The sequence below is a fragment of the Aptenodytes patagonicus genome, chromosome 10 (genome assembly GCF_965638725.1).
Source record: "Aptenodytes patagonicus chromosome 10, bAptPat1.pri.cur, whole genome shotgun sequence".
Classification (NCBI taxonomy): Eukaryota; Metazoa; Chordata; class Aves; order Sphenisciformes; family Spheniscidae; genus Aptenodytes; species Aptenodytes patagonicus.
In genome coordinates, this window is record NC_134958.1 from 24,960,908 (window position 1) to 25,098,889 (window position 137,982).

The 137,982-nt window shown below is 54.6% G+C and overlaps 21 non-coding genes across 21 annotated transcripts; 11 read left to right on the forward strand and 10 right to left on the reverse strand.

The window, feature by feature from the left end:
- Positions 1–16,900: 16,900 nt before the first annotated feature.
- TRNAQ-CUG (transfer RNA glutamine (anticodon CUG)) lies at positions 16,901–16,972 on the reverse strand. Its single transcript has one exon. It is a non-coding gene; the product is annotated as a tRNA-Gln (tRNA).
- Positions 16,973–19,476: 2,504 nt separating this feature from the next.
- On the reverse strand, positions 19,477–19,559 carry TRNAL-CAG (transfer RNA leucine (anticodon CAG)). The gene has a single exon. It is a non-coding gene; the product is annotated as a tRNA-Leu (tRNA).
- A 1,122-nt stretch (positions 19,560–20,681) lies between these two features.
- On the reverse strand, positions 20,682–20,753 carry TRNAG-UCC (transfer RNA glycine (anticodon UCC)). Its single transcript has one exon. It is a non-coding gene; the product is annotated as a tRNA-Gly (tRNA).
- A 1,881-nt stretch (positions 20,754–22,634) lies between these two features.
- On the reverse strand, positions 22,635–22,706 carry TRNAM-CAU (transfer RNA methionine (anticodon CAU)). Its single transcript has one exon. It is a non-coding gene; the product is annotated as a tRNA-Met (tRNA).
- A 2,688-nt stretch (positions 22,707–25,394) lies between these two features.
- Positions 25,395–25,476, reverse strand: TRNAS-AGA (transfer RNA serine (anticodon AGA)). The gene has a single exon. It is a non-coding gene; the product is annotated as a tRNA-Ser (tRNA).
- Positions 25,477–37,967: 12,491 nt separating this feature from the next.
- Positions 37,968–38,049, forward strand: TRNAS-AGA (transfer RNA serine (anticodon AGA)). Its single transcript has one exon. It is a non-coding gene; the product is annotated as a tRNA-Ser (tRNA).
- Positions 38,050–46,131: 8,082 nt separating this feature from the next.
- On the reverse strand, positions 46,132–46,214 carry TRNAL-CAG (transfer RNA leucine (anticodon CAG)). Its single transcript has one exon. It is a non-coding gene; the product is annotated as a tRNA-Leu (tRNA).
- Positions 46,215–47,336: 1,122 nt separating this feature from the next.
- TRNAG-UCC (transfer RNA glycine (anticodon UCC)) lies at positions 47,337–47,408 on the reverse strand. The gene has a single exon. It is a non-coding gene; the product is annotated as a tRNA-Gly (tRNA).
- A 2,283-nt stretch (positions 47,409–49,691) lies between these two features.
- TRNAM-CAU (transfer RNA methionine (anticodon CAU)) lies at positions 49,692–49,763 on the reverse strand. The gene has a single exon. It is a non-coding gene; the product is annotated as a tRNA-Met (tRNA).
- A 2,687-nt stretch (positions 49,764–52,450) lies between these two features.
- On the reverse strand, positions 52,451–52,532 carry TRNAS-AGA (transfer RNA serine (anticodon AGA)). The gene has a single exon. It is a non-coding gene; the product is annotated as a tRNA-Ser (tRNA).
- A 13,778-nt stretch (positions 52,533–66,310) lies between these two features.
- Positions 66,311–66,392, forward strand: TRNAS-AGA (transfer RNA serine (anticodon AGA)). Its single transcript has one exon. It is a non-coding gene; the product is annotated as a tRNA-Ser (tRNA).
- Positions 66,393–69,077: 2,685 nt separating this feature from the next.
- On the forward strand, positions 69,078–69,149 carry TRNAM-CAU (transfer RNA methionine (anticodon CAU)). Its single transcript has one exon. It is a non-coding gene; the product is annotated as a tRNA-Met (tRNA).
- A 2,283-nt stretch (positions 69,150–71,432) lies between these two features.
- Positions 71,433–71,504, forward strand: TRNAG-UCC (transfer RNA glycine (anticodon UCC)). Its single transcript has one exon. It is a non-coding gene; the product is annotated as a tRNA-Gly (tRNA).
- A 1,107-nt stretch (positions 71,505–72,611) lies between these two features.
- On the forward strand, positions 72,612–72,694 carry TRNAL-CAG (transfer RNA leucine (anticodon CAG)). Its single transcript has one exon. It is a non-coding gene; the product is annotated as a tRNA-Leu (tRNA).
- Positions 72,695–80,776: 8,082 nt separating this feature from the next.
- On the reverse strand, positions 80,777–80,858 carry TRNAS-AGA (transfer RNA serine (anticodon AGA)). The gene has a single exon. It is a non-coding gene; the product is annotated as a tRNA-Ser (tRNA).
- A 5,319-nt stretch (positions 80,859–86,177) lies between these two features.
- Positions 86,178–86,260, forward strand: TRNAL-CAG (transfer RNA leucine (anticodon CAG)). The gene has a single exon. It is a non-coding gene; the product is annotated as a tRNA-Leu (tRNA).
- A 2,543-nt stretch (positions 86,261–88,803) lies between these two features.
- On the forward strand, positions 88,804–88,875 carry TRNAQ-CUG (transfer RNA glutamine (anticodon CUG)). Its single transcript has one exon. It is a non-coding gene; the product is annotated as a tRNA-Gln (tRNA).
- Positions 88,876–102,899: 14,024 nt separating this feature from the next.
- On the forward strand, positions 102,900–102,981 carry TRNAS-AGA (transfer RNA serine (anticodon AGA)). Its single transcript has one exon. It is a non-coding gene; the product is annotated as a tRNA-Ser (tRNA).
- Positions 102,982–105,670: 2,689 nt separating this feature from the next.
- Positions 105,671–105,742, forward strand: TRNAM-CAU (transfer RNA methionine (anticodon CAU)). Its single transcript has one exon. It is a non-coding gene; the product is annotated as a tRNA-Met (tRNA).
- A 1,881-nt stretch (positions 105,743–107,623) lies between these two features.
- On the forward strand, positions 107,624–107,695 carry TRNAG-UCC (transfer RNA glycine (anticodon UCC)). The gene has a single exon. It is a non-coding gene; the product is annotated as a tRNA-Gly (tRNA).
- Positions 107,696–108,813: 1,118 nt separating this feature from the next.
- TRNAL-CAG (transfer RNA leucine (anticodon CAG)) lies at positions 108,814–108,896 on the forward strand. Its single transcript has one exon. It is a non-coding gene; the product is annotated as a tRNA-Leu (tRNA).
- The last annotated feature ends 29,086 nt before the right edge of the window (positions 108,897–137,982 follow it).

The following is a 137,982-nucleotide window of genomic DNA, read 5'->3' on the forward strand; positions in this document are numbered from 1 at the left end:
CATAGAACCGTTTTGGTTGGAAAAGACCTTTAAGATCATTGAGTCCAATCGTTAACCTAACACTGCCAAGTCCACCACTGAACCATGTCCCTAAGCACCACATCTACGTGACTTTTAAATACCTCTAGGGGTGGCGACTCCACCACTTCCCTGGGCAGCCTGTTCCAATGCCTGACCACCCTTTTGGTGAAGAAACTTTTCCTAATATCCAATCCAAACCTCCCCTGGCGCAACTTGAGGCCATTTCCTCTTGTCCTATCGCTTGTTACTTGGGAGAAGAGACCGACCCCCCCCCCTCGCTACAACCTCCCTTCAGGTAGTTGTAGAGAATGATAGGGTCTCCCCTCAGCCTCCTTTTCTCCAGGCTAGACAGTCCCAGTTCCCTCAGCCGCTCCTCATAAGACTGGTGCTCTAGACCCTTCACCAGCTTCGTTGCCCTTCTCTGGACACGCTCCAGCACCTCGACGTCCTTCTTGTAGTGAGGGGCCCAAAACTGAACACACTATTCGAGGTGCGGCCTCACCAGTGCCGAGTACAGGGGCACGATCACTTCCCTAGTCCTGCTGGCCACACTGTTTCTCATACAAGCCAGGATGCCATTGGCCTTCTTGGCCACCTGGGCGCACTGCTGGCTCATATTCAGCTGGCTGTCGACCAACACCCCCAGGTCCTTTTCCGCCAGGCAGCTTTCCAGACACTCTTCCCCAAGCCTGTAGCGTTGCATGGGGCTGTTATGACCCAAGTGCAGGACCCGGCACTTGGCCTTGTTGAACCTCATAGAATTGGCCTCGGCCCATCGATCCAGCCTGTCCAGGTCCCTCTGTAGAACCTTCCTACCCTCAAGCAGATCAACACTCCCACCCAGCTTGGCGTTGTCTGCAAGCTTACTGAGGCTGCACTCAATCCCCTTGTCCAGATCATTGATAAAGATATTAAAGAGAACTGGCCCCAATACTGGGCCCTGAGGAGCACCACTTGTGACCAGCTGCCAACTGGATTGAACTCCATTCACCACAGCTCTCTGGGCCCAGCCATCCAGCCAGCTTTTTACCCAGCAAAGTGTACGCCCGTCCAAGCCATGAGCAGCCATTTCCTCCAGGAGAATGCTGTGGGAAACGGCGTCAAAGGCTTTACTAAAGTCTAGGTAGACTACATCCACAGCCTTTTCCTCATCCTAATCCAGGAGTTACTTGGCTGGGAGACAGATGAATCTTTTCAGTGTTCGATGACATAAAATGGGAGTACAGCATTTCGGATGAAAGAGGCAAGGGCTTAATCACCAGCGAGGCCTCGGCAAGCGGCACTGCTAGGTCTTTTGATGCATCATGAGCAAGGAATGCTTGTGGCCCCGTGGGGCTCTGGGACACAGCATAAAAGCCTGCGCTGCTCCAGGCTCCGCATCCTCCTCTCTTGCCTCCCTTTCCTCGAGGAACGAGGTAAGCCCGAGTCCGCTCCATCTCTCTCTTTGGGCTGAACTGCTGTCATGGTGGCTACTCAGGTTGATGCTTGGGCTGCCTCAGCTTGGCCCTGCAATAGGACTGTTGAAGGGCTGTCACCTCTCTCCCTTTTCATGGGGCTGGCTGGGGAGAGCTGGGAAGAGGGGGTTTCTTTCAAGCAGAAGGGGATCAATGGGGCTGAGCTGCAGGGAGGTCTGCCCACCAGAATTTCTGCCTTCGGCAGATGGTCTGTAACCAAATGGCCGCGTGCATCCAGTGCCTCCTTCAATGCAGCAATGTTTGTTCTGGGGCTGGGGTATGATCAGTCTTTCCACAGGTGCTTTGAAGCCACTCTGCTGGGCCCTATCCCAAAAGTGGGTCAGCCTTCCTGTGCTGTGCAACTCGGACAGCACGATGCTGTGGGAGCTGCAGGCACAGTGTGTGTTTTTACGAGGTGATTTCTGAGACACCTGTTCAACCCAGTTAATTACTGCTGGGATCATTTCATCCATCTTCTCCCGTGCTAATGCACCGGGAAATGCAGGAGGATGTCTTGGTGTAATAAGGATCCAGTTAGGCACATCTTTGCTCCTAGTCATTCAAAACTAGCCTTAAGGTGAGCTGTCACGCCTGTTGTGCGTGTTAGCAAGATCAGCTGCAGGCCCTTTCTGGACGTGGAGCAAGAAATGGAGATGGAGGGCAGCAAAGTGTATCTGCAGAGAGAGCTGAGGGAATGGTAGGCAGGCTGATGTTGGGGTCTGCTTTACCTCTCTGCTCTGTGTTTCAGCTTTGCCTCCCTCACCGAGAGATGTCTTGCTTCAGACCCTGTCCCCCAGGCCCCTGCGGCGCCTCTGGCCCAATCCCACTTGCAAGCAGCTGCAGTGAGCCCTGTGTCGCCCGCTGCGCTGACTCGACAGTGGCCATCCAGGCTTCCCCAGTGGTGGTGACCCTGCCGGGCCCCATCCTCACCTCCTTCCCTCAGAGCACAGCCGTGGGATCCTCTCTCTCAGCTGCTGTTGGGAGCTCCCTCAGCGCCGGCGGGGTTCCCATCTCTTCTGGGGGCTCCCTTGGTCTGGGGGGGTCAGGGCTCTGTCTGCCTCCCCCACGATGCAGTCTGAACTGCTGAAGCCAGCGGATCATGCCCATTGGAGCAGGAAGGAAGACGGGGACCCTGCAGCAGCAGGAGCATATCTATGACTCGCCCATGGGCTGGGTGTCCTCATCCCACGTGGCAGGAGGGACCTGGGCCCGCTGCTCCTCGCTGCACGGCAGGCCTCGCCGTGCCTCCTCTGGCTCTGCTTTGCTCTGAGCTCCTCGAGAAAGGGCTCGTTCTCTTCTGCTTTGCTGAACCTCCTGCTGATGGGGGGAGGGTGCGGGAGTTAGGGACTGCTCTTGGTGGGCTGCGATTGCCACCGAGTAGGGCAGAATGGGAAAAGGCAAGTGCTTTGTGTGGAGCTTGTTCTTGGGAAATGGGCCATTCTCTGTGCCTCCCCGAATCCTGCAGATGTGTTTCTTGGTCTCTGTCCTGTGCCACTGTATTTCGTCCTTCTCATTAAAGACTTTGTGCAGCATAGCTGGAGACTCGTCGTGGTTTCTTCTCCTCCTCCCTCAGTTAGCCACCTGCTCTGCAAGAAGAGCACTGGCCTTTCTTCTGAGCCTACCGCTTGCTACTTGAAATGGAGAAGGGAGGTCCTGCTCTCTCCCTTGGCACTGATTGTGTCCCCTAGCGTTGGGCACTGCCAGTTATCAGTGAAGCTCCCTGAACTGATACCAGAGCACCAAAAATAAGCAAGCAGGCAAGAGAAATACTGAAAAGCCTCAGAGAAATGGAGCATTACAGCTGGTCATCTGTCGTGGTCTAAGCTGGCAGGCAGCTAAACACCGCACAGCCATTCACTCACTCCTCCAAAAGTGGGATGGGGGAGAGAATCGGAAAAAAGGTAAAATTCCTGGGTTGAGATAAAGATATTTTAATAGGATAGAAAAGGAAGGGGAAAGTGTTATAGTGATAAAAGAATATAAAAAACAAATGATGCACAATGCAGTTGCTCACCACCCACTGACTGATGCCCAGCCCGTTCCCGAGCAGCGGCCACACCCCCCCGGCCAACCTCCCCAGTTTTTTGTTCAGCATTACGTCATATGGTATGGAATATCCCTTTGGCCAGTTTGGGTCAGCTGTCCTGGCTGTGTCCCTTCCCAGCTACTTGTGCACCTCCAGCCTCCTCGCTGGCAGGGCAGTATGAGAAGCTGAAAGTCCTTGACTAGTGTAAGCACTGCTCAGCAACAACTAAAACATCAGTGTGTTATCAACATTATCCTCATTCTAAATCCAAAACACAGCACTGTACCAGCTACTAGGAAGAAAATTAGCTCTATCCCAACCGAAACCAGGACATCATGACATCCCCGTAATGTCTCTCATGGTCAGCCTTGAGCCCTACCACTGAAAGCACTTGAGAGCTGACCTCATTTCTTCTGCCACTGTACCCAGAAGGCCTTGCATGAATGCTCAGGAAGCAGTGACTTTTCACTGACTTTTCAGGGCCTGCCTTGAGTACTTCCTGGCAGAAGACTGAAGAACGCTTATGAACTGGGCTGAGATGACAACACTCTTCCATGGGTTTGAAGCCCCCCAGGGTGCCTGTTGTCATGCTGCAGGAGAGGAGGTTGGAGCCCTTTCACCATTTGCAGGCAAACATGGCTACAGCTGTTTGCTGTACTGCTGTGCAGGGGTGGGATGGGGAGAGGTGGGTTGTACAGGGTGTAAAGGAACACACCAGGAGACTTGGTAACGTGGCATCTTTTGAGAATGATGCAAAATGTGTAGTCTGTGCTCAGGATTAATGAGGTGGCAGCCAAAAAATGGAAATGCGTGCTCAGCTGAGTTGTCGAGGGCACGTTCCATAAAAGGCAGGGACAAGTTGCCTTTCTGAGCCTGAATCTCAGCCAGAGTCCTGGCATTTGGAAGTCAGGTTTATGCCTCCTTTCCTTTTGGTGATGCACCTTGCTACTCACAGGTGTTTTGGAGGAAAAAAGCACCTGAGCTGCTCAGCAGTAAACTGAGGCCTCCCACATGCAAGCATGCAGCCAAGCACAAAGGAATATCCAGTGTCCCCTTGACACCTCAGTGTCCCTTTGGCAGGGCTGACAGAGCCCCTAGCTGTGCAGAAATGGGAAGCAGCCACACGATGACACCCGTGGAGTCCCTGTAAGGACACTTGGCATGCAGATGTCCAGGTCTCCTGCAGAGGAAGGACACCTTGCAGAAGGCTTTCCACTTGCTGCAGGGAGATCAGACCAAGAAAGCAGAAGCAACAGCATTCACTCAGGGGGAGACGTGCACCTGCCCCAAAGCTCATGCACCTGGAGCAGCAATGACTGCTGAGAGCTTTTGGTGGTGCAGCATTGAGGAGAGAAACGCATCATCTGGGAGACTAAACAGCAACACTGGATATTCCTTTGCGCTTGGCTGCATGCTTGCATGTGGGAGGCCTCGGTTTACTGCTGAGCAGCTCAGGTGCTTATTTCCTCCAAAACACCTGTGAGTAGCAAGGTGCATCACCAAAAGGAAAGGAGGCATAAACCTGCCTTCCAAATGCCAGGATCCTGCCTGAGATTCAGGCTCAGGAAGGCAACTTGTCCCTGCCTGTTTCTGAAGGGGGCCTCCACAACTCAGCTGGGCACACGTGCCCATTTTTTCCTGCCACCTCAGCAAGTGTTGCCATCTCAGCCCAGTTCATAAGCCTGCTTCTGTCCTCTGGCCTGGGGTACTCAGGGCAGGCAGCAAAAAGTCACTGCTTCCTGAGCATACATGCAAGACACAGTGGGTACGCTGGCAGAAGAAATGAGATCAGCTCTTGAATGCGGGAAGAAGCTCCTGAAGAAGCGGGACTCAAGGCTGACCACGAGAGATACCACAGGGTTGTGATCACAAGGCTACAGACGCATGCTCCATTTCTCTGAGGCTTTTCAGTATTTCTCTTGCCTGCTTGCTTATTTTTGGTGCTCTGGTATCAGTTCAGGGAGCGCTTTGCACAACTGGTGGTAAGCTCAGGACAAAGGCCACTGCTCTTCCTTGCAGAGCAGGTGGCTAACTGAGGGAGGAGGAGAACAATCAACCACAAGTCTCCAGCTATGCTGCACAAAGTCTTTAATGAGAAGGACGAAATACAGTGGCACAGGACAGAGACCAAGAAACACATCTGCAGGGTTCAGGGAGGCACAGAGAATGGCCCATTTCCCAACAACAAGCTCCACACAAAGCACTTGCCATTCCCCATTCTGCCCTACCTGGTGGCAATCCCAGACCACCAAGAGCAGTCCCTAACTCCGGCACCCTCCCCCCATCAGCAGGAGGTTCAGCAAAGCAGAAGAGAACAAGCCCTTTCTCGAGGAGCTCAGAGCAAAGCAGAGCCAGAGGAGGCACGGCGAGGCCTGCCGTGCAGCGAGGAGCAGCGGGCCCAGGTCCCTCCTGCCACGTGGGATGAGGACACCCAGCCCGTCTGCAAGCCGTGGCCACGCTCCTCCTGCGCGGTCCCCGTCTTCCTTCCTGCTCCAAAGGGGATGATCCGCCGGCTTCAGCAGTTCAGACTGCATCGTGGGGGAGGCAGACAGAGCCCTGACCCCCCCAGACCAAGGGAGCCCCCAGAAGAGATGGGAACCCCGCCGGCGCTGAGGGAGCTCCCAACAGCAGCTGAGAGAGAGGATCCCACGGCTGTGCTCTGAGGGAAGGAGGTGAGGATGGGGCCCGGCAGGGTCACCACCACCGGGGAGGCCTCAATGACCACCGTCGAGTCAGCGCAGCGGGCGACACAGGGCTCATTGCAGCTGCTTGCAAGTGGGGTTGGGCCAGAGGCACCGCAGGGGCCTGGGAGACAGGGTCTGAAGCAAGACATCTCTTGGTGAGGGAGGCAAAGCTGAAACACAGAGCAGGCAGGGAGCTCAAACCTCAATATCAGTCTGTCTTTCTTTTCCTCAGCTCTCTGCGTGGACACTATTTGTTTTAAAAACACACAGTGTGCCTACAGCTCCCACGGCCCTCGTCGCACCCTCCGAGTTGCACAGCACAGGAAGGCTGACCCACTTTTGGGATAGGGCCCAGCAGAGTGGCTTCAAAGCACCTGTGGAAAGACTGATCATACCCCAGCCCCAGAACAAACATTGCTGCATTGAAGGAGGCACTGGATGCACGCGGCCATTTGGTTACAGACCATCTGCCGAAGGCAGAAATTCTGGTGGGCAGACCTCCCTGCAGCTCAGCCCCACTGATCCCCTTCTGCTTGAAAGAAACCCCCTCTTCCCAGCTCTCCCCAGCCAGCCCCATGAAAAGGGAGAGAGGTGACAGCCCTTCAACAGTCCTATTGCAGGGCCAAGCTGAGGCAGCCCAAGCATCAACGTGAATAACCCCCGTGACAGCAGTTCAGCCCACAGGGAGAGATGGAGCGGACTCGGGCTTACCTGGTTCCTCAAGGAAAGGGAGGCAAGAGAGGAGGATGCGGAGCCTGGAGCAGCGCAGGCTTTTATGCTGTGTCCCAGAGCCCCACGGGGGCCACAAGCACTCCTTGCTCATGATGCATCTAAACACCTAGCCGTTGCCGCTTGCCGAGGCCTCGCTGGTGATTAAGCCCTTGCCTCTTTCATCTGAAATGTTTTGCTCCTGCTTCATACCACCAAACATCGAAACAATTCGTCTGTGTCCCAGCTTCACAAAGCCAGTTAGCTTCGAGGTCTCAGGCTAGTGTGCAGGGAGATTTTAAGTGGGTTTGCATCATATGGAATGCCTTTGTCACATTGCTCTCTTCACAGTGAGCATGCCCACCAGTCATGTTGAAATTCAACCATGAAGGGCACCTCAAGTCAGCTCTCAAGTGCTTTCAGTGCAGGCACTCAGGCTAACCCTGAGAGACATTTGTCCCAGCGGGTCATTCTAGACACACAGGAGACAGCGGGTAAGTTCAGGCAGGAGGTCAAGACTGCACAGTCCCATACGGGAGAAGAGACTCACCTCTCCAGGGATGTGGCAAAGCTCAACATCAAGGAAAGACCATTGTGGGCTGGAGGGAAGCCCCCTGCAGGCAGGAGTGAGGGCCACGAGGACCTTTCTTACACTCATCAGGCTCTACCACGGCCTGGTTTTGTGATCAGAGAGATGCCTACGTCCTTCCCTGAAGGACACCCACACCCAGGTTGACCTATTTTGCTCAACAAGGTCACCCCGGAGGCTAAAGGCCTGGATGGCCTGCTTTTGAGGAGAGGCGCAGGGCAGGGAGCCAAAAGCTCACGTCCCTTTTTCCTGGGTCAGGGATGGGGAGGCCCATTCCATCGTTTGAGACTACAAAGGGAGATTGGATCCGTCTCCCAGAGCACCTGGGAGTCATCGTGATGTGGAAGCGTTGGGAAAAACCCTGAGCTCCAGGCAAACATGAGTCACCCTGCTGTGGAATCCAGTGGACACGGTGTCCCGGCCTCAGGCATGCTAGGGGTAGCAGAGCTCATAGCCTCATTCCTCCAAAAGTGCCGCTTTCCTCTAGGCTGTTTCCGCACATTTTAGCACCATTCCTGAAACAACTGGTGCTTCTGTGCAATCTCGTGCCACCTCTGCCTTCCAAGGCATTGCCTTTTGGTGGCTGCTCGGGGGCCCGTTGGACTCAGTGCACCCCAGAATAATGTGGGCTGGATGGTACTTCTGGAGGTTCTCTGGGCCAACCTCCTGCTCCGAGCAGACCAAGCTTCCCAGTTGCCTCAGAAGGCTCCCGTCAACTTCTGAACACTGCCACCGTCAGAGAGGTCACCATCTCTTGAGCAGCTCTTCCAGGGCTGCACTGCGCCCCCTGTCACTTCTTTTCCCACAAAGACAGATGGTATTTCCCTTGTTGCAGCTTGTGATTGTTGCCTCTTGCCCTTTTGCAGTGCACCTCTCAGGAGGGTCTGGCTCCATCCTTTCCATAACCTCCTGTAGCCGGTGGGAGATGCAATTCCATCCCCTCCTCCCCACCTTGCTTCCTCTCTGCCAGGCTCCACAAACGTAGTGCCCTCGGCTTGAGGCCCTAGGCCCTACTAGCCCACCCTACTGGCCAGGGGCTCTCATAGCCGAGCCTGTCAGGCCCACAAGTGGGCCACCAGGAGATGACCGTGAGGGTGCCAGCACTGGTGAGCGGATCCCAGGGTTATGGGCTGAGGTCTGGGAATTGATGGGAGGTAAATACCAGGGTTAGGAGTGAAGGCTCCCGCTGGGACTTGCAGTGAAGGCTGTGCTGGGACAGACTTTCCCTCCTCCTTCCAGCCCAGAAAGGTCTATAGTCACTGAAAGTGAAATGCAGAGTAGTTGGTGTTCCCTGCACAAACCCAGCCCTTCTGCTCTCCGTGGAACCATGGAGCCCATGGCTCATGCAGATCAAACCTAGAACTAGGTGGGGTTTAGAAGTGGGATGAAACAACCAGGCTGAGAATGAGATAGAGAAGTGGGCGTCATGGAGGTGCCATTATACAGATCACATGAAAACTTTTATTCAACCCGATTAACAAGGATGCCAAGAATAAAGGCATTGCTGAAAAGGCCCTTTACTGCACACCGCCCGTGTGTGCACCCCACGACAGTGACTTGAGATTGTCGCATGAGCAGGAAACCTACCCACAACAGCCCTGTCTCCTACGGATAACCCCCACCCACCAAAAAGCACACACAAAGAGAACATTAGGTGTCGGGCTCTAATTTTGATTTGTGTGGAGAGTGGAGAAGGGGCATCCCCAGGGGCTCCGTGTCTGCGTTTCCATTCTAGGCCAAAAAGGATCAAAAATGATCAGGGTTTTATTTAAAACAGCAACAGCTGCAAAGAATGATGCAGTCCTAGGAAACATCAGTTGGAAGGCAACTTGCAGGTGTGTAGACCATCGTCCAGCTCAGTGCAGGGCTAACTGCAAAGACAGTGGAGGATCCTTGGCGCCTTGTCCACCTGATTTTGTCCCGGAAGGGACTGCCTCTGCCTTCTTTACAAACCGTGCTTCGCACAGCGGAAGCCTGCAGTCAGTTGCCCCCTCACCTTCTCTTCTCCAGGCTGAACAAACCAAGCTCCCTCAGCATCTCCCTCAGTCACCACATGCTTTGGCACGCTCCGATCCCACCCTGTGCATGACCCCTCTTCCTGATAGACGTGTGCACAGGAAGACCTCTTCTGTGGGTCATACTTCCTGGCCACGGTCTGTCTGAATAATGCCACCAGTGCTCGTGCAGCCTGCAGTGGGATGGCGTGGGGTTTCTCTGTCCTGGCAGGGGAGTTGGAGAGAAATGCCCCAGAGCCTGAGCTGGATGTGTGCATGGCCTGCCACCTGCTCTGCATTTCAATTTCATGCCAGTTACTAGAAACCCCTTCCAGGCAGGAGGGCTGGAAGGAGGAGGGAAAGCCTGTCACAGCAGAGTTTTCACTGCAAATCCCGGAGGGGAGCCTTCACTCCTAATCCTGGTATTTACTCACATCCATCTCCAGACCTTACCCCATAACCCTGGGATCTTCTCACCAGTGCTGGCACCCTCACGGTCATCTCCTGGTGGCCCACTTGTGGGCCTGGGAGGCTCAGCTGTGAGAGCCCCTGGCTGGTAGGGTGGGGACCAGGCCTCAAGCCCCTGCTCAGGTGAAAGCGCACCTGTTTGGAGGATACATGGTTGGAGTGGGTCATCTCGAAAGCTCCTTTCCAACACAAGCTCATTGATGAAAGCTGAGGCCATCTGCAGAAACACGGCTTGTACTAGGTGCTTGTGTTCCTGATAAGCAGCAGCATGCAAATGTTGGGCTATGTGCTTGTGAGTTCCCTTCTACCTCATTGCCTGCTGGGCCAGCAGCAGGCGTGTGGTTTGCATTTTGATTTTAAGGTCACTTCTCTGTCTGCAGCTGATGGGCCAGAGCAGGCTCATGGCAGCACTAGGTGCTTGTGAGGTCACTTGTGCCTGAATACCGGGTAGGAAAGGAGGCACATGGCTTGGATGCTGATTGCAAGGTCACTGGTACCTGAGTAGCAGAGGGGCCAGCGAGAGGAAAATTCCAGGCAAGTGAAGAACCACAGTGTCCCAACAGCTACAGGAGGTTGTGTAAGGATGGAGCGAGACTCTCCGGAGACGTGCACTGCAAAAGGGCAAGTTCAACACTAACAAGTTGCAACAAGGGAAATGCCAGCTGTCTTTGTGGGAAAAGAAGTGAGGGGGGGCACGGTGCAGCCCCGGAAGAGCTGCCCAGGAGACAGTGGCCTCTCTGACAGTGGCAGTGTTCAGAAGTCAATGGGGCAAGACCCAGAGCTTCCTGAGGTATGCGGGAAGTTTGGTCTGCTCAGAGCAGGAGGTCGGCCCAGAGGACCTCCAGAGCTCCTTTCCAACCATCACTATCCTGAGGCGTACTGAGTCATACGAGCCCTTGAGCAGCCACCAAAAGGCAGTGCCTTGGAACACAGCAAATGCAGGAGCTTGCATAGAAGCACCTGTTGTTGCAGGAATGGTCCTAAAGTGTGTGGAGATGCCCTTGAGGACAGTGGCACTTTGGGCCTATGAGCTCTGGAATCCCTGGCACGCCCGAGATCAGGGCACCGTGTCCACTGAAGTCCACAGTACAATGACTCATGTTTGCCTGGAGCTCAGGGTTTTTCCCAATGCTTCCACATCACGATGACTCCCAGGTGCTCTGGGAGACGGATCCAATGTCCCTTTGTAGTCTGAAATGCATGGAATGGGCCTCCCCATCCCTGACCCAGGAAAAAGAGCCGTGAGCAGAAGCTCACGTGAGCAGGGCTCCCTGCCCTGTGCCGCTCCTCCAAAGCAGGCCATCCAGGCCTCTGCCTCTGGGATGAACTGGCTGAGCAAAACAGGTCATTTTGGGTGTGGGTCTCGTCCAGGGAAGGACGCCGGCATCTCTTTGATCGCCCTCCTCTGCCTTGATTTGCTTCTTTCCAACAGGTTCTCCACTTCCCAAGCTGAGCCCAGACCCCTGGTTGGAAGGAGCGTGAGGGCCTGGTGAAGTGGTCAAGGGACATGGCTATGGAGATCCCATGGAGAGGTCACTTGAGGGAGACCTGCCTGACCCTCTGGTCTGCTCTTCATCGTTATGAATCTGCCTTTGTTCCCTGGGCTCGCGGGCAGAACAAACAGGCTGTGGCAGAGCCTGATGAGCATAAGCAAGGTCCTCGTGGCCCTCACTCCTGCCTGCAGGGGGCTTCCCTCCAGCCCACAATGGTCCTTCCTTGCCGTTGAGCTTTGCCACATCCCTGGAGAGGTGCGTCTCTTCTCCTGCATGGGATTGCGCAGTCTTGACCTTCTGCCTGAACTTACCCACAGTCTCCTGTGTGTCTACAATGACCCGTGGGGACAAACGTCTCCTAGGCTTAGCTTGAGTGCCTGCACTAAAAGCACTTGAGAGCTGACGTCATAGCTGAATTTGACCGCGATTGCTGGCCATGCTCACCGTGAAGAGGGCAATGTGACAAAGGCAATCCGTATGACACAAACACAGTTGAAATATTCCTCCACATAAGCCTGAGAGATCTGAGTTAATCGACCGTCTGAATCTGGCACACAGACGAATCGTTTCGATGTTACGAAGCATCACGCTTGCCAGGCCCTGATGCTGATAGGGGCCTTCAGCCACCCGGACATCTGCTGGCAAAGCAGCACAGCGAACTGCAAGGAGTCCAGGAAACTACTGGAGTGTGTTCAGGACAACTTCCTAGTACAGGTGATGGAGAGCCCAACCAGAGGAGAGGCACTTCTGGACCTGTTGTTCACTAGTGCGGAAGAACTTATCGGAGGGGTCAAGGTTGGAGGTAGCCTGGGCTGCAGCGATCATGCCCTGGTGGAATTCTCAGTCTTGAGGGGTACAGGATGGGTAAAGAGTAGAGTCAGGACCCTAAACCTCAGAAAGGCAAACTTCCGGCTCTTTAGGGCGCTCATGTGTGGGAACCCTTGGGAAACTGTCCTCTGACATAAAGGAGTGAACGAGAGGTGGGAGATATTGAAAGACATTTTTCCTAGGGCACAAGAGCTCTCAATCCCAACGTGCCAGAAGTTGGTGAGGGGAGTCAGGAGGCCAGCTTGTCTAAGTCAAGACCTCTTAGCCAAACTAAAGCACAAAACCAAAATGCATAGGCGGTGGAGGCAGGGATACACATCCTGGCGAGATTATGGGGAAATGGGCTGGGAGTGGAAGGAGGGGATCAGGAAAGCCAAGGCACAGCTGGAGCTGAACTTGGCTAGGGACGTGAAAAATAACAAGAAGGGTTTCTTCAGGTACCTATGGCAACAAAGGAAGATGAAAGAAACTGTACCCCCCCCCGGTGAGAGAAAAGGTAGACCTGACTACAACCGACGTGGAGAAGGCTGCGGTACTCAACAACTTTTTGCCTCGGTCTTCAACGCGCAAGTGTTCTAGCCACGCCACCCAATTCACAGAATCCAAAGGCAGGGACTGGGAGAATGAAGTACCACCCACCACAGGAGACGATCAGGTTCGAGACCATCTAAAGAACCTGAACGTGCACAAGTCCACGGGACCTAGCAGATGATGCTGCTAAACTACTCTCCATCAAATTTTCAACTGGTGAAATTCCTGGTGACTGGAAAAGGGGAAACACAACCCCCATTTTTAAAAAGGGAGAAAGAGACGACCCGTGGAACTGCAGGCCGGTCAGTCTCACCTCTGTGCCCAAGCAAGATCATGGAGCAGATCCTCCTGGAAACTGTGCTAAGGCACATGGAAAAGAGAGAGGTGATTGGTGGCAGCCAACATGGCTTCACTAAGGGCAAATCATGCCTGACAAACTTAGTGGCCTTCTACGACGGGGTTACAACACTGGTGGATAAGGGAGGAGCGGCTGACGTCATCTACTTGAGCAAAGCATTTGACACTGTTCCACATAATATCCTTGTCTCTAAAATGGAGAGACATGGATTTGACAGGTGGACCACTCGGTGGGTGAGGAACTGGCTGGATGGTTGCACTCAAAGATCTGTTGTCAACGGCTCGATGTCCGGGTGGAGGCCGGTGACGAGTGGTGTCTCTCAGGGGTCCGTAGTGGGACCAGTGTTATTTAACATTTTTGTCGGGGACATGGACGGTGGGATTGAGTGCACCCTCAGCAAGTTTGTGGATGACACCAAGCTGAGTGGTGTGGTTGATACTCTAGAGGGAAGGGATGCCATCCAGAGGGACCTTGACAGGCTAGAGAGGTGGGGCCGTGTGAACCTCCTGAAGTTCAACAAGGCCAAGTGCAAGGTCCTGCAGCTGGGTCAGGGCAATCCCAAGCATGGATACAAGCTAGGCCATGAGTGGATTGAGAGCAGCCCTGCGGAGAAGGACTTGGGTGTATTGGTGGATGAAAAGCTGGACATGAGCTGGCAATGCGCGCTCGCAGCCCAGAAAGCCAATGGTATCCTGGGCTGCATCAAAAGCAGCGTGGCTAGCAGGTCGAGGGAGGTGATTCTGCCCCTCTATTCCGATCTCCTGAGGCCCCACCTGGAGTACTGTGTTCAGCTCTAGGGCCCCCAGCAGAAGACAGACACGGACCTGCTGGAGCGGGTCCAGGGGAGGGCCACAACGATGATAGGGGCCTGGAGCACCTCCCCTATGAGGGCAGCCTGAGAGAGTTGGGGTAGTTTAGCCTAGAGAAGAGCAGGCTCCCAAGAGAGCTTCGGGAAACCTGGGGAGGGACACTTTATCAGAGAGTGTGTTGATAGGTCGGGGAGTAATGGCTTTAAACAGAAAGAGGGTAGATTTATCTAAGCTATGAGGAAGAAATTCTTTCCCATGAGGGTGGTGAGACACTGGAACAGGTCGTCCAGAGAAGTTGTGGATGCCCCCTCCCTGGAAGTGCTCAAGGCCAGGTTGGATGGGCCTTTGAGCAACCTGATCTAGTGGAATGTATCCCTGACCACGGCACGGGGGTTGGAACTAGATGATCTTTAAGGTCCCCTCCAACCCAAAACCATTCTATGACTCATTCTACGATTCTAGGTGGAATGAAGTGGGAGCAAAACATGTCAGATGAAAGAGGCAAGGGCTTAATCACCAGCGGGGACTCGGCAAGCGGCAACTGCTAGGTCTTTAGATGCATCATGAGCAAGGAATGCTTGTGGCCCCCGTGGGGCTCTGGGACACAGCATAAAAGCCTGCGCTGCTCCAGGCTCCGCATCCTCCTCTCTCCTCTCTCGCCTCCCTTTCCTCGAGGAACCAGGTAAGCCCGAGTCCGCTCCATCTCTCTCTTTGGGCTGAACTGCTGTCATGGTGGCTACTCAGGTTGATGCTTGGGCTGCCTCAGCTTGGCCCTGCAATAGGACTGTTGAAGGGCTGTCACCTCTCTCCCTTTTCATGGGGCTGGCTGGGGAGAGCTGGGAAGAGGGGGTTTCTTTCAAGCAGAAGGGGATCAATGGGGCTGAGCTGCAGGGAGGTCTGCCCACCAGAATTTCTGCCTTCGGCAGATGGTCTGTAACCAAATGGCCGCGTGCATCCAGTGCCTCCTTCAATGCAGCAATGTTTGTTCTGGGGCTGGGGTATGATCAGTCTTTCCACAGGAGCTTTGAAGCCACTCTGCTGGGCCCTATCCCAAAAGTGGGTCAGCCTTCCTGTGCTGTGCAACTCGGACAGCATGATGCTGTGGGAGCTGCAGGCACAGTGTGTGTTTTTAAGAGGTGATTTCTGAGTCACCTGTTCAACCCAGTTAATTACTGCTGGGATCATTTCATCCATCTTCTCCCGTGCTAATGCACCGGGAAATGCAGGAGGATGTCTTGGTGTAATAAGGATCCAGTTAGGCACATCTTTGCTCCTAGTCATTCAAAACTAGCCTTAAGGTGAGCTGTCACGCCTGTTGTGCGTGTTAGCAAGATCAGCTGCAGGCCCTTTCTGGACGTGGAGCAAGAAATGGAGATGGAGGGCAGCAAAGTGTATCTGCAGAGAGAGCTGAGGGAATGGTAGGCAGGCTGATGTTGGGGTCTGTTTTACCTCTCTGCTCTGTGTTTCAGCTTTGCCTCCCTCACCGAGAGATGTCTTGCTTCAGACCCTGTCTCCCAGGCCCCTGCGGCGCCTCTGGCCCAACCCCACTTGCAAGCAGCTGCAGTGAGCCCTGTGTTGCCCGCTGCGCTGACTCGACAGTGGCCATCCAGGCTTCCCCAGTGGTGGTGACCCTGCCGGGCCCCATCCTCACCTCCTTCCCTCAGAGCACAGCCGTGGGATCCTCTCTCTCAGCTGCTGTTGGGAGCTCCCTCAGCGCCGGCGGGGTTCCCATCTCTTCTGGGGGCTCCCTTGGTCTGGGGGGGTCAGGGCTCTGTCTGCCTCCCCCACGATGCAGTCTGAACTGCTGAAGCCAGCGGATCATGCCCATTGGAGCAGGAAGGAAGACGGGGACCCTGCAGCAGCAGGAGCATATCTACGACTCGCCCACGTGGCAGGAGGGACCTGGGCCCGCTGCTCCTCGCTGCACGGCAGGCCTCGCCGTGCCTCCTCTGGCTCTGCTTTGCTCTGAGCTCCTCGAGAAAGGGCTCGTTCTCTTCTGCTTTGCTGAACCTCCTGCTGATGGGGGGAGGGTGCCGAAGTTAGGGACTGCTCTTGGTGGGCTGGGATTGCCACCGAGTAGGGCAGAATGGGAAAAGGCAAGTGCTTTGCATTTAGCTTGTTCTTGGGAAATGGGCCATTCTCTGTGCCTCCCCGAATCCTGCAGATGTGTTTCTTGGTCTCTGTCCTGTGCCACTGTATTTCGTCCTTCTCATTAAAGACTTTGTGCAGCACAGCTGGAGACTCGTGGTGGTTTCTTCTCCTCCTCCCTCAGTTAGCCACCTGCTCTGCAAGGAAGAGGGAGAACCAGCCCTGTCCTATGGCATCAATCATACCCCCAAGCATGGGGCACTGCCAGTTGTGCGTGGAGCGCCCTCAACTGATACCAGAGGATCAAAACTAAAGAAGCAGGCAAAAGAGAGACAGAAAAGCCTCAGAGAAACAGAGAGCGCAAGAAGCAATGGACGGGGTGGAAATCCATGCAATGCCACACACAGTATCCCTGTTTTAGTGTGAGGGTTGTCAAACATGGAAAACGTTTGCCCAGGGAGTGTTGTAGAGTCTCCATCTGTGGAGATGCCCAACATCCAACCAGACAAGGCCCCAAACAGCCTCCTCTACTTGACCCTGCTTTGAGCCGGGCTTGGACTGCATGATCTCCACCTCAGCTGTTGTGTGATTTGGTGAGCCACTGCTGGACCCCCTCATCCACGAGCAGCCATTGAGACCAAGGGAGCAGAGAGGGCACAGGGGCCATTGCTCAGGAAGACTGCAGAGGTTTGTTGGGCACAGGGCAGGAGAAGGGGCCCTGATGTCAGTCCCAGGGCTGGCAGCACAGGAAAGGAAGGAAAGATGGGAGCGCATCAAACAATTGACCCAACAGCAAGGCTGTTAAGGTGTAAGCATGCTGAGGAAAGCCCCCAGAGAGCCAAAAGGTTGAGGTCCCACTGAGATTTGAACTCAGATCGCTGGATTCAGAGTCCAGAGTGCTCACCATTACACCATGGGACCTCCATGAAGTTTCCAGCAGAACCTCATCAACGTTGCACCTCACAGAGTACATTCATGGCCCAGCGATCAGTGGCTCGATGCTTGCACTTGCGGCCTCTGCTGCTGCCTCCCTTCACCCCCGTGTTGGACAGCCTGAGTAAGTTATTGCCTCTCCTGTTGCTCACCTTGTAGCTCATACTAAGCAGCCATTAACAACCAGATATCCTTATTCTTGGTTGCAGTCGCAGCCGAGCTGCTGACCTTGCCGAAGGAGGGGACCAAGAGAGAGGGCAGGGGATGATATTCAACAGAGGGAAGAGCTGGCAGGAGGGCCCAAAGCAGCTTGTTATGGGTTGCACATGCTGGACTGCCTTCCTCTGCTGGGACAGTCCTGGCTGACTTCAAACCCTGGTCCTTTCTTCCAGGACACGCTGTCCCCTTCTGCCCCAAAGTGGCCTCTCCCTCAGTGAGAGTGCCCTTTTCTCTCCCGAGGCTGCTCCAGACTCAGGTACATTTCACTGTGAGGCTGAGGGAACTTTCCCTCATGCCCTGGGACCACCACACTGCCTGCCCAAGAAGGGTACATGCACACAGCGGGGAAAAGCTGCACTGGTGCTATCTTCCTTCTGCCAAGGTTTGAGTCTGTGCGTTGAGAGCAGGGCCCTTGCTCCCAGCAGTCAGACAGGAGGAAACACGTGCAGAGACACTCTACTGGATCTCAGACTTAGCCCAGGACACTGAGGACAGAACCTCCTGGTACCTTGGGACTGCCCGAAGCACTGGGCTGGCATCCGGTACTTCTGAACCCACAGGACAGACCGTGCTGTCATGCCCAAGCCTAAGGTACCAAATGGCAGGTTACGTTCAGAGAGGGCATGAGAAACAGCCAGTCACTGGAGTAGGGTTAAACCTCTACAGAGTCACACCTCTGAAAGCATGTCCCGGAGAAGCAGCATTGCTGCGGGCTTTCCTCGTCCATCCCTGGGATCTGCAGGACTGAGCAGGGGGGGAGGAGTGTCTGGGAGCAGCATGGTCCCCAGCCCATTTGCTTCCCCACGGTCATGGCAAATGTTCCTTCCACTGTAGCCTCCAATGCTGCTCCTCCCTGGAGGACACTGCGGGAAGGACACTTTGTGCCCCTCTTACAGGCTTCAGTGGGCAGCCAGAGATCTCCCAGAGCTCCCCAGTCCCTGGGAGCTGCAGCTCAGGCCATGCTGACGCACACAGGACGCCAGGCTGCTCCTGGGTCCTGCACTCCCGAGGTCATTCTGGCTGAGGGTAGGCCTTGGCAAGCCAGAGAGCCACCTTCACACGAAGACCCCTCACCTTCTCCAGGCTGAACAAACCCAGCTCCTTCAGCATCTCCCTCAATCACGATGTGCTCTGGCATACTCTGATACCACCTTGTGCACGTGCCCTCTTCCTGATAAACGTCCTGACTGCGGTCCTTCTGAAAAAGGATGTCTCTGTCCTGTCAGCAGTGTTGGAGAGAAATACCCTAGAGCCTGCAATGTCCCTGTTGACCTCCTACTGGTGGGCCTTTACTCCCACCTGCCCCTCTTCCCACTGGTGCTGGCTGCATTTGCTGGTGAGGAACTGCCAGTTGAGGGAAACTTCCTGGGTTGAAACCCTGCTGGTCAACGCCACATCCTGGATTGGCACCTATAGAGTGTGCCCTGGGCCTGAAAGAGGGAAGGACGCATCTCAGGGGCTCTCCAGCTTTGGGAGCAGAGGGCAGGGGAGCTCCCTGATGACTAACGAGAGGGAGAAGTTGCCCCAGTCTCCAAAAATGGGGAGGGAAGACTATCTGGGGAACCAGGGAAAAGTGATGATAAACTGGAGCAAGTTCAGCGGAGGATCCCTAGGACAGTCAGGGGCCGGGGGCTCTGGCCTTGTGAGGAGAGGCTGAGGACCCAAGGCTTGCTTAGCTGGGAGAAGAAAAAGCTTAGCGGGGATCTAATGGGAGCCTCCCAGTGCCCACAAGGAGGTTACTGCGACGGCTGGAGGATGGGAGCCAGTGGTCAGAAAGTGAACAGGCAGTTTGTGACTGGCTACACAAACAAAAATGATCACCCTGAGGGTGCCTAAGCATGGGAACAGGGGTGCAGAGAGGCTGTGACATGTCTGCCCTCAAGGTACTTTATGACCCGAAAGGACAAAGCACCCATCAGCTGGTGTGAGCCTGCTTGAAGCAGGAGGATGCACTCCCTGACTCCCTGGAACGCCTTCTGCCCAGAAGGGTTGTTGGAGGGCTAAGTGGAAGCAGGGAGGGAGGATGTTGTGGGTGAATGTCCAAAGAGCCGCATTTTAGGCGAGAGGCATGCAGAATGTGAGTTTTGTAGGGGACAGTGGAAAAGTGGAAATGCCTAGGGGCTCTCCACCCACGGTTCTGTTTTAAGCCCTCCTGCTAGTGGCGGCTGCGACATGCAGCAGCAAGACCTAATCCAGAGACTGGAGAGCAGAGTGCCTAGAGGAGCAAGACCCTCCCCCTCAGTGAAGCAGAAGGAAACCAAGAGAGAGGAGCCTGTCAGGAGTGGGACTCGAACCCACGTCTCCCACGGAGACTGCAACCTGAATGCAGCGCCTTAGACCGCTCGGCCATCCTGACCCACTGCTGCTGCTGCGGCTGCTGCTGCTAACGCTGCCTCTGCTGCTCCTCCCCTGGCGGCTGCCAGAGCCAGCCCACCTCAGCCAGCCTCCTCCTGGCACTGCTGCAGGGGGAGCTGGCTCCTGGGACCACCCTTGCCCTGCTCCCGCCAAGGGCTGCTGACAGGTGACCGCAGCTCCTACAGCCACTTTGGACCACACAGTACCAGCACAGGGGCAGCGTCTCGCAAAGGCCAAGGCAAGCCTTCATGGGAGCAACCAAAGGAACCATCAGCAAATTATGACTCTGCACACGCCAACACGTGGTCAAGGGCCTCCAGGCACACGTCTACCTTTCTCTCCATTCCCCCCAGAGCCTCAGGATATTGCAAGACAAGCACTTGGCCGGCAGTGCTGCCTTGTGGATGGTTCCTGGGGCAACAAGGGTGCTTCCTTCCTCCCTCCCTCCTCGTGGCCGGGAAGGCTGGGCAAGGAGGTCTCTGCCACACCAACCCCTGGGGGAATGCTGTGCCGGTCTCAAGGAGTCAGCGTGTGGCAAAGGGGCTGGAGCGTGAAGGCAAAAGGACAGGAGATGCGCCAAGTGCTGAGCAACGACTGAGCTCCAGTTCCTGTGGGGAAGAGGCTCACTTACTGCCCGTGGTGCAGAGGAAGGAGGGCACAGCTCTCCCTGGGACTTGTTGCTTCATGGAAGGAGCTAGACTGCAAGGCATCTCTCAGGAGGTCACTAGTCCAAATGCCTGCTCAAAGCAGGGCTAGCCCCAAAGCTAGAGCAGGTGGCTCAGTGCGTGAGCCCCATGGGAACTTGAGTGTGATACCCAGGCATAGAGAGTCCCAAAGTTCTCTGGGCAGGTGCTCCAGTGCTTCAACACTCCCTGAGAATCTCTGTATGGTCCAAAGCAGCCCCCGCAGTCTGCTTTTGCCAAGGCTGGCCTTGCTAAAGGCAGGCCTGTGTTTGCTGGCCTAGGAGGTGCCCAGAGGCCTGGCCACCAGGCAAGGCTGTGTTGGGAGTCAAGGGGAGCGTGGCTCGACGCCCTGTGGGAGCTGGACTTGCTGAGGGAAGCTGGGTTCCTTTGGAGCAGCAGAGGCAAGGCACTTGTGGAGCCTGGCTGAAGAAAAGTTTCTCTGCGTTGGCCAGGAATCGAACCCGGGTCAACTGCTTGGAAGGCAGCTATGCTCACCACTATACCACCAACGCACCTGGTGGCCTCCTCCCTCCTGCTCCTCCACTGGGCAGCCTGGCCGGCCTCCTCCTGCCAGCCCCCTGCACACACACGCACGACCTCAAGCTGCGAGGCTGTGTGTGCTTTTCTGTGTGTGTAAGATGCTGGCTAGGGAATCTCAAGCTGCACTAGCCGCCGACTAGGGGAGATCAGCATCAGGGACTGCCCAGGCTTGGAGCAGGACGCTGGACACACCAGGACTGAGCTCCGGGCATGGACTCTGCACGGACCTATGGTACGGCCAGGGGTTCGAGGGACCTGCTGGCGTGCATGTGGGAGGGAGGGGGTCTGTCTCCAGCACCGATCTCCAGCCCTAAGCAGCCAGAGGGAAAGAAAAGGCTTGGGCCAGCTGTCTTGTTCATGCCTGTGCCAGTGCTGGTGGTGCTTCTGTGGGTGCTGGAAATGGTGCCGCTCCCCATCTGCGTTCATACGTGTGCCAGCTGTGCATGTACTATGCAAGTGTACGTGCGCTTGTGTCTATGCACCTCTGGTGGTATGAGCACAGCCAAACACCCACCCAGCTGCTCACTCCTTTCCCCACCTTCGCTGGGGTGCAGGGCACTGAAGGCTGCATGAGAAAGCTCATGGCTCAAGATAAACACAAGGACGTGGCTTAGCAAAAACTGTTGTGGGCAAACCAGGCTTGATTTGGGAAAAAATAATTTTTTGCCAGTTAAAACAGATTCACGTAGTGAGAAACAAAAAGACAAACATCAACCACCACCTTTCCTCTCCCCGGTCCCAGGCTCAACTTCACTCCCTCGCACCAGGCTCCTTTGCCTGCCCAAGCCGGACGCAGCTTCCCTCTGCTCTTTCCCACTCCTTTTGTTCCTTCCTCCTCCCTCTGCCCGGTGTATTCTGCCCTTTCCGGTATGTGTTTTCACAGGGGGGCCACAGACTTTGCTGATGGCTCATCCGTGTCGTGCGGTGGGTCCACTCTGGAGCTGGAACTGGCTGTGTCCGACACAGGGCAGCCCCTTACCTCGTCTCACAGAGGCCACCCTGCTGCACCCCCTGACCCCTCCGCTACCAAAACCTTGCCATATGTAGCCAATACAGTGCCCATTGGGAATACCGCAGGGCATAACGCTGAGCTAACACAGTCGGAGTCTGCCCCAGTTGGAGTCCCGTTCACGCTGTCCCGGGCTAACGTGTGGTTGCGTGATGTGCCCTTTGGTTGAATTGAAAAGGCACAGCAACTAGCCTGGATTTCTTCTTAGAAACAAACTTCAGAGATTGCCTCAGTGTTGTGGAGGCAGCTGGAACCAGCTGTGTCTGGCACAGGGCAGCCCCTTACCTCTTCTCACAGAAGCCACCTTGCAGCACTCCTCTCCCCTCCCCTCCCAACAGCTAACCACATATAGCCAATACAGCACCCATTGGGAATACCTGCTCGGCCCTGCTCCTGGCTAGACCTACAAGTGGGCACGGCAGCAAACAGACTATGACGGTGGAAGCGCCCAGGTGGTAAAGCCGACAGGCACTGGAGTTTCCCAAAGTAGCAGCAGCCTTGTCCTCCTCCCCACGTGCAGATCCCTGGAGGTTCCCACCTGTGGCTGTGAAGTTGGGGACTGAGCTGCCTGATGGGAAGGGAGAAACACCTGTGTCCCCAGGACACCCCCTTCCTTGTGGGGAGAGCTGCCTGCTGGTCCACACCCACCCGTCTGCTTTGCCGAGGGGCACTTTGGGAGTGCTGGCTCCTAAGAAGGCAAAGGAGAAAGAAGGTGGCAGCGGCAGAGAGCAGGGGCTGAGGGAGCAGTAGGGCCATGGCCACGGCTGCCCAGAGCGCTAGAGCAGCGCAGGTTGAAACTTGCTGGGAGAGGCAGCAGCTGTCAGGAGCAGGGAAAAGAAGCATCTAGCAGAGGATGGTTTCGATCCATCGACCTCTGGGTTATGGGCCCAGCACGCTTCCGCTGCGCCACTCTGCTCCCCCCAGCACCTCAGCCGGCACCTCCCACAGCCCTGCCCGATGCTCCCCGGCACTGCCAGCACCAGCACTTGTGCTCACACCTTTCCATTCCTCTTACCCGCACCCTCGCCCAGGCTGGAGAAATGTCTCCCTGGAAAGCTCACTGGCGGTGGGCCTGGGGTGGGAAGCGCAAGGGCCTTGCCTTGCCCTTCTCCCCACATCTCCTGCCCATAACCCTGGATGGGGACTTTCTCTCTGAGCACCCGAGCTGTCCCCTGGAGCGAGGGGACAGCCCTGTAGCTTTGCAGGGCAGAGAGGAGCTGCTCTCCAGCAAGCTCACGAGGGCTGCAACCCTGCCCAGAAATCCATCTCCCAGGGGGCTGTGGGCCTGTTCCCAGCATAAAAGTCAGTCCTTTGCCAGCTGGGGAGGGAGACAAGGACGCTTAGCATACAATTACCAAGGGAAATAATGCTCCGATTTTAGCTGTGCACATAGCAGTGCCCCAGCCTAACGCATGGAGGACCCCGACCTAGAGGAAAGCAGGGTTTATATATGTTTACAATACAGCTGTGTCAACCAGTCCAATTACTCATGTTAAGGGGTGGGCTAATCAGTTACTGTTGCTCACGAAATCCGTATGTGCTTCTCCCAGGCAGGTGGTGTGGACGTATGGTCAGTGGGGTGTTAATCTTCATCGTTCTAAACCAATGTCCCGTGCAGGTGGAGGGGTTTTATACTAGATTCAGGTCCATTGCTGTTCTGGCCATAGTTACATACCTGGGGTTTTTTTGAAAGACAAAGCTCCTATTGTTTTATCGTCTGTATGGGGTGTTCTCAGCCAGTGAGAGCCGGTTTAGGTTGGGTCTTCAGGTCACGTTGACCCTGAGGTAAACGCTCTTAGTCCTAGGCAGTGTTTGCTCCTCTAAGCAAGTTGCATGGCAGGTAGGGCCTTGCCTTTCACACCGCCTGTGTGGGCCTTACCCTGCCCGTGCTGTGCTGCGCTCCCCCACAGCTCCCGGCTTGTCCTCCTTCCTGGCGCAGCCCTGCCCTTGCAGCTCGCCGACAGCCAAGGGCTGCCCCCGTCACCATGCAGGGTGCCAGGGAGTCAGAGAAACCCCAACCCCTTCTCTCCCTGCCTGGTATGGTTCCTATCCTGCCCAGCACTGCTGGGGGTGGAGGTGGCTCCCAGTCGCCCCAGGGCAGGGCCGGACCAGCTGGACTGGGTTGTGGCCAGTCTTAAATGCTACAAGGCATCCCAGGAAGGCTCTGAGCAGGCTGATCTGGTAGATCCTGTTGGTGAGGGTGAGGGTCGAGGTGGCAGTGCTGAGGCCTGTATGTTTGGTCTTGTGTTTGCTGGTTCCCTGTCCCATCCACAGGCCAGAGCATGCAACAACCTGGCAGAGGAGAGAAAAGCAAAAGTGGGATGGAGAGGGCTGGGATGTGGGCGCAAATGTGAGCATGGGGAGCGTGGCCCCAGGATGCCTGCTACTGTGGCTACTGCTCAGGGGAAGGAATTTCACTGCAGATCAAGATGTCCCTGGCTCAGCTCCAGGTCCCCCTTCCACTGCCCCCTTCCTTCTTCATTCATACTGACAATCTCTCTGAGCTTCTTTTTCCCTTGCAGTGCTTCCCCCACCCTCAGTGGCATGGCTGCGGGGAATGGACCATGCACCAGCAATGGGCTTGTCTCTCCTTCTCTTTCTCTGGGCCCTCTCTGCATGGGCCCCTCAGGGTTTCCTTTTCCCTAACACGCTGAACCACCCAGGCAGGCTATCAGCAGCTCCTCCTCTGCTACCGCTCTGTTGGGAGCAGCTGGGCAGGGGATTGAAAGAAGCCCTCTGGGAAGCCTCTGGCTATTTTCCATCCCACCCATCAGGTTCTGTGATGGCAGGGGATGGTCTCCTGATGCCACAGGCACCACCATGTCATCTTCTGCATGTCCACGTCTTTCCCAGAAGAGGAGGAGACAGGAGAGATCCAGCCCTCATCATCTCATCCTTAAGCTAAATTTGGGAAAGCCCCCTGGGAAAGGCAGTCCATGTGTGCAGGGGATGGGGATGGGTCAGGCAGAATACCCCCTGGACACCAGGCAAGATCTCAGATCTATGATATGTCTTCACCTCATCGTTAGCAATGGTGTCCATGTCTGCAAAGAAGGACCTCTTCTGTAGCTCACAGTCGATGCTGGCCCTTTCTCCTCCCCCCACTTGCCTGCTGCTCCACACCAGTCTGCCTTTGTGAGACCTAAAGTGAGGGGCACTTTGTGAGTGCTTACTAGATCTCAGATCCATGAGGTGTCTTCCCTTCGTCTTTAGCAATGAGGGCCATGTTGTGGAAGCTCTCTTTGGAGATGAGGTGCTGTAGCTTCAGGTGTAGGGAAGAGAGCTGGTGGGGCTGTGCTGCTTGGGATGTCAGGTGGGATCAGGCTCTTAACTTCTGCTCAACAACCAACACAGTGGACCTCTTCTCATGGCTCATACTCAGCACTGGTCCATTCTCTTCCCCCAACTTGCCTACCTTGTCAATGGGAGCAGGATTTCCCATCCATCCATCCAAGAATTTCAAGGGGTGGGACGGGGACAGGAGAGGCCAAGTGCTGTAGGCAAGTGGGTTTTACTGTCTCCCTGGGCACCAGGTACAGTGTGGAGCAGAGTCCCACGGCTGCAGCGGGGTCAATTGCAGGGAGCCCAAAAGGGGACTGCGCCCCGTAGTTGGCAGGATTCGAACCTGCGCGGGGAAACCCCAATGGATTTCTAGTCCATCGCCTTCACCACTCGGCCACAACTACCTGCTCCAGCCCTCTCTGCCCTGCTGATCACATGCCCTCTGCAATGACACCTGGCTCCCTGCGAGTTTCAGGGCCAGGCTTCACTCAAAGCCCTGCATTTGGGACCTGCACTGAGCATGACGGGCACCTGGTGCCAGCTTTACAGAGGCCTTGAGAGGCGTAACCCCACGGGCTATAGCTGCAGCTCCCAGCGCCTTGCCCTCAGGCAGGTATCTGGTATATCCTGCCACAGGGGATGCTTTCACTCCCCAGCTGGTCGTGACTGCTTCCAGGGAAGAAGGGAAGGCAGCTGCGTGGAGACCATCAGGGCTGGTGGTAGTTGTGGGGTGGGATATTAGTCCCCGCATTGCTTCTCAAATTTATCTGAGGGGGACTCCAAGCCTGCTGTGAGCGCTAGCATGGGGACATTACTGCAGGGGAGATGGTGACCCCCCGGCAGCACGTCCAGCCTCTTGGGGATGTAGGGTGGTGTCAATCCTTGAACAAAGACTATGACACTTGCCATGCAGGGTGTTGGTGTGTAGAGGGAACGGTTTGTTAGAGTGGCAGAGATCTATGGAAAGATGGCTGCGTGGCTGACTGCATGCAGAGCAAGGGTAGGAGGTGGTTGCAGTCGAGAGGGTGAACATGAGGAGCGAGTTAAGGAAGTAAGTGTGTGCGCGGGGAGACTGGAAGGAGGAGGCCGGCCAGTCTGTGAAGCGGAGGAGCAGGAGGCAGGCCAGGCTCTGATCTGGAGGAGCAGGAGGCAGCACTGCCCACAGGTGCGTTGGTGGTTTAGTGGTGAGCATAGCTGCCTTCCAAGCAGTAGACCCGGGTTAGATTCCTGGCCAAGGCTGACAAACGTCTCTTCAGCCTGGCTCCAGGGTTTCTTACATCCTCTGCAGGCAGCCTCTCCTGCTCAAAAAATTCCCAGCTTTCCCCTGGGGTTTCAAGCCACTCCCCTCTCCTCCCTGCAGCCTTGAGAGCAACAGAGACCAGTGCTATCTGCCTGTTGGGAGGGCTCCAGACTTGGCTCTTCACTGCAGTGCTGGTACAGGGGCCAGGAGAGAGGCAGTTTTGGCCTGGCACAGAGCTGGTCTTGCTGCTGCTGCGGCTGGTTGCACCTGGCAAGAAAAGCACGCTGCTAAGGCAGGGAACAGATGAAGACTGAGAATGCCTAGGTAGTGGTCAGGGGACAGACTGTGCTTCATGAGGCCAGCTATGCAATTTTGGAGTGTGGTGGGAGGAGGCCTGTTCTTTATGGAATGGCTCAAAGGCCTGTCTGTCTGATCTGAAGTCACCCTGGAGATGCTACACCTACCCCGTCCAGGCTGCGGCATTGCAGAGACACCCTGAAGTTTACTGGAACTGGATGTAATGATGTTGCTGGTAACTAAGAACTGAGACACCCTCATTTCTCTTGCAGCTTATGGCCTGTGGGCCAAGGGAAACGCAAGGAGCCTCTCTCACCTAGACTCTCTACCTGAAGTGGGTGAAGCTTCTCAAGTCTCTCCTTCCAGGGCTGCTTAAAGAAAAAAGCAATGTTCTTTGCTGTGCTGACAGTCAAAAACCATTCTGGGCGGTGGGGTTGTATGGAAGGTTTGGGTTGGCAGAGTATTTACAGACTCCCACTCTGTCAATAGCAGTGCTATAAGTTGGTGGAGTTACAAAGCGGGGGATTGTGTTTGTGCATGGACTCTTCCCCACTGAAAGGCCCACCCTAACCCCATCTTGCAGTCACACTGCCTACGTCCAGACCTGAAAACCAGCACTTTCCTCCTTTCCGCTGCATACCCATCCCCTGGACTTTATTCCCACAACACTAATGAAAGAGAGAAGTGCCATTGAGTGTTTTTCATATGAAATTTCTGAAGAAAATTTGAGAGGACTGAGAAGTTAATTCAAAAGGTTTGTATTAACATTCACGTCCAAATAACTGGCTGAACAACCTCCCTGGGAAACTGGTTCCCATCTTTGACCACCCTCGCGGTGAAACAGGGTTACTGTGTGTGACATTACTTGTATTGCCACCTGTGTCCATTGCTTCTTGACCTCTCACTAAGCACTAGAGACAAGAGGATGGCTCTCTCTCCTTTCATCCACCTGTCCGCCCTCCAGCACTCTCAGCCTTCCCTTCCCCAATCTAACCAACCCCAGCTCTCCCAGCCTGTCCTTGTAAGACAGAGGAGCCAAGACCATAATCACCTCAGTGTCCCTTTGGCAGGGCTGACAGAGCCCCTAGCTGTGCAGAAATGGGAAGCAGCCACACGATGACACCCGTGGAGTCCCTGTAAGGACACTTGGCATGCAGATGTCCAGGTCTCCTGCAGAGGAAGGACACCTTGCAGAAGGCTTTCCACTTGCTGCGGGGAACAGATCAGACCAAGGGAGAAAGCAGAAGCAACAGCATTCACTCAGGGGGAGACGTGCACCTGCCCCAAAGCTCATGCACCTGGAGCAGCAATGACTGCTGAGAGCTTTTGGTGGTGCAGCATTGAGGAGAGAAACGCATCATCTGGGAGACTAAACAGCAACACTGGATATTCCTTTGCGCTTGGCTGCATGCTTGCACGTGGGAGGCCTCGGTTTACTGCTGAGCAGCTTAGGTGCTTTTTTCCTCCAAAACACCTGTGAGTAGCAAGGTGCATCACCAAAAGGAAAGGAGGCATAAACCTGCCTTCCAAATGCCAGGACCCTGCCTGAGATTCAGGCTCAGGAAGGCAACTTGTCCCTGCCTGTTTCTGAAGGGGGCCTCCACAACCCAGCTGGGCACACGTGCCCATTTTTTCCTGCCACCTCAGCAAGTGTTGCCATCTCAGCCCAGTTCATAAGCCTGCTTCTGTCCTCTGGCCTGGGGTACTCAGGGCAGGCAGCGAAAAGTCACTGCTTCCTGAGCATACATGCAAGACACAGTGGGTACGCTGGCAGAAGAAATGAGATCAGCTCTTGAATGCGGGAAGAAGCTCCTGAAGTAGCGGGACTCAAGGCTGACCACGAGAGATACCACAGGGTTGTGATCACAAGGCTACAGACTCATGCTCCATTTCTCTGAGGCTTTTCAGTATTTCTCTTGCCTGCTTGCTTATTTTTGGTGCTCTGGTATCAGTTCAGGGAGTGCTTTGCACAACTGGTGGTAAGCTCAGGACAAAGGCCAATGCTCTTCCTTGCAGAGCAGGTGGCTAACTGGGGGAGGAGGAGAACAATCAACCACAAGTCTCCAGCTATGCTGCACAAAGTCTTTAATGAGAAGGACGAAATACAGTGGCACAGGACAGAGACCAAGAAACACATCTGCAGGGTTCAGGGAGGCACAGAGAATGGCCCATTTCCCAAGAACAAGCTCCACACAAAGCACTTTGCATTCCCCATTCTGCCCTACCTGGTGGCAATCCCAGACCACCAAGAGCAGTCCCTAACTCCGGCACCCTCCCCCTGTCAGCAGGAGGTTCAGCAAAGCAGAAGAGAACGAGCCCTTTCTCGAGGAGCTCAGAGCAAAGCAGAGCCAGAGGAGGCACGGCGAGGCCTGCCGTGCAGCGAGGAGCAGCGGGCCCAGGTCCCTCCTGCCACGTGGGATGAGGACACCCAGCCCGTCTGCAAGCCGTGGCCACGCTCCTCCTGCGCGGTCCCCGTCTTCCTTCCTGCTCCAAAGGGGATGATCCGCCGGCTTCAGCAGTTCAGATTGCATCGGCGGGGAGGCAGACAGAGCCCTGACCCCCCCAGACCAAGGGAGCCCCCAGAAGAGATGGGAACCCCGCCGGCGCTGAGGGAGCTCCCAACAGCAGCTGAGAGAGAGGATCCCACGGCTGTGCTCTGAGGGAAGGAGGTGAGGATGGGGCCCGGCAGGGTCACCACCACCGGGGAGGCCTCAATGACCACCGTCGAGTCAGCGCAGCGGGCGACACAGGGCTCATTGCAGCTGCTTGCAAGTGGGGTTGGGCCAGAGGCACCGCAGGGGCCTGGGAGACAGGGTCTGAAGCAAGACATCTCTCGGTGAGGGAGGCAAAGCTGAAACACAGAGCAGGCAGGGAGCTCAAACCTCAATATCAGTCTGTCTTTCTTTTCCTCAGCTCTCTGCGTGGACACTATTTGTTTTAAAAACACACAGTGTGCCTACAGCTCCCACGGCCCTCGTCGCACCCTCCGAGTTGCACAGCACAGGAAGGCTGACCCACTTTTGGGATAGGGCCCAGCAGAGTGGCTTCAAAGCACCTGTGGAAAGACTGATCATACCCCAGCCCCAGAACAAACATTGCTGCATTGAAGGAGGCACTGGATGCACGCGGCCATTTGGTTACAGACCATCTGCCGAAGGCAGAAATTCTGGTGGGCAGACCTCCCTGCAGCTCAGCCCCATTGATCCCCTTCTGCTTGAAAGAAACCCCCTCTTCCCAGCTCTCTCCAGCCAGCCCCATGAAAAGGGAGAGAGGTGACAGCCCTTCAACAGTCCTATTGCAGGGCCAAGCTGAGGCAGCCCAAGTATCAACGTGAATAACCCCCGTGACAGCAGTTCAGCCCACAGGGAGAGATGGAGCGGACTCGGGCTTACCTGGTTCCTCAAGGAAAGGGAGGCAAGAGAGGAGGATGCGGAGCCTGGAGCAGCGCAGGCTTTTATGCTGTGTCCCAGAGCCCCACGGGGGCCACAAGCACTCCTTGCTCATGATGCATCTAAACACCTAGCCGTTGCCGCTTGCCGAGGCCTCGCTGGTGATTAAGCCCTTGCCTCTTTCATCTGAAATGTTTTGCTCCTGCTTCATACCACCAAACATCAAAACAATTCGTCTGTGTCCCAGCTTCACAAAGCCAGTTAGCTTCGAGGTCTCAGGCTAGTGTGCAGGGAGATTTTAAGTGGGTTTGCATCATATGGAATGCCTTTGTCACATTGCTCTCTTCACAGAGAGCAATGCCCACCAGTCATGTTGAAATTCAACCATGAAGGGCACCTCAAGTCAGCTCTCAAGTGCTTTCAGTGCACGGACTCACGCTAAGCCTAGGAGAAATCTGTCTCCCAGCTAGTCATCATAGGCTCGCAGGAGGTGGTTGGAGAAGAGACTCATGATTCCAGGGATGTGGCAAAGCTCAACGGGAAGGAAGGACTGTTGTGGGCTGGAGGGATTGAGGGCCACGAGGACCTTCCTTATGCTCTTTAGGCTCTGCCACAGCCTGTTTGTTCTGCCCGCGAGCCCAGGGAACAAAGGCAGATTCATAACGATGAAGAGCAGACCAGAGGGTCAGGCAGGTCTCCCTCAAGTGACCTCTCCATGGGATCTCCATAGCCATGTCCCTTGACCACTTCACCAGGCCCTCACGCTCCTTCCAACCAGGGGTCTGGGCTCAGCTTGGGAAGTGGAGAACCTGTTGGAAAGAAGCAAATCAAGGCAGAGGAGGGTGATCAAAGAGATGCCGGCGTCCTTCCCTGGACGAGACCCACACCCAAAATGACCTGTTTTGCTCAGCCAGTTCATCCCAGAGGCCAAAGGCCTGGATGGCCTGCTTTTGAGGAGAGGCGCAGGGCAGGGAGCCAGAAGCTCACGGCTCTTTTTCCTGGGTCAGGGATGGGGAGGCCCATTCCATGCATTTGAGACTACAAAGGGACATTGGATCCGTCTCCCAGAGCACCTGGGAGTCATCGTGATGTGGAAGCGTTGGGAAAAACCCTGAGCTCCAGGCAAACATGAGTCACCCTGCTGTGGACTTCAGTGGACACATTGTCCTGGCCTCAGGCATGCCAGGGATACTAGAGCTCATAGCCTCATTCCTCCAAAAGTGCCGCTTTCCTCTAGACTGTTTCCACACATTTTAGCACCGTTCCTGAAACAACTGGTGCTTCTATGCACTCCTGTGCTGCTGCTGCTGCCTGCCAAGGCATTGCCTTTTGGTGGCTATTCAAGGGCTCATGTGACTCAGTGAACCCCAGAATGATGGTTAGGAAGGACCTCTGGAGGTCCTCTGGGTTGACCTCCTGCTCTGAGCAAACCAAACTTCCCACATACCTCAGGAAGCTCTGGGCCTTGTCCCGTTGACTTCTGAACGCTGCCACTGTTGGAGAGGTCACTGTCTCTTGTGCACCTCTTTCAGGGCTGCACTGCACCCCCTGTGGGCTACCAGGAGATGACAGTGAGGGTGCCAGCACTGGTGAACATATCCCAGGGTTATGGTGTAAGGTCTCGAGATGGGTTGAATAGAAGTCCTCATGTGGTCCGTATAATGACACGTCAAGGATGCCCACTTCTCTATCTCATTCTCCGTCTGGTTGTTTCATCCCGCTTTTAAAACCAACCCATTTCTAGGTTTGATGTGAATGAGCCAAGAGGCTGGAGTGTACTGCATGGCACCATGAAGAGCAAAAAGGCTGGATGCGTGCAAGGAATGCCACCTGCTCTGCGTTTCACTTTCATGCCAGTGACTAGAAGACCCTTCTGGGCAGAAGGGCTGGAAAGAGGAAAGAAAGTCTGTCCCAGCACAACTTTTCTTGTAAATCCTGGGGGGAACCTTCACTCCTAATCCTGGTATTTACCTCATGTCCACCTCCAGACCTTACCCCATAACCCTGGGATCTTCTCACCAGTGCTGGCACCCTCACGGCCATCTCCTGGTGGCCCACTTGTGGGCCTGGGAGGCTCAGCTGTGAGAGTCCCTGGCTGGTAGGGTGGGGACCAGGCCTCAAGCCCCTGCTCAGGTGAAAGCGCACCTGTTTGGTGGATACATGGTTGGCGTGGGAGATCTCTAAAGGTCCTTTCCAACCCAAGCTCTTTGCTGATAGCTGGGGAGGAATCGTTGCCCTTCTGTTGGCATGATAGAGGCCATATCTGGATTGGTGTGCCCCATTTTGGGTCCCCAGGGACAAGAGAAGTGGTGATGATCTCTCATGGAGAGAAGTACTGGCAGAGGACCAGGCAGAATGTAAGGGCTGGAGCACATGACATATGAGGTGAGGCCGAGGGCACTAGGTTTGTGGAGCCTGGCAGAGATGAGCAAGGTGGGGAGCAGGGGATGGATGTAACTGCAAAAGGGCAAGAGGCCCAGAGCCTGCTGAGGTAGCAGGGAAGTTCTGTCTGCTGAGAGCAGTGGATCGGAGCAGAGGACCTCCAGAGGCCCATACCAACCTTCATTATTCTGGGGTGCAGTGAGTCACATGAGCCCCCGAGCAGCCACCAAAAGACAATGCCTTGGAAGGCAGCGGCAGCAGGAGATTGCATAGAAGCACTAGTTGTTTCATGAGGCTATGATCTCTGGTATCCCTGGCATGCCTGAGGCCAGGACACCATGTCCACTGAAACTCACAGCAGGGTGACTTGTGTTTGGCTGGAGCTCAGGGTTTTTCCCAACGCTTCTAAAATGCGATGACTCCCAGGTGCTCTGGGAGACGGATCCAATGTCCCTTTGTAGTCTGAAATGCATGGAATGGGCCACCCCATCCCTGACAAGAAAAAGGGACATGAGCTTTTGGCTCCCTGCCCTGCGCCTCTCCTCAAAAGCAGGCCATCCAGGCCATTGGCCTCTGGGATGAACTGGCTGAGCAAAACAGGTCATTTTGGGTGTGGGTCTCTTCCAGGGAAGGACGCGGGCATCTCTCTGATCACAAAACCAGGCCATGGTAGAGCCTGATGAGCATAAGCAAGGTCCTCATGGCCCTCAGTTCTTCCCGCAGGGGGCTTCCCTCCAGCCCGCAAAGGACTTTCCTTGCCGTTGAGCTTTGCCACATCCCTGGAGAGGTGCGTCTCCTCTCCTGTATGGGATTGTGCAGTCTTGACCTTCTGTCTGAACTTACGCATTGTCTCCTGTGTGTCTACGATGACGCACGGGGAGAAATGTCTCTTACAGTTAGCCTGAGTGCCTGCACTGAAAGCACTTGAGAGCTGACTTGAGGTGCCCTTCATGGTTGAATTTCAACATGACTGGTGGGCATTGCTCTCTGTGAAGAGAGCAATGTGACAAAGGCATTCCATATGATGCAAACCCACTTAAAATCTCCCTGCACACTAGCCTGAGACCTCAAAGCTAACTGGCTTTGTGAAGCTGGGACACAGACGAATTGTTTTGATGTTTGGTGGTATGAAGCAGGAGCAAAACATTTCAGATGAAAGAGGCAAGGGCTTAATCACCAGCGAGGCCTCGGCAAGCGGCAACGGCTAGGTGTTTAGATGCATCATGAGCAAGGAGTGCTTGTGGCCCCCGTGGGGCTCTGGGACACAGCATAAAAGCCTGCGCTGCTCCAGGCTCCGCATCCTCCTCTCTTGCCTCCCTTTCCTTGAGGAACCAGGTAAGCCCGAGTCCGCTCCATCTCTCCCTGTGGGCTGAACTGCTGTCACGGGGGTTATTCACGTTGATACTTGGGCTGCCTCAGCTTGGCCCTGCAATAGGACTGTTGAAGGGCTGTCACCTCTCTCCCTTTTCATGGGGCTGGCTGGGGAGAGCAGGGAAGAGGGGGTTTCTTTCAAGCAGAAGGAGATCAGTGGGGCTGAGCTGCAGGGAGGTCTGCCCACCAGAATTTCTGCCTTCGGCAGATGGTCTGTAACCAAATGGCCGCGTGCATCCAGTGCAATGTTTGTTCTGGGGCTGGGGTATGATCAGTCTTTCCACAGGTGCTTTGAAGCCACTCTGCTGGGCCCTATCCCAAAAGTGGGTCAGCCTTCCTGTGCTGTGCAACTCGGAGGATGCGACGAGGGCCGTGGGAGCTGTAGGCACACTGTGTGTTTTTAAAACAAATAGTGTCCACGCAGAGAGCTGAGGAAAAGAAAGACAGACTGATATTGAGGTTTGAGCTCCCTGCCTGCTCTGTGTTTCAGCTTTGCCTCCCTCACCGAGAGATGTCTTGCTTCAGACCCTGTCTCCCAGGCCCCTGCGGTGCCTCTGGCCCAACCCCACTTGCAAGCAGCTGCAATGAGCCCTGTGTCGCCCGCTGCGCTGACTCGACGGTGGTCATTGAGGCCTCCCCGGTGGTGGTGACCCTGCCGGGCCCCATCCTCACCTCCTTCCCTCAGAGCACAGCCGTGGGATCCTCTCTCTCAGCTGCTGTTGGGAGCTCCCTCAGCGCCGGCGGGGTTCCCATCTCTTCTGGGGGCTCCCTTGGTCTGGGGGGGTCAGGGCTCTGTCTGCCTCCCCGCCGATGCAATCTGAACTGCTGAAGCCGGCGGACCATCCCCTTTGGAGCAGGAAGGAAGACGGGGACCGCGCAGGAGGAGCGTGGCCACAGCTTGCAGACGGGCTGGGTGTCCTCATCCCACGTGGCAGGAGGGACCTGGGCCCGCTGCTCCTCGCTGCACGGCAGGCCTCGCCGTGCCTCCTCTGGCTCTGCTTTGCTCTGAGCTCCTCGAGAAAGGGCTTGTTCTCTTCTGCTTTGCTGAACCTCCTGCTGACAGGGGGAGGGTGCGGGAGTTAGGGACTGCTCTTGGTGGTCTGGGATTGCCACCGAGTAGGGCAGAATGGGAAAAGGCAAGTGCTTTGTGTGGAGCTTGTTCTTGGGAAATGGGCCAATCTCTGTGCCTCCCTGAACCCTGCAGATGTGTTTCTTGGTCTCTGTCCTGTGCCACTGTATTTCGTCCTTCTCATTAAAGACTTTGTGCAGCATAACTGGAGACTTGTGGTTGATTGTTCTCCTCCTCCCTCAGTTAGCCACCTGCTGTGCAAGGAAGAGCATTGGCCTTTGTCCTGTTCTTGCCACCAGTTGTGGATGGAGCTCCCTGAACTGATACCAGAGCACCAAAAATAAGCAAGCAGGCAAGAGAAAGACCAAAAAGCCTCAGGGAAATGGAATGTGAGTTTGTAGCCTTGTGATCACGACCCTGTGATATCTCTCAGGTTCTGCCTTGAGTCACGCCACTGAAAGCATTCAAGAGCTGATCTCATTTCTTCTGCCAGCGTACCCACTGTGTCTTGCATGTATGCTCAGGAAGCAGTGACTTTTCGCTGCCTGCCCTGAGTACCCCAGGCCAGAGGACAGAAGCAGGCTTATGAACTGGGCTGAGATGGCAACACTTGCTGAGGTGGCAGGAAAAAATGGGCACGTGTGCCCAGCTGAGTTGTGGAGGCCCCCTTCAGAAACAGGCAGGGACAAGTTGCCTTCCTGAGCCTGAATCTCAGGCAGGGTCCTGGCATTTGGAAGGCAGGTTTATGCCTCCTTTCCTTTTGGTGATGCACCTTGCTACTCACAGGTGTTTTGGAGGAAATAAGCACCTGAGCTGCTCAGCAGTAAACCGAGGCCTCCCACATGCAAGCATGCAGCCAAGCGCAAAGGAATATCCAGTGTTGCTGTTTAGTCTCCCAGATGATGCGTTTCTCTCCTCAATGCTGCACCACCAAAAGCTCTCAGCAGTCATTGCTGCTCCAGGTGCATGAGCTTTGGGGCAGGTGCACGTCTCCCCCTGAGTGAATGCTGTTGCTTCTGCTTTCTCCCTTGGTCTGATCTGTTCCCCGCAGCAAGTGGAAAGCCTTCTGCAAGGTGTCCTTCCTCTGCAGGAGACCTGGACATCTGCATGCCAAGTGTCCTTACAGGGACTCCACGGGTGTCATCGTGTGGCTGCTTCCCATTTCTGCACAGCTAGGGGCTCTGTCAGCCCTGCCAAAGGGACACTGAGGTGATTATGGTCTTGGCTCCTCTGTCTTACAAGGACAGGCTGGGAGAGCTGGGGTTGGTTAGATTGGGGAAGGGAAGGCTGAGAGTGCTGGAGGGCGGACAGGTGGATGAAAGGAGAGAGAGCCATCCTCTTGTCTCTAGTGCTTAGTGAGAGGTCAAGAAGCAATGGACACAGGTGGCAATACAAGTAATGTCACACACAGTAACCCTGTTTCACCGCGAGGGTGGTCAAAGATGGGAACCAGTTTCCCAGGGAGGTTGTTCAGCCAGTTATTTGGACGTGAATGTTAATACAAACCTTTTGAATTAACTTCTCAGTCCTCTCAAATTTTCTTCAGAAATTTCATATGAAAAACACTCAATGGCACTTCTCTCTTTCATTAGTGTTGTGGGAATAAAGTCCAGGGGATGGGTATGCAGCGGAAAGGAGGAAAGTGCTGGTTTTCAGGTCTGGACGTAGGCAGTGTGACTGCAAGATGGGGTTAGGGTGGGCCTTTCAGTGGGGAAGAGTCCATGCACAAACACAATCCCCCGCTTTGTAACTCCACCAACTTATAGCACTGCTATTGACAGAGTGGGAGTCTGTAAATACTCTGCCAACCCAAACCTTCCATACAACCCCACTGCCCAGAATGGTTTTTGACTGTCAGCACAGCAAAGAACATTGCTTTTTTCTTTAAGCAGCCCTGGAAGGAGAGCCTTGAGAAGCTTCACCCACTTCAGGTAGAGAGTCTAGGTGAGAGAGGCTCCTTGCGTTTCCCTTGGCCCACAGGCCATAAGCTGCAAGAGAAATGAGGGTGTCTCAGTTCTTAGTTACCAGCAACATCATTACATCCAGTTCCAGTAAACTTCAGGGTGTCTCTGCAATGCCGCAGCCTGGACGGGGTAGCTGTAGCATCTCCAGAGTGACTTCATATCACTGGCCTTTGAGCCATTATATAAAGAACACACCTCCTCCCACCGCACCCCCATATTGCATACTTGCCGGCCTCCTCCTTCCAGCCCCCAGAGCACACACTTCCTCAAGCCACTCCCCATGCTCACCCTCTCGACTGCAACAATCTCCCACCCTTGCTCTGCATGCAGACAGGCACTGGCAGATGCACCACCTCCACTCTGACTCCTTAATGCCATTTTCCAAATATTCCTGCTCTAGAGCCAAAAGGGAATAGGGGCTGCTCTCATCTAGTGATGGAAATGATGGATTTTGCAGATCCTTTAATATTTTGGTCCATGCTCAGGAATTGGACGATGCTGGCAAAAAGACCTAGACATATCTTTTCCCCGAGAACAAAGTCTTCCCTGTCTCCCCCTAAGTCATCCACACCTCCCATATATTCTCCCTTTGCCCCTCCACACTTCTCCTCAGGCAGGCTCCACCTTGCCCTTCCCATAGATCTCTGCCACTCTCTCCTATACACACCAACAACCTGCACGGCAGTCATGGTCTTTGTTCAAGGGTTGACACCACCCTATGTCCCCAAGAGGCTGGACGTGCTACCAGGAGGTCACCATCTTCCCTGCAGGAGTGTCCCCATTCCAGTGCTCACAGCAGGCCTGGAGTCCCTCGCAGATAAATTTGAGAAGCAATGCGGGGTCTAACGTCCCACCCCACAACTACCACCAGCCCTGATTGTCTCCACACAGCTGCCTTCCCTTTTTCTCTGGAAGCAGATGAGACGGCAGCTGGGGATTGAAACCACCACCACCACCACCCCCCGTAGCAGGATATCCCAGATGCCTGGCTGAGGACAAGAAGCTGGGAGCTGCAGCTATAGCCCCTGGGGTTATGCCTCTCAAGGCCTCTGGAAGGCTGGCACCAGGTGCCTGTCGTGCTCAGTGCAGGTCCCATTTGCAGGGACCTGGCCCCGAAACTCGCAGGGAGCCAGGTGTCATTGCAGAGGGCATGTGATCAGCAGGGCAGAGAGGGCTGGAGCAGGTAGTTGTGGCCGAGTGGTGAAGGCGATGGACTAGAAATCCATTGGGGTTTCCCCGCGCAGGTTTGAATCCTGCCAACTGCAGGGTACAGTCCCGTTTTGGGCTCCCTGCAATTAACCACACTGCAGCTGTGGGACTCATCCCCATAGACACAGTCCCTCCAGCTGCTCAGGGCATCCAGGGACGTAGCAAAACCCTCTTCCCTACCACACTTGTTCTTGCTTCCCCCTAGAAATGCCTGCATGTATGGGAAATCCTGCTCCCATTGACAAGGTAGGCAAGTTGGGGGAAGAGAATGGACCAGTGCTGAGTATGAGCCATGAGAAGAGGTCCACTGTTGTTGGTTGTTGAGCAGAAGTTAAGAGCCTGATCCCACCTGACATCCCAAGCAGCACAGCCCCACCAGCTCTCTTCCTTACACCTGAAGCTACAGCACCTCATCTCCAAAGAGAGCTTCCACAACACGGCCCTCATTGCTAAAGATGAAGGGAGGACACCTCATGGATCTGAGATCTAGCCAGCACTCACAAAGTGCCCCTCACTTTAGGTCTCACAAAGGCAGACTGGTGTGGAGCAGCAGGCAAGTGGGGGGAGGAGAAAGGGCCAGCATTGACTGTGAGCTACAGAAGAGGTCCTTCTTTGCAGACATGGACACCATTGCTAACGATGAGGTGAAGACACATCATAGATGTGAGATCTTGCCTGGTGTCCAGGGGGTATTCTGCCTGACCCATCCCCATCCCCTGCACACATGGACTACCTTTGTAAGGGGGCTTTCCCAAACTCAGCTTAAGGATGAGATGATGAGGGGTAGGTCTCTCCTGTCCCCTCCTCTTCTGGGAAAGGTGTGGAAGTGCAAATGAGGACATGGTGGTGCCTGTGGCATCAGGAGACCATCCCCTGCCATCACAGACCCTGAGAGGAAGAGGTGCCACTGGTAGCCTACCTGGGTGGTGCAGCATCTTAAGGAAAACGGAAAACCTGAGGGGCCCTTTCAGAGAGAGCCTGGAGAAAGAGAAGGAAGGAGAGAAGGAGAGAAAAGCCCATTGCTGGTGCATGGTCTGTTCCCCGCAGCAGTTCCACTGAGATTGGCAGAAGCAGCACAAGCAAAGGAGAAGCTCAGAGGGGTTGGCAGCATGGATGAAGAAGGAAGGGGGCAGTGGAAGGGGGATATGGAGCTGAGCCAGGGACCTCTTGATCTGCAGTCCAATTCTCTGTCCTGAGCAGTAGCCCCGGTAGCAGGCAGGCTGCTGCCAAAGTCCCCACGCTCATATCTGCACCCACATCCCAGCCCTCTCCATTCTGCTTTAGCTTTTGTCTCTTCTGCCTGGTTGCTGCATGCTCTGGCCTGTGGATGGGACAGGAAAGGAGCAGATGGAGCACAAACATGCAGGCTTCAGCACTTCCACCTCGTCCCTCCCCCTCACCAACAGGATCTACCAGCTCAGGCTGCCCAGAGCCTTCCTGGAACATCTCACAGGATCTAGGGCTGGTGAACACCCAGTCCGGCTGGTCCAGCCCTGCCCTGGGGTGACTGGGAGCCACCTCCACCCCCAGCAGTGCTGGGCAGGACAGGAATGGCATCAGGCACAAAGAGGAGGGGTTTCTCTGGCTCTCTGGCAGGCTGAATGATGGTGGGAGCAGCCCTCGGCTGCCAGGGAACAGCGAGGGCAGGGCTGCGTCAGGAAGGAGGACAGGCAGGGCAAGGCCCACACAGGCGGTGTGAAAGGCAAGGCCCTACCTGCTATGCAACTTGCTTAGAGGAGCAAACACTGCCTAGGACTAAGAACTTTCACCTCAGGGTGACCTGAAGACCTACCTTAAATCAGCTCTCACTGGCTGAGAACACCCCATACAGACGATAAAACAATAGGAGCTTTGTCTTTCAAAAAAACCCCAGGTATGTAACTATGGCCAGAACAGCAATGGACCTGAATCTAGTATAAAACCCCTCCACCTGCACGGGACATTGGTTTAGAACGATGAAGATTAACACCCCACTGACCATACGTCCACACCACCTGCCTGGGAGAAGCACATACGGATTTCGTGAGCAACAGTAACTGATTAGCCCACCCCTTAACATGAGTAATTGGACTGGTTGACACAGCTGTATTGTAAACATATATAAACCCTGCTTTCCTCTAGGTCGGGGTCCTCCATGCGTTAGGCTGGGGCACTGCTATGTGCACAGCTAAAATCGGAGCATTATTCCCTTGGTAATTGTATGCTAAGCGTCCTTGTCTCCCTCCCCAGCTGGCAAAGGACTGACTTTTATGCCTGGCACAGTCCCGCAGGCCCCTGAGAGCTGGATTTCTGGGCAGGGTTGCAGCCCTCATGCAACCTGTGGAGAAGCCACGCCAGGTGAGAGTTTTCCTGACAGGCCTGAAGCATATGGAAGAGGCCACACTGAAAAAGATTTTCCTGTTCAGAACTGCAGCACATGGAGAACCCATGCTGGAGCAGTCTGCAGTGAAGGCTATAGCTGAGCCTGGAAAAAGAGGGAGGAATAGCGGTGTTTTGTTTGTCTTTCATTCCTCACTACCCAAAACCACACATGGCACGATCCTTTTCTTCCCCTCTGGCTGCTCAGGACTGGAATTCAGTGCTGGACATACACCCCCTCTCACTCCCACATGCACGTCCACTGAACAGCAGGTCCACTGAACCCTGGGCCTGAGCATAGGTCTGTGCAGAGTGCGTGCCTGGAGCCCGGGCCCGGTTTGTCTGGTGTCCTGCTCCAAACCCCGGGCAGTCCCTGATGCCGATCTGCTCTTCTCACTGCTAGGGCTGCTTGAGATTTCCTAGCCTGTTCGCTGCTGTTCACCCTTGCACTTGCTGGCTAGTGCAGCTACACATTTAGTTGCCAACATCTCACGCACACACAGAAACACACCCACCCACAAAAAAAGGAGAACACAGTCTGACAGAAATGAGCTAGGACTAGAGAGTAATGAAAAATAGTCATTACTTTCTTGTTCTTCATGTGTCTGGAAAGGGTTTCCAGAATGAGTTGCTAGTTCCCCTTTCCAGGGATCAAGGTGAAGCAGACCAGGTTGCAGTTTCCCCAGGTCCTCCTTTGTGCTTTTTTGGAAGACAGGAGTGACACTGACTTTCTTCCAGGCCTCAGGAACCTCTGCCAGTTGACTTCACCTTTCAAAGAGAATCCAGAGTGGCCTCTTCCAGAAGTCCTCCTTGTCTGAGTGCTTCCGTGAGCTGGCAGCAGGAAGACGGCATGGTTATCTGCAAGGGGGCTCCCTGCTACCTGAGTCCCTGATGGGCCAAAAGCCAGAAGATCACTTGGATGTTGACTGTGAGGTCACCTCTGGCTCTGCAGGCAATGGGCCATCCACAGAAATATCGCTTGCGCTAGGTGCTTGTCTTCATTCCATAGTGGATACCACTGCAGGGTGTATCCTTTTATATCAGAACACTTCTTGGCCCAAAGGAAGTGGACAGCCTATCAGAGGGAGAACTGAGAACGTGCGGGCATGACAGTGTCAAAAACGGCCGTCAGCCAATCACAAAGCAATACGAGGACCCATGGGGGATGACGCTGCCAAAAGTTGCCTCTTCCCTGTGTTTAGCGAGTGGGGGCTTCCTCGCCTGGTGTGCTTCTGGGTACACAGGTAGGGTTGGCTGGTCCTGACAGCCAACCACCGGTCTGCCTGAGAGCAGGTGGGTATGATGGGTCAAGAAATGGCTGTCAGCCAATCACAGAGCAGTATGAAAACATCTTGGTTGCGGTGTTTAATAAGAAAATGGTGCCCCCCGTGTATGCAGGGGAAGGTCTGTCCTGGCCAGAGGCACTTCCAGGTAAATGGGAAGGGGCGGCTGGTCCTGCCAGCCAATCACAACAGACCACGTGACAGGAAGAGGGGCGTGACTTTAAGGGAAATGGAACACCTGGCTGCCTGCTTGGGGGGTTGAGGCCGAGGGGCCTATTTTGCCAGAAGTGGAGGGCAGGGCACCTGTCACTTCTTATTTGGGGTAAAAGTTCTCCCTCTACTACTGACAGCAACCGCTCCACGTGATCAGTGGTGTGGAGGTGACAGATTGCTGCTGAGGGATTTGCTGTGGGGAACAGGGATATGACCCACTCCGGGCCAGCTGGCATGGGGATTCACCAAAGCAATCATCCACCAAAACCAGTAGCTGCACAAGGCAGGTTTTAGCTAAGGAGGTAATGAGTGGAGTCCTGCGTCATGAAAATTCACAACTGGCACGTGCTGACCAAGGAGAGAGGCTAGGCCACAAAATACAGAATTACAAGAGTAAATATGTAATCATGTGCACAGGTATCGCAGCCAAATTAGAGGCACGTTGAATGTAGTTTTAAATGAGTTTCTTATACCCTTCAAATGTACAACACGACTTGACTAATCACTAAGACCCACATTACTCACATGTTGCAACAAGGCTAACACCAGCTGTCGTGGGAAGAGAAGTGGCAGGGGGCGCAGTGCCCCCCTGGAAGAGCTGCCCAAGAGACAGTGATTTCTCTGACACTGACAGTATTCAGGAGTTGTGGGGATGAGGCCTGGAGCCTGCTGAGGTACCTGGAAAGTTTGATCAGCTTGGAGCAGTGAATCGGAGCAGAGGACCTCCAGAGGTGCCTTCCAAGCTTCGTTAGTCTGGGTTCACTGGTTCTCGTGTGCCCTTGATCAGCCACCAAAAGGCAATGCCTTGGAAGGCAGCAGTGGCACGAGATTGCACAGAAGCACCAGTTGTTTCAGGAATGGTCCTAAAATGTGCGGAAACAGCCTAGAGGAAAGCAGCACTTTTGGAGGAATGAGGCTATGAGCTCTGCTATCCCTAGCATGCCTGAGGCCGGGACACTGTGTCCACTGGATTCCACAGCAGGGTGACTCATGTTTGCCTGGAGCTCAGGGTTTTTCCCAACGCTTCCACATCACGATGACTCCCAGGTGCTCTGGGAGACGGATCCAATCTCCCTTTGTAGTCTGAAATGCATGGAATGGGCCTCCCCATCCCTGACCCAGGAAAAAGAGCCGTGAGCTTCTGGCTCCCTGCCCTGCGCCTCTCCTCAAAAGCAGGCCATCCAGGCCTCTGGCCTCTGGGGTTACCCTGCTGAGCAAAACAGGTCATTTTGGGTGTGGGTCTCTTCCAGGGAAGGACGCGGGCATCTCTTTGATCACCCTCCTCTGCCTTGATTTGCTTCTTTCCAACAGGTTCTCCACTTCCCAAGCTGCGCCCAGACCCCTGGTTGGAAGAATCTCTTCAAGTCATCAAGGGACGTGGCTCTGGAGATCCCAAGGAGAGATCACTTGAGGGAGACCAGCCTGAATCTCTGGTCTACTCTTTCTCATTGTGGATCTGCCTTCATTCCCTGGCTCAAGGTCAGAACAGACAGGCTGTGGCAGAGACTGATAAGCATAAGGAAGGTCCTTGTGGCCCTCACTCCTGCCTGCAAGCAGCTACCCTCCGGCCGACAAACTGGCCTTCAGTTTTGCCCACCATCTCCCACCATCTCCTGTGAGCCCATGACGACCCACATAGAGAGAGATGTCTCCCAGCGTTAGCCTGCCTCTGTGCACTGGAAGCCCCTGAGAGTTGACTTGAGGTGTCCTTCATGACCAGCGGGGCTCTGGGACACCACATAAAAGCCTTTCCTACTCCAGGCTCCGCATCCTCCTCTCCTGCCTCCCTTTCCTCGAGGAACGAGGTAAGCCTGAGTCCGCTCCATCTCTCCCTGTGGGCTGAACTGCTGTCATGGTGGCTACTCACGCTGATACTTGGGCTGCCTCAGCTTGGCCCTGCAATAGAACTCTTCAAGGGCTGTCACCTCTTTCCCTTTTGATGGTGGTGGCTGGGGAGAGCGGGAAAGAGAGGGGTTCTTTTAAGAAGAAGGGGATCAGTGGGGCTCAGCTGCAAGGAGGTATTCCCACCAGAATTTGCGCCTTCAGCAGATGGTTGCTTAGCAAATGGCCAAGCGTTCCCTCTCTGCTCTGTGTTTCAGCTTTGCCTCGCTCACCGGGAGATGTCTCCCACTGCCTCTGTGGTGCCCAACCCCACTTGCAAGTAGCTGCAGTGAGCCCTGTGTCAGCTCTGTGTCAGCTGCTGCGCTGACTCGACTGTGGCCATCCAGGCCTCCCCAGTGGTGGTGACCCTGCCGGGCCCCATCCTCACCTCCTTCCCTCAGAGCACAGCCGTGGGATCCTCTCTCTCAGCTGCAGTTGGGAGCTCCCTCAGCGCCGGCGGGGTTCCCATCTCTTCTGGGGGCTCCCTTGGTCTGGGGGGGTCAGGGCTGTGTCTGCCTCCCCCTCACTGCAGTTCGAACTGCTGCAGCTGGCGGATCATTCTGCAGCAAGAGCAGGGCCCACTCTCTGAAGGTCTTTCAAAGGGGTGGAGGAACCCCCCTCCAGGGCATGGGTATGGGGACAGAGATAGCTCTTTCCCATACAGATACTGTACTGCCACTGGAGGGGAGATGTCCCTTCTGGGGCTGAGACAGTGGATCTCCAGGCAATGGAGGGTGTTCCTGGGGCTCTACCCAGGCTCATTGGTCTCATCCAGCACTCGGGGAGCCAGGAGGCCATATGGACCAGTGCAGGCAGCTTCATTGCTCAGGACATTTTGTCCTCGGTTTCCTTCCTGACAGCACTGCCTGCTGGGACTCCTGTGGTCCCCAGCCCATTTGCTGGGGTCATGGCAAATGTTCCTACCACAGGAGCCTCGGATGCTGCTCCTCCCTGTGCGACACTGCGGGGAGGACACTTTGTGCCCCCTTACAGGCTTCATTGGGAGCCAGAGATCTCCCAGAGCTCGCCAGCACCTGGGAGCTGCAGCTCAGGCCAGGCTGACCACACAGGAGGCCAGGTCACCTCACCTCCTGCGGTCCTTCTGGCTGAGGGTAGGCCTTGGCAAGCCAGAGAGCCACCTTCACACAGCAGAACCCCGCCCTCCTCTTCTCTTCTCCAGGCTGAACAAACCCAGCACCCTCAGCATCTCCCTCAATCACGACGTGCTCTGGCATACTCTGATACCACCTTGTGCACGTGCCCTCTTCCTGATAAACGTCCTGACTGCGGTCCTTCTGAAAAAGGATGTCTCTGTCCTGTCAGCAGTGTTGGAGAGAAATACCCTAGAGCCTGCAATGTCCCTGTTGACCTCCTACTGGTGGGCCTTTACTCCCACCTGCCCCTCTTCCCACTGGTGCTGGCTGCATTTGCTGGTGAGGAACTGCCAGTTGAGGGAAACTTCCTGGGTTGAAACCCTGCTGGTCAACGCCACATCCTGGATTGGCACCTATAGAGTGTGCCCTGGGCCTGAAAGAGGGAAGGACGCATCTCAGGGGCTCTCCAGCTTTGGGAGCAGAGGGCAGGGGAGCTCCCTGATGACTAACGAGAGGGAGAAGTTGCCCCAGTCTCCAAAAATGGGGAGGGAAGACTATCTGGGGAACCAGGGAAAAGTGATGATAAACTGGAGCAAGTTCAGCGGAGGATCCCTAGGACAGTCAGGGGCCGGGGGCTCTGGCCTTGTGAGGAGAGGCTGAGGACCCAAGGCTTGCTTAGCTGGGAGAAGAAAAAGCTTAGCGGGGATCTAATGGGAGCCTCCCAGTGCCCACAAGGAGGTTACTGCGACGGCTGGAGGATGGGAGCCAGTGGTCAGAAAGTGAACAGGCAGTTTGTGACTGGCTACATGAACAAAGATGATCACCCTGAGGGTGCCTAAGCATGGAAACAGGGGTGCAGAGAGGCTGTGACATGTCTGCCCTCAAGGTACTTTATGACCCGAAAGGACAAAGCACCCATCAGCTGGTGTGAGCCTGCTTGAAGCAGGAGGATGCACCCCCTGACTCCCTGGAACGCCTTCTGCCCAGAAGGGTTGTTGGAGGGCTAAGTGGAAGCAGGGAGGGAGGATGTTGTGGGTGAATGTCCAAAGAGCCGCATTTTAGGTGAGAGGCATGCAGAATGTGAGTTTTGTAGGGGAGAGTGGAAAAGTGGAATTCCCTAGGGGCCATGTTTCTGTTCTAGGCCTAATCACCTGCTACTGGGGGCTGCACGGTTATGCCCATTTCTCCTTCGGCAACAGCTGGGACTGCAGCAAGGGCCGGACAGCAGGCTGAGCAGAGCCCCCACTTAAGAGAGGGGGGCGGGGCAAGAGAGAGAAGCTCTGAAGGAGGCCACCAAGAGAGAGGAGCCTGTCAGGAGTGGGACTCGAACCCACGTCTCCCACGGAGACTGCAACCTGAATGCAGCGCCTTAGACCGCTCGGCCATCCTGACCCACTGCTGCTGCTGCGGCTGCTGCTGCTAACGCTGCCTCTGCTGCTCCTCCCCTGGCGGCTGCCAGAGCCAGCCCACCTCAGCCAGCCTCCTCCTGGCACTGCTGCAGGGGGAGCTGGCTCCTGGGACCACCCTTGCCCTGCTCCCGCCAAGGGCTGCTGACAGGTGACCGCAGCTCCTACAGCCACTTTGGACCACACAGTACCAGCACAGGGGCAGCGTCTCGCAAAGGCCAAGGCAAGCCTTCATGGGAGCAACCAAAGGAACCATCAGCAAATTATGACTCTGCACACGCCAACACGTGGTCAAGGGCCTCCAGGCACACGTCTACCTTTCTCTCCATTCCCCCCAGAGCCTCAGGATATTGCAAGACAAGCACTTGGCCGGCAGTGCTGCCTTGTGGATGGTTCCTGGGGCAACAAGGGTGCTTCCTTCCTCCCTCCCTCCTCGTGGCCGGGAAGGCTGGGCAAGGAGGTCTCTGCCACACCAACCCCTGGGGGAATGCTGTGCCGGTCTCAAGGAGTCAGCGTGTGGCAAAGGGGCTGGAGCGTGAAGGCAAAAGGACAGGAGATGCGCCAAGTGCTGAGCAACGACTGAGCTCCAGTTCCTGTGGGGAAGAGGCTCACTTACTGCCCGTGGTGCAGAGGAAGGAGGGCACAGCTCTCCCTGGGACTTGTTGCTTCATGGAAGGAGCTAGACTGCAAGGCATCTCTCAGGAGGTCACTAGTCCAAATGCCTGCTCAAAGCAGGGCTAGCCCCAAAGCTAGAGCAGGTGGCTCAGTGCGTGAGCCCCATGGGAACTTGAGTGTGATACCCAGGCATAGAGAGTCCCAAAGTTCTCTGGGCAGGTGCTCCAGTGCTTCAACACTCCCTGAGAATCTCTGTATGGTCCAAAGCAGCCCCCGCAGTCTGCTTTTGCCAAGGCTGGCCTTGCTAAAGGCAGGCCTGTGTTTGCTGGCCTAGGAGGTGCCCAGAGGCCTGGCCACCAGGCAAGGCTGTGTTGGGAGTCAAGGGGAGCGTGGCTCGACGCCCTGTGGGAGCTGGACTTGCTGAGGGAAGCTGGGTTCCTTTGGAGCAGCAGAGGCAAGGCACTTGTGGAGCCTGGCTGAAGAAAAGTTTCTCTGCGTTGGCCAGGAATCGAACCCGGGTCAACTGCTTGGAAGGCAGCTATGCTCACCACTATACCACCAACGCACCTGGTGGCCTCCTCCCTCCTGCTCCTCCACTGGGCAGCCTGGCCGGCCTCCTCCTGCCAGCCCCCTGCACACACACGCACGACCTCAAGCTGCGAGGCTGTGTGTGCTTTTCTGTGTGTGTAAGATGCTGGCTAGGGAATCTCAAGCTGCACTAGCCGCCGACTAGGGGAGATCAGCATCAGGGACTGCCCAGGCTTGGAGCAGGACGCTGGACACACCAGGACTGAGCTCCGGGCATGGACTCTGCACGGACCTATGGTACGGCCAGGGGTTCGAGGGACCTGCTGGCGTGCATGTGGGAGGGAGGGGGTCTGTCTCCAGCACCGATCTCCAGCCCTAAGCAGCCAGAGGGAAAGAAAAGGCTTGGGCCAGCTGTCTTGTTCATGCCTGTGCCAGTGCTGGTGGTGCTTCTGTGGGTGCTGGAAATGGTGCCGCTCCCCATCTGCGTTCATACGTGTGCCAGCTGTGCATGTACTATGCAAGTGTACGTGCGCTTGTGTCTATGCACCTCTGGTGGTATGAGCACAGCCAAACACCCACCCAGCTGCTCACTCCTTTCCCCACCTTCGCTGGGGTGCAGGGCACTGAAGGCTGCATGAGAAAGCTCATGGCTCAAGATAAACACAAGGACGTGGCTTAGCAAAAACTGTTGTGGGCAAACCAGGCTTGATTTGGGAAAAAATAATTTTTTGCCAGTTAAAACAGATTCACGTAGTGAGAAACAAAAAGACAAACATCAACCACCACCTTTCCTCTCCCCGGTCCCAGGCTCAACTTCACTCCCTCGCACCAGGCTCCTTTGCCTGCCCAAGCCGGACGCAGCTTCCCTCTGCTCTTTCCCACTCCTTTTGTTCCTTCCTCCTCCCTCTGCCCGGTGTATTCTGCCCTTTCCGGTATGTGTTTTCACAGGGGGGCCACAGACTTTGCTGATGGCTCATCCGTGTCGTGCGGTGGGTCCACTCTGGAGCTGGAACTGGCTGTGTCCGACACAGGGCAGCCCCTTACCTCGTCTCACAGAGGCCACCCTGCTGCACCCCCTGACCCCTCCGCTACCAAAACCTTGCCATATGTAGCCAATACAGTGCCCATTGGGAATACCGCAGGGCATAACGCTGAGCTAACACAGTCGGAGTCTGCCCCAGTTGGAGTCCCGTTCACGCTGTCCCGGGCTAACGTGTGGTTGCGTGATGTGCCCTTTGGTTGAATTGAAAAGGCACAGCAACTAGCCTGGATTTCTTCTTAGGCACTAGGTACGTCCATATCTTGTTCACCGGTCTTGTATCAGCTCAGCAATCGGTGAGTGAAAAGCAGGCAATGCTAGGGTAACAATTATGATTCCTATTGTGTAATGTGCAAATAGGCCAGGTGGATCACTTCTAGCTCAGGTTTCATGGTCAGATATGAGCATCTGCCACATTCCATGCTACATGCCCATCTGGCTTTTGGCCCATCAGGTACTCAGGTAGCAGGGAGCTCCCTTGCAGATACCCATGCCGTCTTCCTGCTGCCAGCTCACAGAAGCACTCAGACAAGGAGGACTTCTGGAAGAGGCCACTCTCGATTGTTTTTGAAGGGTCATTGCAATCCATGGCCTGGCAAGGGAAGGAGCAAGTCATCCTGGAGCTCCATCACGGGTGCTCTCCATGCCACAAACTTCAGAGATGCCTCAGTGTTGTGGAGGCAGCTGGAACCAGCTGTGTCTGGCACAGGGCAGCCCCTTACCTCTTCTCACAGAAGCCACCTTGCAGCACTCCTCTCCCCTCCCCTCCCAACAGCTAACCACATATAGCCAATACAGCGCCCATTGGGAATACCTGCTCGGCCCTGCTCCTGGCTAGACCTACAAGTGGGCACGGCAGCAAACAGACTATGACGGTGGAAGCGCCCAGGTGGTAAAGCCGACAGGCACTGGAGTTTCCCAAAGTAGCAGCAGCCTTGTCCTCCTCCCCACGTGCAGATCCCTGGAGGTTCCCACCTGTGGCTGTGAAGTTGGGGACTGAGCTGCCTGATGGGAAGGGAGAAACACCTGTGTCCCCAGGACACCCCCTTCCTTGTGGGGAGAGCTGCCTGCTGGTCCACACCCACCCGTCTGCTTTGCCGAGGGGCACTTTGGGAGTGCTGGCTCCTAAGAAGGCAAAGGAGAAAGAAGGTGGCAGTGGCAGAGAGCAGGGGCTGAGGGAGCAGTAGGGCCATGGCCACGGCTGCCCAGAGCGCTAGAGCAGCGCAGGTTGAAACTTGCTGGGAGAGGCAGCAGCTGTCAGGAGCAGGGAAAAGAAGCATCTAGCAGAGGATGGTTTCGATCCATCGACCTCTGGGTTATGGGCCCAGCACGCTTCCGCTGCGCCACTCTGCTCCCCCCAGCACCTCAGCCAGCACCTCCCACAGCCCTGCCCGATGCTCCCCGGCACTGCCAGCACCAGCACTTGTGCTCACACCTTTCCATTCCTCTTACCCGCACCCTCGCCCAGGCTGGAGAAATGTCTCCCTGGAAAGCTCACTGGCGGTGGGCCTGGGGTGGGAAGCGCAAGGGCCTTGCCTTGCCCTTCTCCCCACATCTCCTGCCCATAACCCTGGATGGGGACTTTCTCTCTGAGCACCCGAGCTGTCCCCTGGAGCGAGGGGACAGCCCTGTAGCTTTGCAGGGCAGAGAGGAGCTGCTCTCCAGCAAGCTCACGAGGGCTGCAACCCTGCCCAGAAATCCATCTCCCAGGGGGCTGTGGGCCTGTTCCCGGCATAAAAGTCAGTCCTTTGCCAGCTGGGGAGGGAGACAAGGACGCTTAGCATACAATTACCAAGGGAAATAATGCTCCGATTTTAGCTGTGCACATAGCAGTGCCCCAGCCTAACGCATGGAGGACCCCGACCTAGAGGAAAGCAGGGTTTATATATGTTTACAATACAGCTGTGTCAACCAGTCCAATTACTCATGTTAAGGGGTGGGCTAATCAGTTACTGTTGCTCACGAAATCCGTATGTGCTTCTCCCAGGCAGGTGGTGTGGACGTATGGTCAGTGGGGTGTTAATCTTCATCGTTCTAAACCAATGTCCCGTGCAGGTGGAGGGGTTTTATACTAGATTCAGGTCCATTGCTGTTCTGGCCATAGTTACATACCTGGGGTTTTTTTGAAAGACAAAGCTCCTATTGTTTTATCTTCTGTATGGGGTGTTCTCAGCCAGTGAGAGCCGGTTTAGGTTGGGTCTTCAGGTCACGTTGACCCTGAGGTAAACGCTCTTAGTCCTAGGCAGTGTTTGCTCCTCTAAGCAAGTTGCATGGCAGGTAGGGCCTTGCCTTTCACACCGCCTGTGTGGGCCTTACCCTGCCCGTGCTGTGCTGCGCTCCCCCACAGCTCCCGGCTTGTCCTCCTTCCTGGCGCAGCCCTGCCCTTGCAGCTCGCCGACAGCCAAGGGCTGCCCCCGTCACCATGCAGGGTGCCAGGGAGTCAGAGAAACCCCAACCCCTTCTCTCCCTGCCTGGTATGGTTCCTATCCTGCCCAGCACTGCTGGGGGTGGAGGTGGCTCCCAGTCGCCCCAGGGCAGGGCCGGACCAGCTGGACTGGGTTGTGGCCAGTCTTAAATGCTACAAGGCATCCCAGGAGGGCTCTGAGCAGGCTGATCTGGTAGATCCTGTTGGTGAGGGTGAGGGTCGAGGTGGCAGTGCTGAGGCCTGTATGTTTGGTCTTGTGTTTGCTGGTTCCCTGTCCCATCCACAGGCCAGAGCATGCAACAACCTGGCAGAGGAGAGAAAAGCAAAAGTGGGATGGAGAGGGCTGGGATGTGGGCGCAAATGTGAGCATGGGGAGCGTGGCCCCAGGATGCCTGCTACCGTGGCTACTGCTCAGGGGAAGGAATTTCACTGCAGATCAAGATGTCCCTGGCTCAGCTCCAGGTCCCCCTTCCACTGCCCCCTTCCTTCTTCATTCATACTGACAATCTCTCTGAGCTTCTTTTTCCCTTGCAGTGCTTCCCCCACCCTCAGTGGCATGGCTGCGGGGAATGGACCATGCACCAGCAATGGGCTTGTCTCTCCTTCTCTTTCTCTGGGCCCTCTCTGCATGGGCCCCTCAGGGTTTCCTTTTCCCTAACACGCTGAACCACCCAGGCAGGCTATCAGCAGCTCCTCCTCTGCTACCGCTCTGTTGGGAGCAGCTGGGCAGGGGATTGAAAGAAGCCCTCTGGGAAGCCTCTGGCTATTTTCCATCCCACCCATCAGGTTCTGTGATGGCAGGGGATGGTCTCCTGATGCCACAGGCACCACCATGTCATCTTCTGCATGTCCACGTCTTTCCCAGAAGAGGAGGAGACAGGAGAGATCCAGCCCTCATCATCTCATCCTTAAGCTAAATTTGGGAAAGCCCCCTGGGAAAGGCAGTCCATGTGTGCAGGGGCTGGGGATGGGTCAGGCAGAATACCCCCTGGACACCAGGCAAGATCTCAGATCTATGATATGTCTTCACCTCATCGTTAGCAATGGTGTCCATGTCTGCAAAGAAGGACCTCTTCTGTAGCTCACAGTCGATGCTGGCCCTTTCTCCTCCACCCCCTTGCCTGCTGCTCCACACCAGTCTGCCTTTGTGAGACCTAAAGTGAGGGGCACTTGTGAGTGCTGGCTACATCTCAGATCCATGAGGTGTCTTCCCTTCGTCTTTAGCAATGAGGGCCATGTTGTGGAAGCTCTCTTTGGAGATGAGGTGCTGTAGCTTCAGGTGTAGGGAAGAGAGCTGGTGGGGCTGTGCTGCTTGGGATGTCAGGTGGGATCAGGCTCTTAACTTCTGCTCAACAACCAACACAGTGGACCTCTTCTCATGGCTCATACTCAGCACTGGTCCATTCTCTTCCCCCAACTTGCCTACCTTGTCAATGGGAGCAGGATTTCCCATCCATCCATCCAAGAATTTCAAGGGGTGGGACGGGGACAGGAGAGGCCAAGTGCTGTAGGCAAGTGGGTTTTACTGTCTCCCTGGGCACCAGGTACAGTGTGGAGCAGAGTCTCATGGCTGCAGCGGGGTCAATTGCAGGCAGCCCAAAAGGGGACTGCACCCCGTAGTTGGCAGGATTCGAACCTGCGCGGGGAAACCCCAATGGATTTCTAGTCCATCGCCTTCACCACTCGGCCACAACTACCTGCTCCAGCCCTCTCTGCCCTGCTGATCACATGCCCTCTGCAATGACACCTGGCTCCCTGTGAGTTTCAGGGCCAGGCTTCACTCAAAGCCCTGCATTTGGGACCTGCACTGAGCATGACGGGCACCTGGTGCCAGCCTTCCAGAGGCCTTGAGAGGCGTAACCCCACGGGCTATAGCTGCAGCTCCCAGCGCCTTGCCCTCAGGCAGGTATCTGGGATATCCTGCCACAGGGGATGCTTTCACTCCCCAGCTGGTCGTGACTGCTTCCAGGGAAGAAGGGAAGGCAGCTGCGTGGAGACCATCAGGGCTAGTGGTAGTTGTGGGGTGGGATATTAGTCCCCGCATTGCTTCTCAAATTTATCTGAGGGGGACTCCAAGCCTGCTGTGAGCGCTAGCATGGGGACATTACTGCAGGGGAGATGGTGACCCCCCGGCAGCACGTCCAGCCTCTTGGGGACGTAGGGTGGTGTCAATCCTTGAACAAAGACTATGACACTTGCCATGCAGGGTGTTGGTGTGTAGAGGGAACGGTTTGTTAGAGTGGCAGAGATCTATGGAAAGATGGCTGCGTGGCTGACTGCATGCAGAGCAAGGGTAGGAGGTGGTTGCAGTCGAGAGGGTGAACATGAGGAGCGAGTTAAGGAAGTAAGTGTGTGCGCGGGGAGACTGGAAGGAGGAGGCCGGCCAGTCTGTGAAGCGGAGGAGCAGGAGGCAGGCCAGGCTCTGATCTGGAGGAGCAGGAGGCAGCACTGCCCACAGGTGCGTTGGTGGTTTAGTGGTGAGCATAGCTGCCTTCCAAGCAGTAGACCCGGGTTAGATTCCTGGCCAAGGCTGACAAACGTCTCTTCAGCCTGGCTCCAGGGTTTCTTACATCCTCTGCAGGCAGCCTCTCCTGCTCAAAAAATTCCCAGCTTTCCCCTGGGGTTTCAAGCCACTCCCCTCTCCTCCCTGCAGCCTTGAGAGCAAGAGAGACCAGTGCTATCTGCCTGTTGGGAGGGCTCCAGACTTGGCTCTTCACTGCAGTGCTGCTACAGGGGCCAGGAGAGAGGCAGTTTTGGCCTGGCACAGAGCTGGTCTTGCTGCTGCTGCGGCTGGTTGCACCTGGCAAGAAAAGCACGCTGCTAAGGCAGGGAACAGATGAAGACTGAGAATGCCTAGGTGGTGGTCAGGGGACAGACTGTGCTTCATGAGGCCAGCTATGCAATTTTGGAGTGTGGTGGGAGGAGGCCTGTTCTTTATGGAATGGCTCAAAGGCCTGTCTGTCTGATCTGAAGTCACCCTGGAGATGCTACACCTACCCCGTCCAGGCTGCGGCATTGCAGAGACACCCTGAAGTTTACTGGAACTGGATGTAATGATGTTGCTGGTAACTAAGAACTGAGACACCCTCATTTCTCTTGCAGCTTATGGCCTGTGGTGTGGGGATGGGAATCTCACTAACGGACATTCCTGAGTTTGATTTTAATGAGCAAACACTGTACCACCTGGCATGACAAGGCACTTAAGCAGAAAACAACGGAGAAAGGAATGTGCAGCTGGAAGGAGAAAAACAAGATAAAGACCATGAAGGCATTTCGCATGATCAGGAAGAACGGGCCAATCTGCTAGAGCATAGATGCGCGTGAACACAAGGCTATAACCTATCTGCAAGCTGCAGGTAGCGCGTGTACACTTCTGCTTGCTATAAAAGATGCTAACAAAGAGCAATAAAGGTCTTTGGTTGCCGTGTCTGCCGGAGTCTGTGCCGCTTTTCACCCCCACAAATGGCGCCCAACGTGGGGCGAAAATGCTGGAACAGAGCACCGGTGGGGAGCCAGCTGAACGAGTCATAGCCAGCGGGAGACAGAGCAGTCTCAGGAAAGAGCTGGAGCCGGAACTTTGAATCATCGCCTCGTTGGAGCAGAGGTGAGCAGCTGGGAAACTTAAAATGGGATCGCAACTAACTAAGGAGGAGGAATCTATACTATGTATTATTAAGAAACTGTTAGAAAAGCGTGGAGTTAAGTATGATGACCATACCCTCCGCCTATTGCTTTCATGGCTAAAACGAAAGGGAATTCCCCCTGATTCGGCTACTGCTTTTCAGAAGGAAACTTGGGATAAAGCAGGGAACTTGTTGTGGGATGCAGCTACTGGGGGAGATGAGACAGCAAAAACGGTCCTTACTACATGGCGCTTAGTCTCAGATACGTTAAAACAATTGAAGTGTGATCGTACTGCCCATCAAGCTGTGGTGGCAGCCACTGCTCCTGATCCACTGACTCTGGCCACTCCAGACCAGGCTCCCTCGGAACCTTTGCCCGGTCTGAGTGGGACAGATCAGCCTGAGGGAGGGGAAAAATTTCTGACCGAGGCTCTTTCGGCCCTGACGATATCAAGTGATCTCGGACAGTCTCCTAAACAACAGAGCAGAGGGGTCTCAAGCCACAACAATGAACCCTTAAACTATGATCCGGCTGCTCACTGGCAGGCTGTTCGACAACAAGCCTTGGCAGAAGGAGACCTTTCTACTGTGGCATACCCTGTCATAATTAGTGAACAAGGTCCTAACAGTTGGCAGCCCCTTCAATGGGATTTGGTTAAGGAGTTAAGGCGGACCATCATGCAATGTGGATTGGGAGCGCCTTTTACACAGAGCCTATTGCAAAATATTGTGAAGGGACACTTGTTAACCCCTTTTGATACCAAAGCGTTAGCTGATTTAATATTTTCCCCTACACAAAGAGTGCTCTGGCAAGCCCACTGGCGAGAGCTCTGTGATCGTGCAGCTTTACAGAACTTGGAGCGGCGAGCGGGAGACCCGCTACGGGCCGCGGGACTCGCTCAGTTAATGGGGGAGGACCCTATCAATACGCCGCAACTGCAGGCACGGCTGGCGCCTGAAATTTTAAGACAATCAGCAGACCTTGCGTTTCAAGCAATGATAAAGGTCCCTGATACAGGACGACCGGTAAAATCCTTTACTAGCATTAAGCAAGGGACCAACGAACCTTATATGGATTTTATCGACAAGCTCCAAGAAGCTATTCAAAAACAAATACAAAATCCTGAAGCCAAAGAGGCATTGCTTATGAAATTGGCTATAGAAAATGCCAATGAGGACTGTAAAAGAGTCTTACAGACATTGCGAAATCCGACCATAATAGACATGCTTGACGCGTGCAATCGTGTGGGTTCAATTACACATAAGAATGAGGTTTTTGCAGCCTGTTTAGCCGCTGCCTTGCGTCCCGGTAACAAAGCGTGTTTCCGCTGTGGAAACTCGGGGCATTTTAAACGGCAATGTCCTGAGAATCCTGTACAGAAGGGAGGATCAGAAGGAATTCAGCAGCCCCCTGGTATTTGCCCACGCTGCCGCAAGGGGAGGCACTATGTTAATCAATGCCGGTCAAAGTACGATCTCCGTGGTCGACCCTTGTCGGGAAACGGGAAGTCGAGCGCGAGGCGGGGGCGCGCACCGACACAAATGCCACCCCAAAATCCCCAACCCCAAAACCCCATGAGACCGCTGTCTCAGCAGGCCTGGGTCACCTCAAGGCCAGAACCATCGGCAGTGCCGGAGTGGATGTCTCCACAGCCACCAATCTCTCTATAAACGATCAGACTGTGCACAGGGTGCCCCTCAATGTGAGAGGCCCCCTTGGCCAGGGGCTGAGTGCCCTATTGGTGGGGAGGTCCAGTGCTACTATACAGGGTTTGTGTGTGTTACCTGGGGTTATCGACTCTGATTATACGGGACAGCTGCAAGCGTTGCTATGGACCCCCTCTCCTCCAGTATTTATTCCAGCTGGAAGTAGGATTGCACAGCTAGTTCCTTTTAAGAGTATGGTTCGTAATCGGGATCCTATTTCCCGGGGAGCTGGTGGATTTGGGTCCACAGGTGAACCAAATATTTTTTGGACTCAGCTTGTCCAAAGAACTCAGCCCACTTTGACCTGCACTCTAAAGAATAAAGGCAGCAAACCGGAACAACTGGTAGTGAAGGGAATGATAGATACAGGGGCAGACGTTACTATCATCAGTACTGCAAAGTGGCCTGGATCATGGGAAACCATCCCGGTCAACACAGGGCTAGTGGGAATCGGAGGCCTGTCGACGTCCAGGCAGAGTGCCAACTTAATACAGATTGTAAGCCCGGAAGGACAGGTTGCAACTATTCGCCCTTTTGTGGTTCCTGTGCCGTTAAACCTGTGGGGACGAGATGTCTTGAGCACTTGGGGACTAGTGATTGGCACTGCTGATCCGCATCAACATTTTTAGCGGGGGTCACTGGCGCTCGGCCCACCGTTCGACTCACATGGCTCACCGATCAGCCAGTGTGGGTGGATCAGTGGCCCCTATCACAGGAAAAGGCCGACGCGTTGCGAATGTTGGTGGACGAGCAAGTGAGTCAAGGACATCTGGTTCCCACCACCAGCGCCTGGAACACCCCAGTGTTTGTTATAAAAAAGAAAAGTGGTAAATGGAGACTTCTACATGATTTACGGCAAGTAAATGCCGTGATTCAAGATATGGGGACATTGCAACCAGGTATGCCTTCACCGACATTGATACCTCGTCAATGGGACATTGTGATTATCGATTTGAAAGACTGCTTTTTCACGATTCCCTTAGCGCCGGAAGATGCTCCCAGATTTGCCTTCTCTCTCCCAGTTGTAAACCATCAAGGGCCTAGGCTGCGATATCATTGGACGGTGTTGCCCCAGGGCATGAAAAACAGTCCCACAATATGTCAAATGTATGTTGCGCGTGTGTTGTCACCCATAAGAAACAAATATCCTGACTTAATTTGTTATCACTACATGGACGATATTGTAATCGCCGGACGAGACCCAAAGGAACTCATCACAGTTATGAAAGATATGTTGCAGGGGTTAAAGACATACGGCTTGCAAATAGCTCCTGAAAAGGTGCAAGTGCAAGCCCCGTGGAAGTACTTGGGGTGGAAGATTTTAGAACATACGATACAGCCCCAACCCATAACCTTGCAATCTAACATTAAAACACTGAATGACTTGCAAAAACTAGTAGGGACTATCAATTGGGTACGCCCATTGCTGGGAATAGATAATGACATGTTAAACCCACTGTTCAAGTTGTTAAAGGGTAATCCTGAGTTGACATCTCCACGAGAATTAACGACAGAGGCCAAACAAGCACTACAAAAAATATCACAGGCGCTTACCGAAAGGCAAGCACAACGCATAATTGAAGGATTGGGAGTTAACTTGTATGTCCTGAATCAGTCCCGACAAGCAGTGGGCCTCTTAGGCCAATGGGACACCAAGGGTACCCAGGATCCCTTAGCCATCATTGAATGGGTATTCCTGCTGCATCAAGCACCAAAAATGATAGTGACAAGGGTGGAAATGTTTTCGATGCTTGTGCGAAAGGGACGCGCGTGATGTTTGGAATTAACTGGCACAGATCTTAAAACAATTTATCTCCCACTGACTAAAGACCACCTTAATTGGTGTGAGGCTAATAGCCTAGAACTACAGATAGCGCTGGAAAACTTTAAGGGACAAATTCTAATTCACTATCCATCTCACAAATTATTCTCCCTTAATGAGGAAATTAGTATAATTCCTGAATCGTTGAGTAAGGAGGTACCTGTCGAAGGACCCACCTTATTCACCGATGGATCAGGACGAACAGGTAAGGCAGTTATAGTGTGGTGTGAAAAAGGGGAATGGAAACATCAAGTTCACCATGTTGTAGGAAGTCCTCAGCTGGTGGAAATATACGCAGTAATTCAGGTCTTTCGCCAATGGGAGATGCCATTAAATTTGGTTACTGATTCTCAGTACGTCGCCAACGTTGTCAGGCGCTTGGAAAAGGCTTGGCTCAAAGAAGTTGATAACGAACCAGTGTTTTTAATGTTCAAACAGGTATGGGACTTGTTGAATCGCCGCGTAAACCCGTATTACGTGCTCCACGTGAGGAGTCATACCTCTCTCCCAGAGTTTATATCAGAAGGGAATGCACGAGCTGATCGTCTCGCTGCCCCCGTATGGACAGTCCCTGTACCAGACGTTTCTACACAAGCCCGATTGTCGCACGAGTTTTTCCATCAATCTGCCCGAATGCTGCGTCGACAATTTGGGTTGACTTGGGACATGGCACGAAGTATTGTACAAATGTGTCCTGACTGTCAGCAATTAGTTCCCATACCCCAAACAGGGGTAAATCCCCGAGGAGAAAAGGCCCTACAGATTTGGCAATCCGATGTTACTCATATCGGAGAATTTGGCAAACAAAAATATGTGCATGTTTCCATCGATACGTTCTCCGGAGCTCTATGGGCGACCGCAGAGACTGGAGAAAAAAGCAAAGATATTTTACGGCACTGGAAAGGGGCCTTTGCTGCTCTAGGGGTTCCACACCAGATCAAAACGGACAATGGGCCCGGGTACATAAGCGCAAAAACGCAGGCCTTTTTGGCACAATGGGGCATTCGACATATCACTGGTATCCCTTATTCCCCTCAGAGCCAGGGTATCGTTGAGCGGGCTCATCTCACTCTCAAGCAGCTACTACAAAAACAAAAAGGGGGAATGCTAGGGGAATCACCGCAAGCCCGCCTCCATAAAGCAATATATGTGTTAAATCATCTTACAATAAGGGAAGACAGGACAGCAGTTGGCAGCCCTAACACGGTAATAGCGAGACACTTTACATCTTGTAACTCAGCTTCTCCAGCAGGAGAAAGGGCTCGGGTGTGGGTCAAGTCATTGGAAAATAGCCAATGGGAAGGCCCTTATGATCTTATAACATGGGGGAGAGGATATGCTTGTGTTTCCACAGATCGTGGACCCCGGTGGATACCTGCCCGCTGCGTTCGACCATATCTGGACAAGGAGCCCAAGGAGCCCACAGATGCATCAACGGTTTGAAGTAGATTACTGGGACTTACACAAAGTATCTCATTCGATATTTGGGGAACTACCTAGTGGACCAGGCCGTGCTGGGGTATATAGGGGACCAAGTGGGTTGCCATTAGCTGTGTACTGGGAACACCAGGCGGCAGAGAACAGTCAACTGGATAATCGAGAGGTGACAGGAATTCCCTGCCTCCAGTGTCCCGGATCAACACATCACGCATGGACTTTGTGCAAATGTGCAAAAAAAAGAAACCGGTATTGTCACTCTCAGTTCTGGGCGGGAAGGTGCACAAGGTGTAAAGGGAATACCACTGGGAACGCCGAACCACAGATTCTACAGCTAGTGTGTGGGAGATCACATTGTGTCCCCCAGCTGTGGACTGTGTGGGAAACGGACTGGGAAAGTACCAAACGACAGTGTGACAAACGACTTGGGTGGAAACGGAACAAAAAGAGAACGTAAACCATGACGCCAGTATGGGGGGGTGTCTTGTGGCTAGTATCACTGTGTGCGGTTGCTGCGTTATGGGCACCCTCACAGCCGAAGGAAAATGTTTGGGTAACTCTGGCCAATCAGACAGGACAGGATTCCATCTGCCTGTCGATATCTTCCCCCGGTAACCCCTTTTCTACCTGCCTAGTGGGGCTTCCTTTAGATAATTGGGACTTGGGCCTGATTAGTCCTTTCAAGGAGGCCTGCGGGGGGGGACGACACGCCACTGACAATTGGGATGGATGCCTGCCACATCTTAATCACTTGTCAATAGAACCTCAGGAACTCGAGCTATTAGGGTCCATAAAAATGGATTGGTGTTTGTATTTCAATTATTCAGGGGCCAATGTTTCCCGAGCCTGGTCAGTTAACGCTACCCTGGGAATCTATAAAAATGAATCACTGTGGTGTAACCACACAAGCAGCAATATATCTAAATCATCTAATGCACCTATAGGATTACCCAGGGGGGTCTTTTTAATATGTGGAGACCGGGCCTGGCCTGGCATTCCCTCTCATATTAAAGGTGGGCCGTGTTCGTTGGGAAGATTAACTCTACTAATGCCAAACACATCTATGATCCTAGACCACAGAAGGAGCACCCCTAAGACGCGCAGTAAGCACAGAGCACATGCCTACACTTCACAATGTGATGATGCTGTCGACCTATGGAACAAGAACACTATAGCTGCGGTTGCAATCTTGGCTCCAGGTGTCGCAGCAGCAAAGAGTTTGGTCACATTAAATAAATTAGGATGTTGGCTAGCGAAACAATCAAATGCAACCTCTGAAGCACTAACGGGATTATTAATGGATGTAGATTCTATACGACATGCTACTTTGCAAAATAGAGCAGCGATAGATTTTTTGCTTTTAGCGCAAGGCCATGGGTGTGAAGAGTTGGAGGGAATGTGTTGTATGAACCTATCTGATCATTCGGAATCAATTCACCGCAGCATTCAGATGTTGAAGGAAGGAGTAGAGAAGCTAAGAGTGGAAGACCCCTGGGACTGGTTGGATAAATTATTCGGGAAATGGGGTCTAAGTGGCTGGTTAAAAGGACTAGCCAAGCTAGGAGGGCTATGCTTAGTAATGTTCCTTTGCATCCTGGTTTGTGTGCCGTGTCTGTTACAAGGTATGCGAAAAATGATTGAAAGATCTGTTTCAGCAGTGTTTCTAGTAAAACAAAAAGGGGAGATGTGGGGATGGGAATCTCACTAACGGACATTCCTGAGTTTGATTTTAATGAGCAAACACTGTACCACCTGGCATGACAAGGCACTTAAGCAGAAAACAACGGAGAAAGGAATGTGCAGCTGGAAGGAGAAAAACAAGATAAAGACCATGAAGGCATTTCGCATGATCAGGAAGAACGGGCCAATCTGCTAGAGCATAGATGCGCGTGAACACAAGGCTATAACCTATCTGCAAGCTGCAGGTAGCGCGTGTACACTTCTGCTTGCTATAAAAGATGCTAACAAAGAGCAATAAAGGTCTTTGGTTGCCGTGTCTGCCGGAGTCCGTGCCGCTTTTCACCCCCACACTGTGGGCCAAGGGAAACGCAAGGAGCCTCTCTCACCTAGACTCTCTACCTGAAGTGGGTGAAGCTTCTCAAGTCTCTCCTTCCAGGGCTGCTTAAATCAAAAAAAAGCAATGTTCTTTGCTGTGCTGACAGTCAAAAACCATTCTGGGCGGTGGGGTTGTATGGAAGGTTTGGGTTGGCAGAGTATTTACAGACTCCCACTCTGTCAATAGCAGTGCTATAAGTTGGTGGAGTTACAAAGCGGGGGATTGTGTTTGTGCATGGACTCTTCCTTACTGAAAGGCCCACCCTAACCCCATCTTGCAGTCACACTGCCTACGTCCAGACCTGAAAACCAGCACTTTCCTCCTTTCCGCTGCATACCCTGAGTGCCTGCACTGAAAGCACTTGAGAGCTGACTTGAGGTGCCCTTCATGGTTGAATTTCAACATGACTGGTGGGCATGCTCACTGTGAAGAGAGCAATGTGACAAAGGCATTCCATATGATGCAAACCCACTTAAAATCTCCCTGCACACTAGCCTGAGACCTCGAAGCTAACTGGCTTTGTGAAGCTGGGACACAGACGAATTGTTTTGATGTTTGGTGGTATGAAGCAGGAGCAAAACATTTCAGATGAAAGAGGCAAGGGCTTAATCACCAGCGAGGCCTCGGCAAGCGGCAACGGCTAGGTGTTTAGATGCATCATGAGCAAGGAGTGCTTGTGGCCCCCGTGGGGCTCTGGGACACAGCATAAAAGCCTGCGCTGCTCCAGGCTCCGCATCCTCCTCTCTTGCCTCCCTTTCCTCGAGGAACCAGGTAAGCCCGAGTCCGCTCCATCTCTCTCTTTGGGCTGAACTGCTGTCATGGTGGCTACTCAGGTTGATGCTTGGGCTGCCTCAGCTTGGCCCTGCAATAGGACTGTTGAAGGGCTGTCACCTCTCTCCCTTTTCATGGGGCTGGCTGGGGAGAGCAGGGAAGAGGGGGTTTCTTTCAAGCAGAAGGAGATCAGTGGGGCTGAGCTGTAGGGAGGTCTGCCCACCAGAATTTCTGCCTTCGGCAGATGGTCTGTAACCAAATGGCCGCGTGCATCCAGTGCCTTCTCCAATGCAGCAATGTTTGTTCTGGGGCTGGGGTATGATCAGTCTTTCCACAGGTGCTTTGAAGCCACTCTGCTGGGCCCTATCCCAAAAGTGGGTCAGCCTTCCTGTGCTGTGCAACTCGGACAGCGCGACGAGGGCCGTGGGAGCTGTAGGCACACTGTGTGTTTTTAAAACAAATAGTGTCCACGCAGAGAGCTGAGGAAAAGAAAGACAGACTGATATTGAGGTTCGTGCTCCCTGCCTGCTCTGTGTTTCAGCTTTGCCTCCCTCACCGAGAGATGTCTTGCTTCAGACCCTGTCCCCCAGGCCCCTGCGGTGCCTCTGGCCCAACCCCACTTGCAAGCAGCTGCAATGAGCCCTGTGTCGCCCGCTGCGCTGACTCGACGGTGGTCATTGAGGCCTCCCCGGTGGTGGTGACCCTGCCGGGCCCCATCCTCACCTCCTTCCCTCAGAGCACAGCCGTGGGATCCTCTCTCTCCGCTGCTGTTGGGAGCTCCCTCAGCGCCGGTGGGGTTCCCATCTCTTCTGGGGGCTCCCTTGGTCTGGGGGGGTCAGGGCTCTGTCTGCCTCCCCGCCGATGCAATCTGAACTGCTGAAGCCGGCGGATCATCCCCTTTGTAGCAGGAAGGAAGACGGGGACCATGCAGGAGGAGCGTGGCCACGGCTTGCAGACGGGCTGGGTGTCCTCATCCCACGTGGCAGGAGGGACCTGGGCCCGCTGCTCCTCGCTGCACGGCAGGCCTCGCCGTGCCTCCTCTGGCTCTGCTTTGCTCTGAGCTCCTCGAGAAAGGGCTTGTTCTCTTCTGCTTTGCTGAACCTCCTGCTGACAGGGGGAGGGTGCCGGAGTTAGGGACTGCTCTTGGTGGGCTGGGATTGCCACCAGGTAGGGCAGAATGGGAAAAGGCAAGTGCTTTGTGTGGAGCTTGTTCTTGGGAAATGGGCCATTCTCTGTGCCTCCCTGAACCCTGCAGATGTGTTTCTTGGTCTCTGTCCTGTGCCACTGCATTTCGTCCTTCTCATTAAAGACTTTGTGCAGCATAGCTGGAGACTTGTGGTTGATTGTTCTCCTCCTCCCTCAGTTAGCCACCTGCTCTGCAAGGAAGAGCAGTGGCCTTTGTCCTGAGCTTACCACCAGTTGTGCAAAGCGCTCCCTGAACTGATACCAGAGCACCAAAAATAAGCAAGCAGGCAAGAGAAATACTGAAAAGCCTCAGAGAAATGGAGCATGAGTCTGTAGCCTTGTGATCACAACCCTGTGGTATCTCTCGTGGTCAGCCTTGAGTCCCGCTACTTCAGGAGCTTCTTCCCGCATTCAAGAGCTGATCTCATTTCTTCTGCCAGCGTACCCACTGTGTCTTGCATGTATGCTCAGGAAGCAGTGACTTTTTGCTGCCTGCCCTGAGTACCCCAGGCCAGAGGACAGAAGCAGGCTTATGAACTGGGCTGAGATGGCAACACTTGCTGAGGTGGCAGGAAAAAATGGGCACGTGTGCCCAGCTGAGTTGTGGAGGCCCCCTTCAGAAACAGGCAGGGACAAGTTGCCTTCCTGAGCCTGAATCTCAGGCAGGGTCCTGGCATTTGGAAGGCAGGTTTATGCCTCCTTTCCTTTTGGTGATGCACCTTGCTACTCACAGGTGTTTTGGAGGAAATAAGCACCTGAGCTGCTCAGCAGTAAACCGAGGCCTCCCACATGCAAGCATGCAGCCAAGCGCAAAGGAATATCCAGTGTTGCTGTTTAGTCTCCCAGATGATGCGTTTCTCTCCTCAATGCTGCACCACCAAAAGCTCTCAGCAGTCATTGCTGCTCCAGGTGCATGAGCTTTGGGGCAGGTGCACGTCTTCCCCTGACTGGAACAGGGGGAAATACAAGAAATGTCACACCCAGTAACCCTGTTTTACTGCAAGGGTGGCCAAAGATGGGAATTTTCTTCAGAAATTTCATATGAAACACAGTCATGGCACTTCTCTCTTTCACTGCTCTTTTGGGAATGAACTCCAGGGGATGGGTATGCAGTGGAAAGGAGGAAAGTGCTGGTCTGGACGTAGGCAGTGTGACTGCAAGATGGGGTTAGGGTGGGCCTTTCAGTGGGGAAGAGTCCATGCAGAAACACAATCCCCCGCTTTGTAACTCCACCAACTTATAGCACTGCTATTGACAGAGTGGGAGTCTGTAAATACTCTGCCAACCCAAACCTTCCATACAACCCCACCGCCCAGAATGGTTTTTGAACTGTCAGCACAGCAAAGAACATTGCTTTTTTTTGATTTAAGCAGCCCTGGAAGGAGAGCCTTGAGAAGCTTCACCCACTTCAGGTAGAGAGTCTAGGTGAGAGAGGCTCCTTGCGTTTCCCTTGGCCCACAGGCCATAAGCTGCAAGAGAAATGAGGGTGTCTCAGTTCTTAGTTACCAGCAACATCATTACATCCAGTTCCAGTAAACTTCAGGGTGCCTCTGCAATGCTGCAGCCTGGACGGGGTAGGTGTAGCATCTCCAGGGTGACTTCAGATCAGACAGACAGGCCTTTGAGCCATTCCATAAAGAACAGGCCTCCTCCCACCACACTCCAAAATTGCATAGCTGGCCTCATGAAGCACAGTCTGTCCCCTGACCACCACCTAGGCATTCTCAGTCTTCATCTGTTCCCTGCCTTAGCAGCGTGCTTTTCTTGCCAGGTGCAACCAGCCGCAGCAGCAGCAAGACCAGCTCTGTGCCAGGCCAAAACTGCCTCTCTCCTGGCCCCTGTAGCAGCACTGCAGTGAAGAGCCAAGTCTGGAGCCCTCCCAACAGGCAGATAGCACTGGTCTCTCTTGCTCTCAAGGCTGCAGGGAGGAGAGGGGAGTGGCTTGAAACCCCAGGGGAAAGCTGGGAATTTTTTGAGCAGGAGAGGCTGCCTGCAGAGGATGTAAGAAACCCTGGAGCCAGGCTGAAGAGACGTTTGTCAGCCTTGGCCAGGAATCTAACCCGGGTCTACTGCTTGGAAGGCAGCTATGCTCACCACTAAACCACCAACGCACCTGTGGGCAGTGCTGCCTCCTGCTCCTCCAGATCAGAGCCTGGCCTGCCTCCTGCTCCTCCGCTTCACAGACTGGCCGGCCTCCTCCTTCCAGTCTCCCCGCGCACACACTTACTTCCTTAACTCGCTCCTCATGTTCACCCTCTCGACTGCAACCACCTCCTACCCTTGCTCTGCATGCAGTCAGCCACGCAGCCATCTTTCCATAGATCTCTGCCACTCTAACAAACCGTTCCCTCTACACACCAACACCCTGCATGGCAAGTGTCATAGTCTTTGTTCAAGGATTGACACCACCCTACGTCCCCAAGAGGCTGGACGTGCTGCCGGGGGGTCACCATCTCCCCTGCAGTAATGTCCCCATGCTAGCGCTCACAGCAGGCTTGGAGTCCCCCTCAGATAAATTTGAGAAGCAATGCGGGGATTAATATCCCACCCCACAACTACCACTAGCCCTGATGGTCTCCACGCAGCTGCCTTCCCTTCTTCCCTGGAAGCAGTCACGACCAGCTGGGGAGTGAAAGCATCCCCTGTGGCAGGATATCCCAGATACCTGGCTGAGGGCAAGGCGTTGGGAGCTGCAGCTATAACCCCTGGGGTTACGCCTCTCAAGGCCTCTGGAAGGCTGGCACCAGGTGCCCGTCATGCTCAGTGCAGGTCCCAAATGCAGGGCTTTGAGTGAAGCCTGGCCCTGAAACTCACAGGGAGCCAGGTGTCATTGCAGAGGGCATGTGATCAGCAGGGCAGAGAGGGCTGGAGCAGGTAGTTGTGGCCGAGTGGTGAAGGCGATGGACTAGAAATCCATTGGGGTTTCCCCGCGCAGGTTCGAATCCTGCCAACTACGGGGCGCAGTCCCCTTTTGGGCTGCCTGCAGTTAACCCCGCTGCAGCCGTGGGACTCTGCTCCACACTGTACCTGGTGCCCAGGGAGACAGTAAAACCCACTTGCCTACAGCACTTGGCCTCTCCTGTCCCCGTCCCACCCCTTGAAATTCTTGGATGGATGGATGGGAAATCCTGCTCCCATTGACAAGGTAGGCAAGTTGGGGGAAGAGAATGGACCAGTGCTGAGTATGAGCCATGAGAAGAGGTCCACTGTGTTGGTTGTTGAGCAGAAGTTAAGAGCCTGATCTCGCCTGACATCCCAAGCAGCACAGCCCCACCAGCTCTCTTCCCTACACCCGAAATGACAGCAGCCTATCTCCAAAGAGAGCTTCCACAACATGGCCCTCATTGCTAAAGACGAAGGGAAGACACCTCATGGATCTGAGATCTAGCCAGCACTCACAAGTGCCCCTCACTTTAGGTCTCACAAAGGCAGACTGGTGTGGAGCAGCAGGCAAGGGGGGAGGAGAAAGGGCCAGCATCGACTGTGAGCTACAGAAGAGGTCCTTCTTTGCAGACATGGACACCATTGCTAACGATGAGGTGAAGACATATCATAGATCTGAGATCTTGCCTGGTGTCCAGGGGGTATTCTGCCTGACCCATCCCCATCCCCTGCACACATGGACTGCCTTTCCCAGGGGGCTTTCCCAAATTTAGCTTAAGGATGAGATGATGAGGGCTGGATCTCTCCTGTCTCCTCCTCTTCTGGGAAAGACGTGGACATGCAGAAGATGACATGGTGGTGCCTGTGGCATCAGGAGACCATCCCCTGCCATCACAGAACCTGATGGGTGGGATGGAAAATAGCCAGAGGCTTCCCAGAGGGCTTCTTTCAATCCCCTGCCCAGCTGCTCCCAACAGAGCGGTAGCAGAGGAGGAGCTGCTGATAGCCTGCCTGGGTGGTTCAGCGTGTTAGGGAAAAGGAAACCCTGAGGGGCCCATGCAGAGAGGGCCCAGAGAAAGAGAAGGAGAGACAAGCCCATTGCTGGTGCATGGTCCATTCCCCGCAGCCATGCCACTGAGGGTGGGGGAAGAACTGCAAGGGAAAAAGAAGCTCAGAGAGATTGTCAGTATGAATGAAGAAGGAAGGGGGCAGTGGAAGGGGGACCTGGAGCTGAGCCAGGGACATCTTGATCTGCAGTGAAATTCCTTCCCCTGAGCAGTAGCCGCGGTAGCAGGCATCCTGGGGCCACGCTCCCCATGCTCACATTTGCGCCCACATCCCAGCCCTCTCCATCCCACTTTTGCTTTTCTCTCCTCTGCCAGGTTGTTGCATGCTCTGGCCTGTGGATGGGACAGGGAACCAGCAAACACAAGACCAAACATACAGGCCTCAGCACTGCCACCTCGACCCTCACCCTCACCAACAGGATCTACCAGATCAGCCTGCTCAGAGCCCTCCTGGGATGCCTTGTAGCATTTAAGACTGGCCACAACCCAGTCCAGCTGGTCCGGCCCTGCCCTGGGGCGACTGGGAGCCACCTCCACCCCCAGCAGTGCTGGGCAGGATAGGAACCATACCAGGCAGGGAGAGAAGGGGTTGGGGTTTCTCTGACTCCCTGGCACCCTGCATGGTGACGGGGGCAGCCCTTGGCTGTCGGCGAGCTGCAAGGGCAGGGCTGCGCCAGGAAGGAGGACAAGCCGGGAGCTGTGGGGGAGCGCAGCACAGCACGGGCAGGGTAAGGCCCACACAGGCGGTGTGAAAGGCAAGGCCCTACCTGCTATGCAACTTGCTTAGAGGAGCAAACACTGCCTAGGACTAAGAGCGTTTACCTCAGGGTCAACGTGACCTGAAGACCCAACCTAAACCGGCTCTCACTGGCTGAGAACACCCCATACAGACGATAAAACAATAGGAGCTTTGTCTTTCAAAAAAACCCCAGGTATGTAACTATGGCCAGAACAGCAATGGACCTGAATCTAGTATAAAACCCCTCCACCTGCACAGGACATTGGTTTAGAACGATGAAGATTAACACCCCACTGACCATACGTCCACACCACCTGCCTGGGAGAAGCACATACGGATTTCGTGAGCAACAGTAACTGATTAGCCCACCCCTTAACATGAGTAATTGGACTGGTTGACACAGCTGTATTGTAAACATATATAAACCCTGCTTTCCTCTAGGTCGGGGTCCTCCATGCGTTAGGCTGGGGCACTGCTATGTGCACAGCTAAAATCGGAGCATTATTTCCCTTGGTAATTGTATGCTAAGCGTCCTTGTCTCCCTCCCCAGCTGGCAAAGGACTGACTTTTATGCCGGGAACAGGCCCACAGCCCCCTGGGAGATGGATTTCTGGGCAGGGTTGCAGCCCTCGTGAGCTTGCTGGAGAGCAGCTCCTCTCTGCCCTGCAAAGCTACAGGGCTGTCCCCTCGCTCCAGGGGACAGCTCGGGTGCTCAGAGAGAAAGTCCCCATCCAGGGTTATGGGCAGGAGATGTGGGGAGAAGGGCAAGGCAAGGCCCTTGCGCTTCCCACCCCAGGCCCACCGCCAGTGAGCTTTCCAGGGAGACATTTCTCCAGCCTGGGCGAGGGTGCGGGTAAGAGGAATGGAAAGGTGTGAGCACAAGTGCTGGTGCTGGCAGTGCCGGGGAGCATCGGGCAGGGCTGTGGGAGGTGCCGGCTGAGGTGCTGGGGGGAGCAGAGTGGCGCAGCGGAAGCGTGCTGGGCCCATAACCCAGAGGTCGATGGATCGAAACCATCCTCTGCTAGATGCTTCTTTTCCCTGCTCCTGACAGCTGCTGCCTCTCCCAGCAAGTTTCAACCTGCGCTGCTCTAGCGCTCTGGGCAGCCGTGGCCATGGCCCTACTGCTCCCTCAGCCCCTGCTCTCTGCCACTGCCACCTTCTTTCTCCTTTGCCTTCTTAGGAGCCAGCACTCCCAAAGTGCCCCTCGGCAAAGCAGACGGGTGGGTGTGGACCAGCAGGCAGCTCTCCCCACAAGGAAGGGGGTGTCCTGGGGACACAGGTGTTTCTCCCTTCCCATCAGGCAGCTCAGTCCCCAACTTCACAGCCACAGGTGGGAACCTCCAGGGATCTGCACGTGGGGAGGAGGACAAGGCTGCTGCTACTTTGGGAAACTCCAGTGCCTGTCGGCTTTACCACCTGGGCGCTTCCACCGTCATAGTCTGTTTGCTGCCGTGCCCACTTGTAGGTCTAGCCAGGAGCAGGGCCGAGCAGGTATTCCCAATGGGCGCTGTATTGGCTATATGTGGTTAGCTGTTGGGAGGGGAGGGGAGAGGAGTGCTGCAAGGTGGCTTCTGTGAGAAGAGGTAAGGGGCTGCCCTGTGCCAGACACAGCTGGTTCCAGCTGCCTCCACAACACTGAGGCATCTCTGAAGTTTGTGGCATGGAGAGCACCCGTGATGGAGCTCCAGGATGACTTGCTCCTTCCCTTGCCAGGCCATGGATTGCAATGACCCTTCAAAAACAATCGAGAGTGGCCTCTTCCAGAAGTCCTCCTTGTCTGAGTGCTTCTGTGAGCTGGCAGCAGGAAGACGGCATGGGTATCTGCAAGGGAGCTCCCTGCTACCTGAGTACCTGATGGGCCAAAAGCCAGATGGGCATGTAGCATGGAATGTGGCCGATGCTCATATCTGACCAAGAAACCTGAGCTAGAAGTGATCCACCTGGCCTATTTGCACATTACACAATAGGAATCATAATTGTTACCCTAGCATTGCCTGCTTTTCACTCACCGATTGCTGAGCTGATACAAGACCGGTGAACAAGATATGGACGTACCTAGTGCCTAAGAAGAAATCCAGGCTAGTTGCTGTGCCTTTTCAATTCAACCAAAGGGCACATCACGCAACCACACGTTAGCCCGGGACAGCGTGAACGGGACTCCAACTGGGGCAGACTCCGACTGTGTTAGCTCAGCGTTATGCCCTGCGGTATTCCCAATGGGCACTGTATTGGCTACATATGGCAAGGTTTTGGTAGCGGAGGGGTCAGGGGGTGCAGCAGGGTGGCCTCTGTGAGACGAGGTAAGGGGCTGCCCTGTGTCGGACACAGCCAGTTCCAGCTCCAGAGTGGACCCACCGCACGACACGGATGAGCCATCAGCAAAGTCTGTGGCCCCCCTGTGAAAACACATACCGGAAAGGGCAGAATACACCGGGCAGAGGGAGGAGGAAGGAACAAAAGGAGTGGGAAAGAGCAGAGGGAAGCTGCGTCTGGCTTGGGCAGGCAAAGGAGCCTGGTGCGAGGGAGTGAAGTTGAGCCTGGGACCGGGGAGAGGAAAGGTGGTGGTTGATGTTTGTCTTTTTGTTTCTCACTACGTGAATCTGTTTTAACTGGCAAAAAATTATTTTTTCCCAAATCAAGCCTGGTTTGCCCACAACAGTTTTTGCTAAGCCACGTCCTTGTGTTTATCTTGAGCCATGAGCTTTCTCATGCAGCCTTCAGTGCCCTGCACCCCAGCGAAGGTGGGGAAAGGAGTGAGCAGCTGGGTGGGTGTTTGGCTGTGCTCATACCACCAGAGGTGCATAGACACAAGCGCACGTACACTTGCATAGTACATGCACAGCTGGCACACGTATGAACGCAGATGGGGAGCGGCACCATTTCCAGCACCCACAGAAGCACCACCAGCACTGGCACAGGCATGAACAAGACAGCTGGCCCAAGCCTTTTCTTTCCCTCTGGCTGCTTAGGGCTGGAGATCGGTGCTGGAGACAGACCCCCTCCCTCCCACATGCACGCCAGCAGGTCCCTCGAACCCCTGGCCGTACCATAGGTCCGTGCAGAGTCCATGCCCGGAGCTCAGTCCTGGTGTGTCCAGCGTCCTGCTCCAAGCCTGGGCAGTCCCTGATGCTGATCTCCCCTAGTCGGCGGCTAGTGCAGCTTGAGATTCCCTAGCCAGCATCTTACACACACAGAAAAGCACACACAGCCTCGCAGCTTGAGGTCGTGCGTGTGTGTGCAGGGGGCTGGCAGGAGGAGGCCGGCCAGGCTGCCCAGTGGAGGAGCAGGAGGGAGGAGGCCACCAGGTGCGTTGGTGGTATAGTGGTGAGCATAGCTGCCTTCCAAGCAGTTGACCCGGGTTCGATTCCTGGCCAACGCAGAGAAACTTTTCTTCAGAGTGCCTTGCCTCTGCTGCTCCAAAGGAACCCAGCTTCCCTCAGCAAGTCCAGCTCCCACAGGGCGTCGAGCCACGCTCCCCTTGACTCCCAACACAGCCTTGCCTGGTGGCCAGGCCTCTGGGCACCTCCTAGGCCAGCAGACACAGGCCTGCCTTTTAGCAAGGCCAGCCTTGGCAAAAGCAGACTGCGGGGGCTGCTTTGGACCATACAGAGATTCTCAGGGAGTGTTGAAGCACTGGAGCACCTGCCCAGAGAACTTTGGGACTCTCTATGCCTGGGTATCACACTCAAGTTCCCATGGGGCTCACGCACTGAGCCACCTGCTCTAGCTTTGGGGCTAGCCCTGCTTTGAGCAGGCATTTGGACTAGTGACCTCCTGAGAGATGCCTTGCAGTCTAGCTCCTTCCATGAAGCAACAAGTCCCAGGGAGAGCTGTGCCCTCCTTCCTCTGCACCACGGGCAGTAAGTGAGCCTCTTCCCCACAGGAACTGGAGCTCAGTCGTTGCTCAGCACTTGGCGCATCTCCTGTCCTTTTGCCTTCACGCTCCAGCCCCTTTGCCACACGCTGACTCCTTGAGACCGGCACAGCATTCCCCCAGGGGTTGGTGTGGCAGAGCCCTCCTTGCCCAGCCTTCCCGGCCACGAGGAGGGAGGAAGGAAGCACCCTTGTTGCCCCAGGAACCATCCACAAGGCAGCACTGCCGGCCAAGTGCTTGTCTTGCAATATCCTGAGGCTCTGGGGGGAATGGAGAGAAAGGTAGACGTGTGCCTGGAGGCCCTTGACCACGTGTTGGCGTGTGCAGAGTCATAATTTGCTGATGGTTCCTTTGGTTGCTCCCATGAAGGCTTGCCTTGGCCTTTGCGAGACGCTGCCCCTGTGCTGGTACTGTGTGGTCCAAAGTGGCTGTAGGAGCTGCGGTCACCTGTCAGCAGCCCTTGGTGGGAGCAGGGCAAGGGTGGTCCCAGGAGCCAGCTCCCCCTGCAGCAGTGCCAGGAGGAGGCTGGCTGAGGTGGGCTGGCTCTGGCAGCCGCCAGGGGAGGAGCAGCAGAGGCAGCGTTAGCAGCAGCAGCCGCAGCAGCAGCAGTGGGTCAGGATGGCCGAGCGGTCTAAGGCGCTGCATTCAGGTTGCAGTCTCTGTGGGAGACGTGGGTTCGAGTCCCACTCCTGACAGGCTCCTCTCTCTTGGTGGCCTCCTTCAGAGCTTCTCTCTCTTGCCCCGCCCCCCTCTCTTAAGTGGGGGCTCTGCTCAGCCTGCTGTCCGGCCCTTGCTGCAGTCCCAGCTGTTGCCGAAGGAGAAATGGGCATAACCGTGCAGCCCCCAGTAGCAGGTGATTAGGCCTAGAACAGAAACATGGCCCCTAGGGAATTCCACTTTTCCACTCTCCCCTACAAAACTCACATTCTGCATGCCTCTCGCCTAAAATGCGGCTCTTTGGACATTCACCCACAACATCCTCCCTCCCTGCTTCCACTTAGCCCTCCAACAACCCTTCTGGGCAGAAGGCATTCCAGGGAGTCAGGGGGTGCATCCTCCTGCTTCAAGCAGGCTCACACCAGCTGATGGGTGCTTTGTCCTTTCGGGTCATAAAGTACCTTGAGGGCAGACATGTCACAGCCTCTCTGCACCCCTGTTCCCATGCTTAGGCACCCTCAGGGTGATCATCTTTGTTCATGTAGCCAGTCACAAACTGCCTGTTCACTTTCTGACCACTGGCTCCCATCCTCCAGCCGTCGCAGTAACCTCCTTGTGGGCACTGGGAGGCTCCCATTAGATCCCCGCTAAGCTTTTTCTTCTCCCAGCTAAGCAAGCCTTGGGTCCTCAGCCTCTCCTCACAAGGCCAGAGCCCCCGGCCCCTGACTGTCCTAGGGATCCTCCGCTGAACTTGCTCCAGTTTATCATCACTTTTCCCTGGTTCCCCAGATAGTCTTCCCTCCCCATTTTTGGAGACTGGGGCAACTTCTCCCTCTCGTTAGTCATCAGGGAGCTCCCCTGCCCTCTGCTCCCAAAGCTGGAGAGCCCCTGAGATGCGTCCTTCCCTCTTTCAGGCCCAGGGCACACTCTATAGGTGCCAATCCAGGATGTGGCGTTGACCAGCAGGGTTTCAACCCAGGAAGTTTCCCTCAACTGGCAGTTCCTCACCAGCAAATGCAGCCAGCACCAGTGGGAAGAGGGGCAGGTGGGAGTAAAGGCCCACCAGTAGGAGGTCAACAGGGACATTGCAGGCTCTAGGGTATTTCTCTCCAACACTGCTGACAGGACAGAGACATCCTTTTTCAGAAGGACCGCAGTCAGGACGTTTATCAGGAAGAGGGCACGTGCACAAGGTGGTATCAGAGTATGCCAGAGCACGTCGTGATTGAGGGAGATGCTGAGGGTGCTGGGTTTGTTCAGCCTGGAGAAGAGAAGAGGAGGGCGGGGTTCTGCTGTGTGAAGGTGGCTCTCTGGCTTGCCAAGGCCTACCCTCAGCCAGAAAGACCGCAGGAGGTGAGGTGACCTGGCCTCCTGTGTGGTCAGCCTGGCCTGAGCTGCAGCTCCCAGGTGCTGGCGAGCTCTGGGAGATCTCTGGCTCCCAATGAAGCCTGTAAGGGGGCACAAAGTGTCCTCCCCACAGTGTCGCACAGGGAGGAGCAGCATCCGAGGCTCCTGTGGTAGGAACATTTGCCATGACCCCAGCAAATGGGCTGGGGACCACAGGAGTCCCAGCAGGCAGTGCTGTCAGGAAGGAAACCGAGGACAAAATGTCCTGAGCAATGAAGCTGCCTGCACTGGTCCATATGGCCTCCTGGCTCCCCGAGTGCTGGATGAGACCAATGAGCCTGGGTAGAGCCCCAGGAACACCCTCCATTGCCTGGAGATCCACTGTCTCAGCCCCAGAAGGGACATCTCCCCTCCAGTGGCAGTACAGTATCTGTATGGGAAAGAGCTATCTCTGTCCCCATACCCATGCCCTGGAGGGGGGTTCCTCCACCCCTTTGAAAGACCTTCAGAGAGTGGGCCCTGCTCTTGCTGCAGAATGATCCGCCAGCTGCAGCAGTTCGAACTGCAGTGAGGGGGAGGCAGACACAGCCCTGACCCCCCCAGACCAAGGGAGCCCCCAGAAGAGATGGGAACCCCGCCGGCGCTGAGGGAGCTCCCAACTGCAGCTGAGAGAGAGGATCCCACGGCTGTGCTCTGAGGGAAGGAGGTGAGGATGGGGCCCGGCAGGGTCACCACCACTGGGGAGGCCTGGATGGCCACAGTCGAGTCAGCGCAGCAGCTGACACAGAGCTGACACAGGGCTCACTGCAGCTACTTGCAAGTGGGGTTGGGCACCACAGAGGCAGTGGGAGACATCTCCCGGTGAGCGAGGCAAAGCTGAAACACAGAGCAGAGAGGGAACGCTTGGCCATTTGCTAAGCAACCATCTGCTGAAGGCGCAAATTCTGGTGGGAATACCTCCTTGCAGCTGAGCCCCACTGATCCCCTTCTTCTTAAAAGAACCCCTCTCTTTCCCGCTCTCCCCAGCCACCACCATCAAAAGGGAAAGAGGTGACAGCCCTTGAAGAGTTCTATTGCAGGGCCAAGCTGAGGCAGCCCAAGTATCAGCGTGAGTAGCCACCATGACAGCAGTTCAGCCCACAGGGAGAGATGGAGCGGACTCAGGCTTACCTCGTTCCTCGAGGAAAGGGAGGCAGGAGAGGAGGATGCGGAGCCTGGAGTAGGAAAGGCTTTTATGTGGTGTCCCAGAGCCCCGCTGGTCATGAAGGACACCTCAAGTCAACTCTCAGGGGCTTCCAGTGCACAGAGGCAGGCTAACGCTGGGAGACATCTCTCTCTATGTGGGTCGTCATGGGCTCACAGGAGATGGTGGGAGATGGTGGGCAAAACTGAAGGCCAGTTTGTCGGCCGGAGGGTAGCTGCTTGCAGGCAGGAGTGAGGGCCACAAGGACCTTCCTTATGCTTATCAGTCTCTGCCACAGCCTGTCTGTTCTGACCTTGAGCCAGGGAATGAAGGCAGATCCACAATGAGAAAGAGTAGACCAGAGATTCAGGCTGGTCTCCCTCAAGTGATCTCTCCTTGGGATCTCCAGAGCCACGTCCCTTGATGACTTGAAGAGATTCTTCCAACCAGGGGTCTGGGCGCAGCTTGGGAAGTGGAGAACCTGTTGGAAAGAAGCAAATCAAGGCAGAGGAGGGTGATCAAAGAGATGCCCGCGTCCTTCCCTGGAAGAGACCCACACCCAAAATGACCTGTTTTGCTCAGCAGGGTAACCCCAGAGGCCAGAGGCCTGGATGGCCTGCTTTTGAGGAGAGGCGCAGGGCAGGGAGCCAGAAGCTCACGGCTCTTTTTCCTGGGTCAGGGATGGGGAGGCCCATTCCATGCATTTCAGACTACAAAGGGAGATTGGATCCGTCTCCCAGAGCACCTGGGAGTCATCGTGATGTGGAAGCGTTGGGAAAAACCCTGAGCTCCAGGCAAACATGAGTCACCCTGCTGTGGAATCCAGTGGACACAGTGTCCCGGCCTCAGGCATGCTAGGGATAGCAGAGCTCATAGCCTCATTCCTCCAAAAGTGCTGCTTTCCTCTAGGCTGTTTCCGCACGTTTTAGGACCATTCCTGAAACAACTGGTGCTTCTGTGCAATCTCGTGCCACTGCTGCCTTCCAAGGCATTGCCTTTTGGTGGCTGATCAAGGGCACACGAGAACCAGTGAACCCAGACTAACGAAGCTTGGAAGGCACCTCTGGAGGTCCTCTGCTCCGATTCACTGCTCCAAGCTGATCAAACTTTCCAGGTACCTCAGCAGGCTCCAGGCCTCATCCCCACAACTCCTGAATACTGTCAGTGTCAGAGAAATCACTGTCTCTTGGGCAGCTCTTCCAGGGGGGCACTGCGCCCCCTGCCACTTCTCTTCCCACGACAGCTGGTGTTAGCCTTGTTGCAACATGTGAGTAATGTGGGTCTTAGTGATTAGTCAAGTCGTGTTGTACATTTGAAGGGTATAAGAAACTCATTTAAAACTACATTCAACGTGCCTCTAATTTGGCTGCGATACCTGTGCACATGATTACATATTTACTCTTGTAATTCTGTATTTTGTGGCCTAGCCTCTCTCCTTGGTCAGCACGTGCCAGTTGTGAATTTTCATGACGCAGGACTCCACTCATTACCTCCTTAGCTAAAACCTGCCTTGTGCAGCTACTGGTTTTGGTGGATGATTGCTTTGGTGAATCCCCATGCCAGCTGGCCCGGAGTGGGTCATATCCCTGTTCCCCACAGCAAATCCCTCAGCAGCAATCTGTCACCTCCACACCACTGATCACGTGGAGCGGTTGCTGTCAGTAGTAGAGGGAGAACTTTTACCCCAAATAAGAAGTGACAGGTGCCCTGCCCTCCACTTCTGGCAAAATAGGCCCCTCGGCCTCAACCCCCCAAGCAGGCAGCCAGGTGTTCCATTTCCCTTAAAGTCACGCCCCTCTTCCTGTCACGTGGTCTGTTGTGATTGGCTGGCAGGACCAGCCGCCCCTTCCCATTTACCTGGAAGTGCCTCTGGCCAGGACAGACCTTCCCCTGCATACACGGGGGGCACCATTTTCTTATTAAACACCGCAACCAAGATGTTTTCATACTGCTCTGTGATTGGCTGACAGCCATTTCTTGACCCATCATACCCACCTGCTCTCAGGCAGACCGGTGGTTGGCTGTCAGGACCAGCCAACCCTACCTGTGTACCCAGAAGCACACCAGGCGAGGAAGCCCCCACTCGCTAAACACAGGGAAGAGGCAACTTTTGGCAGCGTCATCCCCCATGGGTCCTCGTATTGCTTTGTGATTGGCTGACGGCCGTTTTTGACACTGTCATGCCCGCACGTTCTCAGTTCTCCCTCTGATAGGCTGTCCACTTCCTTTGGGCCAAGAAGTGTTCTGATATAAAAGGATACACCCTGCAGTGGTATCCACTATGGAATGAAGACAAGCACCTAGCGCAAGCGATATTTCTGTGGATGGCCCATTGCCTGCAGAGCCAGAGGTGACCTCACAGTCAACATCCAAGTGATCTTCTGGCTTTTGGCCCATCAGGGACTCAGGTAGCAGGGAGCCCCCTTGCAGATAACCATGCCGTCTTCCTGCTGCCAGCTCACGGAAGCACTCAGACAAGGAGGACTTCTGGAAGAGGCCACTCTGGATTCTCTTTGAAAGGTGAAGTCAACTGGCAGAGGTTCCTGAGGCCTGGAAGAAAGTCAGTGTCACTCCTGTCTTCCAAAAAAGCACAAAGGAGGACCTGGGGAAACTGCAACCTGGTCTGCTTCACCTTGATCCCTGGAAAGGGGAACTAGCAACTCATTCTGGAAACCCTTTCCAGACACATGAAGAACAAGAAAGTAATGACTATTTTTCATTACTCTCTAGTCCTAGCTCATTTCTGTCAGACTGTGTTCTCCTTTTTTTGTGGGTGGGTGTGTTTCTGTGTGTGCGTGAGATGTTGGCAACTAAATGTGTAGCTGCACTAGCCAGCAAGTGCAAGGGTGAACAGCAGCGAACAGGCTAGGAAATCTCAAGCAGCCCTAGCAGTGAGAAGAGCAGATCGGCATCAGGGACTGCCCGGGGTTTGGAGCAGGACACCAGACAAACCGGGCCCGGGCTCCAGGCACGCACTCTGCACAGACCTATGCTCAGGCCCAGGGTTCAGTGGACCTGCTGTTCAGTGGACGTGCATGTGGGAGTGAGAGGGGGTGTATGTCCAGCACTGAATTCCAGTCCTGAGCAGCCAGAGGGGAAGAAAAGGATCGTGCCATGTGTGGTTTTGGGTAGTGAGGAATGAAAGACAAACAAAACACCGCTATTCCTCCCTCTTTTTCCAGGCTCAGCTATAGCCTTCACTGCAGACTGCTCCAGCATGGGTTCTCCATGTGCTGCAGTTCTGAACAGGAAAATCTTTTTCAGTGTGGCCTCTTCCATATGCTTCAGGCCTGTCAGGAAAACTCTCACCTGGCGTGGCTTCTCCACAGGTTGCATGAGGGCTGCAACCCTGCCCAGAAATCCAGCTCTCAGGGGCCTGCGGGACTGTGCCAGGCATAAAAGTCAGTCCTTTGCCAGCTGGGGAGGGAGACAAGGACGCTTAGCATACAATTACCAAGGGAATAATGCTCCGATTTTAGCTGTGCACATAGCAGTGCCCCAGCCTAACGCATGGAGGACCCCGACCTAGAGGAAAGCAGGGTTTATATATGTTTACAATACAGCTGTGTCAACCAGTCCAATTACTCATGTTAAGGGGTGGGCTAATCAGTTACTGTTGCTCACGAAATCCGTATGTGCTTCTCCCAGGCAGGTGGTGTGGACGTATGGTCAGTGGGGTGTTAATCTTCATCGTTCTAAACCAATGTCCCGTGCAGGTGGAGGGGTTTTATACTAGATTCAGGTCCATTGCTGTTCTGGCCATAGTTACATACCTGGGGTTTTTTTGAAAGACAAAGCTCCTATTGTTTTATCGTCTGTATGGGGTGTTCTCAGCCAGTGAGAGCTGATTTAAGGTAGGTCTTCAGGTCACCCTGAGGTGAAAGTTCTTAGTCCTAGGCAGTGTTTGCTCCTCTAAGCAAGTTGCATAGCAGGTAGGGCCTTGCCTTTCACACCACCTGTGTGGGCCTTGCCCTGCCTGTCCTCCTTCCTGACGCAGCCCTGCCCTCGCTGTTCCCTGGCAGCCGAGGGCTGCTCCCACCATCATTCAGCCTGCCAGAGAGCCAGAGAAACCCCTCCTCTTTGTGCCTGATGCCATTCCTGTCCTGCCCAGCACTGCTGGGGGTGGAGGTGGCTCCCAGTCACCCCAGGGCAGGGCTGGACCAGCCGGACTGGGTGTTCACCAGCCCTAGATCCTGTGAGATGTTCCAGGAAGGCTCTGGGCAGCCTGAGCTGGTAGATCCTGTTGGTGAGGGGGAGGGACGAGGTGGAAGTGCTGAAGCCTGCATGTTTGTGCTCCATCTGCTCCTTTCCTGTCCCATCCACAGGCCAGAGCATGCAGCAACCAGGCAGAAGAGACAAAAGCTAAAGCAGAATGGAGAGGGCTGGGATGTGGGTGCAGATATGAGCGTGGGGACTTTGGCAGCAGCCTGCCTGCTACCGGGGCTACTGCTCAGGACAGAGAATTGGACTGCAGATCAAGAGGTCCCTGGCTCAGCTCCATATCCCCCTTCCACTGCCCCCTTCCTTCTTCATCCATGCTGCCAACCCCTCTGAGCTTCTCCTTTGCTTGTGCTGCTTCTGCCAATCTCAGTGGAACTGCTGCGGGGAACAGACCATGCACCAGCAATGGGCTTTTCTCTCCTTCTCTCCTTCCTTCTCTTTCTCCAGGCTCTCTCTGAAAGGGCCCCTCAGGTTTTCCGTTTTCCTTAAGATGCTGCACCACCCAGGTAGGCTACCAGTGGCACCTCTTCCTCTCAGGGTCTGTGATGGCAGGGGATGGTCTCCTGATGCCACAGGCACCACCATGTCCTCATTTGCACTTCCACACCTTTCCCAGAAGAGGAGGGGACAGGAGAGACCTACCCCTCATCATCTCATCCTTAAGCTGAGTTTGGGAAAGCCCCCTTACAAAGGTAGTCCATGTGTGCAGGGGATGGGGATGGGTCAGGCAGAATACCCCCTGGACACCAGGCAAGATCTCACATCTATGATGTGTCTTCACCTCATCGTTAGCAATGGTGTCCATGTCTGCAAAGAAGGACCTCTTCTGTAGCTCACAGTCAATGCTGGCCCTTTCTCCTCCCCCCACTTGCCTGCTGCTCCACACCAGTCTGCCTTTGTGAGACCTAAAGTGAGGGGCACTTTGTGAGTGCTGGCTAGATCTCAGATCCATGAGGTGTCCTCCCTTCATCTTTAGCAATGAGGGCCGTGTTGTGGAAGCTCTCTTTGGAGATGAGGTGCTGTAGCTTCAGGTGTAAGGAAGAGAGCTGGTGGGGCTGTGCTGCTTGGGATGTCAGGTGGGATCAGGCTCTTAACTTCTGCTCAACAACCAACAACAGTGGACCTCTTCTCATGGCTCATACTCAGCACTGGTCCATTCTCTTCCCCCAACTTGCCTACCTTGTCAATGGGAGCAGGATTTCCCATACATGCAGGCATTTCTAGGGGGAAGCAAGAACAAGTGTGGTAGGGAAGAGGGTTTTGCTACGTCCCTGGATGCCCTGAGCAGCTGGAGGGACTGTGTCTATGGGGATGAGTCCCACAGCTGCAGTGTGGTTAATTGCAGGGAGCCCAAAACGGGACTGTACCCTGCAGTTGGCAGGATTCAAACCTGCGCGGGGAAACCCCAATGGATTTCTAGTCCATCGCCTTCACCACTCGGCCACAACTACCTGCTCCAGCCCTCTCTGCCCTGCTGATCACATGCCCTCTGCAATGACACCTGGCTCCCTGCGAGTTTCGGGGCCAGGTCCCTGCAAATGGGACCTGCACTGAGCACGACAGGCACCTGGTGCCAGCCTTCCAGAGGCCTTGAGAGGCATAACCCCAGGGGCTATAGCTGCAGCTCCCAGCTTCTTGTCCTCAGCCAGGCATCTGGGATATCCTGCTACGGGGGGTGGTGGTGGTGGTGGTTTCAATCCCCAGCTGCCGTCTCATCTGCTTCCAGAGAAAAAGGGAAGGCAGCTGTGTGGAGACAATCAGGGCTGGTGGTAGTTGTGGGGTGGGACGTTAGACCCCGCATTGCTTCTCAAATTTATCTGCGAGGGACTCCAGGCCTGCTGTGAGCACTGGAATGGGGACACTCCTGCAGGGAAGATGGTGACCTCCTGGTAGCACGTCCAGCCTCTTGGGGACATAGGGTGGTGTCAACCCTTGAACAAAGACCATGACTGCCGTGCAGGTTGTTGGTGTGTATAGGAGAGAGTGGCAGAGATCTATGGGAAGGGCAAGGTGGAGCCTGCCTGAGGAGAAGTGTGGAGGGGCAAAGGGAGAATATATGGGAGGTGTGGATGACTTAGGGGGAGACAGGGAAGACTTTGTTCTCGGGGAAAAGATATGTCTAGGTCTTTTTGCCAGCATCGTCCAATTCCTGAGCATGGACCAAAATATTAAAGGATCTGCAAAATCCATCATTTCCATCACTAGATGAGAGCAGCCCCTATTCCCTTTTGGCTCTAGAGCAGGAATATTTGGAAAATGGCATTAAGGAGTCAGAGTGGAGGTGGTGCATCTGCCAGTGCCTGTCTGCATGCAGAGCAAGGGTGGGAGATTGTTGCAGTCGAGAGGGTGAGCATGGGGAGTGGCTTGAGGAAGTGTGTGCTCTGGGGGCTGGAAGGAGGAGGCCGGCAAGTATGCAATATGGGGGTGCGGTGGGAGGAGGTGTGTTGTTTATATAATGGCTCAAAGGCCAGTGATATGAAGTCACTCTGGAGATGCTACAGCTACCCCGTCCAGGCTGCGGCATTGCAGAGACACCCTGAAGTTTACTGGAACTGGATGTAATGATGTTGCTGGTAACTAAGAACTGAGACACCCTCATTTCTCTTGCAGCTTATGGCCTGTGGGCCAAGGGAAACGCAAGGAGCCTCTCTCACCTAGACTCTCTACCTGAAGTGGGTGAAGCTTCTCAAGTCTCTCCTTCCAGGGCTGCTTAAATCAAAAAAAAGCAATGTTCTTTGCTGTGCTGACAGTTCAAAAACCATTCTGGGCGGTGGGGTTGTATGGAAGGTTTGGGTTGGCAGAGTATTTACAGACTCCCACTCTGTCAATAGCAGTGCTATAAGTTGGTGGAGTTACAAAGCGGGGGATTGTGTTTGTGCATGGACTCTTCCTTACTGAAAGGCCCACCCTAACCCCATCTTGCAGTCACACTGCCTACGTCCAGACCTGAAAACCAGCACTTTCCTCCTTTCCGCTGCATACCCATCCCCTGGACTTTATTCCCACAACACTAATGAAAGAGAGAAGTGCCACTGAGTGTTTTTCATATGAAATTTCTGAAGAAAATTTGAGAGGACTGAGAAGTTAATTCAAAAGGTTTGTATTAACATTCACGTCCAAATAACTGGCTGAACAACCTCCCTGGGAAACTGGTTCCCATCTTTGACCACCCTCGCGGTGAAACAGGGTTACTGTGTGTGACATTACTTGTATTGCCACCTGTGTCCATTGCTTCTTGACCTCTCACTAAGCACTAGAGACAAGAGGATGGCTCTCTCTCCTTTCATCCACCTGTCCGCCCTCCAGCACTCTCAGCCTTCCCTTCCCCAATCTAACCAACCCCAGCTCTCCCAGCCTGTCCTTGTAAGACAGAGGAGCCAAGACCATAATCACCTCAGTGTCCCTTTGGCAGGGCTGACAGAGCCCCTAGCTGTGCAGAAATGGGAAGCAGCCACACGATGACACCCGTGGAGTCCCTGTAAGGACACTTGGCATGCAGATGTCCAGGTCTCCTGCAGAGGAAGGACACCTTGCAGAAGGCTTTCCACTTGCTGCGGGGAACAGATCAGACCAAGGGAGAAAGCAGAAGCAACAGCATTCACTCAGGGGGAGACGTGCACCTGCCCCAAAGCTCATGCACCTGGAGCAGCAATGACTGCTGAGAGCTTTTGGTGGTGCAGCATTGAGGAGAGAAACGCATCATCTGGGAGATTAAACAGCAACACTGGATATTCCTTTGCGCTTGGCTGCATGCTTGCACGTGGGAGGCCTCGGTTTACTGCTGAGCAGCTTAGGTGCTTTTTTCCTCCAAAACACCTGTGAGTAGCAAGGTGCATCACCAAAAGGAAAGGAGGCATAAACCTGCCTTCCAAATGCCAGGACCCTGCCTGAGATTCAGGCTCAGGAAGGCAACTTGTCCCTGCCTGTTTCTGAAGGGGGCCTCCACAACTCAGCTGGGCACACGTGCCCATTTTTTCCTGCCACCTCAGCAAGTGTTGCCATCTCAGCCCAGTTCATAAGCCTGCTTCTGTCCTCTGGCCTGGGGTACTCAGGGCAGGCAGCAAAAAGTCACTGCTTCCTGAGCATACATGCAAGACACAGTGGGTACGCTGGCAGAAGAAATGAGATCAGCTCTTGAATGCGGGAAGAAGCTCCTGAAGTAGCGGGACTCAAGGCTGACCACGAGAGATACCACAGGGTTGTGATCACAAGGCTACAGACTCATGCTCCATTTCTCTGAGGCTTTTCAGTATTTCTCTTGCCTGCTTGCTTATTTTTGGTGCTCTGGTATCAGTTCAGGGAGTGCTTTGCACAACTGGTGGTAAGCTCAGGACAAAGGCCAATGCTCTTCCTTGCAGAGCAGGTGGCTAACTGGGGGAGGAGGAGAACAATCAACCACAAGTCTCCAGCTATGCTGCACAAAGTCTTTAATGAGAAGGACGAAATGCAGTGGCACAGGACAGAGACCAAGAAACACATCTGCAGGGTTCAGGGAGGCACAGAGAATGGCCCATTTCCCAAGAACAAGCTCCACACAAAGCACTTGCCTTTTCCCATTCTGCCCTACCTGGTGGCAATCCCAGCCCACCAAGAGCAGTCCCTAACTCCGGCACCCTCCCCCTGTCAGCAGGAGGTTCAGCAAAGCAGAAGAGAACAAGCCCTTTCTCGAGGAGCTCAGAGCAAAGCAGAGCCAGAGGAGGCACGGCGAGGCCTGCCGTGCAGCGAGGAGCAGCAGGCCCAGGTCCCTCCTGCCACGTGGGATGAGGACACCCAGCCTGTCTGCAAGCCGTGGCCACGCTCCTCCTGCGCGGTCCCCGTCTTCCTTCCTGCTCCAAAGGGGATGGTCCGCCGGCTTCAGCAGTTCAGATTGCATCGTGGGGGAGGCAGACAGAGCCCTGACCCCCCCACACCAAGGGAGCCCCCAGAAGAGATGGGAACCCCGCCGGCGCTGAGGGAGCTCCCAACAGCAGCGGAGAGAGAGGATCCCACGGCTGTGCTCTGAGGGAAGGAGGTGAGGATGGGGCCCGGCAGGGTCACCACCACCGGGGAGGCCTCAATGACCACCGTCGAGTCAGCGCAGCGGACGACACAGGGCTCATTGCAGCTGCTTGCAAGTGGGGTTGGGCCAGAGGCACCGCAGGGGCCTGGGAGACAGGGTCTGAAGCAAGACATCTCTCGGTGAGGGAGGCAAAGCTGAAACACAGAGCAGGCAGGGAGCACGAACCTCAATATCAGTTCTTCTTTATTTTCCTCAGCTCTCTGCGTGGACACTATTTGTTTTAAAAACACACAGTGTGCCTACAGCTCCCACGGCCCTCGTCGCGCTGTCCGAGTTGCACAGCACAGGAAGGCTGACCCACTTTTGGGATAGGGCCCAGCAGAGTGGCTTCAAAGCACCTGTGGAAAGACTGATCATACCCCAGCCCCAGAACAAACATTGCTGCATTGGAGAAGGCACTGGATGCACGCGGCCATTTGGTTACAGACCATCTGCCGAAGGCAGAAATTCTGGTGGGCAGACCTCCCTGCAGCTCAGCCCCACTGATCTCCTTCTGCTTGAAAGAAACCCCCTCTTCCCTGCTCTCCCCAGCCAGCCCCATGAAAAGGGAGAGAGGTGACAGCCCTTCAACAGTCCTATTGCAGGGCCAAGCTGAGGCAGCCCAAGTATCAACGTGAATAACCCCCGTGACAGCAGTTCAGCCCACAGGGAGAGATGGAGCGGACTCGGGCTTACCTGGTTCCTCAAGGAAAGGGAGGCAAGAGAGGAGGATGCGGAGCCTGGAGCAGCGCAGGCTTTTATGCTGTGTCCCAAAGCCCCACGGGGGCCACAAGCACTCCTTGCTCATGATGCATCTAAACAACCTGCGGGGGCTGCTTTGGACCATACAGAGATTCTCAGGGAGTGTTGAAGCACTGGAGCACCTGCCCAGAGAACTTTGGGACTCTCTATGCCTGGGTATCACACTCAAGTTCCCATGGGGCTCACGCACTGAGCCACCTGCTCTAGCTTTGGGGCTAGCCCTGCTTTGAGCAGGCATTTGGACTAGTGACCTCCTGAGAGATGCCTTGCAGTCTAGCTCCTTCCATGAAGCAACAAGTCCCAGGGAGAGCTGTGCCCTCCTTCCTCTGCACCACGGGCAGTAAGTGAGCCTCTTCCCCACAGGAACTGGAGCTCAGTCGTTGCTCAGCACTTGGCGCATCTCCTGTCCTTTTGCCTTCACGCTCCAGCCCCTTTGCCACACGCTGACTCCTTGAGACCGGCACAGCATTCCCCCAGGGGTTGGTGTGGCAGAGACCTCCTTGCCCAGCCTTCCCGGCCACGAGGAGGGAGGGAGGAAGGAAGCACCCTTGTTGCCCCAGGAACCATCCACAAGGCAGCACTGCCGGCCAAGTGCTTGTCTTGCAATATCCTGAGGCTCTGGGGGGAATGGAGAGAAAGGTAGACGTGTGCCTGGAGGCCCTTGACCACGTGTTGGCGTGTGCAGAGTCATAATTTGCTGATGGTTCCTTTGGTTGCTCCCATGAAGGCTTGCCTTGGCCTTTGCGAGACGCTGCCCCTGTGCTGGTACTGTGTGGTCCAAAGTGGCTGTAGGAGCTGCGGTCACCTGTCAGCAGCCCTTGGTGGGAGCAGGGCAAGGGTGGTCCCAGGAGCCAGCTCCCCCTGCAGCAGTGCCAGGAGGAGGCTGGCTGAGGTGGGCTGGCTCTGGCAGCCGCCAGGGGAGGAGCAGCAGAGGCAGCGTTAGCAGCAGCAGCCGCAGCAGCAGCAGTGGGTCAGGATGGCCGAGCGGTCTAAGGCGCTGCATTCAGGTTGCAGTCTCCGTGGGAGACGTGGGTTCGAGTCCCACTCCTGACAGGCTCCTCTCTCTTGGTGGCCTCCTTCAGAGCTTCTCTCTCTTGCCCCGCCCCCCTCTCTTAAGTGGGGGCTCTGCTCAGCCTGCTGTCCGGCCCTTGCTGCAGTCCCAGCTGTTGCCGAAGGAGAAATGGGCATAACCGTGCAGCCCCCAGTAGCAGGTGATTAGGCCTAGAACAGAAACATGGCCCCTAGGGAATTCCACTTTTCCACTCTCCCCTACAAAACTCACATTCTGCATGCCTCTCGCCTAAAATGCGGCTCTTTGGACATTCACCCACAACATCCTCCCTCCCTGCTTCCACTTAGCCCTCCAACAACCCTTCTGGGCAGAAGGCGTTCCAGGGAGTCAGGGGGTGCATCCTCCTGCTTCAAGCAGGCTCACACCAGCTGATGGGTGCTTTGTCCTTTCGGGTCATAAAGTACCTTGAGGGCAGACATGTCACAGCCTCTCTGCACCCCTGTTTCCATGCTTAGGCACCCTCAGGGTGATCATCTTTGTTCATGTAGCCAGTCACAAACTGCCTGTTCACTTTCTGACCACTGGCTCCCATCCTCCAGCCGTCGCAGTAACCTCCTTGTGGGCACTGGGAGGCTCCCATTAGATCCCCGCTAAGCTTTTTCTTCTCCCAGCTAAGCAAGCCTTGGGTCCTCAGCCTCTCCTCACAAGGCCAGAGCCCCCGGCCCCTGACTGTCCTAGGGATCCTCCGCTGAACTTGCTCCAGTTTATCATCACTTTTCCCTGGTTCCCCAGATAGTCTTCCCTCCCCATTTTTGGAGACTGGGGCAACTTCTCCCTCTCGTTAGTCATCAGGGAGCTCCCCTGCCCTCTGCTCCCAAAGCTGGAGAGCCCCTGAGATGCGTCCTTCCCTCTTTCAGGCCCAGGGCACACTCTATAGGTGCCAATCCAGGATGTGGCGTTGACCAGCAGGGTTTCAACCCAGAAAGTTTCCCTCAACTGGCAGTTCCTCACCAGCAAATGCAGCCAGCACCAGTGGGAAGAGGGGCAGGTGGGAGTAAAGGCCCACCAGTAGGAGGTCAACAGGGACATTGCAGGCTCTAGGGTATTTCTCTCCAACACTGCTGACAGGACAGAGACATCCTTTTTCAGAAGGACCGCAGTCAGGACGTTTATCAGGAAGAGGGCACGTGCACAAGGTGGTATCAGAGTATGCCAGAGCACGTCGTGATTGAGGGAGATGCTGAGGGTGCTGGGTTTGTTCAGCCTGGAGAAGAGAAGAGAAGGGCGGGGTTCTGCTGTGTGAAGGTGGCTCTCTGGCTTGCCAAGGCCTACCCTCAGCCAGAAAGACCTCAGGAGTGCAGGACCCAGGAGCAGCCTGGCGTCCTGTGTGCGTCAGCATGGCCTGAGCTGCAGCTCCCAGGGACTGGGGAGCTCTGGGAGATCTCTGGCTGCCCACTGAAGCCTGTAAGGGGGCACAAAGTGTCCTTCCCGCAGTGTCCTCCAGGGAGGAGCAGCATTGGAGGCTACAGTGGAAGGAACATTTGCCATGACCGTGGGGAAGCAAATGGGCTGGGGACCATGCTGCTCCCAGACACTCCTCCCCCCCTGCTCAGTCCTGCAGATCCCAGGGATGGACGAGGAAAGCCCGCAGCAATGCTGCTTCTCCGGGACATGCTTTCAGAGGTGTGACTCTGTAGAGATTTAACCCTACTCCAGTGACTGGCTGTTTCTCATGCCCTCTCTGAACGTAACCTGCCATTTTGTACCTTAGGCTTGGGCATGACAGCACGGTCTGTCCTGTGGGTTCAGAAGTACCGGATGCCAGCCCAGTGCTTCGGGCAGTCCCAAGGTACCAGGAGGTTCTGTCCTCAGTGTCCTGGGCTAAGTCTGAGATCCAGTAGAGTGTCTCTGCACGTGTTTCCTCCTGTCTGACTGCTGGGAGCAAGGGCCCTGCTCTCAACGCACAGACTCAAACCTTGGCAGAAGGAAGATAGCACCAGTGCAGCTTTTCCCCGCTGTGTGCATGTACCCTTCTTGGGCAGGCAGTGTGGTGGTCCCAGGGCATGAGGGAAAGTTCCCTCAGCCTCACAGTGAAATGTACCTGAGTCTGGAGCAGCCTCGGGAGAGAAAAGGGCACTCTCACTGAGGGAGAGGCCACTTTGGGGCAGAAGGGGACAGCGTGTCCTGGAAGAAAGGACCAGGGTTTGAAGTCAGCCAGGACTGTCCCAGCAGAGGAAGGCAGTCCAGCATGTGCAACCCATAACAAGCTGCTTTGGGCCCTCCTGCCAGCTCTTCCCTCTGTTGAATATCATCCCCTGCCCTCTTGGTCCCCTCCTTCGGCAAGGTCAGCAGCTCGGCTGCGACTGCAACCAAGAATAAGGATATCTGGTTGTTAATGGCTGCTTAGTATGAGCTACAAGGTGAGCAACAGGAGAGGCAATAACTTACTCAGGCTGTCCAACACGGGGGTGAAGGGAGGCAGCAGCAGAGGCCGCAAGTGCAAGCATCGAGCCACTGATCGCTGGGCCATGAATGTACTCTGTGAGGTGCAACATTGATGAGGTTCTGCTGGAAACTTCATGGAGGTCCCATGGTGTAATGGTGAGCACTCTGGACTCTGAATCCAGCGATCTGAGTTCAAATCTCAGTGGGACCTCAACCTTTTGGCTCTCTGGGGGCTTTCCTCAGCATGCTTACACCTTAACAGCCTTGCTGTTGGGTCAATTGTTTGATGCGCTCCCATCTTTCCTTCCTTTCCTGTGCTGCCAGCCCTGGGACTGACATCAGGGCCCCTTCTCCTGCCCTGTGCCCAACAAACCTCTGCAGTCTTCCTGAGCAATGGCCCCTGTGCCCTCTCTGCTCCCTTGGTCTCAATGGCTGCTCGTGGATGAGGGGGTCCAGCAGTGGCTCACCAAATCACACAACAGCTGAGGTGGAGATCATGCAGTCCAAGCCCAGCTCAAAGCAGGGTCAAGTAGAGGAGGCTGTTTGGGGCCTTGTCTGGTTGGATGTTGGGCATCTCCACAGATGGAGACTCTACAACACTCCCTGGGCAAACGTTTTCCATGTTTGACAACCCTCACACTAAAACAGGGATACTGTGTGTGGCATTGCATGGATTTCCACCCCGTCCATTGCTTCTTGCGCTCTCTGTTTCTCTGAGGCTTTTCTGTCTCTCTTTTGCCTGCTTCTTTAGTTTTGATCCTCTGGTATCAGTTGAGGGCGCTCCACGCACAACTGGCAGTGCCCCATGCTTGGGGGTATGATTGATGCCATAGGACAGGGCTGGTTCTCCCTCTTCCTTGCAGAGCAGGTGGCTAACTGAGGGAGGAGGAGAAGAAACCACCACGAGTCTCCAGCTGTGCTGCACAAAGTCTTTAATGAGAAGGACGAAATACAGTGGCACAGGACAGAGACCAAGAAACACATCTGCAGGGTTCAGGGAGGCACAGAGAATGGCCCATTTCCCAAGAACAAGCTAAATGCAAAGCACTTGCCTTTTCTGCCCTACTCGGTGGCAATCCCAGACCACCAAGAGCAGTCCCTAACTTCGGCACCCTCCCCCCATCAGCAGGAGGTTCAGCAAAGCAGAAGAGAATGAGCCCTTTCTCGAGGAGCTCAGAGCAAAGCAGAGCCAGAGGAGGCACGGCGAGGCCTGCCGTGCAGCGAGGAGCAGCGGGCCCAGGTCCCTCCTGCCACGTGGGATGAGGACACCCAGCCCATGGGCGAGTCATAGATATGCTCCTGCTGCTGCAGGGTCCCCGTCTTCCTTCCTGCTCCAATGGGCGTGATCCGCCGGCTTCAGCAGTTCAGATTGCATCGTGGGGGAGGCAGACAGAGCCCTGACCCCCCCAGACCAAGGGAGCCCCCAGAAGAGATGGGAACCCCGCCGGCGCTGAGGGAGCTCCCAACAGCAGCGGAGAGAGAGGATCCCACGGCTGTGCTCTGAGGGAAGGAGGTGAGGATGGGGCCTGGCAGGGTCACCACCACCGGGGAAGCCTGGATGGCCACTGTCGAATCAGCGCAGCGGGCGACACAGGGCTCACTGCAGCTGCTTGCAAGTGGGGTTGGGCCAGAGGCGCCGCAGGGGCCTGGGAGACAGGGTCTGAAGCAAGACATCTCTCGGTGAGGGAGGCAAAGCTGAAACACAGAGCAGAGAGGTAAAACAGACCCCAACATCAGCCTGCCTACCATTCCCTCAGCTCTCTCTGCAGATACACTTTGCTGCCCTCCATCTCCATTTCTTGCTCCACGTCCAGAAAGGGCCTGCAGCTGATCTTGCTAACACGCACAACAGGCGTGACAGCTCACCTTAAGGCTAGTTTTGAATGACTAGGAGCAAAGATGTGCCTAACTGGATCCTTATTACACCAAGACATCCTCCTGCATTTCCCGGTGCATTAGCACGGCTGAAGATGGATGAAATGATCCCAGCAGTAATTAACTGGGTTGAACAGGTGTCTCAGAAATCACCTCGTAAAAACACACACTGTGCCTGCAGCTCCCACAGCATCGTGCTGTCCGAGTTGCACAGCACAGGAAGGCTGACCCACTTTTGGGATAGGGCCCAGCAGAGTGGCTTCAAAGCACCTGTGGAAAGACTGATCATACCCCAGCCCCAGAACAAACATTGCTGCATTGAAGGAGGCACTGGATGCACGCGGCCATTTGGTTACAGACCACCTGCCGAAGGCAGAAATTCTGGTGGGCAGACCTCCCTGCAGCTCAGCCCCATTGATCCCCTTCTGCTTGAAAGAAACCCCCTCTTCCCAGCTCTCCCCAGCCAGCCCCATGAAAAGGGAGAGAGGTGACAGCCCTTCAACAGTCCTATTGCAGGGCCAAGCTGAGGCAGCCCAAGCATCAACCTGAGTAGCCACCATGACAGCAGTTCAGCCCAAAGAGAGAGATGGAGCGGACTCGGGCTTACCTGGTTCCTCGAGGAAAGGGAGGCAAGAGAGGAGAGAGGAGGATGCGGAGCCTGGAGCAGCGCAGGCTTTTATGCTGTGTCCCAGAGCCCCACGGGGCCACAAGCATTCCTTGCTCATGATGCATCTAAAGACCTAGCAGTTGCCGCTTGCCGAGTCCCCGCTGGTGATTAAGCCCTTGCCTCTTTCATCTGACATGTTTTGCTCCCACTTCATTCCACCTAGAATCGTAGAATGAGTCATAGAATGGTTTTGGGTTGGAGGGGACCTTAAAGATCATCTAGTTCCAACCCCCGTGCCGTGGTCAGGGATACATTCCACTAGATCAGGTTGCTCAAAGGCCCATCCAACCTGGCCTTGAGCACTTCCAGGGAGGGGGCATCCACAACTTCTCTGGACGACCTGTTCCAGTGTCTCACCACCCTCATGGGAAAGAATTTCTTCCTCATAGCTTAGATAAATCTACCCTCTTTCTGTTTAAAGCCATTACTCCCCGACCTATCAACACACTCTCTGATAAAGTGTCCCTCCCCAGGTTTCCTGAAGCTCTCTTGGGAGCCTGCTCTTCTCTAGGCTAAACTACCCCAACTCTCTCAGGCTGCCCTCATAGGGGAGGTGCTCCAGGCCCCTATCATCGTTGTGGCCCTCCCCTGGACCCGCTCCAGCAGGTCCGTGTCTGTCTTCTGCTGGGGGCCCTAGAGCTGAACACAGTACTCCAGGTGGGGCCTCAGGAGATCGGAATAGAGGGGCAGAATCACCTCCCTCGACCTGCTAGCCACGCTGCTTTTGATGCAGCCCAGGATACCATTGGCTTTCTGGGCTGCGAGCGCGCATTGCCAGCTCATGTCCAGCTTTTCATCCACCAATACACCCAAGTCCTTCTCCGCAGGGCTGCTCTCAATCCACTCATGGCCTAGCTTGTATCCATGCTTGGGATTGCCCTGACCCAGCTGCAGGACCTTGCACTTGGCCTTGTTGAACTTCAGGAGGTTCACACGGCCCCACCTCTCTAGCCTGTCAAGGTCCCTCTGGATGGCATCCCTTCCCTCTAGAGTATCAACCACACCACTCAGCTTGGTGTCATCCACAAACTTGCTGAGGGTGCACTCAATCCCACCGTCCATGTCCCCGACAAAAATGTTAAATAACACTGGTCCCACTACGGACCCCTGAGAGACACCACTCGTCACCGGCCTCCACCCGGACATCGAGCCGTTGACAACAGATCTTTGAGTGCAACCATCCAGCCAGTTCCTCACCCACCGAGTGGTCCACCTGTCAAATCCATGTCTCTCCATTTTAGAGACAAGGATATTATGTGGAACAGTGTCAAATGCTTTGCTCAAGTAGATGACGTCAGCCGCTCCTCCCTTATCCACCAGTGTTGTAACCCCGTCGTAGAAGGCCACTAAGTTTGTCAGGCATGATTTGCCCTTAGTGAAGCCATGTTGGCTGCCACCAATCACCTCTCTCTTTTCCATGTGCCTTAGCACAGTTTCCAGGAGGATCTGCTCCATGATCTTGCTTGGGCACAGAGGTGAGACTGACCGGCCTGCAGTTCCACGGGTCGTCTCTTTCTCCCTTTTTAAAAATGGGGGTTGTGTTTCCCCTTTTCCAGTCACCAGGAATTTCACCAGTTGAAAATTTGATGGAGAGTAGTTTAGCAGCATCATCTGCTAGGTCCCGTGGACTTGTGCACGTTCAGGTTCTTTAGATGGTCTCGAACCTGATCGTCTCCTGTGGTGGGTGGTACTTCATTCTCCCAGTCCCTGCCTTTGGATTCTGTGAATTGGGTGGCGTGGCTAGAACACTTGCGCGTTGAAGACCGAGGCAAAAAGTTGTTGAGTACCGCAGCCTTCTCCACGTCGGTTGTAGTCAGGTCTACCTTTTCTCTCACCGGGGGGGGGTACAGTTTCTTTCATCTTCCTTTGTTGCCATAGGTACCTGAAGAAACCCTTCTTGTTATTTTTCACGTCCCTAGCCAAGTTCAGCTCCAGCTGTGCCTTGGCTTTCCTGATCCCCTCCTTCCACTCCCAGCCCATTTCCCCATAATCTCGCCAGGATGTGTATCCCTGCCTCCACCGCCTATGCATTTTGGTTTTGTGCTTTAGTTTGGCTAAGAGGTCTTGACTTAGACAAGCTGGCCTCCTGACTCCCCTCACCAACTTCTGGCACGTTGGGATTGAGAGCTCTTGTGCCCTAGGAAAAATGTCTTTCAATATCTCCCACCTCTCGTTCACTCCTTTATGTCAGAGGACAGTTTCCCAAGGGTTCCCACACATGAGCGCCCTAAAGAGCCGGAAGTTTGCCTTTCTGAGGTTTAGGGTCCTGACTCTACTCTTTACCCATCCTGTACCCCTCAAGACTGAGAATTCCACCAGGGCATGATCGCTGCAGCCCAGGCTACCTCCAACCTTGACCCCTCCGATAAGTTCTTCCGCACTAGTGAACAACAGGTCCAGAAGTGCCTCTCCTCTGGTTGGGCTCTCCATCACCTGTACTAGGAAGTTGTCCTGAACACACTCCAGTAGTTTCCTGGACTCCTTGCAGTTCGCTGTGCTGCTTTGCCAGCAGATGTCCGGGTGGCTGAAGGCCCCTATCAGCATCAGGGCCTGGCAAGCGTGATGCTTCGTAACGTCGAAACGATTCGTCTGTGTGCCAGATTCAGACGGTCGATTAACTCAGATCTCTCAGGCTTGTGTGGAGGAATATTTCAACTGTGTTTGTGTCATACGGATTGCCTTTGTCACATTGCCCTCTTCACGGTGAGCATGGCCAGCAATCGCGGTCAAATTCAGCTATGACGTCAGCTCTCAAGTGCTTTTAGTGCAGGCACTCAAGCTAAGCCTAGGAGACGTTTGTCCCCACGGGTCATTGTAGACACACAGGAGACTGTGGGTAAGTTCAGGCAGAAGGTCAAGACTGCGCAATCCCATGCAGGAGAAGAGACGCACCTCTCCAGGGATGTGGCAAAGCTCAACGGCAAGGAAGGACCATTGTGGGCTGGAGGGAAGCCCCCTGCAGGCAGGAGTGAGGGCCACGAGGACCTTGCTTATGCTCATCAGGCTCTGCCACAGCCTGTTTGTTCTGCCCGCGAGCCCAGGGAACAAAGGCAGATTCATAACGATGAAGAGCAGACCAGAGGGTCAGGCAGGTCTCCCTCAAGTGACCTCTCCATGGGATCTCCATAGCCATGTCCCTTGACCACTTCACCAGGCCCTCACGCTCCTTCCAACCAGGGGTCTGGGCTCAGCTTGGGAAGTGGAGAACCTGTTGGAAAGAAGCAAATCAAGGCAGAGGAGGGCGATCAAAGAGATGCCGGCGTCCTTCCCTGGACGAGACCCACACCCAAAATGACCTGTTTTGCTCAGCCAGTTCATCCCAGAGGCAGAGGCCTGGATGGCCTGCTTTGGAGGAGCGGCACAGGGCAGGGAGCCAGAAGAGCTCACGGCTCTTTTTCCTGGGTCAGGGATGGGGAGGCCCATTCCATGCATTTCAAACTACAAAGGGACATTGGATCCGTCTCCCAGAGCACCTGGGAGTCATCGTGATGTGGAAGAGTTGGGAAAAACCCTGAGCTCCAGGCAAACATGAGTCATTGTACTGTGGACTTCAGTGGACACGGTGCCCTGATCTCAGGCGTGCCAGGGATTCCAGAGCTCATAGGCCCAAAGTGCCACTGTCCTCAAGGGCACCTCCACACACTTTAGGACCATTCCTGCAACAACAGGTGCTTCTATGCAAGCTCCTGCATTTGCTGTGTTCCAAGGCACTGCCTTTTGGTGGCTGCTCAAGGGCTCGTATGACTCAGTACGCCTCAGGATAGTGATGGTTGGAAAGGAGCTCTGGAGGTCCTCTGGGCCGACCTCCTGCTCTGAGCAGACCAAACTTCCCGCATACCTCAGGAAGCTCTGGGTCTTGCCCCATTGACTTCTGAACACTGCCACTGTCAGAGAGGCCAGTGTCTCCTGGGCAGCTCTTCCGGGGCTGCACCGTGCCCCCCCTCACTTCTTTTCCCACAAAGACAGCTGGCATTTCCCTTGTTGCAACTTGTTAGTGTTGAACTTGCCCTTTTGCAGTGCACGTCTCCGGAGAGTCTCGCTCCATCCTTACACAACCTCCTGTAGCTGTTGGGACACTGTGGTTCTTCACTTGCCTGGAATTTTCCTCTCGCTGGCCCCTCTGCTACTCAGGTACCAGTGACCTTGCAATCAGCATCCAAGCCATGTGCCTCCTTCTTTCCTACCCGGTATTCAGGCACAAGTGACCTCACAAGCACCTAGTGCTGCCATGAGCCTGCTCTGGCCCATCAGCTGCAGACAGAGAAGTGACCTTAAAATCAAAATGCAAACCACACGCCTGCTGCTGGCCCAGCAGGCAATGAGGTAGAAGGGAACTCACAAGCACATAGCCCAACATTTGCATGCTGCTGCTTATCAGGAACACAAGCACCTAGTACAAGCCGTGTTTCTGCAGATGGCCTCAGCTTTCATCAATGAGCTTGTGTTGGAAAGGAGCTTTCGAGATGACCCACTCCAACCATGTATCCTCCAAACAGGTGCGCTTTCACCTGAGCAGGGGCTTGAGGCCTGGTCCCCACCCTACCAGCCAGGGGCTCTCACAGCTGAGCCTCCCAGGCCCACAAGTGGGCCACCAGGAGATGACCGTGAGGGTGCCAGCACTGGTGAGAAGATCCCAGGGTTATGGGGTAAGGTCTGGAGATGGATGTGAGTAAATACCAGGATTAGGAGTGAAGGCTCCCCTCCGGGATTTGCAGTGAAAACTCTGCTGTGACAGGCTTTCCCTCCTCCTTCCAGCCCTCCTGCCTGGAAGGGGTTTCTAGTAACTGGCATGAAATTGAAATGCAGAGCAGGTGGCAGGCCATGCACACATCCAGCTCAGGCTCTGGGGCATTTCTCTCCAACTCCCCTGCCAGGACAGAGAAACCCCACGCCATCCCACTGCAGGCTGCACGAGCACTGGTGGCATTATTCAGACAGACCGTGGCCAGGAAGTATGACCCACAGAAGAGGTCTTCCTGTGCACACGTCTATCAGGAAGAGGGGTCATGCACAGGGTGGGATCGGAGCGTGCCAAAGCATGTGGTGACTGAGGGAGATGCTGAGGGAGCTTGGTTTGTTCAGCCTGGAGAAGAGAAGGTGAGGGGGCAACTGACTGCAGGCTTCCGCTGTGCGAAGCACGGTTTGTAAAGAAGGCAGAGGCAGTCCCTTCCGGGACAAAATCAGGTGGACAAGGCGCCAAGGATCCTCCACTGTCTTTGCAGTTAGCCCTGCACTGAGCTGGACGATGGTCTACACACCTGCAAGTTGCCTTCCAACCGATGTTTCCTAGGACTGCATCATTCTTTGCAGCTGTTGCTGTTTTAAATAAAACCCTGATCATTTTTGATCCTTTTTGGCCTAGAATGGAAACGCAGACACGGAGCCCCTGGGGATGCCCCTTTTCCACTCTCCACACAAATCAAAATTAGAGCCCGACACCTAATGTTCTCTTTGTGTGTGCTTTTTGGTGGGTGGGGGTTATCCGTAGGAGACAGGGCTGTTGTGGGTAGGTTTCCTGCTCATGCGACAATCTCAAGTCACTGTCGTGGGGTGCACACATGGGCGGTGTGCAGTAAAGGGCCTTTTCAGCAATGCCTTTATTCTTGGCATCCTTGTTAATCGGGTTGAATAAAAGTTTTCATGTGATCTGTATAATGGCACCTCCATGACGCCCACTTCTCTATCTCATTCTCAGCCTGGTTGTTTCATCCCACTTCTAAACCCCACCTAGTTCTAGGTTTGATCTGCATGAGCCATGGGCTCCATGGTTCCACGGAGAGCAGAAGGGCTGGGTTTGTGCAGGGAACACCAACTACTCTGCATTTCACTTTCAGTGACTATAGACCTTTCTGGGCTGGAAGGAGGAGGGAAAGTCTGTCCCAGCACAGCCTTCACTGCAAGTCCCAGCGGGAGCCTTCACTCCTAACCCTGGTATTTACCTCCCATCAATTCCCAGACCTCAGCCCATAACCCTGGGATCCGCTCACCAGTGCTGGCACCCTCACGGTCATCTCCTGGTGGCCCACTTGTGGGCCTGACAGGCTCGGCTATGAGAGCCCCTGGCCAGTAGGGTGGGCTAGTAGGGCCTAGGGCCTCAAGCCGAGGGCACTACGTTTGTGCAGAGAGGAAGCAAGGTGGGGAGGAGGGGATGGAATTGCATCTCCCACCGGCTACAGGAGGTTATGGAAAGGATGGAGCCAGACCCTCCTGAGAGGTGCACTGCAAAAGGGCAAGAGGCAACAATCACAAGCTGCAACAAGGGAAATACCATCTGTCTTTGTGGGAAAAGAAGTGACAGGGGGCGCAGTGCAGCCCTGGAAGAGCTGCTCAAGAGATGGTGACCTCTCTGACGGTGGCAGTGTTCAGAAGTTGACGGGAGCCTTCTGAGGCAACTGGGAAGCTTGGTCTGCTCGGAGCAGGAGGTTGGCCCAGAGAACCTCCAGAAGTACCATCCAGCCCACATTATTCTGGGGTGCACTGAGTCTCACGGGCCCCGGAGCAGCCAACAAAAGGCAATGCCTTGGAAGGCAGAGGTGGCATGAGATTCCAGAGAGGCACCAGTTGTTTCAGGAATGGTGCTAAAATGTGTGGAAACAGTCTAGGGGAAAGCGGCACTTTTGGAGGAATGAGGCTATGAGCTCTGGTATCCCTGGCACGCCTGAGATCAGGGCACCGTGTCCACTGGATTCCACAGCAGGGTGACTCATGTTTGCCTGGAGCTCAGGGTTTTTCCCAACTCTTCCACATCATGATGACTCCCAGGTGCTCTGGGAGACAGATCCAATGTCCCTTTGTAGTCTGAAATGCATGGAATGGGCCTCCCCATCCCTGACCCAGGAAAAAAGGGACGTGAGCTTTTGGCTCCCTGCCCTGAGCCTCTCCTCAAAAGCAGGCCATCCAGGCCTTTGGCCTCCGGGGTGACCTTGTTGAGCAAAATAGGTCAACCTGGGTGTGGGTGTCCTTCAGGGAACGACGTGGGCATCTCTCTGATCACAAAACCAGGCCATGGTAGAGCCTGATGAGCATAAGCAAGGTCCTCGTGGCCCTCACTCCTGCCTGCAGGGGGCTTCCCTCCAGCCCACAATGGTCTTTCCTTGATGTTGAGCTTTGCCACATCCCTGGAGAGGCGAGTCTCTTCTCCCGTATGGGACTGTGCAGTCTTGACCTTCTGCCTGAACTTACCCGCTGTCTCCTGTGTATCTAGAATGACCCGCTGGGACAAATGTCTCTTACGGTTAGCCTGAGTGCCTGCACTGAAAGCACTTGAGAGCTGACTTGAGGTGCCCTTCATGGTTGAATTTCACCATGATTTGTGGACAAGCTCACCATGAAGAGGGCAAAGTGACCAAGGCAATCCGTATGCTGCAAACCCACTTAAAATCTCCCTGCACACGAGCCTGAGAACTTGGAGTTAATTGGCCTTATGAAGCTGGGACACAGATAAATCATTTCGATGCTCGACAGTATGAAAAGGGAGTACAGCATTTTGGATAAAAGACGCAAGGGCTTAATCACCAGCAAGGCCTCGGCAAGCAGCACTGCTAGGTGTTTAGATGCATCATGAGCAAGGAGTGCTTGTGGCCCCCGTGGGGCTCTGGGACACAGCATAAAAGCCTGCGCTGCTCCAGGCTCCGCATCCTCCTCTCTTGCCTCCCTTTCCTTGAGGAACCAGGTAAGCCGGAGTCCGCTCCATCTCTCCCTGTGGGCTGAACTGCTGTCACGGGGGTTATTCACGTTGATACTTGGGCTGCCTCAGCTTGGCCCTGCAATAGGACTGTTGAAGGGCTGTCACCTCTCTCCCTTTTCATGGGGCTGGCTGGGGAGAGCAGGGAAGAGGGGGTTTCTTTCAAGCAGAAGGAGATCAGTGGGGCTGAGCTGCAGGGAGGTCTGCCCACCAGAATTTCTGCCTTCGGCAGATGGTCTGTAACCAAATGGCCGCGTGCATCCAGTGCCTTCTCCAATGCAGCAATGTTTGTTCTGGGGCTGGGGTATGATCAGTCTTTCCACAGGTGCTTTGAAGCCACTCTGCTGGGCCCTATCCCAAAAGTGGGTCAGCCTTCCTGTGCTGTGCAACTCGGACAGCGCGACGAGGGCCGTGGGAGCTGCAGGCACACTGTGTGTTTTTAAAACAAATAGTGTCCACGCAGAGAGCTGAGGAAAAGAAAGACAGACTGATATTGAGGTTTGAGCTCCCTGCCTGCTCTGTGTTTCAGCTTTGCCTCCCTCACCGAGAGATGTCTTGCTTCAGACCCTGTCCCCCAGGCCCCTGCGGTGCCTCTGGCCCAACCCCACTTGCAAGCAGCTGCAATGAGCCCTGTGTCGCCCGCTGCGCTGACTCGACGGTGGTCATTGAGGCCTCCCCGGTGGTGGTGACCCTGCCGGGCCCCATCCTCACCTCCTTCCCTCAGAGCACAGCCGTGGGATCCTCTCTCTCCGCTGCTGTTGGGAGCTCCCTCAGTGCCGGCGGGGTTCCCATCTCTTCTGGGGGCTCCCTTGGTGTGGGGGGGTCAGGGCTCTGTCTGCCTCCCCCACGATGCAGTCTGAACTGCTGAAGCTGGCGGATCATCCCCTTTGGAGCAGGAAGGAAGACGGGGACCGCGCAGGAGGAGCGTGGCCATGGCTTGCAGACGGGCTGGGTGTCCTCATCCCACGTGGCAGGAGGGACCTGGGCCCGCTGCTCCTCGCTGCACGGCAGGCCTCGCCGTGCCTCCTCTGGCTCTGCTTTGCTCTGAGCTCCTCGAGAAAGGGCTTGTTCTCTTCTGCTTGCTGAACCTCCTGCTGATGGGGGGAGGGTGCCGGAGTTAGGGACTGCTCTTGGTGGTCTGGGATTGCCGCTAGGTAGGGCAGAATGGGGAACGGCAAGTGCTTTGTGTGGAGCTTGTTCTTGGGAAATGGGCCATTCTCTGTGCCTCCCCGAATCCTGCAGATGTGTTTCTTGGTCTCTGTCCTGTGCCACTGTATTTCGTCCTTCTCATTAAAGACTTTGTGCAGCATAGCTGGAGACTTGTGGTTGATTGTTCTCCTCCTCCCTCAGTTAGCCACCTGCTCTGCAAGGAAGAGCATTGGCCTTTGTCCTGTTCTTGCCACCAGTTGCGGATGGAGCTCCCTGAACTGATAGCAGAGCACCAAAAATAAGCAGGGAGACACGAGAAAGACCGAAAAGCCTCGGAGAAATGGAGTGTGAGTCTGTAGGCTTGTGATATCTCTCAGGGTTCGCCTTGAGGCCTACCACTGAAAGCATTCAAGAGCTGATCTCATTTCTTCTGCTAGCGTACCCACTGTGTCTTGCATGTATGCTCAGGAAGCAGTGACTTTTCGCTGCCTGCCCTGGCAGAGGACAGAAGCAGGCTTATGAACTGGGCTGAGATGGCAACACTTGCTGAGGTGGCAGGAAAAAATGGGCACGTGTGCCCAGCTGAGTTGTGGAGGCCCCCTTCAGAAACAGGCAGGGACAAGTTGCCTTCCTGAGCCTGAATCTCAGGCAGGGTCCTGGCATTTGGAAGGCAGGTTTATGCCTCCTTTCCTTTTGGTGATGCACCTTGCTACTCACAGGTGTTTTGGAGGAAATAAGCACCTGAGCTGCTCAGCAGTAAACCGAGGCCTCCCACATGCAAGCATGCAGCCAAGCGCAAAGGAATATCCAGTGTTGCTGTTTAGTCTCCCAGATGATGCGTTTCTCTCCTCAATGCTGCACCACCAAAAGCTCTCAGCAGTCATTGCTGCTCCAGGTGCATGAGCTTTGGGGCAGGTGCACGTCTTCCCCTGACTGGAACAGGGGGAAATACAAGAAATGTCACACCCAGTAACCCTGTTTTACTGCAAGGGTGGCCAAAGATGGGAATTTTCTTCAGAAATTTCATATGAAACACAGTCATGGCACTTCTCTCTTTCACTGCTCTTTTGGGAATGAACTCCAGGGGATGGGTATGCAGTGGAAAGGAGGAAAGTGCTGGTCTGGACGTAGGCAGTGTGACTGCAAGATGGGGTTAGGGTGGGCCTTTCAGTGGGGAAGAGTCCATGCAGAAACACAATCCCCCGCTTTGTAACTCCACCAACTTATAGCACTGCTATTGACAGAGTGGGAGTCTGTAAATACTCTGCCAACCCAAACCTTCCATACAACCCCACCGCCCAGAATGGTTTTTGAACTGTCAGCACAGCAAAGAACATTGCTTTTTTTTGATTTAAGCAGCCCTGGAAGGAGAGCCTTGAGAAGCTTCACCCACTTCAGGTAGAGAGTCTAGGTGAGAGAGGCTCCTTGCGTTTCCCTTGGCCCACAGGCCATAAGCTGCAAGAGAAATGAGGGTGTCTCAGTTCTTAGTTACCAGCAACATCATTACATCCAGTTCCAGTAAACTTCAGGGTGCCTCTGCAATGCCGCAGCCTGGACGGGGTAGGTGTAGCATCTCCAGGGTGACTTCAGATCAGACAGACAGGCCTTTGAGCCATTCCATAAAGAACAGGCCTCCTCCCACCACACTCCAAAATTGCATAGCTGGCCTCATGAAGCACAGTCTGTCCCCTGACCACCACCTAGGCATTCTCAGTCTTCATCTGTTCCCTGCCTTAGCAGCGTGCTTTTCTTGCCAGGTGCAACCAGCCGCAGCAGCAGCAAGACCAGCTCTGTGCCAGGCCAAAACTGCCTCTCTCCTGGCCCCTGTAGCAGCACTGCAGTGAAGAGCCAAGTCTGGAGCCCTCCCAACAGGCAGATAGCACTGGTCTCTCTTGCTCTCAAGGCTGCAGGGAGGAGAGGGGAGTGGCTTGAAACCCCAGGGGAAAGCTGGGAATTTTTTGAGCAGGAGAGGCTGCCTGCAGAGGATGTAAGAAACCCTGGAGCCAGGCTGAAGAGACGTTTGTCAGCCTTGGCCAGGAATCTAACCCGGGTCTACTGCTTGGAAGGCAGCTATGCTCACCACTAAACCACCAACGCACCTGTGGGCAGTGCTGCCTCCTGCTCCTCCAGATCAGAGCCTGGCCTGCCTCCTGCTCCTCCGCTTCACAGACTGGCCGGCCTCCTCCTTCCAGTCTCCCCGCGCACACACTTACTTCCTTAACTCGCTCCTCATGTTCACCCTCTCGACTGCAACCACCTCCTACCCTTGCTCTGCATGCAGTCAGCCACGCAGCCATCTTTCCATAGATCTCTGCCACTCTAACAAACCGTTCCCTCTACACACCAACACCCTGCATGGCAAGTGTCATAGTCTTTGTTCAAGGATTGACACCACCCTACGTCCCCAAGAGGCTGGACGTGCTGCCGGGGGGTCACCATCTCCCCTGCAGTAATGTCCCCATGCTAGCGCTCACAGCAGGCTTGGAGTCCCCCTCAGATAAATTTGAGAAGCAATGCGGGGACTAATATCCCACCCCACAACTACCACCAGCCCTGATGGTTTCCACGCAGCTGCCTTCCCTTCTTCCCTGGAAGCAGTCACGACCAGCTGGGGAGTGAAAGCATCCCCTGTGGCAGGATATCCCAGATACCTGGCTGAGGGCAAGGTGCTGGGAGCTGCAGCTATAGCCCGTGGGGTTACGCCTCTCAAGGCCTCTGGAAGGCTGGCACCAGGTGCCCGTCATGCTCAGTGCAGGTCCCAAATGCAGGGCTTTGAGTGAAGCCTGGCCCTGAAACTCGCAGGGAGCCAGGTGTCATTGCAGAGGGCATGTGATCAGCAGGGCAGAGAGGGCTGGAGCAGGTAGTTGTGGCCGAGTGGTGAAGGCGATGGACTAGAAATCCATTGGGGTTTCCCCGCGCAGGTTCGAATCCTGCCAACTACGGGGCGCAGTCCCCTTTTGGGCTGCCTGCAATTGACCCCGCTGCAGCCGTGGGACTCTGCTCCACACTGTACCTGGTGCCCAGGGAGACAGTAAAACCCACTTGCCTACAGCACTTGGCCTCTCCTGTCCCCGTCCCACCCCTTGAAATTCTTGGATGGATGGATGGGAAATCCTGCTCCCATTGACAAGGTAGGCAAGTTGGGGGAAGAGAATGGAGCAGTGCTGAGTATGAGCTGTGAAAAGAGGTCCACTGTTGTTGGTTGTTGAGCAGAAGTTAAGAGCCTGATCCCACCTGACATCCCAAGCAGCGCAGCCCCACCAGCTCTCTTCCCTACACCTGAAGCTACAGCACCTCATCTCCAAAGAGAGCTTCCACAACACGGCCCTCATTGCTAAAGATGAAGGGAGGACACCTCATGGATCTGAGATCTAGCCAGCACTCACAAAGTGCCCCTCACTTTAGGTCTCACAAAGGCAGACTGGTGTGGAGCAGCAGGCAAGTGGGGGGAGGAGAAAGGGCCAGCATTGACTGTGAGCTACAGAAGAGGTCCTTCTTTGCAGACATGGACACCATTGCTAACGATGAGGTGAAGACACATCATAGATGTGAGATCTTGCCTGGTGTCCAGGGGGTATTCTGCCTGACCCATCCCCATCCCCTGCACACATGGACTACCTTTCCCAGGGGGCTTTCCCAAACTCAGCTTAAGGATGAGATGATGAGGGGTAGGTCTCTCCTGTCCCCTCCTCTTCTGGGAAAGGTGTGGAAGAGCAAATGAGGACATGGTAGTGGCTGTGGCATCAGGAGACCATCCCCTGCCATCACAGACCCTGATGGGTGGGATGGAAAACAGCCAGAGGCTTCCCAGAGGGCTTCTTTCAATCCCCTGCCCAGCTGCTCCCAACAGAGCGGTAGCAGAGGAGGAGCTGCTGATAGCCTGCCTGGGTGGTTCAGCGTGTTAGGGAAAAGGAAACCCTGAGGGGCCCATGCAGAGAGGGCCCAGAGAAAGAGAAGGAGAGACAAGCCCATTGCTGGTGCATGGTCCATTCCCCGCAGCCATGCCACTGAGGGTGGGGGAAGAACTGCAAGGGAAAAAGAAGCTCAGAGAGATTGTCAGTATGAATGAAGAAGGAAGGGGGCAGTGGAAGGGGGACCTGGAGCTGAGCCAGGGACATCTTGATCTGCAGTGAAATTCCTTCCCCTGAGCAGTAGCCGCGGTAGCAGGCATCCTGGGGCCACGCTCCCCATGCTCACATTTGCGCCCACATCCCAGCCCTCTCCATCCCACTTTTGCTTTTCTCTCCTCTGCCAGGTTGTTGCATGCTCTGGCCTGTGGATGGGACAGGGAACCAGCAAACACAAGACCAAACATACAGGCCTCAGCACTGCCACCTCGACCCTCACCCTCACCAACAGGATCTACCAGATCAGCCTGCTCAGAGCCTTCCTGGGATGCCTTGTAGCATTTAAGACTGGCCACAACCCAGTCCAGCTGGTCCGGCCCTGCCCTGGGGCGACTGGGAGCCACCTCCACCCCCAGCAGTGCTGGGCAGGATAGGAACCATACCAGGCAGGGAGAGAAGGGGTTGGGGTTTCTCTGACTCCCTGGCACCCTGCATGGTGACGGGGGCAGCCCTTGGCTGTCGGCGAGCTGCAAGGGCAGGGCTGCGCCAGGAAGGAGGACAAGCCGGGAGCTGTGGGGGAGCGCAGCACAGCACGGGCAGGGTAAGGCCCACACAGGCGGTGTGAAAGGCAAGGCCCTACCTGCTATGCAACTTGCTTAGAGGAGCAAACACTGCCTAGGACTAAGAGCGTTTACCTCAGGGTCAACGTGACCTGAAGACCCAACCTAAACCGGCTCTCACTGGCTGAGAACACCCCATACAGACGATAAAACAATAGGAGCTTTGTCTTTCAAAAAAACCCCAGGTATGTAACTATGGCCAGAACAGCAATGGACCTGAATCTAGTATAAAACCCCTCCACCTGCACGGGACATTGGTTTAGAACGATGAAGATTAACACCCCACTGACCATACGTCCACACCACCTGCCTGGGAGAAGCACATACGGATTTCGTGAGCAACAGTAACTGATTAGCCCACCCCTTAACATGAGTAATTGGACTGGTTAACACAGCTGCATTGTAAACATATATAAACCCTGCTTTCCTCTAGGTCGGGGTCCTCCATGCGTTAGGCTGGGGCACTGCTATGTGCACAGCTAAAATCGGAGCATTATTTCCCTTGGTAATTGTATGCTAAGCGTCCTTGTCTCCCTCCCCAGCTGGCAAAGGACTGACTTTTATGCCGGGAACAGGCCCACAGCCCCCTGGGAGATGGATTTCTGGGCAGGGTTGCAGCCCTCGTGAGCTTGCTGGAGAGCAGCTCCTCTCTGCCCTGCAAAGCTACAGGGCTGTCCCCTCGCTCCAGGGGACAGCTCGGGTGCTCAGAGAGAAAGTCCCCATCCAGGGTTATGGGCAGGAGATGTGGGGAGAAGGGCAAGGCAAGGCCCTTGCGCTTCCCACCCCAGGCCCACCGCCAGTGAGCTTTCCAGGGAGACATTTCTCCAGCCTGGGCGAGGGTGCGGGTAAGAGGAATGGAAAGGTGTGAGCACAAGTGCTGGTGCTGGCAGTGCCGGGGAGCATCGGGCAGGGCTGTGGGAGGTGCTGGCTGAGGTGCTGGGGGGAGCAGAGTGGCGCAGCGGAAGCGTGCTGGGCCCATAACCCAGAGGTCGATGGATCGAAACCATCCTCTGCTAGATGCTTCTTTTCCCTGCTCCTGACAGCTGCTGCCTCTCCCAGCAAGTTTCAACCTGCGCTGCTCTAGCGCTCTGGGCAGCCGTGGCCATGGCCCTACTGCTCCCTCAGCCCCTGCTCTCTGCCGCTGCCACCTTCTTTCTCCTTTGCCTTCTTAGGAGCCAGCACTCCCAAAGTGCCCCTCGGCAAAGCAGACGGGTGGGTGTGGACCAGCAGGCAGCTCTCCCCACAAGGAAGGGGGTGTCCTGGGGACACAGGTGTTTCTCCCTTCCCATCAGGCAGCTCAGTCCCCAACTTCACAGCCACAGGTGGGAACCTCCAGGGATCTGCACGTGGGGAGGAGGACAAGGCTGCTGCTACTTTGGGAAACTCCAGTGCCTGTCGGCTTTACCACCTGGGCGCTTCCACCGTCATAGTCTGTTTGCTGCCGTGCCCACTTGTGGGTCTAGCCAGGAGCAGGGCCGAGCAGGTATTCCCAATGGGCGCTGTATTGGCTATATGTGGTTAGCTGTTGGGAGGGGAGGGGAGAGGAGTGCTGCAAGGTGGCTTCTGTGAGAAGAGGTAAGGGGCTGCCCTGTGCCAGACACAGCTGGTTCCAGCTGCCTCCACAACACTGAGGCAATCTCTGAAGTTTGTTTCTAAGAAGAAATCCAGGCTAGTTGCTGTGCCTTTTCAATTCAACCAATGGGCATATCACACAACCACACGTTAGCTCGGGACAGCGTGAACGGGACTCCAGCTGGGGCAGACTCCGACTGTGCTAGCTCAGCGTTATGCCCTGCGGTATTCCCAATGGGCACTGTATTGGCTACATATGGCAAGGTTTTGGTAGCGGAGGGGTCAGGGGGTGCAGCAGGGTGGCCTCTGTGAGACGAGGTAAGGGGCTGCCCTGTGTCGGACACAGCCAGTTCCAGCTCCAGAGTGGACCCACCGCACGACACGGATGAGCCATCAGCAAAGTCTGTGGCCCCCCTGTGAAAACACATACCGGAAAGGGCAGAATACACCGGGCAGAGGGAGGAGGAAGGAACAAAAGGAGTGGGAAAGAGCAGAGGGAAGCTGCGTCCGGCTTGGGCAGGCAAAGGAGCCTGGTGCGAGGGAGTGAAGTTGAGCCTGGGACCGGGGAGAGGAAAGGTGGTGGTTGATGTTTGTCTTTTTGTTTCTCACTACGTGAATCTGTTTTAACTGGCAAAAAATTATTTTTTCCCAAATCAAGCCTGGTTTGCCCACAACAGTTTTTGCTAAGCCACGTCCTTGTGTTTATCTTGAGCCATGAGCTTTCTCATGCAGCCTTCAGTGCCCTGCACCCCAGCGAAGGTGGGGAAAGGAGTGAGCAGCTGGGTGGGTGTTTGGCTGTGCTCATACCACCAGAGGTGCATAGACACAAGCGCACGTACACTTGCATAGTACATGCACAGCTGGCACACGTATGAACGCAGATGGGGAGCGGCACCATTTCCAGCACCCACAGAAGCACCACCAGCACTGGCACAGGCATGAACAAGACAGCTGGCCCAAGCCTTTTCTTTCCCTCTGGCTGCTTAGGGCTGGAGATCAGTGCTGGAGACAGACCCCCTCCCTCCCACATGCACGCCAGCAGGTCCCTCGAACCCCTGGCCGTACCATAGGTCCGTGCAGAGTCCATGCCCGGAGCTCAGTCCTGGTGTGTCCAGCGTCCTGCTCCAAGCCTGGGCAGTCCCTGATGCTGATCTCCCCTAGTCGGCGGCTAGTGCAGCTTGAGATTCCCTAGCCAGCATCTTACACACACAGAAAAGCACACACAGCCTCGCAGCTTGAGGTCGTGCGTGTGTGTGCAGGGGGCTGGCAGGAGGAGGCCGGCCAGGCTGCCCAGTGGAGGAGCAGGAGGGAGGAGGCCACCAGGTGCGTTGGTGGTATAGTGGTGAGCATAGCTGCCTTCCAAGCAGTTGACCCGGGTTCGATTCCTGGCCAACGCAGAGAAACTTTTCTTCAGCCAGGCTCCACAAGTGCCTTGCCTCTGCTGCTCCAAAGGAACCCAGCTTCCCTCAGCAAGTCCAGCTCCCACAGGGTGTCGAGCCACGCTCCCCTTGACTCCCAACACAGCCTTGCCTGGTGGCCAGGCCTCTGGGCACCTCCTAGGCCAGCAAACACAGGCCTGCCTTTAGCAAGGCCAGCCTTGGCAAAAGCAGACTGCGGGGGCTGCTTTGGACCATACAGAGATTCTCAGGGAGTGTTGAAGCACTGGAGCACCTGCCCAGAGAACTTTGGGACTCTCTATGCCTGGGTATCACACTCAAGTTCCCATGGGGCTCACGCACTGAGCCACCTGCTCTAGCTTTGGGGCTAGCCCTGCTTTGAGCAGGCATTTGGACTAGTGACCTCCTGAGAGATGCCTTGCAGTCTAGCTCCTTCCATGAAGCAACAAGTCCCAGGGAGAGCTGTGCCCTCCTTCCTCTGCACCACGGGCAGTAAGTGAGCCTCTTCCCCACAGGAACTGGAGCTCAGTCGTTGCTCAGCACTTGGCGCATCTCCTGTCCTTTTGCCTTCACGCTCCAGCCCCTTTGCCACACGCTGACTCCTTGAGACCGGCACAGCATTCCCCCAGGGGTTGGTGTGGCAGAGCCCTCCTTGCCCAGCCTTCCCGGCCACGAGGAGGGAGGAAGGAAGCACCCTTGTTGCCCCAGGAACCATCCACAAGGCAGCACTGCCGGCCAAGTGCTTGTCTTGCAATATCCTGAGGCTCTGGGGGGAATGGAGAGAAAGGTAGACGTGTGCCTGGAGGCCCTTGACCACGTGTTGGCGTGTGCAGAGTCATAATTTGCTGATGGTTCCTTTGGTTGCTCCCATGAAGGCTTGCCTTGGCCTTTGCGAGACGCTGCCCCTGTGCTGGTACTGTGTGGTCCAAAGTGGCTGTAGGAGCTGCGGTCACCTGTCAGCAGCCCTTGGTGGGAGCAGGGCAAGGGTGGTCCCAGGAGCCAGCTCCCCCTGCAGCAGTGCCAGGAGGAGGCTGGCTGAGGTGGGCTGGCTCTGGCAGCCGCCAGGGGAGGAGCAGCAGAGGCAGCGTTAGCAGCAGCAGCCGCAGCAGCAGCAGTGGGTCAGGATGGCCGAGCGGTCTAAGGCGCTGCATTCAGGTTGCAGTCTCCGTGGGAGACGTGGGTTCGAGTCCCACTCCTGACAGGCTCCTCTCTCTTGGTGGCCTCCTTCAGAGCTTCTCTCTCTTGCCCCGCCCCCCTCTCTTAAGTGGGGGCTCTGCTCAGCCTGCTGTCCGGCCCTTGCTGCAGTCCCAGCTGTTGCCGAAGGAGAAATGGGCATAACCGTGCAGCCCCCAGTAGCAGGTGATTAGGCCTAGAACAGAAACATGGCCCCTAGGGAACTCCACTTTTCCACTCTCCCCTACAAAACTCACATTCTGCATGCCTCTCACCTAAAATGCGGCTCTTTGGACATTCACCCACAACATCCTCCCTCCCTGCTTCCACTTAGCCCTCCAACAACCCTTCTGGGCAGAAGGCGTTCCAGGGAGTCAGGGGGTGCATCCTCCTGCTTCAAGCAGGCTCACACCAGCTGATGGGTGCTTTGTCCTTTCGGGTCATAAAGTACCTTGAGGGCAGACATGTCACAGCCTCTCTGCACCCCTGTTTCCATGCTTAGGCACCCTCAGGGTGATCATCTTTGTTCATGTAGCCAGTCACAAACTGCCTGTTCACTTTCTGACCACTGGCTCCCATCCTCCAGCCGTCGCAGTAACCTCCTTGTGGGCACTGGGAGGCTCCCATTAGATCCCCGCTAAGCTTTTTCTTCTCCCAGCTAAGCAAGCCTTGGGTCCTCAGCCTCTCCTCAAAGGCCAGAGCCCCCGGCCCCTGACTGTCCTAGGGATCCTCCGCTGAACTTGCTCCAATTTATCATCACTTTTCCCTGGTTCCCCAGATAGTCTTCCCTCCCCATTTTTGGAGACTGGGGCAACTTCTCCCTCTCGTTAGTCATCAGGGAGCTCCCCTGCCCTCTGCTCCCAAAGCTGGAGAGCCCCTGAGATGCGTCCTTCCCTCTTTCAGGCCCAGGGCACACTCTATAGGTGCCAATCCAGGATGTGGCGTTGACCAGCAGGGTTTCAACCCAGGAAGTTTCCCTCAACTGGCAGTTCCTCACCTGGTAACTGTCGTGGTTTAACCTCAGTTGGCAACTGAGCACCACGCAGCCGCTTGCTCACTCCTCCCCCCCCCCGCGGTGGGATGGGGGAGAGAATTGGAAGAGCACAAGTGAGAAAAACTTGTGGGTTGAGATAAAAACAGTTTAATAATTGAAAGAAAATAATCACAAAGCAAGTGATGCACAGTACAATTGCTTACCACCCGCTGACCGATGCCCAGCCAGTCCCTGAGCAGCGGCCACCCCCCGGCCAGCTTTCCCCAGTTTATGTACTGAGCATGACGTCCCATGGTATGGAGTGTCCCTTTGGCCAGTTTGGCTGTGCCCCTCTGCCAGCTTCTTGTGCACCTCCAGCCTTCTCAGTCGGTAGAGCATGGGAAACTAAAATTCCTTGGCTAGTGTAAGCGTTACCTAGCAACAACTAAAACATTGGTGCATTATCAACTTTGTTCTCATCCTAAATCCAAAACACAGCACTGTACCAGCTACTAGGAAGGAAACTAACTCTATCGCTGCCAGAACCAGGACAGTAACACAACCAGCACCAGTTGGAAGAGGGGCAGGTGGGAGTAAGGTTGTCACTGTCATGGTGTCAGGAGACAAGTGTCATTTTTTTCCTGGGAGAATCCAGCAGAACAGCATAGGCGTCTCTCTCCAGCACCCCTGCCAGGATAAAGACATTGCCATGCCATCCCACTGCAGGCTGCAGAAGAACTAGTGGCATTTTTCCAAAGGACTGTGGTCAGGAAGTATGAGCCACAGAACAGGTCTTCCTGTGCACAAGTTTATCAGGAAGAGGGGACATTGAAAACATGGTATCAGAGCATGCCAGAGCTGGCCCTGAAGACCAGATCTTCCCTATGCCTCCACATCTCCCTGTCATGGTTCCAGCCCCTGCCAGAGGTTTCCAGCAGGGCTGCTCCCCTGGATGGCTGTGCACACATGGGATACCAGCAGCAATAAATCTCAAAGATGCTGCAAGCCCCACTGCGCTGAGTCCTCCATGTCCAGACATTTGCCTGCTTCCTCCTTGGCCTTTTTGCAGGTACTGGCTTTGCAGATGAGACCAGCGGGGCTGCTATTCTCCCCAGAAGTTGGAAAGACCTTCCTGAGCTCTTTCTGGCTGATGGCAGGCCTTGTCAAGCCAGAGAGTGGCTTGGCCATGTGCCTCTGGCCTTGCAGGCTATTGGGAGCGCAGCTGGGTTGAGATGTGGGTCAGACAAAGGTGTCTGCTGGGAGTCAAAGCCTGGGAGAACTTCCAGGGCTTCACTTAAATACCCACAGGGGAGAGGCACAGGGTAGATGGGCAAAAACCACCCCGCTCTCATCCCCAGTGACATTTGCAGGAAGACATAGCACTATCAGGCCCTCTTGCACCCCCCCGGGAGACCTGGGCATTTCAGGGCTTTGGAGGAGCTCAGCATCACTGAGCCCTCACTTCCCACCATGTAGTGACCAGGCCAGATGCTGTGCCCGGGATCCAAGTACAGGCCTGGCACCAAACGCCTCTCCAGGGCAAAGCCACCAGCATCCCCAGGCAGGGGCTTGGCTTGAAACCAGGGCTCTGGTAAAGCTGGCAATGAAGATGCAGGACAAGCTGCCTCAGTCTCCAGTCTTCATTTTCTCATCCTGTCTTCACTGGAAAAGAGCATATTGGAAGACACGAAAAATTATACAAGTTTCTTGTACTAGAGCACAAAAATAATTTCAGTTCCCAGATGCCATTGTGACCGGTGCCTCCTACTCCTAACCCCTGGTACACCATCTTGTTGGGCAGGCAGCCTTTAGCCACGGGTCATGTACCCCCTTCTCCTTTGAAGGGGTCCTGAGCACCCAGGAGAGTCAGGATGACACACGTTTGATTCTAACAATGTTCTACTGAGGATCCCTAAAAAGACTGCCTGTCCCCATAGTGTTGCATGACACCATTCAAAAGAAGGTGTTCTGTGGTTTAATATGGAGCCATGGGCCTTTTAGGCTTTATGAGTGGTGAACGAGGTTACAGGAATTGTGGATTGATAACAGTTGTTCAGACGTGAATGTTAAGATACTCCAGGGGACGAATATGGAGTGGAAAGGAGGAAAGCACTGGTTTTCAGGTTTTCAGGTCTGGACATAGGCAGTGCGACTGCAAGATGGGGTTAGGATGGTGTCCTGGTTTCAGCTAGGACAGAGTTAATTTTCTTCCTAGTAGCTGGTACAGTGCTATGTTTTGGATTTAGCATGAGAATAATGTTAATAACACACCGATGTTTTAGTTGTTGCTAGGTAACGCTTACACTAGCCAAGGACTTTTTAGTTTTCCATGCTCTACCGACTGAGAAGGCTGGAGGTGCACAAGAAGCTGGGAGGGGGCACAGCCAGGACAGCTGACCCAAACTGGCCAAAGGGATATTCCATACCATGTGACATCATGCTCAGTACATAAACTGGGGGGAGTTAGCTGGGGGAGTGACCGCTGCTTGGGAACTGGCTGGGCATCAGTTGGCAGGTGGTAAACAATTGCATTGTGCATCACTTATTTTGTATATTATTTTATTATTATTATCATTATTACTATTATTTTCCCTTCCTTTTCTGTCCTATTAAACTGTCTCTATCTCAAGCCACAAATTTTACTTTTTTTTTTTTCCTCTCTGATTCTCTCCCAATCCCACTGTGGGGGGTGAGTGAATGGCTGGGTGGTGTTTAGCTGCCTGCCGGGTTAAACCACAACAGGTGGGCATTTCAGTAGGGAACAGAGCATGCGGAATCACGATCCCCTCTTTGTAACACCACCTGCTTCTAGCATTGCCAATGACAGAGTGGGAGTCTTTAAGTTCTGCACTAGCCCAAACCCCGCATATGACCCCACCGCCCAGATTGCTGTTTTGACTGTCAGCACAGTGAAGAACATTGTTTTTTTCTTTGTGCAACCCTGGAATCAGAGACTTGAGAAGCTTCGTCCCCTTGAGGTGGTGAGTCTAGTTGAGAGAGGCTCCTTGTGTTTCCCTTGGCCCACAGGCCATAAGCTGCAAGAGAAATGAGGGTGTCTTACTTTTAGTTACTTCACACTCAAAAGGGAATTGAGGGGGCTTTCATACAGTGCTAGAAATCATGTGTTTGCAGGGTGATTTTCTTTTTCCTACCCACTCAGCAATTAGAGCTCCTTTGCCAGTGATGAGAAAATACCCTGTACAACCCAGTTCCCCCATACAAACTCTTTTTCCCTCCCGACCACCCACACCTGCTATTTTTTCTGCATTTCTCCCCTTTTTCTATGCAGGTTTAGCAAGCCTTGGAAGGCATGGATTAAGGTTGCTTTCTATTTTGGAGAGGAAGGTTCCATTTGTCAGGCTGAGCAGCTGGTGAAAGCATCTGGAGAGTGAGCAGATGAGCTACAATAAACTGAAAACTCCATGGATGTTCTCATGCTGCCATCCCATGGACATTTTGGGTACTCCCATTTCAGTCTGCAACAACTGAACAAGAAAGCCCCAAGCCAAAGGAATTCTGCTGGCTCCTTGCTGCACCACATCCTGGAAGGTTTCAGGGAATGCCTCTGTCTTTCATAAAGTACCATTTCATTGTTCAGTAAAGGCAGGCACTGCAGTGGATTGCAGGGAAGGGAAGGGAAGGGAAGGGAAGGGAAGGGAAGGGAAGGGAAGGGAAGGGAAGGGAAGGGAAGGGAAGGGAAGGGAAGGGAAGGGAAGGGAAGGGAAGGGGAAAAAGGGAGGGGGAAGAGGGAAGGAGGAGAATGGATAGGGCAAGGAGGACTGGCTCAAGCGCATTTCCAAAGCATGCCAGGTTCATGCTCCCCATGCATGTCACCAGTGGCCTTCAACTTCAGGGAGAATTTCTCAACCTGACCTCCCACCTTGAGCTGAATCTGGCAAGGGCCATGAGAGGCAATAAGAAAGGTTTCGACAAGTACATCCGCTGCAAAAGGAAGAGTAAAGAAGGTGTGGGCCCACTGCTGAATGTGAGGGGAGGGCGAGGTGGGACTGGTAACAGAGGACATAAGAAAAACCAAGGAACTCAATGCCTTCTTCACTTCAGTCTTCACTGGTAAGTTTTGCTTTAGGGAAACACAGGCTCCTAAGCACAGTGGGAAAGTGTGGAGCAATGAAGACTTAGCCTTGGTAGAGGAGGATCAGGTTAGGGAACATTCAAAAATACTGGGTATACCCAAGTCCATTGGCCCTGGTGGGATGCATCCGTGAACGCTGAGAGAGCTCACCAATGTCAATGCCAGGCCACTCTCAACGGTCTTTGAACGGTGATAGTAATCCAGAGAGGTTCCTGAGCACTGGAGGAAAGCAAACAGTACTTCTGTCTTCAAGAAGGGCTAGAAGGAGGACTCAGGGAACTTGAGGTAGCCTCACCTCAGTTGCTGGGAAGGTGGTGGAGCATATAATACTGCAGATCATTTCCAATCATATGAAGCATAGAAAAGTGATTTGGAGTAGTCAGCATGGATTTATGATGGGGAAATCATCTCTGATGTGTATATCTAAGCCTTCAATGAAGAGATGACTGCCTTGGGGACAAGAGGAGAGCAAGTGATATTGATTTTCTTGACTTGAACAAGACTTTCACAGCTCACTCCCATGATAGCCTCACAGAAGAATTAATGAAGTGTGAACCAGATAAGTGGACAAGGGAGATGATTGAAAACTGGCTGAAGTGCCAGGCCCAGAGGGTTCTGATCAGTGGCACAAACTCCAATTGGAGGCCAGGCACTCAAGCTGTACACTAATGGTGATTGATACTGGATTCCATACTGTAACATTTTCCATTAATGACCTGGACAATGGGGCAGAGTGAACCCTCAGCAAGTTTACAGATGATACAAACCTTAGAGGAATGGGTGATACAGTTCAAACTGCAGATAGACGATGCTAGCAGCAACAGCAGCAGTTGCATCATGCTGAGAGGAACATCAGGCTTGTGAGGTAGCTGGGGGGTGTCTGAGGGGGTTTCTGGGCCCCCACACCCTTGGGCTTTGTGTGTGGGAGGGACAGGCCTGTAGGCAGCAGGTCTCCTGAAAGGAGAGGAGCAGGTGAGAGCTGGGCAGTGCTGGCTGCCCCCCTGGCCAGTTCAAGCCATGGGAAGGTGTATATAACTCATACCTAGGGAGCACCAGTGACCAGGGTGTGCAGTGAGTGGCATCTGTTGGGAGCCGTGTTGGCAGTTCATGCGGAAGGGTGCCAATTATTGGGCTGTTGCCTGCTCTGCTCACCCACAGGCTTAGGCTGCAGCCCTGATGGTCACCCCAACCAACTGGTGGCTGTGCAAGCCTACGCGGAAGCTTGAGATCTTCATCGAATTAGAATTAGAAAGACGACATCTTTCAAAAGAATTACCATTTTATAAGTGCACTCTTTTTCTAAGAACTATAGGGACACTGTCACAGTGAAAAAAATTGAGTGCAAGAGCTCTCTATTTCCATGTGCAAGAAGTCAGGCAAGGAAGGCAGGAGACCAGCATGGATGAGTAAGGACTTCCCCATTGAACTAAAGTGCAAGAAGGAAATGCACAGGCAGTAGAACCAGGGACTTCTGTCCTGGGAAGAATATAGGAACACTGCCCGGATGTGTAGGGATGGGATCAGAAAAGCTAAGGGACAGTTGGAGCTGAATTTGGTAAGGGATGTGAAGAATAATAAGAAGGGCTTCTACAGGTGCATTGGTCAGAAATGGAGGATTAAAGAAAATGTACCCCCCAATGAATAAGGCAGGTGAACTAGTGACAACCAACATGGAGATGGCTGAGGTACTCAACTATTTTTTTTTGCCTCAGTTTTCACTGGCAATCACTCTTCCCACATCTCTCAAGTCCCTGAACCTCAAGGTGGGGACTTGGGGAATGAAGTCCCTCCCATCATAAGAGAAGATAAGGTTTGAGACTACCTGAGGAACCTGAACATACACAAGTCCATGGGACCCGATGAGATGCATCTCAGGGTCCTGAGGGAACTGGCAGATGCAGTTGCTAAGCCACTCTCTTTCATGTTTGAAAAGCCATGGCAGTCAAGCGAAGTTCCAAGTGACTGGAGAAAAGGGAATATTGCACCCATTTTTAAAAGGGTAATAAGGAGGACCCTGGGAACTACCAACGAGTCAGCCTCACCTCCATGCCTGGTAAGATCATAACTTCCTCAAGGAAGTTATGTTGTTCAGCCTGGAGAAGAGAAGGCTCCAGGGAGACCTTATTGTGGCCTTTCAGTACTTAAAGGGGGCTTGTAAGAAAGATGGAGAAAGACTTTTTATCAGGGCCTGTAGTGACAGGACAAGGGGCAATGATTTAAAAGTGACAGAGGGTAGCTTTATATTGGACATAAGGAAGAAATGTTTTATGAAGAGGGTTGTAAGACAATGGAACAGGTTGTCCGGAGAAGTTGTGGATGCCCCATCATTGAAAATGTTCAAGGTCAGGTTGGACTGGGCTTTGAGTAACCTGATCTAGTGAAAGATGTCCCTGCCCATAGCAGGGGGGAGTGAATTAGATGATCTTTGACAGTCTTTTCCAACCCAAACCATTCTATGATTCTATAATACAGCAGACCGTCCTGCTGCCATTCAGGAGGACCTTGACAGACTGGAGAAATAGGTTGACAGGAATGCATTTCAATAAAGAGAAAAACAAAGTCCTATATTGAGGAAGAAGATCCTCATGCACCAGTAGACAGTGTGGGTTGACCAACTGAAAAGTAGCTTGAGAGAAAGGGACCTGGGAGTCCAAGTTAAAGATGAGACAACAATGTAACCTTGCAGCAAAGGTGGCCAAGAGTATCCAGTGTTGCATTAGGAAGAGTGTTGTCAACAGGTCAAAGGAAGTGATTATTCTACTCTACTCAGTAACAGTGAGACCACATGTGGAGTACTTGTCCATTTCTAAGCATCCCAGTACAAGAGAGACATGGACATACAGGAGCGAGTCCAGTGAAAGTCCATGGAGATGATGAAGGGATTGGAGCATGTGTCATATGAGCAGAGACCGAGAGAGCAAGGATTGTTTAGACAGGAAAAGAGAAGACTCATGGGAATCTTATCAACATGTATAAATAACTGCTGGGAGGGAGAAAAGAAGACAGAGACAAACTTTTGTCAGTGGTACAGACTGAAAGGACAATAGGAGATGGGCGTAATTTGGAATACAGGACAATTCCACATAAACATAAGAATTATTATATTTTACTGAGATGTGTTCAAACACTGAAATAAGTTGCCCTAACAAGCTGTGGAGTCTCCATCTTTGGAGATATTTAGAAAGTGACTGGACACAGTATTGAAAAACATACTGTAGTGGAACGACCTTTAAGAAGCAGAGAGAGGCTGATCTGGATGAGCTATGGAGGAGCCCTCCTATGTCAGTGATACTGTAATATGGTGTTCCTGTAATATGGCACTTCTGCATCCTCTGGCCCAACACTACTGCAAGCAGCTGCAGTGAGCCCTGTGTCACCTGCTGCGCTAACTAGACGGTGGCCATCTAGGCCTCCCCGGTGGTTGTGAACCTGCTGAACCCCATCCTCACCTCTTTCCCTCAGAGCACAGCAGTGGGATGTTCTCTGTCAGCTGCTGTTGGGAGCTCCATCAGCACGGGGGTTCCCGTGACTTCTGGGGGATCCGTTGGTTTGAGGTCAGGGTCAGGGCTGCATCTGATTTCCGATCCCCTCCATTGTAGTCTGAACTGAAAGAAAAAGGAAAGGATAAGGGGAAAGGGAAAGGGGAAAGAGGATGGGGAGGGAAAGGGAAAGTAAGAGGGAGGGAGGAGGGAAAACAAAGGGGAAGGTAAGGGAAGCTAGCAAGAAAGACTTGTTCAGGACTCCTGAGGGGCAGACAGGGTGATTATTCTCTAGGGACTTCAACTCTCAACAAAGAACAATGCCACCCACCTCCATGTTGTGAATGGCAATAAGGGTAATTCCCATGCCCAGAAAATATAGCAAATGAACGAAGCCAAATCTAACCTAACCAAACCCAACTCAGCCGCAACCAACCCAGCAAAATGCAACCCAACCCAAGAGCAATGTGCACTCGCAGCCCAGAAGGCCAACCGTATCCTGGGCTGCATCAAAAGAAGCGTGGCTAGCAGGTCGAGGGAGGGGATTCTGCCCCTCTACTCCGCTCTGGTGAGACCCCACCTGGAGTACTGCGTCCAGCGCTGGAGTCCTCAGCACAGGGACGACACGGACCTGTTGGAGCGGGTCCGGAGGAGGGCCACAAGAATGATCAGAGGGATGGAACACCGCTCCTATGAAGAAAGGCTGAGAGAGTTGGGGTTGTTCAGCCTGGAGAAGAGAAGGCTCCGGGGAGACCTGATTGCGGCCTTTCAATACTTAAAGGGGGCTTATAAGAAAGATGGGGACAAACTTTTTAGCAGGGCCTGTTGCGATAGGACAAGGGGGAATGGTTTTAAACTAAAAGAGGGTAGATTTAGACTAGATATAAGGAAGAAATTTTTTTACGATGAGGGTGGTGAAACACTGGGACAGGTTGCCCAGAGAGGTGGCAGATGCCCGGTCCCTGGAAACGTTCAAGGTCAGGTTGGACGGGGCTCTGAGCAACCTGATCTAGTGGAAGATGTCGCTGCTCGTTGCCGGGGGAGGGGGGAGGTGGACTAGATGACGTTTAAAGGACCCTTCCAACCCAAACTATTTTATGTTTCTATGATTCTGTGGATTTGGAGGATACTGAGCAGATCAGAGTCCTCTCTCAAGTCTCTTACCGGATCACAACCTTGCCTGTGGTGGAGGTAGCTGTGCAGTCCAGGGGTTGATACTGGGGTCCAATGCTGTTGAACATCTTCAGGAATGACCTGGACCATGGGGCAGAGCGCACCCTCAGCAAGTATGCAGACGATACAAAACTGGGAAGAGGGGCTGATAGACCAGATGGTTGTTGCACCGCCATTCAGCTGGACCTCGACACACCCTTTGCTCTGTGGCTGCAGGGTGTCCCACAGCAGACAGGTGGATGGGCCACTATTGAAGCACAAAGTGCTGGCGCTTTTGGGAACCCAATGAGAAAGGCATGAACACTTTCAAGGGAGATAATTATTTTATTACTGACGTAGCAACGGTGAGAGCAAATCGTAGAATCCTTCATCCCGTCTGATGCTGGGAACCCCAAGATGGTGCAGCCATTGGTCAGGGCATGGCACGCTGCGCAGATGCCGTCCGTGGCGATGTTCACCAGCTCTGCATTCACTTGCACTCTTGCAGAGCCTTGATTACCATACAACTTCAGAATGTTATCAGTCGCTGACAGCAATCAGGCCTGGAACGTGGACTTAGCTTTGAAGGCTCCCTTGGGTGACAGACCCTAATATTCTTAACATATTAATAAACCTAGAGTTCCTGGGAGCGGCGCACACCGTTGGTGCTAGAAGTCATTGTATGGGGAGTCTTGCAGTAGACATTGTGTTCGTGACCTTGAACAGGCCACGTCTGCTCGACCGGGCCTTGTACTTAAGGCCCAATGTGTTAGGCGAAGTAGCTGCTGTAAGGGAACCAGCTGGGGTGCCCCGTGCAGGCCTGTGCTGCGCGCTGGTGGATGTTATGACAGAGATAACACTCCAACCTGTCAGGAGAAGACACGTGATTCTGTTTGTTACACAAAATAAAAGGCCCCATGGCACGGTAGGCAGGAGGAACCTCCCCACGCGTGGGATCCACGCAGCACGCCGTGGGAAAATGCTCCTGGGGTCCGATGCTGCATGGCAGCAGGGTGCCCAGCATCTGAAGGGACGTCAGATTTACTCGCTGTCTATATGCCCCTTCTTACCCTGTCTTATTAAAACAGCTTTTTACTAAGCCACTTGTCGTTGGGCCTTTCTTACCGAGATCCAGAAAAGAAGCCTGCACCATTTCTTTCTCTGTCACATCCCTCCCCCAGGCGCCTGGTGCAGAACAGCCCCATAATATTTCAAGTGGACAGAACAAAACAGTACACGCATGCCTATGATTGAATACACACTGACTAAATCTACACCTCTGAGGAGCAAGTAGCAGTCACACAGTGTTCGTGATAGGGATTGGCCGTGATGTGATCACTGACTCCGCGTGCGATAGTCTTCCAGGCTGACGACCGCAGGGCCACGCCTGGGCAAAGCAGGAGCTTGCCCTGGGCGTTTGTCCCAACCCTTCCACTCCGTTAAAAACAAGATCAGCCTGCCTAGGAAACTGCCCCGATATCACTTCAGGTCACGCTTTGTACCGGCAGGACTTCTCGGTGCACGAAAACGCCACCTGCCATTCAGCTCACCTCGTGCCTGTTGCCCGCAGGCAAGTATCGACTCTTAGGACAGATCAGTGACAGTGATACCTGTGAGTGAGCATCACCTTCCTCAAACGGTCAAGGCGGCACCACTTGGACAGGCTACTTCCCGGGCCCGGCTGTCCCTTCCCTGGCTCGACCAAAACTGCCTGCACTGGTTCTGTGCCCGGTGAACACAGAGCTGGGCACAGGGCGGCTGGCAGGAGAAAGAGGTCCCCCCCCTCTCCACCAGCATGCTTCCAAATGCCCCTCTCTGCCTTTCCCCGGTGGGCCTCGCCACTTCCATCCTCTTCCGCTCACCGCGGACGCTTGGTGGGAGACCAAGCGAAAGTCCATTTCAAAGCGAACGGCCTGCACATGGCCAGGGATGAGGCAAGGGCAGCGTGGAACGGCTGAGCAGGAGTCTGCGCATCGACCTGTGGAGAAAATCACCAGCCCCACAGCACGCGTTGCCCAGGAGAAAGTTGCAATTTCAGGAGAAAGGAACACGAGGAGACTCAGGCTGGGATGCGGCACCTCTTTAATGAGAACAGAAAGTGTGCATTTTGAGGGGAGGGGGAAGAGCGCTGAGCATGAGAGGTCGAGGGCTCCACAGGGCAAGAGGACATGGCTCCACAGGGCAGCGGGATGCAAAGCGCCCGCAAGGCGCGCCTTTCTCCCATTGCAGCCGCAGCCGGTGAGAATCCTCTCCCATCTACAGCAAGGGCGGGTGACGTTCTGTTGCCTTGGTCAAAGGCGAAAGCTATGAAGCCCAGGAGGGAGGATGAGGGGGCTACCTGGGGGTAGCAAGGAAAGCACAGGAAGAATAAGAGCAAGAAGGGCACGATGTCAAGGGGTGACACACGGCTCCCTTCCATTCAAGGGGAGAGGCAGGTGTCCCACGCATCGGGAAACCACAGGCATCTCCCCAGTCCTGGATCCAGATCTCGTTTCTGCGTTCCTGGTTGTTCTTTGCAACGTGAGCGACCCGCTGGCCCTAACAATACAGATTGCACGAACGCAGGGGCCCACACAGACCGCTCCCGAGGCCTGTGAATCTCCCAAATCCAAGGGCGCCCCCGGAAGAGATGGGAACTCCCCCAGCGCTGAGGGAGCTCCCAACAGCAGCTGACAGAGAGGATCCCACGGCTGTGCTCTGAGGGAAAGAGGTGAGGATGGGGCCCGGCAGGGTCACCACCACCGGGGAGGGTTCGATCACGGTGGTGGAGTCAGCGCACCGCAGAACACAGGGCTCGTTGCAGCTGTTTGCAAGGGGGGCTGGTCCGCAGGGGAAAGGGAGGCAGGGTCTGTAGCAAGACATGTCTCGGCGAGGGAGGCAGAGCTGAAACACAGAGCAGGGCATGAGCACGAGACGGAAGCCGAGGGAAGAGGACGGGTCAGAACCACAAGCGCGCCTGCAGAAAGAGCCCGGGTGGGTTCAGACTTACCTACCTGACTGAGGAGACGGCAGCAAGGGCAGTGGATGGCAGGCGTGGAGACGCGTGGGCTTTTATACCGTCTCCAAGCCTCGGGGGACCTGAAGCGTTCTTTATGCATGAAGCACTTTGTTAACTAGCAGTATTTGCTTGCAAAGCTCCCCTGGATGATCACATCTTTCCCCCTTTCATCTGAGAGAGGTCTTGCTCCCATCTAACACGTGGGCAAGACTGAAATGTGCCCTTTGAGGTGCAGCACTCATTATGTTGCTCCCTAAGGCCACAGGACGTTGTTGTCCATCTTGTCTCAGCTGCTCGCAGAGACGCTAAGGGGCATGCTGGCCACGCGCATTCCTGGAGCAGAGCCGCCACCACCGCCCCTCCCCACCGCACACTGCCCTTCAGGAATTCAGCACCTGAAGTCACCTCGCCGTTGTTCCCAACTCAGGGCCTTGGCCTGAACAGCAGAGGCTCATGTGCTCTGCAGGTATAGTCAGACATTTGGGCAATGGCCAGCCAGCCTCTTTTTGGCTCATGCTCTGCCCAGCTCTTGCAGTCTTCAACTTTCCTGGACCCAGTAAGGGAACTATCTCGCTCTGACCCTGACCCCACAAAAGCACCTGGGAGCTCTGGTTCCCTGCCTTTACCACATCCCACAGAGGCTGTTGGCCTCCGGGGTGAGCATGAGGAGAAAAACAAGTCCATTTTGGCTTGGATCACCCTCAGGCAAGGAGTCATAAGGCTCTTTGAACATCTGCCCATTCCTTTGATAGACTTGTTTTTCGGTAAACATTAAACCCTCTGAGCTGAACTCATATGCCCGGTGGGAAGAAGAAAAGCAAAGGTGACATCCTCTAGGAACAACACCATTCACATCCAGGAGTGAAGCAGCTGGACCTTCCTGATGAGAGCGACCAGCTCAGCTCTTTGGCCTCCCCTTTGATGTAGTGCTGATGTCCATAGGACTTGGGCAGAGGGTGAGCCACAAGGACTGCTGAACAGTGTGATCGTCACAGGCCTCACTGAATGCATATGTCAAGAGGTGCGTGCTCATGCACACCTGCTGCACACACACAAAGCCCACTGTCCTTGTTGGGAAACCAAGCCAAACCTAACCTAACCAAACCCAACTCAGCCGCGCCCAACCCAGCACAGTGCAACCCAACCCAACCTTCCCAAACAAACCAAACACAAACTCAAACAATACCATTCCAAACTAAATCAAACCAAATCAAGCCACTTAAGACAAATTGCACCTCCCCTCTGTAACTCTTCTCTGCAAGGAGGTATTCCGCTTTTTGATGTAAAAAGGCCAGGGTTTGAGTCCTGGGTGAGCCTCTGCCTTCCCCTGGGCTGCAGCGATCATGCCCTGGTGGAATTCTCAGTCTTGAGGGGTACAGGACGGGTAAAGAGTAGAGTCAGGACCCTAAACCTCAGAAAGGCAAACTTCCGGCTCTTTAGGGCGCTAGTGCGTGGGATCCCTTGGGAAACTGCCCTCGGAGATAAAGGAGCGAACAAGAGCTGGGAGATATTGAAAGACATTTTTCTTAGGGCGCTAGAGCTCTCAATCCCGGCGTGCAAGAAGTCAGGCAGGGGAGGCAGGAGGCCAGCTTGTCTAAGTCAAGACCTCTTAGCCAAACTAAAACACAAAACCAAAATGCATAGGCGGTGGAGGCAGGGATACACATCCTGGGAAGGTTATAGGGAAATGGGCCGGGAGTGGAAGGAGAGGATCAGGAAAGCCAAGGCACAGCTGGAGCTGAACTTGGCTAGGGACCTGAAAAATAACAAGAAGGGTTTCTTCAGGTACCTACGGCAACAAAGGAAGATGAAAGAAATTGTACACACACACACACCCCCGCCTCGGTGAGCGAAACGGGAGACCTGGCTACAACCGACACGGAGAAGGCTGCGGTACTCAACAACTTTTTTGCCCCGGTCTTCACGGGCAAGTGTTCTAGCCACGCCGCCCAATTCGCAGAATCCAAAGGCAGGGACTGGGAGAATGAAGTACCGCCCGCTGTAGAAGAAGAACAGGTTCAAGACCGTCTAAGGAACCTGAATGTGCACAAGTCCGTGGGACCTGATGAGATGCATCCGAAGGTCCTGAAGGAACTGGCAGAAGAAGTTGCTAAGCCACTATCCATCAAATCTGAAAAGTCGTGGCAACTGGTGAAATTCCCGGTCATGGAAAAGGGGAAACACAACCCCCATTTTTAAAAAGGGAAAAAAAGGGAGACCTTGGGGAACTGCAGCCCGGTCAGTCTCACCTCTGTGCCCAAGCAAGATCATAGAGCAGGTCCTCCTGGAAACTATGCTAAGGCATAGTTAGGAAAAGAGAGAGGTGATTGGTGGCAGCCAACATGGCTTCACTAAGGGCAAATCGTGCCTGACAAACTTAGTGGCCTTCTACGACGGGGTTACAACATTGGTGGATAAGGGAGGAGCGACTGATGTCATCTACTTGTGCGAAGCATTTGACGCCGTCCCGCACAACATCCTTGTCTCTAAAATGGAGAGACATGGATTTGACGGGTGGACCACTCGGTGGATGAGGAACTGGCTGGATGGTCGCACCCAAAGAGCTGTGGCCAACGGCTCGATGTCCGGGTGGAGACTAGTGACGAGTGGTGTCCCTCAGGGGTCCGTACTGGGACCAGTGTTATTTAACATTTTTGTCGGGGACATGGACGGTGGGATTGAGTGCACCCTCAGCAAGTTTGTGGATGACACCAAGCTGAGTGGTGCGGTTGATACTCTAGAGGGAAGGGATGCCATCCAGAGGGACCTTGACAGGCTAGAGAGGTGGGCCCGTGTGAACCTCACGACGTTCAACAAGGCCAAGGGCAAGGTCCTGCACCTGGGTCGGGGCAGTCCCAAGCATGGATACAAGCTGGACGATGAGTGGATTGAGAGCAGGGGCAACAGTTTTAAACCGAAAGAGGGTAGGTTTAGATTAGCTATTTGGACAAAATTCTTTACTGTGATGGTGGTGAGACACTGGAACAGGTCGTCCAGAGAAGTTGTGGATGCCCCCTCCCTGGAAGTGTTCACGGCCAGGTTGGATGGGCCTTTGAGCAACCTGGCCTAGTGGAAGGTACCCCTGCCCATGGCAGCGGGGTTGGAACTAGACGATCTTCAAGGTCCCTTGCAACCCAAACTATTCTACGATTCCATGTGGCCTCTTGTAGCTGCTTATGGGATGGTAAACGTGCTGGTGGCTGGAAAAACCTTATTCCTCTGAGACATCCCTTCTGAGTCATGCAGGATGGCAAGAGAAGCTGGAAAGCAACGTGCAGGAGGAGGTTGTTTAATATAGTATTTTGGCTGCGATGGCCTGTGCCACAGGCAATGAAGAAAATGGGAAGGATGGTGACTGTGCGTCTGTCATGAGTGCTTCTGTCTGTGTGAACAGTAATGCGTCCAGCAGAGAGAAGAGCATGGTCATAGAAGCACAGAATATCTCGAGTTGGAAGGGACCCATAAGGATCATCGAGACCAACTCCCTGCTCCTCGCAGGACTACCTAAAACTAAACCATATGACTAAGAGCGTCGTCCAGACGCTCCTTGAACTCTGGCAGTCCCCCACAACATCCTTCCCTCTAAATTGGAGAGAGAGACGGATTTGATGGGTGGACTGTTCGGTGGACAAGGAATTGGCTGGATGGTGGCATCCACAGGGTAGCGGTCAACGGCTCAATGTCCAGACGGAGACTGGTGACAAGTGGTGTCCCTCAGAGATCCGTACTGGGACCTGTACTGTTTAATATCTTCATCAATGACATAGACGTGGGATCATGAGCACCCTCAGCAAGTTTGCAGATGACACCAGCCTGAGTGGTGTGGCTGTCATGCCTGAGGGACGGGACGCCATCCAGAGGGACCTGGACAAGCTCGAGAAGTGGGCCCATGTGAACCTCGTGAGGTTCAACAAGGCCAAGTGCAAGGTCCTGCACCTGGGTCGGGGCAACCCCCGGTATCGGTACAGGCTGGGGGATGAAGGGATTGAGAGCAGCCCTGCGGAGAAGGACTTGGGGGTGCTGGTGGATGAAAAGCTGGACACGAGCCGGCAATGTGCACTCGCAGCCCAGAAGGCCAACCGTATCCTGGGCTGCATCAAAAGAAGCGTGGCTAGCAGGTCGAGGGAGGGGATTCTGCCCCTCTACTCCGCTCTGGTGAGACCCCACCTGGAGTACTGCGTCCAGCGCTGGAGTCCTCAGCACAGGGACGACACGGACCTGTTGGAGCGGGTCCGGAGGAGGGCCACAAGAATGATCAGAGGGATGGAACACCGCTCCTATGAAGAAAGGCTGAGAGAGTTGGGGTTGTTCAGCCTGGAGAAGAGAAGGCTCCGGGGAGACCTGATTGCGGCCTTTCAATACTTAAAGGGGGCTTATAAGAAAGATGGGGACAAACTTTTTAGCAGGGCCTGTTGCAATAGGACAAGGGGGAATGGTTTTAAACTAAAAGAGGGTAGATTTAGACTAGATATAAGGAAGAAATTTTTTTACGATGAGGGTGGTGAAACACTGGGACAGGTTGCCCAGAGAGGTGGCAGATGCCCGGTCCCTGGAAACGTTCAAGGTCAGGTTGGACGGGGCTCTGAGCAACCTGATCTAGTGGAAGATGTCGCTGCTCGTTGCCGGGGGAGGGGGGAGGTGGACTAGATGACGTTTAAAGGACCCTTCCAACCCAAACTATTTTATGTTTCTATGATTCTGTGGATTTGGAGGATACTGAGCAGATCAGAGTCCTCTCTCAAGTCTCTTACCGGATCACAACCTTGCCTGTGGTGGAGGTAGCTGTGCAGTCCAGGGGTTGATACTGGGGTCCAATGCTGTTGAACATCTTCAGGAATGACCTGGACCATGGGGCAGAGCGCACCCTCAGCAAGTATGCAGACGATACAAAACTGGGAAGAGGGGCTGATAGACCAGATGGTTGTTGCACCGCCATTCAGCTGGACCTCGACACACCCTTTGCTCTGTGGCTGCAGGGTGTCCCACAGCAGACAGGTGGATGGGCCACTATTGAAGCACAAAGTGCTGGCGCTTTTGGGAACCCAATGAGAAAGGCATGAACACTTTCAAGGGAGATAATTATTTTATTACTGACGTAGCAACGGTGAGAGCAAATCGTAGAATCCTTCATCCCGTCTGATGCTGGGAACCCCAAGATGGTGCAGCCATTGGTCAGGGCATGGCACGCTGCGCAGATGCCGTCCGTGGCGATGTTCACCAGCTCTGCATTCACTTGCACTCTTGCAGAGCCTTGATTACCATACAACTTCAGAATGTTATCAGTCGCTGACAGCAATCAGGCCTGGAACGTGGACTTAGCTTTGAAGGCTCCCTTGGGTGACAGACCCTAATATTCTTAACATATTAATAAACCTAGAGTTCCTGGGAGCGGCGCACACCGTTGGTGCTAGAAGTCATTGTATGGGGAGTCTTGCAGTAGACATTGTGTTCGTGACCTTGAACAGGCCACGTCTGCTCGACCGGGCCTTGTACTTAAGGCCCAATGTGTTAGGCGAAGTAGCTGCTGTAAGGGAACCAGCTGGGGTGCCCCGTGCAGGCCTGTGCTGCGCGCTGGTGGATGTTATGACAGAGATAACACTCCAACCTGTCAGGAGAAGACACGTGATTCTGTTTGTTACACAAAATAAAAGGCCCCATGGCACGGTAGGCAGGAGGAACCTCCCCACGCGTGGGATCCACGCAGCACGCCGTGGGAAAATGCTCCTGGGGTCCGATGCTGCATGGCAGCAGGGTGCCCAGCATCTGAAGGGACGTCAGATTTACTCGCTGTCTATATGCCCCTTCTTACCCTGTCTTATTAAAACAGCTTTTTACTAAGCCACTTGTCGTTGGGCCTTTCTTACCGAGATCCAGAAAAGAAGCCTGCACCATTTCTTTCTCTGTCACATCCCTCCCCCAGGCGCCTGGTGCAGAACAGCCCCATAATATTTCAAGTGGACAGAACAAAACAGTACACGCATGCCTATGATTGAATACACACTGACTAAATCTACACCTCTGAGGAGCAAGTAGCAGTCACACAGTGTTCGTGATAGGGATTGGCCGTGATGTGATCACTGACTCCGCGTGCGATAGTCTTCCAGGCTGACGACCGCAGGGCCACGCCTGGGCAAAGCAGGAGCTTGCCCTGGGCGTTTGTCCCAACCCTTCCACTCCGTTAAAAACAAGATCAGCCTGCCTAGGAAACTGCCCCGATATCACTTCAGGTCACGCTTTGTACCGGCAGGACTTCTCGGTGCACGAAAACGCCACCTGCCATTCAGCTCACCTCGTGCCTGTTGCCCGCAGGCAAGTATCGACTCTTAGGACAGATCAGTGACAGTGATACCTGTGAGTGAGCATCACCTTCCTCAAACGGTCAAGGCGGCACCACTTGGACAGGCTACTTCCCGGGCCCGGCTGTCCCTTCCCTGGCTCGACCAAAACTGCCTGCACTGGTTCTGTGCCCGGTGAACACAGAGCTGGGCACAGGGCGGCTGGCAGGAGAAAGAGGTCCCCCCCCTCTCCACCAGCATGCTTCCAAATGCCCCTCTCTGCCTTTCCCCGGTGGGCCTCGCCACTTCCATCCTCTTCCGCTCACCGCGGACGCTTGGTGGGAGACCAAGCGAAAGTCCATTTCAAAGCGAACGGCCTGCACATGGCCAGGGATGAGGCAAGGGCAGCGTGGAACGGCTGAGCAGGAGTCTGCGCATCGACCTGTGGAGAAAATCACCAGCCCCACAGCACGCGTTGCCCAGGAGAAAGTTGCAATTTCAGGAGAAAGGAACACGAGGAGACTCAGGCTGGGATGCGGCACCTCTTTAATGAGAACAGAAAGTGTGCATTTTGAGGGGAGGGGGAAGAGCGCTGAGCATGAGAGGTCGAGGGCTCCACAGGGCAAGAGGACATGGCTCCACAGGGCAGCGGGATGCAAAGCGCCCGCAAGGCGCGCCTTTCTCCCATTGCAGCCGCAGCCGGTGAGAATCCTCTCCCATCTACAGCAAGGGCGGGTGACGTTCTGTTGCCTTGGTCAAAGGCGAAAGCTATGAAGCCCAGGAGGGAGGATGAGGGGGCTACCTGGGGGTAGCAAGGAAAGCACAGGAAGAATAAGAGCAAGAAGGGCACGATGTCAAGGGGTGACACACGGCTCCCTTCCATTCAAGGGGAGAGGCAGGTGTCCCACGCATCGGGAAACCACAGGCATCTCCCCAGTCCTGGATCCAGATCTCGTTTCTGCGTTCCTGGTTGTTCTTTGCAACGTGAGCGACCCGCTGGCCCTAACAATACAGATTGCACGAACGCAGGGGCCCACACAGACCGCTCCCGAGGCCTGTGAATCTCCCAAATCCAAGGGCGCCCCCGGAAGAGATGGGAACTCCCCCAGCGCTGAGGGAGCTCCCAACAGCAGCTGACAGAGAGGATCCCACGGCTGTGCTCTGAGGGAAAGAGGTGAGGATGGGGCCCGGCAGGGTCACCACCACCGGGGAGGGTTCGATCACGGTGGTGGAGTCAGCGCACCGCAGAACACAGGGCTCGTTGCAGCTGTTTGCAAGGGGGGCTGGTCCGCAGGGGAAAGGGAGGCAGGGTCTGTAGCAAGACATGTCTCGGCGAGGGAGGCAGAGCTGAAACACAGAGCAGGGCATGAGCACGAGACGGAAGCCGAGGGAAGAGGACGGGTCAGAACCACAAGCGCGCCTGCAGAAAGAGCCCGGGTGGGTTCAGACTTACCTACCTGACTGAGGAGACGGCAGCAAGGGCAGTGGATGGCAGGCGTGGAGACGCGTGGGCTTTTATACCGTCTCCAAGCCTCGGGGGACCTGAAGCGTTCTTTATGCATGAAGCACTTTGTTAACTAGCAGTATTTGCTTGCAAAGCTCCCCTGGATGATCACATCTTTCCCCCTTTCATCTGAGAGAGGTCTTGCTCCCATCTAACACGTGGGCAAGACTGAAATGTGCCCTTTGAGGTGCAGCACTCATTATGTTGCTCCCTAAGGCCACAGGACGTTGTTGTCCATCTTGTCTCAGCTGCTCGCAGAGACGCTAAGGGGCATGCTGGCCACGCGCATTCCTGGAGCAGAGCCGCCACCACCGCCCCTCCCCACCGCACACTGCCCTTCAGGAATTCAGCACCTGAAGTCACCTCGCCGTTGTTCCCAACTCAGGGCCTTGGCCTGAACAGCAGAGGCTCATGTGCTCTGCAGGTATAGTCAGACATTTGGGCAATGGCCAGCCAGCCTCTTTTTGGCTCATGCTCTGCCCAGCTCTTGCAGTCTTCAACTTTCCTGGACCCAGTAAGGGAACTATCTCGCTCTGACCCTGACCCCACAAAAGCACCTGGGAGCTCTGGTTCCCTGCCTTTACCACATCCCACAGAGGCTGTTGGCCTCCGGGGTGAGCATGAGGAGAAAAACAAGTCCATTTTGGCTTGGATCACCCTCAGGCAAGGAGTCATAAGGCTCTTTGAACATCTGCCCATTCCTTTGATAGACTTGTTTTTCGGTAAACATTAAACCCTCTGAGCTGAACTCATATGCCCGGTGGGAAGAAGAAAAGCAAAGGTGACATCCTCTAGGAACAACACCATTCACATCCAGGAGTGAAGCAGCTGGACCTTCCTGATGAGAGCGACCAGCTCAGCTCTTTGGCCTCCCCTTTGATGTAGTGCTGATGTCCATAGGACTTGGGCAGAGGGTGAGCCACAAGGACTGCTGAACAGTGTGATCGTCACAGGCCTCACTGAATGCATATGTCAAGAGGTGCGTGCTCATGCACACCTGCTGCACACACACAAAGCCCACTGTCCTTGTTGGGAAACCAAGCCAAACCTAACCTAACCAAACCCAACTCAGCCGCGCCCAACCCAGCACAGTGCAACCCAACCCAACCTTCCCAAACAAACCAAACACAAACTCAAACAATACCATTCCAAACTAAATCAAACCAAATCAAGCCACTTAAGACAAATTGCACCTCCCCTCTGTAACTCTTCTCTGCAAGGAGGTATTCCGCTTTTTGATGTAAAAAGGCCAGGGTTTGAGTCCTGGGTGAGCCTCTGCCTTCCCCTGGGCTGCAGCGATCATGCCCTGGTGGAATTCTCAGTCTTGAGGGGTACAGGACGGGTAAAGAGTAGAGTCAGGACCCTAAACCTCAGAAAGGCAAACTTCCGGCTCTTTAGGGCGCTAGTGCGTGGGATCCCTTGGGAAACTGCCCTCGGAGATAAAGGAGCGAACAAGAGCTGGGAGATATTGAAAGACATTTTTCTTAGGGCGCTAGAGCTCTCAATCCCGGCGTGCAAGAAGTCAGGCAGGGGAGGCAGGAGGCCAGCTTGTCTAAGTCAAGACCTCTTAGCCAAACTAAAACACAAAACCAAAATGCATAGGCGGTGGAGGCAGGGATACACATCCTGGGAAGGTTATAGGGAAATGGGCCGGGAGTGGAAGGAGAGGATCAGGAAAGCCAAGGCACAGCTGGAGCTGAACTTGGCTAGGGACCTGAAAAATAACAAGAAGGGTTTCTTCAGGTACCTACGGCAACAAAGGAAGATGAAAGAAATTGTACACACACACACACCCCCGCCTCGGTGAGCGAAACGGGAGACCTGGCTACAACCGACACGGAGAAGGCTGCGGTACTCAACAACTTTTTTGCCCCGGTCTTCACGGGCAAGTGTTCTAGCCACGCCGCCCAATTCGCAGAATCCAAAGGCAGGGACTGGGAGAATGAAGTACCGCCCGCTGTAGAAGAAGAACAGGTTCAAGACCGTCTAAGGAACCTGAATGTGCACAAGTCCGTGGGACCTGATGAGATGCATCCGAAGGTCCTGAAGGAACTGGCAGAAGAAGTTGCTAAGCCACTATCCATCAAATCTGAAAAGTCGTGGCAACTGGTGAAATTCCCGGTCATGGAAAAGGGGAAACACAACCCCCATTTTTAAAAAGGGAAAAAAAGGGAGACCTTGGGGAACTGCAGCCCGGTCAGTCTCACCTCTGTGCCCAAGCAAGATCATAGAGCAGGTCCTCCTGGAAACTATGCTAAGGCATAGTTAGGAAAAGAGAGAGGTGATTGGTGGCAGCCAACATGGCTTCACTAAGGGCAAATCGTGCCTGACAAACTTAGTGGCCTTCTACGACGGGGTTACAACATTGGTGGATAAGGGAGGAGCGACTGATGTCATCTACTTGTGCGAAGCATTTGACGCCGTCCCGCACAACATCCTTGTCTCTAAAATGGAGAGACATGGATTTGACGGGTGGACCACTCGGTGGATGAGGAACTGGCTGGATGGTCGCACCCAAAGAGCTGTGGCCAACGGCTCGATGTCCGGGTGGAGACTAGTGACGAGTGGTGTCCCTCAGGGGTCCGTACTGGGACCAGTGTTATTTAACATTTTTGTCGGGGACATGGACGGTGGGATTGAGTGCACCCTCAGCAAGTTTGTGGATGACACCAAGCTGAGTGGTGCGGTTGATACTCTAGAGGGAAGGGATGCCATCCAGAGGGACCTTGACAGGCTAGAGAGGTGGGCCCGTGTGAACCTCACGACGTTCAACAAGGCCAAGGGCAAGGTCCTGCACCTGGGTCGGGGCAGTCCCAAGCATGGATACAAGCTGGACGATGAGTGGATTGAGAGCAGGGGCAACAGTTTTAAACCGAAAGAGGGTAGGTTTAGATTAGCTATTTGGACAAAATTCTTTACTGTGATGGTGGTGAGACACTGGAACAGGTCGTCCAGAGAAGTTGTGGATGCCCCCTCCCTGGAAGTGTTCACGGCCAGGTTGGATGGGCCTTTGAGCAACCTGGCCTAGTGGAAGGTACCCCTGCCCATGGCAGCGGGGTTGGAACTAGACGATCTTCAAGGTCCCTTGCAACCCAAACTATTCTACGATTCCATGTGGCCTCTTGTAGCTGCTTATGGGATGGTAAACGTGCTGGTGGCTGGAAAAACCTTATTCCTCTGAGACATCCCTTCTGAGTCATGCAGGATGGCAAGAGAAGCTGGAAAGCAACGTGCAGGAGGAGGTTGTTTAATATAGTATTTTGGCTGCGATGGCCTGTGCCACAGGCAATGAAGAAAATGGGAAGGATGGTGACTGTGCGTCTGTCATGAGTGCTTCTGTCTGTGTGAACAGTAATGCGTCCAGCAGAGAGAAGAGCATGGTCATAGAAGCACAGAATATCTCGAGTTGGAAGGGACCCATAAGGATCATCGAGACCAACTCCCTGCTCCTCGCAGGACTACCTAAAACTAAACCATATGACTAAGAGCGTCGTCCAGACGCTCCTTGAACTCTGGCAGTCCCCCACAACATCCTTCCCTCTAAATTGGAGAGAGAGACGGATTTGATGGGTGGACTGTTCGGTGGACAAGGAATTGGCTGGATGGTGGCATCCACAGGGTAGTGTTATTGCCCAAATGTCTGACTATACCTGCAGAGCACATGAGCCTCTGCTGTTCAGGCCAAGGCCCTGAGTTGGGAACAACGGCGAGGTGACTTCAGGTGCTGAATTCCTGAAGGGCAGTGTGCGGTGGGGAGGGGCGGTGGTGGCGGCTCTGCTCCAGGAATGCGCGTGGCCAGCATGCCCCTTAGCGTCTCTGCGAGCAGCTGAGACAAGATGGACAACAACGTCCTGTGGCCTTAGGGAGCAACATAATGAGTGCTGCACCTCAAAGGGCACATTTCAGTCTTGCCCACGTGTTAGATGGGAGCAAGACCTCTCTCAGATGAAAGGGGGAAAGATGTGATCATCCAGGGGAGCTTTGCAAGCAAATACTGCTAGTTAACAAAGTGCTTCATGCATAAAGAACGCTTCAGGTCCCCCGAGGCTTGGAGACGGTATAAAAGCCCACGCGTCTCCACGCCTGCCATCCACTGCCCTTGCTGCCGTCTCCTCAGTCAGGTAGGTAAGTCTGAACCCACCCGGGCTCTTTCTGCAGGCGCGCTTGTGGTTCTGACCCGTCCTCTTCCCTCGGCTTCCGTCTCGTGCTCATGCCCTGCTCTGTGTTTCAGCTCTGCCTCCCTCGCCGAGACATGTCTTGCTACAGACCCTGCCTCCCTTTCCCCTGCGGACCAGCCCCCCTTGCAAACAGCTGCAACGAGCCCTGTGTTCTGCGGTGCGCTGACTCCACCACCGTGATCGAACCCTCCCCGGTGGTGGTGACCCTGCCGGGCCCCATCCTCACCTCTTTCCCTCAGAGCACAGCCGTGGGATCCTCTCTGTCAGCTGCTGTTGGGAGCTCCCTCAGCGCTGGGGGAGTTCCCATCTCTTCCGGGGGCGCCCTTGGATTTGGGAGATTCACAGGCCTCGGGAGCGGTCTGTGTGGGCCCCTGCGTTCGTGCAATCTGTATTGTTAGGGCCAGCGGGTCGCTCACGTTGCAAAGAACAACCAGGAACGCAGAAACGAGATCTGGATCCAGGACTGGGGAGATGCCTGTGGTTTCCCGATGCGTGGGACACCTGCCTCTCCCCTTGAATGGAAGGGAGCCGTGTGTCACCCCTTGACATCGTGCCCTTCTTGCTCTTATTCTTCCTGTGCTTTCCTTGCTACCCCCAGGTAGCCCCCTCATCCTCCCTCCTGGGCTTCATAGCTTTCGCCTTTGACCAAGGCAACAGAACGTCACCCGCCCTTGCTGTAGATGGGAGAGGATTCTCACCGGCTGCGGCTGCAATGGGAGAAAGGCGCGCCTTGCGGGCGCTTTGCATCCCGCTGCCCTGTGGAGCCATGTCCTCTTGCCCTGTGGAGCCCTCGACCTCTCATGCTCAGCGCTCTTCCCCCTCCCCTCAAAATGCACACTTTCTGTTCTCATTAAAGAGGTGCCGCATCCCAGCCTGAGTCTCCTCGTGTTCCTTTCTCCTGAAATTGCAACTTTCTCCTGGGCAACGCGTGCTGTGGGGCTGGTGATTTTCTCCACAGGTCGATGCGCAGACTCCTGCTCAGCCGTTCCACGCTGCCCTTGCCTCATCCCTGGCCATGTGCAGGCCGTTCGCTTTGAAATGGACTTTCGCTTGGTCTCCCACCAAGCGTCCGCGGTGAGCGGAAGAGGATGGAAGTGGCGAGGCCCACCGGGGAAAGGCAGAGAGGGGCATTTGGAAGCATGCTGGTGGAGAGGGGGGGGACCTCTTTCTCCTGCCAGCCGCCCTGTGCCCAGCTCTGTGTTCACCGGGCACAGAACCAGTGCAGGCAGTTTTGGTCGAGCCAGGGAAGGGACAGCCGGGCCCGGGAAGTAGCCTGTCCAAGTGGTGCCGCCTTGACCGTTTGAGGAAGGTGATGCTCACTCACAGGTATCACTGTCACTGATCTGTCCTAAGAGTCGATACTTGCCTGCGGGCAACAGGCACGAGGTGAGCTGAATGGCAGGTGGCGTTTTCGTGCACCGAGAAGTCCTGCCGGTACAAAGCGTGACCTGAAGTGATATCGGGGCAGTTTCCTAGGCAGGCTGATCTTGTTTTTAACGGAGTGGAAGGGTTGGGACAAACGCCCAGGGCAAGCTCCTGCTTTGCCCAGGCGTGGCCCTGCGGTCGTCAGCCTGGAAGACTATCGCACGCGGAGTCAGTGATCACATCACGGCCAATCCCTATCACGAACACTGTGTGACTGCTACTTGCTCCTCAGAGGTGTAGATTTAGTCAGTGTGTATTCAATCATAGGCATGCGTGTACTGTTTTGTTCTGTCCACTTGAAATATTATGGGGCTGTTCTGCACCAGGCGCCTGGGGGAGGGATGTGACAGAGAAAGAAATGGTGCAGGCTTCTTTTCTGGATCTCGGTAAGAAAGGCCCAACGACAAGTGGCTTAGTAAAAAGCTGTTTTAATAAGACAGGGTAAGAAGGGGCATATAGACAGCGAGTAAATCTGACGTCCCTTCAGATGCTGGGCACCCTGCTGCCATGCAGCATCGGACCCCAGGAGCATTTTCCCACGGCGTGCTGCGTGGATCCCACGCGTGGGGAGGTTCCTCCTGCCTACCGTGCCATGGGGCCTTTTATTTTGTGTAACAAACAGAATCACGTGTCTTCTCCTGACAGGTTGGAGTGTTATCTCTGTCATAACATCCACCAGCGCGCAGCACAGGCCTGCACGGGGCACCCCAGCTGGTTCCCTTACAGCAGCTACTTCGCCTAACACATTGGGCCTTAAGTACAAGGCCCGGTCGAGCAGACGTGGCCTGTTCAAGGTCACGAACACAATGTCTACTGCAAGACTCCCCATACAATGACTTCTAGCACCAACGGTGTGCGCCGCTCCCAGGAACTCTAGGTTTATTAATATGTTAAGAATATTAGGGTCTGTCACCCAAGGGAGCCTTCAAAGCTAAGTCCACGTTCCAGGCCTGATTGCTGTCAGCGACTGATAACATTCTGAAGTTGTATGGTAATCAAGGCTCTGCAAGAGTGCAAGTGAATGCAGAGCTGGTGAACATCGCCACGGACGGCATCTGCGCAGCGTGCCATGCCCTGACCAATGGCTGCACCATCTTGGGGTTCCCAGCATCAGACGGGATGAAGGATTCTACGATTTGCTCTCACCGTTGCTACGTCAGTAATAAAATAATTATCTCCCTTGAAAGTGTTCATGCCTTTCTCATTGGGTTCCCAAAAGCGCCAGCACTTTGTGCTTCAATAGTGGCCCATCCACCTGTCTGCTGTGGGACACCCTGCAGCCACAGAGCAAAGGGTGTGTCGAGGTCCAGCTGAATGGCGGTGCAACAACCATCTGGTCTATCAGCCCCTCTTCCCAGTTTTGTATCGTCTGCATACTTGCTGAGGGTGCGCTCTGCCCCATGGTCCAGGTCATTCCTGAAGATGTTCAACAGCATTGGACCCCAGTATCAACCCCTGGACTGCACAGCTACCTCCACCACAGGCAAGGTTGTGATCCGGTAAGAGACTTGAGAGAGGACTCTGATCTGCTCAGTATCCTCCAAATCCACAGAATCATAGAAACATAAAATAGTTTGGGTTGGAAGGGTCCTTTAAACGTCATCTAGTCCACCTCCCCCCTCCCCCGGCAACGAGCAGCGACATCTTCCACTAGATCAGGTTGCTCAGAGCCCCGTCCAACCTGACCTTGAACGTTTCCAGGGACCGGGCATCTGCCACCTCTCTGGGCAACCTGTCCCAGTGTTTCACCACCCTCATCGTAAAAAAATTTCTTCCTTATATCTAGTCTAAATCTACCCTCTTTTAGTTTAAAACCATTCCCCCTTGTCCTATCGCAACAGGCCCTGCTAAAAAGTTTGTCCCCATCTTTCTTATAAGCCCCCTTTAAGTATTGAAAGGCCGCAATCAGGTCTCCCCGGAGCCTTCTCTTCTCCAGGCTGAACAACCCCAACTCTCTCAGCCTTTCTTCATAGGAGCGGTGTTCCATCCCTCTGATCATTCTTGTGGCCCTCCTCCGGACCCGCTCCAACAGGTCCGTGTCGTCCCTGTGCTGAGGACTCCAGCGCTGGACGCAGTACTCCAGGTGGGGTCTCACCAGAGCGGAGTAGAGGGGCAGAATCCCCTCCCTCGACCTGCTAGCCACGCTTCTTTTGATGCAGCCCAGGATACGGTTGGCCTTCTGGGCTGCGAGTGCACATTGCCGGCTCGTGTCCAGCTTTTCATCCACCAGCACCCCCAAGTCCTTCTCCGCAGGGCTGCTCTCAATCCCTTCATCCCCCAGCCTGTACCGATACCGGGGGTTGCCCCGACCCAGGTGCAGGACCTTGCACTTGGCCTTGTTGAACCTCACGAGGTTCACATGGGCCCACTTCTCGAGCTTGTCCAGGTCCCTCTGGATGGCGTCCCGTCCCTCAGGCATGACAGCCACACCACTCAGGCTGGTGTCATCTGCAAACTTGCTGAGGGTGCTCATGATCCCACGTCTATGTCATTGATGAAGATATTAAACAGTACAGGTCCCAGTACGGATCTCTGAGGGACACCACTTGTCACCAGTCTCCGTCTGGACATTGAGCCGTTGACCGCTACCCTGTGGATGCCACCATCCAGCCAATTCCTTGTCCACCGAACAGTCCACCCATCAAATCCGTCTCTCTCTCCAATTTAGAGGGAAGGATGTTGTGGGGGACTGCCAGAGTTCAAGGAGCGTCTGGACAACGCTCTTAGTCATATGGTTTAGTTTTAGGTAGTCCTGCGAGGAGCAGGGAGTTGGTCTCGATGATCCTTATGGGTCCCTTCCAACTCGAGATATTCTGTGCTTCTATGACCATGCTCTTCTCTCTGCTGGACGCATTACTGTTCACACAGACAGAAGCACTCATGACAGACGCACAGTCACCATCCTTCCCATTTTCTTCATTGCCTGTGGCACAGGCCATCGCAGCCAAAATACTATATTAAACAACCTCCTCCTGCACGTTGCTTTCCAGCTTCTCTTGCCATCCTGCATGACTCAGAAGGGATGTCTCAGAGGAAT